Raw genomic sequence first — 126,675 nt, 5'->3', positions numbered from 1 at the left:
ATGTGATTGTGCCCTGCGATGGATTGGCACCCTGTCCAGGGTGTACCCCGCCTTGTGCCCAATGCTCCCTGCGATAGGCTCCAGGTTTCCCCGTGACCCTGAAGAAGGATAAGCGGTATAGAAGATGGATGGATGGATGGATGGATTCTAATATGTCTTGTTGGATGGATGGATTCTAATGTCTTGTTATGAAATAGGCTTTCATTTCCATGTACCCTTTTAAAACAGTTAGTGTACATATCAACTAATTGTGTGTTAAATTCAATACTATAAAATATGCATACTCACAAACCATTACCTTTATGACCCCTCTAACCACCCAATCCCACTAAATGGTTTGGTCCCGCCATTGTTCAAGACACGGTTACGGCCTTGATATGTAATGCTCCACAGCTATACATTGTTAAAAAGCATGACATGTCATGCATGAATAAATTAAAAATGAGCAATCATTGGCAATTTGCTGTGGTATAAGAGGAATAAAATAATGTTATCGATAATTAATCAATTTCTGTTTGGCTTCACATCATGTTGCATCCCACCATCCTGTTTTGTTTTATTCTTTACTTATTCTTGAGTCTTTCGATGTGCTAAATATAACTGCAACCTGTACAAAGAATTCTTACCCCACCTGTCCAACATTAAATATGAAAAAAGAAAAAAAAAATCCAAAATATTTGAGTTCTTTTAACAGAAAAGGGTATTAACGTCTTGGTGTCCATTAAGCATGTGTGGTTACTACAGAAACAGGAGCAGTCCAGACTGTAGGGTGCTCGTGTATCACCCTCATATTTACGCCCCCTCTTTATTATTCTGACTGAATGTAGCTCATGAATAAATCCTGTCACCATGCCACAATATACTCCCAACTCCTAGATCACAACGCAGTTCTTTGATTTTATATATAAGGACTGTTATTATGACATTACGACATTACTACAGCCACTAGGTGAAGGTGAAGAGAACCCTGAAGGGGAATTTGATGACTCAATTCCAGCAAAGATTGTACTCGACAGCCTGACACGTCAATTGAACCTTATGGATTTGTGACATGTCACTCAGTTGTGCTGGCTTCCATGAACTGCACAAGCTGCCCCAGAACTCCTTATAAAGATTCATTCATTCGTCTTCCGTAAACGTTTTCTCATGGACAATGACATGTTGGTGGATCCAGAGCCTAGCTTGAGAACACTGAATACACCCTGGATGGGACACACACACACACACACACACATATTCCTCAGATCCATTTTACTGAAAACAAGAATTAAGCTAGCCAGCTAATTCTCACAGGCTACAGTATAAACTGTGATTAAAGTGGAAAGAGTTGCTCAGCTTTAATCTCACAGTGAGCTGTTCACACAGAATCACAGCTCCAATGCAAATGGTAGTGAACTAATCCATTTTCTCTAGCTAGTTAGCCACCCAGTTAGCAAACTGATGTTTTGCTAACGTTAGTCCAGCATCTTCCATTCCAGAGGCCCAATATTGGGTGGCAACAATGGGCCAACAAACGTTCAGCTACCTTTTAAATCCACCTTGCCAACATTTGCTAGGTACTTCCCTGAGTGTGTAGTTCTGTTACCTGATCTTTGTTCTCTGTGCATTTTGTAATCAGATTTTGGGTCCTCTGGCCTGACAAACATGCACCGTTTGCCACAAACCAGGTATATAATTATCCCAACAGCTAAAACAAAGCAATAGTTAAAAGCTCAGTGAATGAAATGCGCATACCAGGCTAGCAGAAGCCTTGATTGACTTGCTTTTACCCAATTTAACCAGTAATGAAGTACAGCTCTTGCCTGCCACCATGTAGTTGGACTTCTTTCATGTCTAAGGCTGAGAAGTCAGTTAATATATTTGAGCTGGAATACGACGTACGTGTACAAAACTCTCACCAGATCAGACCTGAATCATGATTACAGGAATGTCATTGCAGCTCAGAAGTATTTTGTTAACCTGACTCAATAATTTTTAAAATATTTTTTAACAACAAAAAAAAACAGTTAGTACAGGATTGTGGCCAAAGATGCTTCATTTTGCAGCAGCTTGATGCTTGATTTTTTAAAATTTATTTATTTTTTATTTAGAATTGGCAAAATTGCATTTGCATGAAATTGTTTTGCACGGTCTTTCGCAGTGATGTTTGTTGGTAAATGATACCTTTTAACTGCATTCATGTTCGATGCATGTGAATCGAAGCAGGCTTTCGATAAATGCGCTTTGTGATGATGTTACATGTTACATGACATGGCCCAAATCTGTAGAAAATCTGCAATAATTTAAAAAAAAATTGCAAGCTCCTGTGGTAATTTAGAAATGTTGCGGAGTTTCCTTTTTTTCCTATTTTGCGTTAATTTCTGCAATCGTGAAATCGAGGAAATCCTGGAGGGATTGAAAAAACATTATTAAACACCATTTATAAATATAATTAAATGAAAAATAAAAAACAAGTAAATGGACGGAGGCTTAGTGGTCAGTACGGTCGCCTCACACCTCCAGGGTCGGGGGTTCCATTCCCACCGTGGCCCTGTGTGTGCGGAGTTTGCATGTTCTCCCCGTGCTGCGGGGGTTTCCTCCGGGTACTCCGGTTTCCTCCCCCAGTCCAAAGACATGCATGGTAGACCGATTGGCATGTCCAAAGTGTCCGTAGTGTATGAATGGGTGTGTGAGTGTGTATGTGATTGTGCCCTGGGATGGATTGGCACCCTGTCCAGGGTGTACCCCGCCTTGTTCCCAATGCTCCTGGGATAGACTCCAGGTTCCCTGTGACCCTGCAGGATAAGCGGTATAGAAAACGGATGGTTGGAAATAAAACTGGTCAGCGCTATAATGAATTATGATTCCTTCTAGGTTATATAATAATTAAAGAGGCTCAGTGAGTCTGTGTAAACCTTAATATCAGCAGACTTTATTGTCCAACTGCAAAAGTAGTGGCCTGTAACAGGGTTTGTACGAGAACCTTGAAGTGTTTGAATTTGGCTTTTTGAAATGAAAGTAATGGAAAACCTTGAAAATAGTGTTTTTTTATCTAGGGGTGCCTACAAATTGCTTGAATTTGGCTATAAAAAGTAAATAAATAGGAAATTGCTAAGTAACTTTAAAGTTACTTTAATACGATACAATCCTTTCACTCAAAATATGCCTCCCCTAATTTTAACAGAGACAGCTCCAGTCCACTTTCAGACCCCTTTAGCGACTCTTTTTTATTTATTTATTTGTTTGTTTGTTTTAAAAAATAAAATACAATGAAGCACCTAGCAACAAATCTAGTAACTTTTTGGACACACTTGAGCTGCTTTCCGTAGAAGAGAGTGGCCTGTACTGCCCCAAGGTCCTGCTTTCCCCCAGAGACACACCTCTCTCTGTTCAGTGAGGGGCAGAGAGGAGCAGCACATTCATTCACTTCTAACTTTATCTCCGGGTGATCATTTCACATGTAAATATAGCTGAAATCACAGCACAGCCACTGTGTTTAATTTATGTGTATGGTGATTTTGTCAGATGACGTCACGGCTATAAAATCAGGATTTTTGCAATGCAGAGCAGCAGCTTGGAAGTGACTGCTGGTTAAACACGTAGTGTCTTAATGGGCTTAATTTCATTCTCGTTCCGTTATCTGACAACAGAAACAGAAAAAACTATGTAAATGAGAACAGCTTTATTTGGGAATGCGGCTGTATTAAAATACAGCATGTGAGCACAGAATAGGAGAAAAGCAAACAGATGTAAAGTGCTGACACTAGGCAGAATGCAAATATGATGTGATGATGTAACCAATATGCTAATTAGCACATGACATGTCATCTAGTGACTTTTAGCGAAAGTTGTTGGCAACAGTGCTCCTGTCACTCACCTGGAGTATACTGAGGTTATGGTGAAGACCAAGCAATGCCTGGGAAATGCAAATATAGTGCCATATTAAAATTGGTTGTGTTATTATTATTTGAATTTTTTTGGAGTTAAAAAAAGAAGAAATAAACAGAATAGTCCTTGAAACCAAAAAAACAAAACAAAAAATAGTTCTTGAAAAGTCCTGTAATTTCATTACGAAACATCTGTACGAACCCTGCTGTAAGACACTGAGAGTGAGTAAATAATCAGTTAGTGATAACGATTCATTCATTTGAAACGCAAACACAAATGAAACGTTTGAGTCGTTTGATTCGCGTGATTGACTCTTTAAAGATGTACACCAGAAATGAATCGAATTCTGGTGCAATTCTTAACAGCGTAACGCCGGGCATTATTTTAGCACTGAATGCCACCAAGTTCAATGGCCTCTTTATGATTGTATTGTTTTAATATTGCGATGCGCGTTAAATCAAATGAATCATTACTTGAAGTATTCAATTCACCTACACGCGTAAATCAAGATAATTGAATCACATTGCTATGATCATGTCTCTATTGAGTATGATGACTCCAGTATGATGATGGCGCCACCTAATGGAATGTTAAGCCTTTTTTTTTTTTTTTTTAAAGTACCACTACAAGTCACATCATTAAAGCAAAAGCCAAAACACCCAGGGAAGACAAATTAACCTCTAGGTAATGATTTATTTCACCTACTGGAATATTAACAACCTTACAATGCTGTGCAAGCTACAACACCCATACTGTAGAGAAATGTGAGATTTAAAAAAAAAACAAAAACAAAATTCCTCACAATAACATTTAAAAAAAAAAAAAAAAAAATCACATGATAACCATAAAAAAAGTGTAATGACAGAATGGCAAAAGCAACAACACAGTGAACAGAAACGCAATGTAAACCTGAACTGCAGCTTTAAGTAAAGATATGAGAAAACTTTCTGTGCGATTACAATACACACTGACATAATACAAAATAAAGGCAAAAACATGACAAATAATGCTAAAAATAAAGCATAGTGCAAAAATGAGGTAACACAATCAGTATTGCTTTGGATTTAAATCACATGGTCCTTACATCCGTTTTTTTTGTTTTGTTTTGTTTTTCTTATTTAGATTAAGGCAATACTTCGTTGCATCGTAACATCAAGCATTAGTGTTAAAACAAGCCGTTTGCATGGTTGTGTGTAACATTTGCACAAGTAAGCGCAAAACAATAGCAAAGGACGTCTATCGGCATGTAGATTTGGTTTGTATGGCATTCTTTTAAAATATTCAAAAACACCTTAACTTGATCCGGCAAGTCCAGAACCATCACCTCGAGTCATATTGATGCTATAATAAAATCAAATAAAAACTCCTGACCCTAGTAGTCTCAAAAAATGTTTCCTATAAACTGTCCTTTATTAATGCCCTATAAACAATAATGCTGCACCTCAACGACCTTTCATTTGTAATCTGTGAACCTCGCACACCATTTTTAGCTTAATGATTTCAGAAAAATAAAACTCCATCTCTGAGCCTAGTTGTTAAAAATAACACATCTTTAGAGAAACAGAAGGTGCCGGCCGCCTGACGAGACATCAGTAGCAGTAGTAGAGCTGCGAGCGCAGGCTTCTGTACGAGTCCTCAGGATGCTCGCCTTCAAACAACATCGAGTCGTGCATTAACGCTCCCTCAAGAGGCTCCGGCTGGCAAAACTCCACGACGAACTCCTCCTCGGCCTCCAGCAGTGTGCGAGTCCAAGCTGTCATGTCCAGTCTGCCGTCCACGCCTCCGTATTCCTGCGGCAGCACAGAGCGCGGGATGACACGATGCAGGGACGACAGGTCTGAGCCGTGCAGGACAAACTGGAATAGCGGACAGCGGTCACATTAGCACAGGTATGTTGAGTAAAAACACTTTCATCTTAAATCATAATGAGTCAGTCCATACAGGAATTTGCAGAGGTTTGTTTTTTTGCGTGTGTGTGTTTGATTGTTGTGGCCAAAAATGCTTGAATTTGCAGAGCATTTTGAGACCTTTTAGCTGCACTCGTGTTCGACGCACGTGAATCGTAGAGGGTTTGGCTAAACACGCGTTGTGATGATGTCACATGGCACGTCTTGGCCCAAATTTGCGGAAAACCTGCGGTAATTTTGGAATTTAACCCAGAACATGGCGGAGTTTCCTTGATTTCGCATTCATTTCGGCGATCGCAAAATCCTGGAGGGACTGAATGAGGAAAAATGAAAATGATAATAATTCGAATCAATTACCCTTTCAGCCATCTTCTCCTTCAGGAAAGGCTTTATTAATGCAAATATTCCCTTAAAGATTCGAGGCTCATTTATGATATTGACTGCCTTTATTCTGATAGGAAATCCATCCTGAAACATGAAATCAACAGTTTTTTAATAAATATGTTCAAAAATTCAAGTGGGAATGTATTTTTGGCCCACGAGGTTTATTTGCTTATAGACTCGCCTGAAGAATGCTAACGACTTTCTTTGCCAGTAGAGGGCCGGGATTGGAGGCCTGAGACAAGCCGACTCCGGTGTAATCCACCAGGATGACTATTCCATTCACTTGGGTCTCCTCAGGTTGAATCAGCTTTTCTAGCGTCAGATAAATGGCTCGGATATTGTCCACAAACGGATAGTCATTCGGTGTCCATTTCCCTGTCGTCAAAACAATGCAAAAGATGTATTATTCAGCATTTAATGATGATGATATTTCTACTCAACATTCTACAGATGTCGCTCAGGCTGGTCTAAAGGATTAAACCGACGAGTTGTTTCGTGATCTTCAGATGACTCTGATCAATAGACAAAAATAAGTGAATCGTCCGTTTATGTAAAATATATATATATATATATATATATATAATACCGACATTTACATTGCATGGAAAAGCATGTGGTTGCTAATGGCATCTTACCTTACGTATATGTAGACAAACATTTAGCTATTTATGTATATTGATTTTAAATACCGTCAGACCAATGAGTATTTGGACAGTGAGACAAGTTTCATCATTTGCTTCCGTGGTATGTTTTGGATCATTATCCATCTGCACTGTGAAGCAGTGAAACTGTCCTAACAGTTTTGCAGCACTTGACTGAATCTGAGCAGAAAGTATAGCTCTATACACTTCACAATTCATCCTGTTACTTCAATAAACACCGGTGACAGCCATCAACGCCCATGCCATAACACTTCCTCCACCATGTTTGACAGATGATGATGATGTATGCGTTGGACCAATCAACCTCACACCTTTTATTTCCTTCAGTTGTCATGAAATAACGAGGAAACAGGCCACACCTGGCCATGAAACTGCTTAAAAGTCAACTGTCCAATTACTTTTGAGACTGTGAAAATGGAGGGAGTCCATTTTCACAAATAATGGCTGCAATTCCTAAATGGTTAATACGATATTTTTGTTAAAGCCCTTGAATTAAAGCTGAAAGTCTACACTTCCATCACATCATTTCAAATCCAGTGTGGTGGTGTACAGAGGCAAAATTTCGAAAATGATGTCACTGTCCAAATACTTATGGACCAGACTGTATAACTAAACACTCACCCTAACACTAAACCCTTCTTTAATAAACTGATGTTCTCACAAAACTCAAGATCACTCCTCACTTATGGAGGATTAAAATAAAACCGCATTTTTTTTTTTAATTGAAACTCAATGGGAATATATATTTATACGGAATAAATATTTTAAATATATAATTTCTAACAGGGTTAGCCTGTAACAGTTAACGCGCTATTGTTTCAATATTACATAGAAGGGAAACAACAACTAAATAAAAAAATTATTGCTTTTTTTTTATTTTTATTTTTTTAAGTTTAACAACCACGGTAAATAGATCCTACATGACTCTGAAAGACTCCTCCTGAAACTTTCCTGGAATTTTTAACATTTCAACCAACCTGGCCGTAAGCAGAGAACGTAGCGGCCTTGAGGATCAGGTCTGGGCAGGACAGTAAGGAAGCCTAGCTCAAGTACGTGCTTCACCGTCGAGGGCTTCAGGTCCTGGAAGACTTCAGGCCAGGCCCTCCTGCTGCTGTGGTAGTTCAGGAGCAGCTGCAGCGCACGGTCATAGTCGAACTTCCTGGCTCGGAGGAAGCGCAAGAGAAATGCGTCGTCCAGCCGTGTCCTCAGACTGGAATGCTCCTTCAGGATCATGTCTCGCAGCGCTTGGACGTCCCGAAGACGCCACTCGGGCTTCTCCTGAAGCTCCTCTCGTGCCTTGGCCTCCAGATCCGGGGTGAGAGTGCACACGTAGATGGGTGGAGGAGCTGCAGGGAACCGCTCGCCTGCCATCACGTCCACCGAAGGGCCGGGATCAGTGTGGCCATTCTGATGTGCCATTGGCTACCTGCGCGTGTCTGACATCAGAAGGTAAATAAACGACAGAGTGAATCTGATCTCGCCGAACTTCACCAGGAAAACTCGTTACTCTAAATGTAAACAGCTCACCCCTGCTTGATAGTAGGCACAACAAATTAATGCATTTTATTTCCTTCCTTCTTAATCTGTGTCTGACATTATAAAGTGAAACTCAAGGTTAAATGATAGATATGTATTTAATGATAAATAACATAAAAACCCTGACAGGGATGAAATAGAAAGAAAGAAGAAAAGAACATGTGACCTTCTTGAATTTTTTTTTTTTTTTTTTACCATTAGCAGGTAAGGTGGATTAAATAGGAAGCATTTCATATAGAGGAAGATCAACTCATGATATGAATATTTGCAGGCTGTATTCAGAATAATCAAACCGATCAAATTTGACCGGAAACATGTTTATCAAACTTTTTTTTTTTTTTAAGTGTGAATAAGAACATAGTGAAGTGCAGAGATGCTAGTTAGCCGGCTAATATGAGCTCTTCCTGTCACTATGATGATGATGCCGTGCATATTCATGTCGTCATTACACTACTTAAAAAAAATAAAATAAAAAAGGCAAACACAATCGCAATCGGTTTACATTTTTCTTTCCTGCACAGGAAATATGTGTAAACGGTCTTGTAATCGATTACAAAAACAATCGCAGTGATAACTGACCTGCTAAGCAAATCCGCAATCAGTTCCGTGTACAGAAGCAGCGCGCTCTCTGATTGGCTACTCTGTGGCTGCTGCGCGATGACGTCACTCAAACCCGGGTTGCCATATTGGGTGAAAATCATCCATTCAAGTTGTTTGTTTAACTGATGCTACGCACTGTATATTCTCACAGCTCGATTCCTATATGGTGATACAGTACATGACAGGCTTATGTAAAATACGTAAAACATATTGAGAATGTTTCTTGGAAGTGTATGTACGGAAGCTCTGAACCTGGAGCCTATCCCAGGGAGCATCGGGCACAAGGCGGGGTACACCCTGGACAGGGTTCCAATCCATCGTAGGGCACAATCACATACACACTCACACACCCATTCATACACTACGGACACTTTAGACATGCCAATCAGCCTACCATGCATGTCTTTGGACTGGGGGAGGAAACCGGAGTACCCGGAGGAAACCCCCGCAGCACGGGGAGAACATGCAAACTCCGCACACACAGGGCCACGGTGGGAATCAAACCCCAACCCTGGAGGTGTGAGGCGAACATGCTAACCACCAAGCCACCGTGCGCCCCAGATATTAAGTCGAAATCATGAAATATTATATAACATATCAAAATAACACATCACTTCTTGGCTTCTGTGGAAGTCAACAGGAAACAGGCACTATCCATCCATCCATTTTCTATACCGCTTATCCTATTGTATTGCTGGGAACCTGGAGCCTATCCCAGGGAGCATGGGGCACAAGGTGGGGTACACCCTGGACAGGCACACTCACATACACATTCACACACCCATTCATACACTACGGACACTTTGGACATGTCGATCAGCCTACCATGCATGTCTTTGGACTGGGGAGGAAACCGGAGTACCCGGAGGAAACCCCCGCAGCACGGGGAGAACATGCAACAGGCACCAAAATAAAAAAAAATTTGTTAAAAAAAAGCATATTGATGCAGGTTAATGAGAAATAGCTATTTCAGTGCTCTCCTCTCACACATAATTCCAGTAACATACTGCTGTAGGATTGCCTTTAAGTGACTACTAGAGGAATGTCTTTAAAGAAAGTATTGGGTGTGCCGTTACACGAAAATAATCAATGACATGGTTCTGTGATCCCAAAGTTGTTTCCTATAACAACACTTTCTGAAGTGGATTATTGTTCTTATATCACAACAATTAGCCTTTTACGCTACATTTTACATGCATTTTATAAACGCCAATTACATTTTATAATTTATTAATGAACAGGACCTACTTTTAGTCATTTCTGATTACCATTTAATGTTGTGGAATGTCCACGAAAGAAGTCAGTTCCTGATACCACTGACAGATAATTGTTCCCTCACCAGCATGTCTTAATATTTGTTTCTCTCACTTATACTTAGTGTGCTAAAAAAACACACACACACAAAAAAACAGCTTTTCAAGTACTCAGTCCTTAAGATACGTCTGTGATGGAGACTTTTCTTCTTCTTCTTCTTCTTTTTAAATAGAAACGTTCACCATAGTAACATTTAAGTGTTTTTCCTTCTGACCAATCAGATTTGAGAATTCAACAGCGCTGTTGTATAACGACAGTCATCCAATAAATAGCTGTAATGTTTGTTACATGAACAAACAGAAAACAATCGATAATGTCCTGCAAACTGCTAATTGTGGCTTTGTTGCCTACTTCGATTTGGTTTGGAAGTTGTTTAAAGGTGCCAGGGTCATGTGAGATGTCGATAATATTAGTTGCGGTGCAAATATTCTCAAACCAGCCTGCTCACACCTCATATCTACAGTAACAATATTAATTCTCATATTCACAAAGCAGGTTTAACCCATGAAGCGATCTTTCTTTCTTCATTTGTATATGTGCATAAATGTCAAATCTAATACTGAAATCTCACAGCACTGGAAACAGAAACATATGACAAATTTAATCTGATCTTGCTGACCTTCTTTCTTTCTTTCTTTCTAAAATTTTACCCACCTTTTGTTTTTGCCTGTATTTGTTAGTGATACATCAAAGCAAACTTTTAATCCAGGTTCTACGAGGGGTCCTCTGTGTAAGGGTAGTCTTCTGGACCTCCTGATATGTGCTATATATCCTGACTTTGCTCATTTCATTAAACAGCATACATTGTTAGTATTCAGACTGATTGGTGTTTGATTGGTGAAGACATTACTGTCACGTAGCCCTTTCTAAATTCGATTTTTCTAACAGATGGTAGCTTTTTTTTTTTTTTTTAAATAGATGCCAATCCAGAAATGGAACTCATGGTAGAAACTACACTTTAAAATGTTACATGAAAAACCGTGAGCCGAATGCCCACACCTTGTGCAGTATCATGACTCATCTGCTGTTCTAGGGGTAGGCATCCTGTGTGCTAATGATGACAGAATATCACTGCGTTATTAGCCGTTGCAATGGAAGCTCATTAATGTATGACAAGATAAGACTAATATTACCCTCTTGTACTAGCTCTGCAGATTTCAGAAGGAAGGCGCCTGGTTCCTTCTTGGTCTATCTGGAATTTGGTTTATGACATTTATCAGTTTCGACACACACGCCCTAGAATCCATGACCATGATCTGCCACGTAGGCCACCACATTTATCGTCCTGTTTTAAAGCAGGTTTACTGCCTGAGAAGATTAAGAGATTAGATGACTTCTCATGTGTCAATATGTTTCAAATTGGACTTTTATAAAACAAAGCAAAAAAAAAAAAAAGGATAATAATAATAATAATAATAATAATAATAATTCCAACATAAAAAAAAAAAATTTAAGACTGGCTTTGAATTTGATCCTCCTTGATCACAATTGAAAAAGTTTTTGCAGTTGATTACCCATTTATAGAACAAATCTCGCTGAGATGGAGTGAAACACCGGTTGCTTAAGGTTTTTATAATTCTGTGGCGACATATTAATCTGGTGTATAAATTAACCTAATGGAAATAAATGAATAGGCTGAGTGAGTTTATGTAAAAATATAACCTTGACATTTAATATCAGTTTGCAAGGCCCAAGTCAGCTTTCATTTCAATGTGCACTAAGGCACTTCTTTCCAAACCACATATTGTATACTAACACACTGTTTCAGTTAGACGCTTACACACTCGTATGGCTGTCGGCTTCAGTGACCAACACTAAAAAAAACTTTCACCAGTAAACTGTGATAGTCTGTGATATATGGACAAAAAGTAATGGCATCTTAGTAATGGATTAATGGGGTAGAACAGGACATTACGTAGGTTTTTTTTGTTGTTGTCGTCTCTATACAGACTTAAATACTGGACATGTGGAACTTGTTACAACAAATATATAATCAAAAGCTGAAACAGAAAGCATGCGATGTACATTTTTCTATGATACGTCAAAGAAAAAAAAAACAACTATGAACAGCTCATGAAGAGCAGTTTTATGCAAATTGTAAGGCACAAACAGTGTAGCCTATTCCTAAGTACTTTAAAAATCATTCATATTAACTCAGTCATTAAAATACTGTACAACATACACATCTGATTTTTGCCAGATGAAAGGCTTGTTGTAACATTTATTTAATCTTAATATAATAATATTAATATAAACTTTGCTAATTCTCTTTCTTGACATGTTGAAATATGTATTTCTCCTAGGGGAGTATAAATATGTATCACTAAAAAAAAACTAAAAAAAAAACATCAGCCTATAAGTCAGGTTGATTGAATACATTAAAAAAAAAAAAAGCCTCTTCCACAGAATATCTACTGTACAATCCTGAGGTTTCTGCTCTTTTGGTCATTATCTATGACGGGGTGGGGGGTTCATTTGTTGCTTACTGTAATGTTTAAACAAAAATAAAAATAACCCAAAATGTACTTTATATTATACCACTTGCAAACACTCCTTCCCAGAGCAAATGGTTTACCAATAGACCAATGGACTTTTAATGGCTGCCTCAAAATTAAATAATTATTTTCCAGGAATCTCTGAAGCAAGCCACTTGTCCATGGCTAATTTGTTTTAGGATGTGGGGTTTTCTTTTCTTTCTTTTTTTTTTTCTTTTTTTCTTTTTTTAATTTTTGAGATGGTCAGATGCTCTCTTGCTTGGTGATTGTAGGTTGAGGAATGGCTGTCGGCTGTTTAGGCACCGAAGCTATGACGCCCTGAGCCAGTTTGTAATGCTCAGAGCTGGAAGCTGGTGGAGGAGATGGGATTGGAGTTTCAGGTGTGGCTGTGAGCACAGAAAGTAAGAAGATCCATTAAAGACACACCAAAGGTTCTACAGAACAGCATTGCAAACATATGCAGTAAGAGCTCTGACATTTCTGAAGGCATTAGAAAGCATAAGAAAGGGCTTTTTTGGACCAAGTAAGCCTGATTAGTTCACCAAAAGGATTACTACAGGAAGCAGGTTTGCCCCTCCAGCCTGTTTGGCTCTGCTGTACATGGGAGGGTGAAGAGTAAAAACGTGCTAGGGAACCTAATAGCAAAGGTACGTCAAGGACTTACACATTTGTCCATTGTGAATTGGAGTGGCCATGCTGGTGGTCACAATAACGTTGTTGCTGAGGTGCTCATGGACCAGGTGTGGATGCAGAGATGGAGGAGCATGGGGGGCCTCATTAGCAGAACCTATCATAAGAACATGAAAACATCAAGGGTCATCCATCTCGCCTTTGGGGCCACCTCAAGAAATCAGTCTGATGGTCATGTTTTTTTATTTCCAGCATTCATATTATTACCTCCCAGAAGCATCTCTTGCAGGAGGTTGTCAATCTTGGCCATCCCGAACAGCTTAACAAACTGGATTTGCTCAATCATTTGCCAGGTGATGCTCTGCAGTGTGGGTAACAGAAGCAGAAGCTCGCCGAATCGTCCCCGCGAGTCATACTGCCGGTCGTTGATGTAGTCCTCTAAACTGACCTGCACCTGGTAACGCATCCGCTTGATCTTGCTCGGATCACTCAGACCTTTGGCATCTACCGATGACAAGAGAATGTGAATGTACTCATGACTTAACTTTTAATATCCAAGATCTGGGATTTATACATCTAGGTAAATATGATTTCAAAATGATGCTCATTTCTGGGATCTCATAGCTACCTGGATCAAAGAATACAATGGCCTTCAAGCAGGCATATTCATTATCATCTATTTGGAGTTCCTGGAAAGGAAGGACCAACTCATCAAGGATCCTTACTGCTACGCGACTCACTTCCAACTCCGGGCAATTCCGAGCAACTATATGGTCATTACCTAGGGAAAGGAGAATCACACACAACCATTAATATGTGCATAAAATCTAGTACCAATATAAAGAGTCCAATTCATGGTTCATACTAAACCTTACCTAATAGCAAAAGGTCCTTGTAAAGCATGGAGCGCTTGGCAGCTCCAAGCAGGAGATGTTCTCCAGCATGAGCTCGAAGCAAAGCCACCTGAAAAACAGACAAAAAACAAAAAAATTTTACTTCATATACAATCCACAACTTGTGCACCTTCTTTAAACACTGTAGGTACACTCTGAATGAGAATAGTCAGAAGCTGGGTGTCTGGGGGAGGAGGTCTTTAAATGGTTAAAAAAAAGTGTTCGTATACTCAAATCAGAGGTTCTCACAGATTTTAGGCAAGAAAGTTTATTTGGAAGAAGATGCAGTGTCATTCGTGACCAACGTCCACAAATCAGTTACCACATCCCGGGGCTTACATTGTTAATGATTCTGTAGGTCTTAAGGAGCATGTAAGTTTTCAAACCAGCTCATCACTTTCTAACCAGAGTCATCAAAACATATTAACCACTAGCACTACAGATTCCCCCCACTCCAACTCCTCACTCCTCCTATCTCACTTTCATCCCTTAAATATTTTAGACATATTTTTGGTTAAAAAATGACAAAGACCCATCTGAATGAATGTACATTACAGTGCTGGACTGTTCCTTCAGCAGTGCTGCACACCTTACATTACCATCAATGAGATCTTTTGCCAATTCATAATAGAAACCCTTGCCTTGAAGCTTTTTGCTTTTTCCACGATGTTGCAGATTCTTGCCTTTAGTCTTACCTGGTCATCCAGTGGGAGGTCACAGAAGGCTGGGATATATTTAGCCCACTCGACCAGTACCAACAGTTGCTGCTTCATAGATTCACACACATCTGTAATGGTGGCCATCTTTTTTGTTCTGATGTCACCGTTCATGATCGGACCTGGAGAGGAGATCTACAGCGTAGCGAAGGTTCCTGTTAAAACTTGCGTTCAACCAAACAATATATATATATATCGTTTATGAGATATCATCTTTTAAAGAGAATGAGCCAACCTGTCTGGAGAGGACATCAGCTTGGATGAGTGCATTGATGGAGGGAAAGCTGCTGTCCTCGTAACTGGACCTTCTGGTACTGATTCGGTCTCTTTCATTCTGTACAGCTATGCCAAAGAGAACAAACAATGAACGACTGATGTGAGGAAGTGCTCATCACATAAATTCAATCACTGTGATGACTCAATCTCAACCAATCAGTCCACATAGCTGAGGGAGGTGGAGTGCATTAGCATTGCCTCTATTAGTCGAGAGGGAAAATGCTCAAGGTTGGCCTGTTTATCAGTGTGCAATTATGATGCCTCTGAACTGTTTGCTCAGCACGAGTTGGCCATAGATTTCATTGCATTGTAGAGTGAACATTAACAAGTTGTCTGTCTCACTCTGATGTTGCAATACACTCTGCATATCAGACTTCTCTCAGTCCCACAAGGCACATGAGCTTGCGTTCAGTCCTGTTTTGCCAACAGAGCTTTATTCATATGTCACGAAACAACATGAAAGTGGCGCATACCTTCTTTTTTCATTCCGGCCCGAAAGCATTTCTTAAGCCTACAGTATCTGCATTGGTTCCTCTTGTCTTTATCCACTATGCATTGTCTGCTGAATCTGTAAACAAAACAAAAAAAAGGGGGGCACTAGATTGAATAAGCTTATTTTAGAAGTCTATAATGATATAACTAAAAGAAAAAAATTAATTGTAGAACAAGCAAAGGTAATCTATTGCCGACCTGCACGAGTACATGTGGTTTTTGCGAACGCTGCGTCTGAAGAAACCCTTGCAGCCATCACAGCTGGAGGCTCCATAGTGTTTTCCTGTTGCCCGGTCACCACAGATAGCACACAGAGTCCCTGTGCCCAGGTGATTGGCAGCATTCAGGTTGGCACCCTCAGCTGGCGAGGAGTCTGAAAGAGAAGGGTGATTGCTTATAGAATTTTTTTCAAAATCTCCATTGGATATCTTTTCCTCTAATACTACGTCGTGCTTCTGTTTAAACTTTAATGAAATCATAGATCGGTTGCAAAAAAGATGGTGACCTTTTACTTTCTGTATTTACCGCACAAACATTGCTTGAGGAGCCATAACTTTGCTATGTATATGCATGCTTTAATACAAGGGATGAAGTCATTCATAATTCTTGTGCAGTGATCATCCAGATCTGTTTTTCTCTATCAGATACTCAGCTAAAAAAAAAAATAAAAAAATAAAAAAAAAGGGGGAAGATTTTCTGTTGCTCTGATAGGTAATAGAAAAGCAGTGGGCAAAAGGCCATGGAAAGGCAGTAAAATGGTTTGAAAGAAATCTTGTGCTACAATGAATTACATGTAAATCAACCTGGTGTAATTAAAGTAATGTTTGATCCAGTGTTTGCTCCCGTCATCCAGAAATGATTATAGCTGAAATCTGCACCAGGCAAAAAGACCTGATGACCTGAAGAACTGATGTGGATTTATTAAAAACATTTAGGAAAAAACTATTCAAAGTAATATATGCAAAAGTCTTTATTAAACTCTTGCTGTAATACACAACTAATTGACTAATGGGCAAATCATTTTTAAAATCATCAAATACCATCTCAAACGATGAATCATTTAAAATGAATCATTTAAAAGATGTTTACTTTTATGTCAAATCCTCTAAGGAGCACTGAGTGATTGCATTAAAGGCAAACAGGGTAAACACATTTCCTCAGCTGATCAAAGGGAAACATGCTACATGATAGCTCCATTAATTGACTCCTTTTGAACTGATTCATTATCTGAATGGGGAAGACCACGTGACAGATTTGGAAATCATATTCATCGCCATTTAAACGATGATCTCATAAACACAACGAATCGGTTAAAAAATACAGTTAAACGCACCATTAAATAGCTATTTAAATACATTCAGTAGTGTATTAAACTGAAGTGCAGAATAGGTGTTCAAACATGACCCAGAAATGAATACGTACATTAAATCAAGATGGTGGATCGAGTTAATAGAATCAGTTAGATTTCTCATGAAAAAAAAAAGCCATGGGAGACTAAACCAATGAATGGTTCAGTGACATCTTCTACAGTCTGGGTCCATTTATCTTGCATGTCAAACATCCTTGGAAATACTACTCTGAACAGACATCTTATCCTCAACCGACCAACTTCAGGTAAGAAGAGCTGGATGGAATCACATTGGGATTTCTGGCTGTGCAACTCTTGGGATGAAACACAATCCTAGCTTGCCTACAAGACAGAGCTTGTAGCCATAATCTCTCAAAGCTCCTTGCATTTCAGTCTCATGCATGCTGCCCTGCTGTCACAATCGCAATCAGCATGGAACATTCAAAATAAGCCACTGCAGGCACACAGCACACCTTGAGTCATCCTCAAAAGTCTATAAAAGAGTGTGAAACTCATTAAACCTCATTATCCCACACTTGACCAAACATTCACTAACTGAGGACTCAAAGTTCAGCTGGGAGGAGGACTCACCTGTGCTCATGGCGAGCACTTGCATGTTCTCGAACTCCAATGTGGTGTAGGCCGGGTCCAGGGCCTCGCTGTAGTCTGCCATCTCCATGTCTGCTAGTGCTTTGGACAAGCGCATTCTCAGCTACCTGACACTGGGGGCAAAGACTTGTGCTCTTCAGTGGAGTTTGAACCCCCCCCTTCTCTTGGACAAGCCCCACCCCCTTAGAGAGGTAGACACCTCTGAGTGACATGGGCCATGTCCTCTAGAGCAAAGATGAAACTGACTTTGATTGACAAGTCAGACCTTCCCACTCCAGGCCACGGCCAGTTCTGGAGTGGGATGGCCCTTAAGTTAATCATTTTCTTGCTTTTCAAGTGCTAAATCAGAATTGTTTTTAGATAGGGACAAACAAGTTCTCTCTCTCTCTCTCTCTCTCTCTCTCTCTCTCTCTCTCTCTCAATATCTGTAAAGGTTTATCAACTTCATGGGTGCAAGTACATTCCGTACCTGACATTTTACTCTAGTTACATTTATTGGCCTTTTACACCAATCCAGTCCAGTTTTCAAATATATACCTTGTATTTTTACCTCAATATTGTTCCTCATCAAATCCACAGAACACTATCACAGATACAAAAAAAAATGATGGAGGGGGCTGACTGAAGTCACCTTCCCCTCAGCCAAATTATCAGTTCCCATTCACCCACAGACATTGCCAAAGCTTTCTTCAGAATCCTTTGTATGGGGGTTGGGTTACATCACTGAATTTGGCTAGCCCTGTCCATCACTCTGGTCCTTGTTATGTCATTTTGCTTCATATAACATGATTTTATGATATAATATATAATTCATATAATATAATTTTGGGGGTGAATTATATTACTGTATGTAGCCACTCAATTCAGACTGAGGGGCAGCCTGCCTTGTTTGCAACGTTTGGTAAGTCTGTGTTAATTCTTACACAATAAACAACAGCAGTGACTCTTGCAAGCAGCAAATTGTGACCTTTATGTAAAAGAACTCATTGTTCATTGAAAAACCCATATGCACATGATCTGTCACTTTGGGTCCAACTATGGAGAACAGTACGCTCAACATTATGCTAAACTTCATCATCATTAATAAGTAGTGTTCTAACTAGCCTACTGGTTTAAGTCTAACTACTGGTCTAATGACTTGTTGGAGGACGTAAAGTTGGTGGACGTCAGCTGGTGGAATATAGTCTGGATGCAAACTCAATAAATTATTTCCCCTGAAACCGATCCAAGCACTCTTTATCAAATCCTGTGTCATAGTTTATCCATTTTATCAGCAGTTTATCATGCATTTATGTAAATTATTTAGCTGAAGCCTAGCTGCAGAGTTAAAGACATTAGTTCAAAAAGTGGAGCGCTTTCACAGAGTTTCATAGACTTTTCATTTCATGTAACCGTTCTGGTCTGATTAGCGACCTGACGACATGGTTGATGACAAAAACTGAATGTTTAAAGGCGAGTGAACAGATAAATATTGTACGTGTTAATTCTCTGCTTCGAGCTCAAAACAGAAGTGTCTCAAATACCATGGTACTAGTCAAAAGTGGTAACATCAAGCAGCACTATGAAACGAATTCGAACCACTATTTAAAACTGTCTTATATACAGATATGAACTAATTTTAATGGTTCGGCATTAACAGCTGCATGCTAGTTGTACCTTTATAGTGTTAGGTGAATATCCCTGGTCTAAGTGGTCTTGTAGTGGGTCTTAATCCTTGTCTATTTGCTGAATTTAAAGTAATATAAAGTTATTTAAAATAATAATAATAATAATAATTTTTTAAAGTGCTATAACCTGATCAAGGAACATAATAAAAAGCCATAAAAAATCTTGAAACTCAAAGGCTCACTTACTATTCAGGACACAGTTTCCCTAAACCAATATCTTTCATCTTAAATAGATAACAGTGAGGTAAGAATCACTGGAATTAACAGTGATGCAATCTCTACAATCGTATGATAATCTTGTAATAAAAGCATAGCATTGTCATTGCATTTTACATGCTGACATGCAGGGTTGTTTTAAACCAAGGGGAGACTATTGGTTGGGTAAACAAGCACAGCAAGTGCATAAGTGTAAGGGCATGAGCAAACACAGGGGAGGATATATTTGTAGAAGGGAAAGTGACAGTACAAAGTGATGGGTCAATGTTCCCCAGATCAGGCAACAAGGGCAGTAAATGTACTCTCATGAATCTACTTCTCTACACGCACACACGCGCACACCCACACACACACACACACACACACACAAATGTCGCAAACCCCAGAGTCGACTCACGTGCTAACCAAGTGAACTGACAAAATGCACAGTTTAATTGGCACCAACTTTGGGACTCCCCAATCAGACGACTACGATTACACATCAGTGTTTGGTTGATGTCGTGACACATATGTGCATTTCCATATTGTTCTTAGTTATCTATATTCACTAATGACTGGTTTGGTGGTATGGGTCATGAATTTTTTATCACCTTGCCAAAATGTTAGTGGAAATGATGTAGAAATGAAGCAGACTAAATTAGCTGTGTTGTTTGGAGTAGCCTGGAAAACACCTAAACTTACTAGCAAACCGGCAATATACTGGTATGTACTGTATATTCCGAATCGTACTGTGGGTTATGCATTAAAAAAGCCAACTGCAGTCAGATATTATTTCATACTCAACATCTTGTGCCAAACAATATTTGCAAACCTCCTATAAGGTTTATATAAAGTGTTTTCAAGACTTCATTCAGTCCAAACTGAAACACACATCTAAACACGTCCTGTCGTCTCGATGCATTGTGCCAACCTAAACGTATCTTCAGAAATCTCTTATTTGCTCAAGAGCTTTGTTCTAACCACACTGACAAGTAACCTGAGGCGGATAAATAACACGGCAAATCAGTGACTCACACTGTGCAAATCTTATCTGGCTTACCATTACAGTCTTTATCATAACTCACATCTTCCAGCGTTCTGTGATCTCTTCCTGATGGCCCTGAAAACCTCTATAAAATCTAATCCGCAAGGTTATGGCTTTCCCCGTCACATGCAAAGTCAGGGTGTTCTAACCAGGCAAGTCTAGATCACTATCATTAGATATTCACTTGAGGTGGGGAAGTAATCCAAGTAAATCTACATTTGAAAGTTTTGTTAAAATTGTCGAATTAGTAACCCACTCAGGGGGAACTTGTAAAGCTCAGATCAGACAGTAATCAGAGCTCAGGATCAAACTGGCGACTCTGTTAGGAAGCTTAATATAAGATAAATATAATATTCACAAATGATACTTTTACTACCATAGCTATTGTTCTGAAACTGGTGATGAATGCTGCTTTATGGAATAGTAGAGGGAAAAAGGTTTTTATATCTGCTGGCATGATTCCTGATTGGGGCTTTAAAAGAGTAATGGAGCTACTTTTTAACTAGACACTTAACTAGACATATAACTTTCTTAGGTGTTTGAAACACTACAGCAAAGGTTCTCAAACCTTCTGTAAACCTTTAGTAAAATACGTTCCGCAGACCTTCTCAGCACAGTGTACTTCATGAGCATTATTTCAATGTTTACAAGCATATTTTGTCTATTTATTCGAATAGTTTATTAGCCATAAGCCATTCTATTCCTTAACTTTCCAGCAACAGAATAGATTAGGTCCAAGTTGACATATATATTTATTTATATATATAACATTATATAATATACTATATACTTGTTTTTTATGCTACTGGGGTTTGGATTAAACCCATTAAAATTCAAAGGGCCAGTCAAACAGGCTAATAACTATAAGAACTCAATAATAAATATAACTTTGATGATGAGGGGTTGTGACTTGTGCCACTTAACTAATTACATTTTAAAAAATCATTTAGCAGCACTTCATGGACCATTGGTGGTCCCCAGACCCCACTTTAAGAAACCACTGCTTTTGGGGGGGATACGATACTGTGGCTGCCTGTTGCCTTCATTGATAATCCATCAACCAATTAACAGGTGAATTATCCACTCTTTCATTAATCAATCACTTAAATGTTCCTCATTCTCAGGGAGCTTTAAAGCGGCCGAAGACCCTTGAGTGAATGTAATTGATTTAACTTTCACCTCATTCTTCAGTGATTACATCATTCCTAGCTCAAAGCACTGAGTGATACACTGACTCCTTCTAGACGGCTTTTTCTATCTAAAATATAATGCTCCAAGACTGGCCAAAGCACCAATTTTTGACAAACAAATAGAGCATAGAACAACCATGAACATTCACAACATAACATCTTATATTTTTTTGTTCCATCAAATTTGATGCACACCCAGTCAGAGCGCGGAGGTGTACTTTGAAACTGATTATGGAGTACATCCAGAGGATCTCTCCTTCCCTAATAGTTCCCTGAGTGTGATATGAGGCTGCTATGTCATGTCCATGTCCTATAATCAGTCACCCATGCCACCCAGGGCTAAAAGTCAAAGGACTGTTCCGAACTGATGTAACTCCGCTGCCTATTTCCCCCTTTGAAACTTCAAACTCCAGTTTGTGAACAAAGTCCTGTCTATCTTCACAATAGAGATCTCCGACCACTGACCAAACTCCATTTGTAACCACTGCCTATTTGTACCTTCTCTTGAATGAGTGTTTTTCATTTCCACTGAGCGGGACATGGCAGTAATGCCACGATCTGAATTACCAGCTATTTGGCCTGCCTGGAATAACATGGTCTTGGAATAATTATGGATAACTTTCGGAATATATCGGTTTCTCTATTTGGACACCTGAAAGGGGTTTATGATTCTTGCCCACCATGTTAAGAATGACAAGAGAGTGGAAGAGAGAAGGAAATATGCATGCTCCAGCACATCTGAGGCCAGTAAAAAAAAAAACGCCAGCGTGGACTCACTGGGGTAGATGGCACAGGTACGTAAGACTAGTGACATGGGGAAGACCTTGTCAACAGATTGCTATCTGTAAACCACACAGCTTGTGCAAGCCCCCATGATGAACTACTGGCAGTCAGAGTGAAAGACTTTACTTCATTAGATGTAATGCAGCAGGGCATGCAAACTGATTTGATTTTGGTTTTTAATCCATTTCTCATGTATTATACGACCGAAACAGAGCGTGACGAGATCGATCATATCACTGTGTATGCTATGAGGATTAATAAGCATGGTCTATGCCCCTCCTCTCCATTAAAACCAGATTAGTGCTCTTCAAAGCAGTCCTACATTTAAAAGGGCTTGAGTAGTGAAATCAATGATGGTGAAGAGAAAAGACAGCAGACTCGGCAAGTATTCAGCTCAGAATAGGTGTTACTGATAAGACTTTTGCCTGTAATCCCATCTGTTAGATGACTACTGTGTCTAATTAGTGACCAAAAAAAATCCTTTCTGTGGACAAGTTGATGCACGAGTGTTTGATTTACATTTATACACAAATCCTTTCCCCCCACAACACTCTTTTAATAAGTACAGCTTTAAATAGTGTCTTGTTTATTGTAATTATGTCATTTACTCTACGTCATGCATAACTGTCAAAAGTGTCCATAACTAGACGGGAAAGATGTAACCGAATACGAATTAAAAAAAATATGAATTAAAAAAAAAAAATTTAACTCAAACTTTGTAATTTAAAATAAATTTTTGTTATATTTAAGTGTATTTGGCTTTGATTTATCAACGTAAAAATTTTGAGGTAATTAGTTTGCTCAAATTTTTTGAGTTAAATGAACTTTTTTACAGTGCATAAATGTGTCGCGCTATTTGCTTTTTAAATTTTTTTTTAATGGTAAAAGGTTTACATGGCATCTGGTCATGTGATTGGGAGGTTTATACTTTCATGTGGGATTTAAGTTTCATTTAGTGTGGTACATTTCAAGCTGTGGGAGTGTGTGAAGCCCATGGGACAAAGAAAGACCAGATTCATTAACATGAACGTAAGCAATGCATTTACAGTGATTCATTTACGCTGGTAATTCATTCATCCTTAGTAACTTACTGGGCAAAGATAGGTACAAAAACCAACTTCACGCACAGCTGTATTTAAAACAAAACCCTTCAAGTTTAGCTCATGCCCACTTTGGGTTAAATCTGGATATAGATACAGATACAAATATTTGGAGTACTAAACAGATATAGATAGAGATAAGGTCATTGCATTACACTCTTACTAGACTGCTATGGAAAAGTTTTATATTTGGACAAAGAGAGTATGAAAGCATTAATCAAAGCAAAATTGTAGCCTACACAATATTTCCTAGCGTTAATGAATAAATTCATATTCACAATTTTTTTTTTCTAAAGAATTGAATTAGTAGTCTAAAGTCTCACAGTCCATTATTATTTCATTAGACATCTCTGACAAGCAAAACAAGGCTACTTTGCTTAGCTCCTCACAGATGTTTCTTAAGAAAATACAAAATACAAAGTGTTATAACATAGTATCATGCCCAGACATAATATAATCCATGCCTAGACATAACATCAGGTATCCTCAGTGACTCACCAATACAAAGTATAACCTTCTTATATGCTTTCTTATATTTTCATCATATAATCATGCAACTGAAATTGGTTTAAATCATCACCATTCAACAGTTCGCTTATTTTAAAGCGGAATTTTATTTATCACTGGTGATTTTTTTCGAACATGTGAGCACCTGAGAAAATATCTTTTTGCAACACTGATTCTCAAAGATTCTTCCCAGGCAAAAGCAGCCTCTTCCATAACGATTAACAGTTACTGTATGTGTGAAGTTCTCAAAGTCCTTACACAGCTTATTATTTGGAGTCTGGGTAATCATAAACCTCTAGGGCCTAATACGGCACCGTAAAGTATTTCGGTTTAAGTCTCAACATCATAGGGTAATAAAGATATTTGCAGGCGTTGGGGGAAGGGAGGGGAAAGTGTCAGGATCGTCCATCCCGCTTTAGTATCCCTGGAACTTTGCAGAGATTTGTTTTTCCGTTGAAAGGATGATTACGATCCTCCAGTGTCAAGTTCTCTTGAAAACTTCTGACCACAATTTGCAACACATACTGCAAATAAGATTGGTCCTGACATCCTGTAACATTTTGGTGCCATTAAAATCGCAACAGAAAATCTATCTGGCTCTATTTTTTTTCCTTATAAAACCATAAAAGTCCAAGAAGCTACATGAACATCAAATAAGTAAACAATTGCATCAATACGCATTTAACGCAATGCTCTTTGTAAATCAATCATGGCCTCTGATAAGATTCTTTCAATTATTAACTACTGTTTTGCTGAGAATTGAGTTGGCTAAATCCATTTTGCTGGCTCAGGGATACTAAGTGGACACTTATCACTTTTTTTTTTTTTTTTAAAGTCATCAATGAATCTGAACCTATGTATAACCAACCTGTAAAAAAAAAACAACAACAACTCCTGTCATATATATAAGATTAGCAGTTTGCTATTTGTATGGGGTTTTTTAAAAAAATTTTTAACAGTTTGATTGATTGAGTCGTTATAGTACAGTATCATTTTATACAGAAGTGTGATGATGCTTATTCATTTAACCGTAAGCAATTATTATCATTAACGTCATTAATTAGACTGAGATTTGGTCCGTTTTTTAGGTATCACAAGTTTTCACAAAATTTACTCAATAAAACATGTTTCGAAATATTCCTGTGTCCTACTCAATCCCCAATCATGTTATGCAATGCAATTTACAAAAATTAAGCAGCTTGATTAAGCATTTTTTTTTTCTGAATTGTTGCTTGTGCCAGGAATTGCTTCAGCAAGGAGTTTACTTAATACATTAAATGAACATTATTTACTACAGTATTTTACATTAACAAACTGTAAACATTGGCATTACTGAACCATAGGTAATGTTAGCAAAGTAATAATGTAATAATATTAATAATGTATTAATTGTTATTGTTATTGCATTCATTAAATAACATCATGTCAGACACATTTATGAGTTCTGCCTATGAACCACCACAAACAGGTCAATTTCGGCATTAAACCATCATATTGGTTGATATGAATACAATTCCGGGGTGGGGGGGTCCCCGGGTGGGGGGGTCCCCTCATGGATGGGGGAAAAGTTCATTTTCTGGCCTATTGGGTCAATTAAAAAATAAATAAATAAATCATATGATAATTGTGATGACTACTCACTGCAAAAAAGACATCTTAGCAAGTAAAAAATATCTTAAATGTGGAGAAATTTATTTAATATTTCTTCTTATTAAATTATTACAAATCACATGTCAGATTAATCAACCTGTTTTTATTATTGTACCTCTTTCTAGAAATAAATGCTCGAAATTACTGGGGGGGAAAAAAGGCTTCCAAAAGAACAAGACTATTTCAAGCTTGAAATTAGTAATAGCTTTAACAATCATATATTTTATTTCTTGTAATCTTATAATAGTAAATATTAGATGAATTTATCTACTATATTCAAGATATCTTTACTCACTAGGATGCCATTTTTTGCAGTGCTTTGCTCACATTACTCACTGTGCATTAATGCTTACGTTTCTGGTTTGCTTGCTAACTAATGCAGTAAATAATATTCATGCGCATATGTGACTTGATGTAGAATATTTCACCAGGTCGTTTAAAAATAATTCATGTTTTTGAATCAAAACCAGAAAATGGGTACAAAATGGAGAGGGATTATTATGGAGCGTTGGAGACTCTGAGTTGAGCAGCTCCACCATGTGGTTTTCTTGTGTGTGTATGTTTACAGGAAAACGAGCGAGCTCTACATTGACGTTAGCAAAGGTGAACAGGAAATTTGTAAGAAGCCAAATGATAGAAGCAACTGTATTTGGTAAAGTGGTGAAAACTGTAAGGGTTAACGGTATTAAGTGTTTGCATGTTTAAAAATAGTGTATATTTTTAAGTTATATTTAGAACCCTATTAGGGTTTGTCCTTCTGGATGGTTTTATATTTCAGTGACAAAACTCTTATTAAACAATGGGAACTTGCACTTATTCCATTCTTTAGAAAGACTTCTAAACTGGACAGACCCAACAATACTCCCTAATATACTCACAACAACACAAACACGAAGGTTAACTATAAAAAAAAACTCGATATTCCAAGAAACTTAATAACACGATGACCTCAAATAACCTTTAAGCTATCACAAAGCCATAATTATAATTACAAAACCAAAATGCCTCAATAATAACCCTCAGTAATAAATGAGTGAAAAATTCCTTGGACCCATATGCAAATCGAGCGCATAAGCCAAGCCCCCACCATTATTAGAACACCGCTACAATACAGAACCCTAAAACATATGTTTTCCATGTAGAGAAGAACCCATAACTATCTCTGGAACCCTTAAATAACCCTTTTTTTTCCAGAGAGAGAAAGTAGACCGTGCCACTATTTATATGGATGACAAAAATATTTTTTTATGGTATGCAGAACACAGTAGGGAAAGTGCTTCTTCTGTGTAATACATGAAGGTAGGAGGCTATCCAATGCACTCCTACATGTTTCTATTTTAAAAATCCCATATGCACAAATTACTCATCATTTTGGAGCACGTTCCATATGCAGTTTTCACAACACCTTCTGACACTAATCTAGCACCAAACATCTGTCCTTAAAACTACCTGACAGTAAAATGCCTGGTAAACAAATCCAGCACAGCGACATGTCATGTCATGTAAACTACGCCGGCGTCTCTGGCATCCGGCGGTGTGCAGCGTGTAAATGTGAGTGTGTTCCAGCAGGTCAGTACCTGGATTCAGCGAAACACCATGTTCTCCATACATCCTGGGCTCTAAATCGGCAGATGCAGGCCCAGTGCCTTCAGGCTCCTCAGCCTTTTCTGTGAAGCAGGTTGCCCATTCAGGCCTCACTGTTGTGTGTGTATGTGTGTGTGTGTGTGTGTGTGGGGCTGAATGTGTGTGAGAGACGCTGCCTCCCTGCAGCACATGCAAGCTGACCGCCAGCGATCCTAATCCCTTAATGCCTGTCACATTGAGATTTCATAGGAGTCTTGGGTTCACAGCTAATACTATCAATTGTGTTTGGAGTTTGTAATTATCCTTAACACACCTCCACTTCCAGGTCAGGTACCAGAATATACTGTCAGTCAAAAGTTTATCTACATGTACCTCTATTTAAAATACTCATTTTAAAATTGGAAAATAAACAGATGTTGTAATTTAGCAAAGAAAAAAAAAATCATATTTAAAAAAAAAAAAAAAATCAATACATATGGGGAAGTATCCTATAAGCAGATGTTTATTTAACATTTATGGACGGAGTCTCCAGTGTCAGCGCTTTTGTAATAGTCCAAGAAAGTTTTCTGCCACAGGAAGTATTTTGTATTGTATTTTGTATTTTGTCTTATTAACTTATTAAGAGAGGGGCATGATGGCTTAGTGGTTAGTGCGTTTGCTTCACACCTCTGGGGTTGGGGCTTCAAATCCCGTCTCCACCCTGCGTGCAAGGAGCTTGCATGTTCTCAACGTGCTTCAGGGGCTTCCTCCGGGCACTCTGGTTTCCTCCCCCAGTCCAAAGATATGGGCTAACTGGCATTTCTAAATTGTCCATAGTGTGTGAATGTGTGTGCGATTGTGCTCTGCAATGGGTTGTCACCCCGTCCAGGGTGTCCCCCGCCCTGTGCCCTGAGTTCCCTGGATAGGCTCCAGAACAACTCCACCACAACTCCGTGTAGGATAAGTGGTATGCAAAATGGATGGATGGATTATTATGAGAGAAGGAGAGAATGATTTATAGCTGCTAAAACATGAACAGCAACAGGAACTATTTTGTCTCGTAGATATTCCACAGCATTAAATATAACTATAAGCGGTTACAAACCAGGACCTCAACTTCATTAATAAATGAAAAATGGTCAACGTTGACAAATTGCTGTGACATGGGAGGAATAATTATAGGGAAATAATCAACAGTGTGATAACCGTGTCTCATCAGAGGTGCATCACACCACCATGGCATTGATTATTTTCCTATAACAGCACTCCCCAAAAGGAGCTTTATTCCTTACCTAGTGATCATACTAGAACATCATACTAGTCACCGTACTAGAACAATCCAGATGTAAGCTAAACAGTAAAGCTCAAAGTCTAATTACCCTGCTGAAAAGAACAAGAGAAACCCTCATGGAATTTGTAAAGGTTTTAATGGTTATAATGGGAATTGTAATGGTCCCTGTGGGTCTCTACTGGTAATTGGTTGCCTTTTATTGGTTGCATGTTATGTCTTGTGGATACCATGAAGGACTTACCTCATTAATACTTCCTACTACATAATGGAAACCATTTGGTAATGGTTTTAGTGGTTAAAAGCTGATGAGTGTAATGGTATTTGTAGTGGAAACCATTAGAATTTCTGTGATGGTTTCTATTGGGGTTTTTTTTCAGCATAGTACACGCCACGTATTTATATTTTACAGTTAATACAAACACACTCTATGATTCTTATGATTTACCCTTCCAGCGAGCCTGACTTTAATAAAACGCTCATTTTAGAGTCATTTTAGATTTCCTTATTTAATGGTTTAATCTGTGTCGTTTTTGCTCTCTGCCATTCTTAGTAATTAAAGTGATAAAACATGTCTATTCCTATAAAATTTTCAACATGTAGTCCATATCAGCTGGTGCCATGGGATCATGTTTTAGCTTTAATGCCTCAGGCTATTTGTCTTAAAGCATACTGTGATATATTTAGTAGCTACAGTGAAACTAATCAGGTAAGAACATACAGCACATCATGGGAGTAAAGGACAACAGGTCCTGGGAAGTTAATGGGTTAAACAGGAGTTTCAAGGAATATCTAGTGAAGGCGACGCTGTCCGTTAATTAATCACAAAGGACAATGTCAATTAATGTTTCAACCTCGAACGCAGCAATGAATGATTCATTAAAAAAGAGACAGCTAACTACTCGTCACTTAATCACAGACAGACAGTCATACGGTGCTATCAAAGGAAACAAGGCAAAGTTTCCTCTCACATTAGCTAGCTAGCTTTTATCAATACAATCGCTAGCTGACTAGCTAAGATTGATATGTTCTTATAGATATTACATATACATTATATGTACGTGTAAATTTAAATACGTAGTTGTTTGACAATACCATTTATGGATAAAAAGTTTCTGACAGACAGTTGGGTTTTTTTTTTTCACATTTATTTGTAGCACAGCTAATACGTTAGCCTAGTCTTGTTCTTAAGACTATGATGGGCATCGTCTCCTGACAAATTAGTTTCACGTCAGGTTAGGGCTGGGCGATATATCAATAATATCGATATAGTGATAAATGAATACACGATGCACTTTTCTGAGATATCGTCGGTATGGTGATGTTTGTTTGTTTTGTTTTTTTTTACATTTGTCATCATTACACATTGAATGGTACTGAATAGATGTCGTTGATTTGACGTAATTTAAAAAAAACTTAATCGTCTTTGTCTTTGTAGGCAATAGAAAAGAAAAGAAAAGTATCGTCAAAATGTTTGGTTATGTTACTACTGTTTTGCGGACAGTTTGTTAACTAAATTATATATTGTCATACACATTGTGTATCAAAGAAATGTCCTCAATTATTGTGATGTGATATTTTTGTCAAATCGCCCAGCCCTACTTCAGGATGCACTTAACCTCACTGTCCCAACTGATGACATGCTAACTCACTAAATTGTAAAATCTACCACATATCACTTATCCAGAGAGATGCACAGAAGGGTTTTTACGAAAGGTACAAAAGGTGTTCAAGTGAGAGTACCACACCAGCAACAAGAAACGGTACAGTTTAGTACCTCTTTTCTACGACGATACCCGTAATTAACAGTCATGTGAAAAAGTAAGTACACCCCATGGAAATTGTTGGCTTTTTTGATATATTTGGACAAGCAAACATCTGATCATCTTTGAAACCCTTGGCCTAGAGTCTAGTATTGCCCCTTTTAGCAGAAATACATTTTTATAGGCATTTTGCATAATTGTCTACCTGTCTCTGACATCAGCTTGCTGGAATTGTTGACCACTCTTCCATGCAATTTTCTTTCAGTTGCAAGATGTTTGAGGGTTTTCTTGCATGTGCTGCACGTTTCAAATCCCCCCCACAACATTTCAATGGGATTCAAATCTGGGCATTGCCTAGGCCATTCCATAACCCTCCATTTCTTCTTTTTGAGCCATTCCTTGGTGCATTTCTTAGTGCGCTTAAGATCATTATGCTGTTGAAAGGTTCATTTTTGGTTCAACTTCAACTTCTGGACAGATGGCCTCACATTATCTTCACGCACTCTTTGATATGATGCAGAATTCAGAGTTGAATCAATGAATGCAAGCTGTCCAGTCCCTGAGGCAGCGAAGCAACCCCAAACCATAACACTTCCACCACCGTGCTTCACAGTGGGTATGAGGTGATTCTCCTGAAAAGCTATCTTTGGTCTACGTTTGTCTAGAGCACATTATTCCTGGTCTTTGCCTATATACTCATTGGAAAACTGTAGTCTTGCAAAGGCTTCTTCCTGGCACGCCTCACATGCAGGTCAAATTAGTGCAATCTCTTTCTGATTATAGAAGCATGCGAAACAGTTGCAAGACTTTTTAGCAGATCCTATGATTAAATTTTGGGGTTCTTGGAGACTTCTTTTTGCATCAGACGGAAAGGGCTCTTGGGCTGAATTTGCTGGGACGGCCAGTCCTGCACCAATTGGCAGTCATTTGAAATCTGAGCCATTTGTAGATGATTTTCCTTACAGTGGAATGTTGTATTTCAAATACTTTGGAGATCTTTTTAAATCCCTTGCCAGACTCATAGGCATTCAGAACCTTTTTTTCTGAAGGCCTTATAGAACTCTTTAGATCTTGGCATGATAACACCACACACCTCAATAGCAAAGGGAACACCAGACACTAGATATGAGAGGGGTATAAATAAGACCGGTTCCACCTGCACTCCCTGAGCAGGTTCTAATCACTGGCACACAATCTTGAACCCCTGATTCTAATTTTATAGTTTTGAAGGAGTGATAAATGTAAGGGTGTACTCACTTTTTCCATGTGACTGATCTGTTTTTTGCTAAATTAAATTGTGAAAATTACTACAAAATTTAAATCTCATGTGTCATTTGAAAGAGTGATTCGATCCTTTATTAACATGCACTGTTTCAAAGAGGATCAATTGTTTGCTCGTCCAAATATGTCAAAAAAGCCAACAATTTCCGTGGGGTGTACTTAGTTTTTCACATCACTGTATCTTTTGAAAACGTGACAGTGAATTACAACATGACTGCACTTTTATTAGAAATGTAAGCACACAGAAATATGTTTCTGTTAGACCTGCTCTCAGCAAGGTTTACTACAGGAACTGCCTTTAGAATGACAGATTTTTATATATATATATATATATATATATATATATATATATATATATATATATATATATATATATATATATATATATATATATGACCTTATTGATCAGGAATAAATATTTCCTAATCCTAGAAGCAAGGCATTATGTGTGATCCACTTTTAGCAGCATTGCTCAGGTTCAAAATCCTATGACCTGGTTGCTTCGTCTTCTGGCCTCATCACTAACAGGCCCTTGAAGTGTCGAGTGCTGGACCTCCTCTTCCGAGTAATTCGAGTTTTTCAGGGTAAACAGAACTCCTCGCTCCAGACCTGTTTCGATTGCATGTGTTGTGTTTACTTTTAGCCAGGGATCCTGTTAAGTTTGCAGGGGAGTTATTTGCCCAGGTTGTAACGGCTAGACAATTAATCGAAGCTGGTCCTTGTAGCCAGCATCTTGCTGTAAAGGCATTATGTATTGTTTTAGTTTGAGTTCAGTTTAAACCTAATCATTTTTTTTAGCTTTTTTTGCATGAAAAATACCAAACATAGCAAAACCATGTTAATTCTGTTCAATAAAAAAAAATTGAAAACCTGTTTTTACTTTCACGTGATTTTGTTTTTTTACATGATTAATTTATTTTCCCCTGTGATTTTTTTTTTTTGCATGATTACTTTCACGTGACTTTTTTTTTGCATAGTTAATTAATTTCCATATGAATTTTTCACGTGATTCTTTTACATGATTATGTTCACGTGGGATTTTTTTTTAACATGATTAATTTATTTCCACATTTTCTGTTAATTTTTCACAAGTATGGAATGTGGTTTAATTTTTCCACATATGATTTTCTTTTTCACATGATCTATTTATTTTAATGTATTAATTTATCGACTGTAGGGTGTATTGGTTTTATTTATTATATTTTTCTTAAATTAATTTTTAAACGGGATTTTTGCATTGTTTATTGGAAATAGATGTCACAAAAGCATATAATTGTTCTACATGATCTGCATTTCGTTCAATGCAAGTGTTCCAGTATTCAACAAGTGTTTGTATTCCTCTAGAAAACAAACTCTTCCAGTTGCTAATGAGCCTAATATATTGTTCAAATGTGACCATGTGTTTATTTGAGGTCACATGTTCAATTTCATGGCGTTTCACCTTCCTGGTGATTTATCACTCGTTTTTCAAATGGGATCACTTATGATCACATGTACAATGTTCGTAATATACAAATGTCTGATGATTCCCTACAGTTGCTACTGAAGAGTGGTTTGTGTTCAGTTGTAACCCATCATACATACGTTTTGGCTTTTTTTTTCTCTTATTCTGAAAGTTTCACAGCAGGAACTGGCACTAACACTAATCTGAAGCATTCTTTGATTGTGAAATCTCTGTACAGTACAATGCATTTATTCTGAGATTCTTATTCTGAGAGGCTTAAAGGGCATTCAGCCAAAATGTAAATGTTACAATTATTTATCTGGCAGACTCTTTCGTCCAAAGGCGCTTACAACTGAAGCAGAAACCAATCGTATAGCTGAACAGTTAGGATTAAAGGCTTCACTCAAGGGCCCAAATGCGGCTCCTGGAATTTAAACTCAGAAGCACACAATTAGTATCCTTCCATTTAAACACGTCATATAACATGTCATTTTACATGTAAATGTCATCTGGTCTTTTTCCAATCTTCTGTCCAGTTTCGATGAGCCTGTGCCCACTATAGCTTCGGATTCCCGTTCTTGGCTGATAGTGGAGATACCCAATGTGCTTTTCTGTGGTTGTAGCCCATCTGCATCAAGATTCGATGGGTTCTGAGACGCTTTTCTGCTCACCACATTTATAAAGAGTGGTTATGCGAGTCTTCGTGTCAGATTTAACAGATCAGCAAGGCGTTTCCACCCACAGAACTGCCGCTCACTGGACGGTTTTTGGTTTTCGCACCATTGTCTTGGAACACATAAAAAAAATTGTTGTATATGAAAATCCTATGAGTTCACCAATTTCTGGAGACACTAAGATGACGTTTTTTTCCCGCTTTCTGATTTGATCTGAACTGTGAACCTTAACTGAGGCACTAGACTTGGATGATTTTAACAGCAACATTGCACGGCTGAAATGACTAATTGCATGAATGAGCAGGCGTGTAGGTGTTCTAATAAACTGGATGTCGAATACATGCTTTTTCATTTGGACTGCTCCAAATGCCGTAAATGATGTAATATTGCATCATGTACAAAGCATATGACCAGAGGTGATATGAAGTCAAAGATGCACATTTGAGTGAAGAAATGTTCAACCCCCCAGCCATTTTTGTAAATAGAAATAAAATGTATCTCGATGTTAAAATTGATTTCATCCAATTCAAATAAAAACAATTCCAAGAAGTTGAAAGTGTCATGTCGGTGTATTCTGAAACGAGTAACCCATTCGTGCTAGCGTATGTTATTCTCAAGAAGAGTTTAAAACAGCTATGACGAGACTATGGGTATCTATGGGTTCTATGGGTATGCAAACTTTTGCACTCAACTGTACAAGCACATGGTACCAGTTTGACTTTCATTTTCATGGATATTCAAAGGGAAACCGGAACATTTGAGTCACAACACTGCTTTCTCTCATAGTTCACTAGGTCAGACTTTGTAACAATCCACGTTAGATCAAAATAAAATGCACCAGTGATCAAACTGGCACAGTGAAGACATCCTCACTTCCATTTGGTTCAGGTGTCAGTACTCAGTGACAACATCATTTTTTCCTACTGCGCACTGTACTTATTCCTCAACGATCTGGCATATTTACTTTGTGCAAATATTTTCCACTGAGCATTCTCTTAAAATATTGCCGTTCCTAACACAAAAGAGGAAGTTCCCTCGGCATCATTCACCTGTAGCTACATGTAGGCCCTGTTTACCAGCCATCATGGCTCTGCCACACCTCCCAAACACAACTAGACTCCACAAAAAGCTCTCACGATGCCAATGGCGGCTTTCACACCAACCGTGACAAGTCCCACATGGCTATGTTTCTCTACCTGAAGTCAGCAGGGAAACATCTGGACTCGTTCACAAATCCACCGGCTTCCTCCCCAAGCTGTTAGCGAAAGGACAACAGAGGACAGAGTGAGACAGAGTGAGAGAAAGTGTGTCTACTCACCATACGGAAGCTCCATATTAGTGCTGGCCTGAGTGTTAACATTGACCATGCCGTTCCTCGAGTTCTACAGCTGTTCCTCTTTGCTGTTGCTGTCCTTTTCTGAGTAAGTACGAAAGTTTGAGATGTGGATGGAAGAGTTTGGTGCCACAAACTGCTTTTTTCTTTGTTTTGTTTAGAGGAAGGTGCTGGCGGCGCTCTGTAAGGCCGGTACTCCTGTTATCTTATTGATTCTCCTAATCTGGGCAAATGTGGGTGGGGAAGTTAAACAGTAACCAAGCTCATATAGAGGAGCAATCTATATGACAGCTGTAGCCATAGCAACAGGATGATAGAAACTCAAATAGACAATTTGTGTTGATTTCAGCCTTTTTTTTTTCTTCTTCCAAATGTGCATATTTTTTCAAGGGTTGTCATGACTATTGATCAAGAGAAAGAATGATTTGGTGCATGAGTAAAATAAAAAGGGAAAGACACAGTGATACTGTGTTACGTAGTGGTTTAGAGCAGGGGTTCTCAAACTTTTTGTATCCTGGGACCTCTTTAACCGCAATTTGTTTTTAAAAAAAGATTCCATGAAACTCTTCAGTATAGATTCATTTCAGGAACATTACTTCCCACTTACAGAATACATTAGGTCCAAGCTGATATTATTTACAGACCTGCTTATTTGTGATACACTGAGGATTGGAATAACCCTGTTCAATTCAAGTGACCAGTCAAACAGGCTAATAACTATAAAACCTCTTTAAAAATGTAATAACTTTATAATAATAATAGGTTGTGATTTCCACCACTGTAATTAAAAAAAAAACAAACAATCCATTTCAATGATTATATTTCTTTCAAATAAAAAGCAACATTATATACTTTCGCATTACGTTTCATACAGGGATTTTTTTTATTATTATTATTATTAGGTTCTGATTTTGTTTTCAACAGAACGCACAGGTTCGGTTTTCAACCGACGTTTAGATATAACGAAACCACACTTTTACAATATTCCCTCTCAGTGATATCGCATTAAACATGTGGAAAATGATTCCGTGTTTAGTTTCCCATGGCTATAAAATGATAGACTCAGCTAAAAGCATCGAATTACACAACAGCACCACAGGGGCTTTCACTTTTGAGTGTCCTCATGAAACTCACTACTACTTCACACACACACACACACATGTTCTCACACACTGTCACGGTGAAAGTGATGAATGATGAAGTGACACACAATATCAGCTTTATTCATTAGGCAACATTTCTCTAGTACTCAACACTGACTTCTGAACACTGAAATAAAATTGGAATGGCATAAATATCCCCTTCTAATGAATCCTCACTGCTCAGTATAACCCTGCTATAAAAACAATACTGTAGCTAATTCACTGTATGAACCGGAAGGGGTCCTGCTCTCGCAGTTTATGGTTTTAAAAGCCATTTTGCTCGTGTTTTATAGCGCAAGTGGTCCTGCTGGATGAATGGAAAACATTATGGAGGTGATAAAAGCCTATTTTCACCCTCTCCCTAACAGCAGGTCCAGGATCAGACTTTGAATAAGCAACACTATCCAACAGCGTTATACATAACTGATATGTATAATGGTAACAGTAATATTGTAATCAAGAATAAAATAAATTGTAAGCAGGTGTAATCTAGTTAGCATGCACTTTATATGTACAGTCCTTTCTGATGCGTTCTTTCATCTTGATCATCCATGTTTTTTCATCCAGCATTAACGCATTTACAATAATAAATATTAAAACAACTATATGGAGTCAGTTTATATAACACAACTTGAGATAAAGTGGGCTATAAAAAGTAATGCCAGAATGATCACCGAGTTACACCATCTGTCTTCTGAGTAATTTGTTTGACAATGTCAATTTCCTGTTTATATTTATTTCAATTTTTCCACATTAATCTTAAGAATTTTAATAGCTTGAGGTTTTATTCAGGATCTGACCATCAAACGTAACACGAAGATGCAGATGTAGGATCTTTTTTTTGCATATGTATTAATTAGATATTTATATATAAACCTTAAGAAATGTCATTTTTTTTAATGAACATCGTTCAAATGTTCTTTTTGTGAGTCTGGTACACGTTTGGAAAATATAGCAACTTGGATATAGTGAACCACAATTCAACTCCAAATAAGCCATCACAAGGTTAGAAAATTTATTGGGTGTACACAAACCATAAAAGTGCTTAACTCTCAACATGAACCTTAACGGCAATGCCACTCTTACAGTAATGCAAACATACAAAACAGTGCAAACAGTCCAGGGACAGGACAAGAGACAACAACAGAGTCACAGGACTAACTCTTGGGACGACTACAGCGATTAAATCAGCGGGTCTGTGTGTGACGATTTCTTAGTTCGACCACAGTAAAAAAAAATAAAATAAAATAAAATAAAAAAACATTTAAAAGGTGTAAAAATGCAATATTTTACAAAGGAAATCAACTGAGTTAATAGTGGTGCAACACAAAAATGTGCTTCCAAGTTCTTGTGACAGTCGCAATTCATTCACGTCAATCAGTGTGACTAAAACCTCTTGAGCTTTGTTCTGGGTTTTGATGTGGAGCACTGATTCTTGTTACATGATCCTCCATAAATAGAAGGACAAGCTGAGCATGGCTTTCCCGTCTTGTATGGAGCTTCTCCCACCCAGTTGCCTCTGCAAAATAAGCAACAACACAGATACTATAACTTTAATACTAAATATGAAGGTTGTGTAAAGGATCATTTGTGTTTAGTCTTACTTGATGGAGTAGTTGCAGACCAGTAAGGTGGCCTGTTTCCACTTAGCACCAAACACATACATATTTGAACACCTGTTGATGGCACACCCAATCCGATTGGTGCTGGCCCACACCATCTGCAATCCAAAATGAACAGCACGCATGGTTTCATAACGTACAGCAATCCAGCTTTACTTAAACAGCAGTGTTCTGCATAGGAAGACTTTCTGCAGTCGATTCATCAATGATATTTGTTTTTCTTTGTCGAAATGTGGAATTCCAAAATCGTTTTTAGCCGTGTGTGTTATCTTTGTATGAAATTGAAATGCAGTTTACGTAACATTAGGAAAACCTGAAGAACTTTATAGCAACAAGTCTTTTTTTTTTTTCTTCATGCAAACCCAAATATAATTTACTTGAGAACGCCAGTGTGTTGCTATTTTGGTTGGACACAAGCCTTTTTTTTTTCTTTGTATTTAGACACTGTTGCTATTTTCATAGCCATAAAATAGTGGGTACAAAAAGGAACAAAAAGAGGTGTGGCATTCAAAATCCATCAACACGGTGGGATTTCCAAATCCATTTTAGTGAGTTACTACCTGAGACCCTCTCATAGTGTGAATGCAGACTCTATTTTCCTTACATCATTCGCAGCCTTATAAGTCCTGTCCCTTTTCTTCCAATGCGGTTTAATGGACGTTCACTATCCAATTCAACATAAATAAATACTAAATACTAAATAAATCATTGCAGACTTGCATACTCTTATGAAGCAACTTTTACTCACACATGAGCTTTTATTTTTAACTAGTGTTTAATACACATTTGCACATAAGACACATCTTAAAAATGTACACTGTTATGCTGATGATACACCGCTGTATGTTTCAGCGAAGCCAGAGGACAGACAGCAGCTTAATAAAGTTGAGGAATGTGTAAAGAACATTAAACACTGGATGCTTATTAACTTCCTTTTACCAAATTCTGACAAGACAGAAGCACTTGTACTAGGACCATGTGTAGCGAGAAGTAAGATTTCTGATTACATTGTAACTCTGGATATTCATTCCGTTTCATCATGTGCAGCAGTAAAAGACCTTGGAGTAATTATTGACTCCAGTATTTCATTTGATGCTCATGTAGATAATATTACTAGGATAGCCTTCTTTCATCTCAGAAATATTGCTAAGATGAGAAATATAATGTCACTACATGATGCAGAAACATTCGTTCATGCTTTCGTTACCTCTAAGTTGGATTATTATAATGTCTTACTGTCTGGATGGTCCAGTAGGAGCATAAACAAGCTCCAGTTAGTCCAAAATGCAGCTGCAAGAGTCCTTACTAGAACCAGAAGATACGACCACATCACCCCGATCTTATCTACACTACACCAGCTCCCAGTAAAATTTCGCATTGATTACAAAATACTACTATTGACTTATAAAGCACTAAACGGTCTCGCGCCACAATACCTGAGTGAACTTTTGGTCTTTTATGATCCACCACGCCTACTTCGATCAAAATGTGCAGGCTATTTGTTGGTACCTCGAATAGCAAAGGCTACAGCTTTCTCTTACAAAGCCCCACAGTTATGGAACAGCCTTCCAAATAGTGTTCGGGACTCAGACACAGTCTCAGTGTTTGCGTCTAGGCTGAAAACATATTTGTTTACTCAAGCTTGAATAGACTTTCTTTTACGCTAAGTACACAGTCTTATCCATCACGGGATAGCAAGCATACCTAACAGTCTCTCCCTCTCTTTACCTCCCTCTCCCGCTCTCCTTCTGTCGAGCCACATATGAGTTTATGCAGATGCCAGTGATCCTGACCCTTTCTACGCTCCGGACCTGCCTGATCCATCCTGACGCCCTACCTGTGGATGGAGCTCTCATCAGCTGGAGGCTACAGCCTGGAGAGTGCTTAGGATGGTACGGCATGGAAATGGTTCTGGACCTCAATTCCACATGGACATACTTCCACATGGTTGCTGGGACTACGGTTACTACTATGCTCTTAGGACTGCAATTACTACGTACAATTTTGCACTCAAGTCTCCTTTAGTGAACAGTGGACTAGTTCAACAAAACAGACTTCACATAAAAACCATAACGAACTTTCTTTTACTTTCACTCTATCCGTCGTTACCCAGATGAGGACGGGTTCCCTTCTGAGTCTGGTTCCTCTCAAGGTTTCTTCCTCATATCACCTGTGGGAGTTTTTCCTCGCCACCGTCACCACCGGCTCGCTCAATAGGGATAAATTCACACACTTAAAATCTCTATCCTGTGTTTATATGTTTCTGGAAAGCTGCTTTGAGACACCGTCCATTGTTAAAAGAGCTATACAAATAAAATTGAATTGAATTGAATTGAATTGAATTGAATACACCCATCCTTCCTCTTGTGAAGCAGAAATCCATCCATACCCATTGTCTAAAGTCTAAAACAACATTACTGTAATAATATAACAAATGTGTGTACAAAATACTCAGCAATATCAATCCTATTAGGAACCAATAGCACTTTACATGCGGTCAGATCACGTCTTTTGAATTTTTGCAGCACTTTCTCTTTCACATGAGCTTCTTTTATTGATGTTTATTTAAGCCAGTTCCCAAAAAAGATGATCATAACTACAGTAAAAGATCCAGTAGCTGGATATGTGAATCAGATTATCTAGATAAAGCTCTTGGGTACTGGGCTTAAATTCTTTTCACTGTTTGTGATTTGTGTAGAGATCGGATGTTGCATGTCCTCTCCATGTCTTTGTGGGTTTCCTCCAGGTTCTCTGGTTTCCTCCCACTTCCCAAAAACATGCAAGTAGGTGGATTGGCTCTAATTTGCCCCAAGGTGTGAATGTGAGTGTGTGTGTATGTGTGTGTGTGTGTGTGTGTGCGTGTGCGTGCGCACTGGATCTTGAACGCGGTTAATGAAGATAAAGGAATAAATAATGTGTGTTTGTCTATGGATGTGATCAGTTTTGAAAATAAAATGATTTGGAATAAAACTATTGATTGTACTTCATATACTATTTTAATTGCAAGTATAGGATTACACAATATAGCATTAGTCTCGTTATTTATATTCTTTATAGTGGGAAACCATGTGCACTTACTGTACCACATAGCCGCAGAGCACCGCTTCTGAAATTTGTTCTATTACTTTTATGCTTTCGGGGTTTTAGTTTGTGAGTCTTACCTGTGTGTAGTGGGTGCAGACGGAGCCGGTGCATCTGTTGGGGTAGGAGAAGGAATACTTCTCATCATGCCATGATTTCACCAGCTCAATGACTGATCTATATCTACAGGAAAATGAAAAAAAATGATGACCAGATTATTATCTTTTTTAGCATGTATACTATTGGGGAAATAGTTATTTGGCTTGTTTCTTTGGGGAATCCACAAAGAGTCTTCGTAGAACCCTATGAAATAGGGATTCCCTATCAGAGAAGGTTCAGCGGGAAGTTAAGGACTATCCAACGAGCCTTGAGAAACCAACCATAATAAAATGAATGAACAGAGGTGATGTAAATTAGGGTTCAAAAGTATGAGTCCACTATCAACAGGTATCTTTATTTTATCATTCAAATCAATTTCATGTTAAAACAAATTATAACAAAACAAAAGTACGTCATTCTTTACAAATATTGACACAGAGAAAATTGTATTATTTACTGAAAACAGCCGTGATGATAGCACAATTCATAGCGGCAGCACTAATTAAGTCCTTATCAGGTTTTACTTAATAAAAAAAACACAGATTTGTTAGGACTTGTGTTATACAGATATTATTTTATGAATAGAATATTTGCAATCAAGAATTTTTTTGAGATACGTTTCATTTCATGCAAGGAATTCTCACAAAGTTCAAGTTTTGGACCAGTCCTGGACTAGGTGGGGGAGAAAAGGATCAATTGATCAAATGCTGTCAAACAGGACTGGATAAGGAATGCAAAGTATTGTATGATGTTATACAATGATGAAATAAGGCATATATTATGAGTAGAAGAGTCTAATCATAATTCTACCCAACAAGGTTTAAATACCTTCCAGTGGTGAAGGACAGGTTCTGGCCTGTGTACCTCATAACATGTGGTGGCCCGTGATCCCATATGCACTGTGTGGCCCAGAACTCAGCTGATTTAGCAAGCCTCTCATCCCACACCTTTCCAAACAAAGAACAACGAGAAGACTCTTTAAAAACAATCATGACTAATGTATTCAGTTGTTGAACAATATTTCAAATATTTCATAACTGACAAGGAGGCGCACTACCATGTACTCCATGTTTGCAGCAGGTGGGAAGACCTGAGATCGCACACGGTTGTGGTAGTCCAGCAAAGCCATCATATCCCTGGAGGAAATGTAGCGCTTCCTCCGGCTATGAGGTGCATCACCGCCGCTGCTGCTGTTCCTCCAGCTCAGTTCAATCCCAAAATCAGCCACAATGAGCGGAGAGAGCTCTGTGGTGTTGGTCAGAGCCACAGCTGCTCTGGTGCACGGCATCGCCCACAAGATGGCAGCCAAGACCAGGTGACTGCAGCACACACGCATGGCACTGCTGTGGAAAGAGCTTCCTGGATAAAGTCTTGCCACTGTGAAGGAATGGGTTGATTTATTTATTTATTTATTTATTTATTTATTTATTATTATTAAAAATCTAAACTAGACGTTGAAAACACTCTTCGAAATGATGCATTGTGGTCGACTATATGGATTTTATGACACAAATATGGAGATGTAAACGTATAAATATTATAAGTAATATATTGGCTTGCATAAGGTTTATTCAAAAATGAATTCAGCGAGACGAGTAACAGTGATATAGAATTAATCTAGCCTATGAGTAGTGGAAATAGTATTCGTTTTAGAGATCGTTAAATTTGAGCACCAATGCTCTGAGCAAACTCATTAACAGTACCGCAAATATACATGCAAGTGTAAGAACAAGTGCATTCACACACACACACACACACACACACGCAGACGAAGGATGTAATTATAAACTGAACTAAAAATAACATTGTTTTAATTCATTTAAGAAGACACTTTGGTGATAGACAAATGAAGACAAATATGAATGCACAAATCAACTCTGCAGCTAAGTGAACAGTTGTATAGCCATCGTCTTAAAACTTACAGAATATGAGCACTAGATTATGGTTTACCTGGTAATTAAGCCCTACAATCCCCCTAATGAACGTATGAGAGCTCCTCACTTTGCATACCTTCAGTCAGGATTCCAGCACTTCGGTGCAGTTGAGTGTGGAAGTGAGCAGAGATCTGCACTTAAACACCAGCCTTTGAAGCCATCTGACGTCGAAGAGCAGAAGCTCTGAAGCTTCTTCAGCCCCCACAGGGATGGTCCCTGGGTTCACGAAACACATTGATGGGAGTTTTTGCTTTTTCAGCACACACTCTCGTCGTGAGCGCCAGGCTTCCCGCTGTTCCTCAGCCAAACCCCACAAACGGTCTTTTTCTTTTAAACAGAAGTAATCGATCGGAATGTAAAACTTCACCTGGGTGCGTGGGGGTTGTTCTGCAGGATCATTCGATTCCTTTTTAACTGGTGGATTTAAATACCGCTTATGAAAAAGGACTGCAATCATTTGTTACTTCCCTGTGTATCCATATTCACTCATTCTGAAGCCTGAGAAAAGCAGCATTTATAAATATGCTAATTTCACTCCATGCTAATTTTCGTCAACATATCATATGTTGCACATTTGTCTGAACACCTCACATATAGGTCTGAGTGTATTTGGGGAAAATATAGTATGATCTGTTATGTTAAAATAGCATTGGTGTTATGTTATATGTTAAGATTACACATGATCTCCATCCAGAGCGTAGTAGAGGCCCATTTCTGCCAATTAAAAAAAAAAATCAGTATAGTATAACATAGTATAGTATAATATATAGAGAAAGATTCTCAAAATTAACATAACTATGACTTAAAATCTCATTAAAGATAATAATCGTGAGATAGGAACTCATCTTTACGGCAGTGTCTCTTTATTCTAACATAAAAACTTAGAATTATAACATAATATCTTATTATTATGAGGCACCAAGTCATAATCATCTTTTTATCCTGACATAATGAGTCATAACCTTGGCATAGTGTCTCCTAATTGAGATAATTGAGCTACTAAGCCATAACTATGAAAACAATCTGATTATTATGAGATAATAAGTTATAAGTGAAGTCATAACGGAAATATTCGTATTATTTGAATAGAGCGAGTGCGCAAGACGTCACGTGTATGTAGTTCGTTTAACCACATTTTACTGGCTAAAAGCTGCAATGGTGAGAAACAGCATTAACCAATCAGAATGATGCATTTTTCCTGTTTCCGTTTGAAAGCTACCAGCTGAACTCAGAGATGAAGTAATGGAGCTTTACTGCTGGAGGAGAAAAAGAACCATAGATTTTCTTTGATATTTCCCTTTGATTACTGGCATTATTTTAATCATTGTCAGCGAAACTGTCATGAAGGTATTTTAAGGAAACATTATTAATATGGAGAAATTGTTTGATGATCGATTGTGCCTTAAATGAATAAATATCACATTCCTGCCCTCACTGCTCCTAGATAATGTCACTGGTCCTTTGTATATTTATGTCACTATACCTTTGTATGGACACTTCAACTTGATCTAAAGCTTTAATCATGTGAGGTGGATGCGTTCTCACAGCTACATTAACACGAGAAAGAAGTGTAATAATAAGCGCATGGTGGGGATGAAAAGAGAGGAACACCAGATGTCCAGGATTCCAGGAAGGCTTGAAGGAGTTATGCCATGTGCAACACATCTCATCCTAGACTGCTTGTAGTGCCAAGGTACATGCCATGGACTGGCAGAGATCCACTGCACGGGGTCACTGAGAGCATGGAAACTGTAAGAGAATTAACTGTTGGAGATACAGATACTGCATGTATTATTTTACTTTTACTAGTGTATGTTAGTCAATTTTCCCCATATGGACAAATTATCCGTTACCTATTAAAACCACCCCAAACCAGGTTCAACTGACTGAACGTATGCGTAGGTTGTAGTAAAGTGCACTCATCACTGCTGACGTCCCTGCTCGTATTCACACGAGGATTCCTCCACGGCATACAGTACTTTAATTCAGCATTTACTGCACACGCTGGGAACCTTTATGGTATTTGCCGAGGCCGTGTAATGTTCACCCAACATTGCTATCGTGCAATGACACTTGTTTTAGTTTCTCCCAGACAAACAGACATCACTATGGTCCATTATAGAGCTAGCAATAGGCTAGTCGGATTTTAAGAGGAAAATTACTGCTGTTGCTGAAGTCATGGGTTTAGGTTTGCTTATTCCTAAGGTCTTACCTCATGGAGAAACTCATTAACAGTAGAGTTGTGAGGATATATATAACAATGTAATAATGTTTATATATTGTACCATTAACAAATACACTGTACAGGTATAAATAATAATGACAGAGTGGGGTCCAAAAGTCTGAGACCAAATAGAAATGCTTCTATTTTGAATTTTTTTCGAATTTCACACAATCATTTTCATTGCAATTTATTTTATCGACAACTTTAGTGAAGAGTAGGATCTTTGAAAAAGTTCCATGAATTTCAGCATTTCTTTGTATTTCTTATGTTCCCTTTGTGCTTTAATGACGGTGTGCATGGACTCCACAAGTTTGTGCAAAAACTGTTATTATGAACCGTTTTAGATCAACTCCATCAGAGTGTCGTCTGAACTCACGCTTCACTGGAAGAGATTAAGCAGTACAAAGCAGTTAACATGGTCAATATCGCACACTTGCACATTTACGTTTAAGTAGTGACCTATACACAGTGTAGAATCTTGAATATTAAATATCCAAGATATTGAACATTTGCTTTCTTTGTTTGAAATATTTCAAAATTCTTAAACCTTGTGTTTATTTCCAATTTTAAATAAAAAAAAATTTAAAAAAAACAATCTCAGATTTTCAATGTGGTCTCAGACTTTTGGACCCCAATGCATATTTAATAATAAATAAATAAATAAATAAACACCAAAAAAACAAAAAAAAAAAAACAAGAGTGTGGAGTAGCATTTAAATAATTGACATACCAGATGAAAGTGGTATTTCAGTCTTTTCATAAGGGCACAACTGTGGCTTTCTGTGACTTCATTTCACTAAGACACTTAACCTCTGAATTAGAGGACTGTCCCAGAATTTAAACACAATTATACAATCTGTAATAGAAAAGAATATGATGAAGAATTCCACAATTACTTCCTTTCTAAACTTCTGAACACAAGTCATTCAGGTGGTTTTGATGGCCATGCACGTCTGATGGGATCCAGGGATTTGAAGTGTTAATGGCTAACTCATGGAAAGTTATTACTGTTATGGCTACAGATACACCACCTTATACCTTAAAGACTGCTATACCACTGCACTGCTGAATTCTCAATTCTGATTGGTCAGAATGTCTTGATTAATTTTCAATAACAGCAGCTCTGACAGTAATGCTGGCTGCCGGGCAAATCGCAGGAACTTGTTTTGCTTTATTAATACTGCATAATACATAATATTCATTATAATAATGGGTTAATAAGATGTTAATACGAAAATATTATTCTATAGGAATCAGTTGTATATGCTTGATTATTTCCTATTGCACTAGGGATTAATGCAAGTGTTAGGGCAGTGGTATCTCAGTGGTTAAGACGTTGGACTACTGATTGGAAGGTGTGAAGGTGAGTCCAAATCTGGATAAGGGTGTCTGCCAAAATGTCGTAAAGTGGTAATTCATTATTATGAAAGTATTAGTTAAGCATTAATATACTGCTTAATGGTTGACTTTATAGTAAAGTTACCAAGTATCCTACAGCTCCTCTAATAAACACTAGTAGCTTGACACGGTGACTTATTGGTTAGCATGTTTGCCTTGGACCTCCAGGGTTGGGGGGGTCAAATCGCGCCTCCACCCTGTGTGCATGGAGTTTGCAAGTTCTCTTTGTGCTTCGTTTGTTTCTTCCCCCAGTCCAAAGATGTTGCATTGTAGGCTGATTGGCTTTTCTAAATTGTCTGTAGTGTGTGAATAGGTGTGTGATTGTTCTCTGCGATGGAGTGTCCACGGTGTCCCCCGCCTTGTGAGTTCCCTCGGATAGGCTCCAGGCGCCCTTGTAACCCTGTGTAGGATAGGCGTTATGGAGAATGGATGGATGGATGGACGGACGGATGATGCAATGACCCTTCCTTTCCTAGCTAGTGGAAATAAAAGCTGGATGGAAAGGGGTTTCCAAAGAAAGAACATTTTTTCGATTTATTAGCCTTGCATATATACCGTAAATACACAAATACTGTATATATCGCTTCAAAAATCATTTGAATACCAAACAAAATGGCTTACTAAACATTTTAAAGAAACCTGACAGTTCTAGTACTGACAGAAAATCTGTGGAACCATGTTCTTTCAAATATATTACATTTTCATGAGAAGCAGGAGTGTGAGTGTGTTCACAATGAACAATACGCACGTACACTGCCAGAACTGACATGGAGCATTCTAGGCATTATTAATCCACAATACAAACCATTTGTACTGAATATAAGGTTACACTTAACCAGGGATAGAGAGGCTGATGTTCAGGCTGTATCCTGTTAGTACTCAGTGTTGGATAGCTAGGAGTGAAATGATGAGAAGAACTGCATAAGTTCACCTAACTATTATTTTATTACTCTAAAAAGATCTGGTCAAAACTTCATAATAAACAATTATATCAATATATATATATTTTTGAATTTTTAAACACATGGATATACCTATCTAGAATTATATCAGAATTTAATGCAAACTTATTCACATAATGCTCATACTGAACATCCTTTTGACACACTCAGTACTGTTTGACTTAGTCTTTACTGTAATGATGTATAATTATATCAACATCTGGATTTCTGTACAACTGCATTGTGACAATATATTTTTTTAAAGAATTATACAAATCATACAAAGACAAATAAATCCGAAATTGAAAATTTAGTTCGGTAAGCTCGTTCTTGTGCAGAAGAAAAATGTCCTAACAAGAAGGATTTTGCAGCTACAAGGACCCTGTCACGTTGTGATTTAAGAGCCACTATTCACATATTTTCTTAAAGACCCTTCTGAAGTTAGCAGTTCCCAGGGTCAACCTAAAACTCCGGGGTCAAAGCTCATAGCTGCCTGGTCACATCTGTTTATACCACTTTCTTTTTGTGTGGTTACAAAGAAAAATCAGTTCAATTCCTTGCACTTCCATTATTTTTGGAAGTTAACACGCTCGTAAAATATATTTTCAGGAAATCCAGGTTTGCTCAAAGATCTTAAATGATCAGCCTTATTCATTACCTTCTGCTCCTGGGGTGAAATACTAGCCAGTTTTACGTGTTAGCATGACGGATGTGAACGACAACCTCCTGCACTCAAGACTACAAAGTGCCCTTGTGTAGCATAGTATTTATATTTAGTAACAGGCATATCCACATACTTAATAATTCTGTCATCATGTATGAGTGTATGAGGGGGGGAAATGTTGAGTGAAAAAATATCAAACAATCCAGAAAAGAGGATGTTTGGAGGACGAGTAGAAACCTGTAACCAAGGCTGAATACAAGGCCAACCAATGGGTTCTAGCCTTGATAACAGACTGGAGGGATAAGAGCTAATATCTATCAATAGCTTGGCAATGAATGTATTAGGGTTGATCAAAATAAGAAAGACGTGGTGCAAACTACACCCCAATTCCGAAAAAGTTGAGACAGTAGGGGAAATGCTAAAAAAAACAAAGAGGAGTGATTTGTAAATGCACTTTGACTTGTATTTAAACAAAAAACATATAAAGACAAGGTATTTGATGTTTTACCTAATCAGTTGCCTAGTTTTTTGAAGGTAAATGTTTATTTTGAAATTGATGCATGCAACACGTTCCAAAAAGTTGGGACAGGGACAATTTAGGACTAAGAGTCATGTGAAAGTTGAAATAGTAAGGTCATGTGAAACAGGTGAGGCAATCGTCTAATCATAGTAAGGAGCCTTCAAAAGCCCTTGTCTGTCAAGAGCAAGGACGGGTCGAGACTCGGCCGATCTGCCAACAGACGCATCCGCAAATAATCCAACACCTTGAGAACAACATCCCCCAAAGACAAATCTGTAGGAAAATAATCCGGTGAAATCTCTGTGCGTAAAGGGCGAGGCCGAAAAACACTTCTGAATGCGCGTGAGCTCCGATCCCTCAGACGTCACTGTCTTAAAAACCGTCATGAGTCTGTAATGGAGATCCTGACATGGGCTCGGGAATACTTTGGTGAACCTCTGTCAGAAGACACCATTCGCCGCTGCATCCACAGATGCAAGTTAAGGCTTTACTATGCAAAGCAGAAGCCGACATCAACACTGTCCAGAAGCGCCGCCGACTTCTCTGGACTCGGTCTTATCTGAGATGGACAGTAACACAGTGGAATCGTGTTTTGTGGTTTGACAAGTCGACATTTCAGATAGTTTTTTTGGACAAAACAGCCGTCGTGTTCTCCGGGCCAAAGAGAAAAAGGATTCAAGTTGTTCTCAGCATCAGGTCCAAAAGCCAGCGTCTGTCATGGTATGGGGGTGTGTCAATGCCCATGGCATGGGTAACTTGCACATCTGTGCTGGCACTATTAATGCAGAAAGATATGCACACATAATTACATCGAATTACAAGCGCATGGTTGCGTAAGTAGAGAGTGCGGGTGCTAGCATGACCTGCCTGCAGTCCTGACCTGATTATGAAGTGCAAAATAAGGCAAAGGAGGTCACGTACAGTTGCGCAGCTGAAGAAATGCATAATGGATGAAGGGGGGATATTCCACTCGGCGCCCAAACGCTTAATAAGTGTTACACAATGGCAAACAGTTGACTGTCCCAACTTTTTTGGAGTGTGTTGCAATCATTGTTGTGTGTTGCAGATTTGAAATGAGTGTATATTTTCAAAAATAAATTCAATTCACAAAGTAAAACATCAAATAATGTGTTAATAATGTATTTTCAATATACTACAGGGTGAATTGACTCTCTTTTCTTTGCATTTTCCATACTATCCCAACTTTTTTGGAATTGGCGGGGGTTTTTACATTTTAAGTTTCTAATACTCATGCCATGTTTCCTCCAAATACCAAATATGTTAAGCAGAAAAGCCGTAACCCTTTCATTTAAACAAATTGATGGTTCTGCCATCTGTCCTTTGATATAATTTGTACTATAATGGGACAATATATGCTTAATCTACCGATTTTAGGATGATAGTGTAAATAGTGTCAATGATAGGCAACATTAATCTACAGTCTGGGCTAGAAAGGAATCAGCCCCTGCCTCACTTCTTTATACCATTCTGTACATTTCTCTTATAACTGTTGGTTGTTCTGTAACAAAATCAGCTTTAATGCATTTTTCTTTTGAAAGGTTTAGTCACCCTACACTGAGAAATAGAGACTGTGATTACATCTCTATCTCTCACAAAACAGAGAACTGACTGCGCAAGGGAGGACAAGACAGAGTAAGAAAGACTTTGAAAAAAGCTGCACAGCTGTGAAATTACCCCCTTGGGAAAAAAAAAGAAGAAGAAGAAGAAAGAGGGCTGAATGGGGGCTACAGTAAACTCAGTGTCTTTTCATCTGAGCTCCTGTTCTCACTTAAACCGCACAAAGAGAGCTCACACTTCAAGAACGTATTAGGAAAAACTAGCGAAAGCAGAATGGGCTGAAAAAGGTGCACAGCTGTGCGATTATCCCCTTCACTGCAAAAGAAAAGGAAAAGGAGACGGAGCTACAGTGTGTCTCCAGGTCTCCAGGTCCTGCCCCTGCTGCTCCCTGTGCCTCTGCTGCGCAATGATCCATTTCTCGTGTCAGCAGTCCAAACTTTGTTCTGGCGGCCCAAAAAACAAATTTACTGAGTAGCGAAGCTGCTCACTCTGATGGATCGCTTGAGGGGAACGCAGACAATGGGCTCATACTGGCCGACCTTTCCTAGAAGAAACTTGCAGATGAGTCAGTGGAAGATTTGATTGCTTGCTCACAGGAGAGGCAAGAGCACACCGCTGAAGAAATGGTGGCACAAATATTCACCTCTAAATAGAAGTGGTAGCTCGGTGGTTAAGACGCTAGGGTTGTGAGTTCAAATCCCAGCACTGCCAAGCTGCCACTGTTGGGCCCTTGAGCAAGGCCCTTAACCCTCGACTGCTCAGCTGTATAAATGAGATAATTGTAAAGTCGCTCTGGATAAGGGCGTCTGCCAATTGCTGTAATGTAATGCAGTGTAATGTAGTGTAAACGGTTTGGTTAGACTTTCTAAGCCATCTATCCATCCATTTTCCATACTGCTTATCCTACACAGGGCCACAGGGGAGCCTGGAGCCTATCCCAGGGAACTCGGGGGCCCAAGGCGGGGGACACCTTGGACGGGGTGCCAAACTATTGCAGGGCACAATCTCACACAGCCATTCACACACTCTGGACTATTTGGAAATGCCAATCAACCTACAAGACATGTCTTTGGACTGGGGAAGGAAACCAGAGTACGCAGAGGAAACCCCTGAAACACGAGGAGAGCATGCAAGTTCTGCACACACAGTGTGGCAGAGACTCAAGCTCCCAACCCCAGAGATGCGAGGCAAACGTGCTAACCGCTAAGCCACCATGTCCCTCTTTCTATGAAGCCCATATTGAAAACTCATTATAACATTATAAGTGCTGTATTTTTTTGTAAGTTAATAATGATTCCTTGTAAGCATTTACCTCTATATAAACTGCAATAATGCTTCATATAGCTCTTATAATATACTATAAATGATTCCTCAAAGATTTCTTTTTTTTTAATTTTATTTTAATTTATTTATTCATTTTCATATGACACATTTACATGTGATTCTTTTTCATGTGATTCATTTTCATGTAATTCATATTCGTGTGATTCATATTCATGTGATTCATTTACATGTGATTCATAATCATGTGATTCATATTCATGTGATTCATTTACATGTGATTCATTTACATGTGATTCATTTACTGATTTGCTTCTCTTTAAATCCAGTTTTAGACTGTGATATTACAAAGGCGCAATGATTTCTAATCATGTTGTAACACACGTGTCACTATTCATTATAATGTCGTGTGCTGTATTGCACAAATAGGTAAAAATGAACTATGAATAATTATAAAGCACCTATAAGATTTCTTTACAATTAGAAACATTTTATTTATGTCATCACAGTGGGCACAAGTGTACAGAAACTAAGCATTTGAAGATTGGAGGAAAAAAACAGGTGATTTTTTTTTTAAATCCCAATTTGCAATAGTCCAGTTATGGTGAACCTCTTCCCACTGTACAGACAAATTTCTTGTCTGCGCTGACAGGAGTGGAACCCGATGTGGTCTTCTGCTGCCGTTGTCCCACCTGCCACGAGCTCACGGTTGTAAAGAGTGGTTATTTAATTTATTGTAGCATTCCTGTCAGCTCGAACCAGTCGGGCCGTTCTCCTCTGACCTCTCTCATCAAGGCTTTTCCACACGCAGATCTGTTGCTCATTGGAGGTTTCCTTGGGGTTTTTCTCAACCCTGTTCCTGGAGATCTACCTTCCTGAAGACTTCATCTCCAACCATAATCGGTGTGTTAGATTAGGTGTGTTAGATTTTGGTTGGAGATGAAACCTACAGGAAGGTAGATCTCAAGGAATAGGGTTGGTGACCACGGCTCTAGAGACCCTTGTGAGTAAAAATCCCAGGAGATTAGCAGTTTCTGAAAATAATCAAGCCACGGTCAAAGTCAAGGAGATCCCATTTAATCCCCCCATTCTGATGTCTGATGTGAACATTAACTGAAGCTCTTGACCTGTGTCCACATGATTTTATGCACTGAGCGGCTGCTATGTGAATGGCTCATTGGATAGCTGCATGAATGAGCAAAGGTACAAGTAGTCATTCTTGTTACTTGAAGCACTCTGTGATAACGATTTAAATGTTAACAATTTATTTATATATGTTGCTTTATAATTATACATAAGTCATTATTAGTAATAATAAAGGTGGTATAGAGCACCACAGGTGGTACAGAGCATTCATAATGAATAGTGGAAAGCATTACAACATGTTCATAAGTTATTAAATAATTATAGCACTATTGATATGTTTAATTTTAACCCCCCCACCCCCCCACCCCCACTCCCCTTCACCATTTGTGCATTCCTTTGTCTTCCCAAAAACCATTCGTGTGCATTTACATACCTTCCTGAATAACATTTGCGCGTACTCCTATGACTTCCTAGAAACCATATATGGAGTTGTTCCTGTCATACATCGATATACTTCCTGTTTTATGCAAATATTCCCTCCCACCTAGCCAATCAATAGTTAACCCATTGCTTCTGTTGTGTGCCACGCCTGATATATACTCTGCCGTTCTTTGAATAAATCAGAGATCTTGCCATTTGAAATTTGTGTGTCTGTGTGTTATTTGGCAAACTCTCCCAAGCTTGGTGCGGGAAGTGTGTAGCGGGGCGAGGGCCGCGTCTTTCTTGTGTACTCTCGCTTTCTCTCTTCTTAAGAATCGTAACCCGGAGATTCTCTCTTCTCAAATCCTAAAACTATATGATCAATTTATGAGGCATTATTAGAGCTTATACAGCGTTAAATGCTTACAAGGAATCATTACCAACTTGCAAAGAATTATAAGCCCATTTCTAATGATTTATGAACATGGACTTCATTGTAGGGGTTACCAAATATTTATTTTTTCCACTCGCACTTTATACTTACGTATATTTGAAAATCCGCTTTGTAAGCAAGACGGGCTTCCATTCACAAGAAGTCTCATAAATCTAAGCAGGCTTTAGTACAGGATAAGCCTGGAGGAACAACCTCAAGCCAGAAGCAATCTCACTTCCTCTGCTACATGACATCACTCTGTCTAGACACTTGAGTACAAAAGCACACTGTAAATCTGTAGTGTTCATGGCTTTTCAGCAACTTTAGGACTGAGATGTTGCCTGTTGAGTTTGGGAGGTGTTAAATAAAGGTGAGGGGAAAATTCGAGTTTGCAAAACTCTCTCACAAATTAGCATTTGAAGAACTTTACTGGTAAGAAAATAACTTGGCAAAGGTACAGACTGTGAGACACACAGAAAGACATTGTGAAACGTGTAGTAATGTGTAGTTACATCACCCATGTAAAAAAAAAAAAAAACTAATTGCCCCCTTAAACTTAAAATCTTAAAACTTAAAATTAAACTTGAAATTCAGATGAGCCTTAATGTTCTGGGTTAGCAGTGGTTTTCACCTCGTCGCTCTTCCATGGATGCCATTTTTGCCCAGTATCTTTCTGATAGTGGAGTCATGAACCCCATTATCAATGCAGTTCATTCATTATCATTTAAAAACTGTATTTTGTGTTTACTCGGGTTGCCTTTGTTTTATCTTAGATTTTGTTTTAATTTCTGAAACAATTTAGTATGAGATATGCACAACAATAAAAGAAATCACCGCACTGTAGATATGGAAGCCTCCTCTACAGATAGAATGCTCATCCTGGGGTCCCTTGTTCAATTCTGAACTCAGGTTACTGTCTTTTCAGAGTTTCTAATGTTCTCTTCATGTCTGCATAGGTTTCCTCCAGGTTCTCTCAAAAACATGTCGGTATATGGATTCGCTAGTGTGTATAGAGCTGTCACGGAACGGTAATGGAGGCGGAAGCAAGTGCAGATCAAAGACTTTATTCACTCGAAAACAAGGTCATAAACATGAAAACGAGAAGCGAACCGCTTCGAACAAAGGTAAACATAATACGGCGCGATTTGCACAGAGACACGAGGGGTTTGAATCACAAACATAATCATGGGTAATTACAGACGGCTGAAACCAATGTAGACACACCTTCGGAAAACAACCAATGACTAAACGGGGAGGAGACAGAACAGAAACTAAAACAAACGCACGTGTCCATAGTAAACAAAGTCCCAGTTGTCCACGATCGAAAAGCGAGCGCTCGCCGATCACTGGCTCGTGCACGCGCACGCACTCCAGCCTTCGGAGCACGTCGCACACCACAGCACCGTCTAAAGGGGAGATCGTGGACTAATATCTCAGAAGAAGAAGCCTTTATTTGTCACATATACATTACAGCACATTCAATTTCTTTTTCCACATATCCCAGCTTGTTAGGAAGTTGGAGTCAGAGCACAGGGTCAGCCATGATATAGCACGCCCGGAACAGAGAGGGTTAAGGGCCTTGCTCAAGGGCCCAACAGTGGAAGCTTGGCGGTGCTGGGTTTGATCCCTGACTTTCTGGTCAGTAAGCCAGAGCCTTAACGGTTGAGCCACCACTGACCTGTGATCTAGGGTGTTCCTGGATCCATCGTGACCCTGACCAGGATAAAGCAGCTCCTGAAGAAAAATGAATGAAATTATGCATTATTTGTTAAAGGAAAGGCGATGTATGTTGGTAATAGGGGTGTAACGCAATACCACAATCTATATCTGTATTTGTTTAGTGCTCCAAATATTCATATCTGTATTTGTGTTCAGATTTACCTCGGAAGTAGGTGTGGTCTATGTCCCGGAAACATTGGAAAACAGTTGGGGAAATCAAATTAACAACAAATTGCATTTTTGCAGAACATCACTTTACTCAACTTCTAAACCAGATCCCTTGTGGAACTATTTCTATTTAATGTGACTGAGTAAGCTATCTAACTATGTTTTACAAACAACAATATCGTTCCCAAATCAGGGAGCCGAAAAGTTCATTAGACATCGGAATCTACTAAAATGCTGTTGCTAGTCACAGTAGGGTCCTTAAGCAGCATTTGATGGAAAATGATCATTTAAGAGATAAGAAACATGAAATAAGTGATGAGAAACGAGCAATAAACATTTTGTAATTCATTAAATGATTCTTTTTTGGTGACCCCAGCAGAGATAAGCTGATGTGTTGACAGTGTGTGGTCTGTTTGCGCTCTGTAAGTGAAGCAGAAATGCGTGCGCACCACTCTTAACTTGTTTCACACACAAACACTGTGAATAAAAAGAAAAATGCATCTCCATTGTCCAATGTCCAAAATGTTTGAGCAAGTTTCAACGCTTTGTAGCTGAGAATTTAGCTGGAATCTGGCAACCTTAGGTTCATAATCATGCCTTTTAAAGCTCCACATAAAAGTAAAAATCTTATGTTCGTGCAACTTATTTGTTTTGTCCTGTGGGGTCTCAGTTCTAATGCACAAACCTAGTCTCAAAGTGACACGTTAAGGCAAGCTTTCTAAAGCAAACAAACAAACAAATACTGAATAATGCACCTCCTATTTGTATCTGTATTTGTATTCATTTAGAGCAAATGTTCAGTTCAACTCGAATAATGCATTCATATTCGTATTCCTTGTGTGTTGTGTAGTCTTTATTTCACACAATTATTTTTGCACATTCTCTCAAAGGGTGCCAATAATTCTACAATTCACGCAGCACAAATGTGACTTCAGAAATATGCTGGGAAAATCACTAAATGGGGTTAATGAAGTCTTAACCACCTTCAACCATTTACAGAGGGTACAGAAAGGGTTCATTCTTCTGACAAGACGTATTTTTATTGTCACTGTCATTTCAAATACATCCATCCATCCATTTTCCATACCGCTTATCCTACACAGGGTTATGGGGGAGTCTGGAAACTATAGGAAACTTGGAGCACAAGCTGTGGGACACCCTGTGATGGGTTGGTACAATCTACACAGGGCACACATTACAGACAATTTGGAAATGTCAATCAACCTATAACACTTGTGTTTGGACTGGGCGAGGAAACCGGAGCACAGAGCACGTGGAGGCGGGATTCAAACCCCCAACCATGGAGGTGTGAGGCAAACCCTCTTTCCACTAAGCCGACATGCCCCCATTATACTTACAATAAGAGGAAATTTTGAACCAGGGCAAAAACCACACAGTTTCTCAATGGTCCAACTAAAAACATATACAATGTTCTCTCTCAGATCCAGAAAGACAAATGTCTTATTGTTTTTAGAAAAAAAAAGGACCATTAGACTACAACAACTGTACAGTCCTAAAATCTTCAAAATCCCAATTCTGTGTTTTAAACTCATCTATGAAGCAAGGCAGCTGACGCAGATGTGCACTGCAATATACACAGGACTTTTATCCATCTAGCAGCAATGCCTTTCAAACACGCTTTGGATGTCCTCATTTTACTGTACCACCATGCTTCATTCTTTTTCTTTTGACAGACTTGGCAAGTGTCCAAACAACACAAACTTACATTAAAAAAGAAGGGTAAAAAGAAGATCCAAATGCACCCTGTGCACCTACACCACATCCAAAGTATACTCACAGCCAGACAACAGTGAAAATTCATGGCCATCTCCTGTGAAAAGACCGGTATTTCAGACAGCACCATCTGGCACGATGCTGGAAAGTGGAATGGAGAGACAGTGAAGCCAAATGTGAGATGTGTTCAGGGAATCATACTCCACATTCACGCCAAGCCAGAGTGCACTGAGGGCGAAGCGTGCTTGCACTCGCAACTGAGACAGAAATCTGAAAATATCATCCAGCAGGATTTTATTCAGGGTTAGTGTGTAAAATCATTTCAAAGGGAGAAAAGGTCCAAACAGATTTCAGTAGAAATACTTCTGATATTTTCATAGAATGGCTCACTACCTTACTTTATAACTCTTTTTACTTACAGAGGACCTTTTACTAGACCCTGGACACATTTTTGCTAGTTGGATGTCCCACCTTGCATTGATTATACTGCCCTCTACTGGATAGTACAGTCCTGGGGAAGGTACTTAGCAATTGTCAAGATAAGATAGTCATGATCTAAAATAGCTAAACTGCTTCCAAACTACACTAAAGATACTAATGAATTATTATTATTATTATTATTATTAATATTATTATTATTATGAATGCACAAAATAAAAGGTACATACATAAATAATTTTTAAAAATTGCTTTGTAAATATTGCACCGATTTTGCTTTCCTATTTGCAAGAAGCAGTTAACGTTATTTAACTTTATACTACAGAGCTGTTGAATGCTTGAATCTGATTGATCACAATGTGTTTATGGGTTTTTACAGTATAAATGCGCTTATTGTAATATGTCATCGCTTCTATAGTAACAGCTAGGGACATGCATGGTGGACACTTCACAAACAATCTAAGGCTAATAATAATAATTGTATTAAAATGTGGTGTTATTCAATAACAAAAAAAAAATACAATCACTGATATGGTGAACAGAAATTTATTTAACATTTGTGGAAGGAGTCACCGTTGTCAGTGCTCTGTAACAGTCAGTAAGTTTTCCACCACAGGAAAGTCTTCAGGACAGAGGCATTTGTACCTTACAGTTTTTCTGCAGTATAACAATCTGTATGGTTTATTTATTTATTTTATTATTTTATTTTATTACCTTCACGAGAGAGATAATAGTAGAGGTTGGTGAGGGAATGACTGTTCATATTTCTTTTAATGTTAGTGATAACAGGATCTAGCATGTCTCACAACAATAGAAACCCTCATAGAATTTGTAATGGGTTTTAATGGTTTTAATGGGAATTGTATTGGTTTTAATGGATTCTGGTTTTAATGGCTATAATGGCCCTTGTTGGTCTCTACTGGTAATTTGTTGCCTTTTATTGGTGGCATGCTATGTCTCGTGCATGCCATTAAGGACCAGTAATGGTAATGGTTTTAAAGCTTAGCTGATGGTTTGTAATGGTATTTGTATTGTAAACCATTAGTGTAAACCAAATTCTGTGATGGTTTTTATTGGGGTTTTTTTGTTTGTTTGTTTGTTTGTTTGTTTGTTTGTGGTTAAGTGGTTAGCACGTTCGCCTCACACCTCCAGGGTCGGGGGTTCGATTCCTGCCATGGCCCTGTGTGTGCAGAGTTTGCATGTTCTCCCCGTGCTGCGGGGGTTTCCTCCGGGTACTCCGGTTTCCTCCCCCAAAGACATGCATGGTAGGCTGATTGGCGTGTCTAAAGTGTCCGTAGTGTGTGAATGTGTGTCTGATTGTGCCCTGCGATGGACTGGCACCCTTGTCTTGTGCCCGATGCTCCCTGGGATAGGCTCCAGGTTTCCCCATGACCCTGAAGAAGGAGTAAGTGGTATAGAAGATGGATGGATGTTTGTTTTTTCAGCAGGCTTATATTTAGCGCTCTATACACCAAAGTCACCTCAGACCTAATATGTCCTATCAGTGGAAAGTTCAGGTACAGAACGCTCAAATTTTAATAATGTTCATGATATAAGCCCATATTGAATGGATCTGTTGAATTTATTTCACAGTGAAATGGGGTCTCTGGTTACGAGAAGTTCACCACTGCTCTATGGTGAAGTATGGATCTGATTTCCTCATATTGTTCTCAAATCCTACGATATACTCTTCTCTTCCAATATATAATATTTCTTGCTTCTGTTGATGATAACAGTACTTTCAATTTTGAATTGTCTCTTGCCTTTTCCGTACACATTTGTATGGGAGGATTTACAAGTGAGTTATACTCCAAATTTGTGTGTCGGTCACTTTAAAGGGGGGCGGTACTGCGTGGTCGCCCCGCCCTTCTGGAGAACCCGGAAATGACCGGTTCGTGATCTTGACGCTGGTTTGAACTCTCCTACGTGTGTCGGGACACAATGTCTGCATTAAGCGGCGTCGTGAAGAATTCGCTTCCTTTTCTGGTATTTAATGTTACAATTGGCCGAAAATATTTACCGTGGTTTTTCTTTGCTCTTTCACTTGGAGGGTCATTATTGAAAGAGTTGGCTGTTGTGCCGAGCTCATACTTCAGCAGCAGTGGAAACGTTTTGAACGTGTAAGTATGGACATCACATTTGGTTAACATAAACCGTCACCTCGTTATCTAGTTAATTTACTGTTAGCTACTGATGCTAGTTCAGTGACTGACTATACCTAGCTAGCTCTTAAAATGTCACCCTAGCCTTATTTACCTAGTTTTCATGTCTACGTAATGCTAATTGGCTAGCTAATGTCATTAAGCCCGGCGTTTTCAACGCTGAAAGAAACTAGTGCATGCTTATGACGTCGTTAGTCTCCGGCTGACGTCACGGGTTAATTTGCATATTCATTGAATCGTCGGGATCATTTGCTAATCAAAGCGTTTTACATGATTTTCTGAAGGCTCTCCAGAATAAAATTTGATATAACAGAAAATAACCAAACTAATACAGTGTAGTCTATACAGGTATTTGGTCCATTATAGTATCTATCTCGCCAACCCTAGGTTGGTCGTTTTCAGATGATTATTTAAGAAATCCTCTATAGGTTATTCGTTTGTTTTATTTTGTTTTTTCCTTTCAGATATTTTGTGAAAGTGTCATGGGGATGGAACCTGGTCCTGTTGCTACCATTTATATTGCTGTCCAACTCCTACGACAGAAACTTCATCTTCGTGTCCAAACGCCTCACGTGTCTTGTGGTAGCCACAGCCATTTGGTACTCCTGCACTGAGACGTTCTTCTACATCGAAGATGTCACAGGGGTATGCTACAAGTCAGACAAAATGGCAGAGATCCTGCAGGGTTTCGACACAAAGGCCGAGTGCAGAAATGCCGGACACTTTTGGGAAGGTTTTGACATATCTGGCCACTCCTTCATATTATCTTACTCAACACTATTAATTGTGGAAGAAATGGTTCCAATGCTATACCTTGTGCAACACTACCAAAACAGAACCACCGTCCTTGATGCCCTGTATCTTGCACTCAATGCAATTGCAGTTATCTGGGTGTGGATGTTCGCCTGCACCTCGGTGTACTTCCACAACACGTTCCAGAAGTTTCTGGGCACTTTGTTTGGTGTGTTGGGCTGGTACATGACCTATAAGGTTTGGTACATGAACCCTTTTTCACCGGGACTCCCTCCTCGCCAGATTGACCGTAAACAACATGACTAGACTTAAGAGTTTAACTTGAAATATCGCAGTGGAACAAACTGACATGGAAAGCTATGACTCCAACCTTTTGACCAGGGTTATTTGCAGGTCTGCTACATGTATTGTCTGTCCTATTAAAAGGTCGTTTGTGACCAAGGGATTTGTGTGCTTGACTCATGGAGGTGGTTGGCAGCTGGTGTTCCAAAACTGTCTCTGTAATTGGAGAGTGTAAAGCTTAATGTTGCCTTTTTAAAATAAGTGGCTTCTGATGGAGGATTCATGAAATCTCCTCAGTGTGCAACTTTACATAAGTTTGCATACAATCAGTGCTTTAAGCATGTGTCCCAGATGCTACAATGTCTGGTTTTCTTATTGGTGCCTCAGTTTAAAAAAAAACATCCATAACACTCAGTATAAGTTCTAGCAAAACCTGTTGCTAATGAATGTACAGGTACATCTAAAAAAAATAATAATAATCTCGTGGAAAAGTTTGGTTTTTTTCCATAATTTAATTCAAAAAGTGGAACTTTCATATATTCTAGATTCATTACACATAAAGTGCAATATTTTAGGCCTTTTTTTTTTCTTCTTTAAATCTTGATGATTATGGCTTACAGCTCATGGAACTCAAAAATCCAGTATCTCAAAATATTAGAATAAAGAATTTATAATACAGAAATTTCAACCTGAGGCGAAGACTCTAATCAGCTGATTAACTCAAAACACCAGCAAAGGTTTCCTGAGGCTTTAATCTCTCAGTCTGATTCAGTACACGACCACAATCACGGGGAAGATGAAAGTAAATTTCGCATTTGATTTGGAAATCAAGGTCCCAGAGTCTGCAGGAAGAGTGGAGAGGGACAGAATCCAAGCTGCTTGAAGTCCAGTGTGAAGTTTCCACAGTCAGTGATGATTTGGGTTGCCATGTCATCTGCTGGTGTTGGTCCAGTGTGTTTTCTCAAGTCGAGAGTCGATGCAGTGTCTACCAGGAGATTTTAGAGAACTTCATGCTTCCATCTGCTGACGAGCTTTATGGAGATGCTGATTCTCTTCCAGCAGGACTCTGCACCTGCCCACAGTGCCAAAACTTCTAGTAACTGGTTTACTGACCATGGTGTTACTGTGCTTGATTGGCCAACCGACTCGCCTGACCCGAACCCCATAGAGAATCAATGAGAGACACCAGACCCAACAATACAGACGAGCTGAAGGCCGCTATCAAAGCAACCTGGACTTCCAGAACACCTCAGCAGTGCCTCAGGCTGATCGCCTCCATGCCACACCGCATTCATGCAGTAATTCCTGTGAAAGTATTAAAACCCCGAACGAGTATCGGCGCATAAATTATCATACTGTTCACAAGGTCGACATTTCTGTATTATAAATTCTTTATTCTAATATTTAGAGATACTGGAATTTCGATTTCCATGCCGTAAGCCGTAATCAAGATTAAAACCAAATAAAAAGGCTTGAAATATTCGACTTTGTGTAATGAATCTAGACTATATGAAGGTTCCACTTTTGGAACGAAAATACGGAAAAAATGTACTTTTCCACGATATTCAAATTTTTTGAGATGCACCTGTATTGCAAAGATTGAGGTTATATTTATATATATATATATACCACAGCACTGTTGAATTCTCGATTCTGATTGGTCAGAACGTGTTAATGTATGTTAATTTTCAGACTGAAAGGCAAATTACGTCTAGATCAATGCGCTCATTTTAATACGTTATCGTTTCTATAGCAACAGCTAATTCAGGGACTTGTACGACGGACACGCACAAAAACGTATGGAAAAACGTGAGCAGTTGCTGCTGTGGTGAAGTTTTCGTAAGAAGTCTCCAGTGTCAGCGCTTTCTGGAACTGTCTGAGGTAAAGCCGTAACTTTATGTTTTCCAAAACAAAAGAGAAAATTATTCCATGTGGTTTCGTTCCTTGGTAAAATGACAAGTTGTAATTTTTTTGTTTTTTTTAAAAATTAATTTCAAGCAAGAGAAATATTAAATTAAACTAAAACGTACGATATGTTCTTTGATCAATGAATAATTGTTACCATTTTGCTGATATAAGGTGAATAAAGGGGCTTGGTGGTGTAGGGAAATAATTCAATTCAAGCTTGTATAATCAACTACATCACTGATTATTTTCCCATAACGGTGTGCTCTATTGTGTTTTATTCCATTCTTAGTGTCATTTAGTGGCGCTCTCAAGTTTTGCTGAGTGCACTGATTTACATAGAACATTGTCTTTCTATATTATTTAATTATCCTGATAACTACCTACAGAATAGGTAGCTACAATAGTGATTTTTGCTTTTCTCGCTACTCTCGCGTTTTGATTCCGTGTCTATACTTGTATACTTATCTATGAGTTTGAGATGCACTGTAAATATCGCCTAATTATGTCATTGTTATAACATAACATGCTTTTTTTGTGTAAGTGTTTGCCCTTATGATCATTTGTACTACTCGGCTAGTTATTGTTATTGGCTGAGTATTATTTAGCCTTGTAGTATAATTTAGCATTATAGATGTTTTCGAATGCAGCTCATCGTAAAATTACCTCTGACTGTAATGCAGGTTTTCCTATCGTATGTTGTGCGATTTATAGTTTTGAAACCTCAACTGAATCCTTGCGTTACATGTCATATATTATAACACTTTGTGACCTTTGTTTGTCAGTTTCAACTCGACTCGGACCTGACAGAAGTGGCTTGTCTTGACTAACCCCTTGAAGTCCCAGTTACCGGCATTTATTCTAAAGTATATTATTCAGTTACTAGGAATTGTGCCGTTATAGATAAAAGATGTATTGATGAGTGAGACGTGAGAAATTAGATCTGTTCCTGGGAGTTTAAGGGGTTGCACTTTTAGATGTATTTAAATTAGTCATTGAGTGATTTTATGATGACTTATTGGGGACCTGACTGAATTATCACATTACCATTTAAATTCTGTATTAAAAATCTTATGATTTTGTGGCCTAGAGCTGTGTTTGTGTCCTCTCCTTCCTCTAGAAACGAAAAACATTTGATCACTTGACTGTCTGTGTTATATAGAATGTATTTATTTTTTATGTATTTTACAAATGCATTGTGTGAACTGCATTTACCGTTTAATGAGATGTGTCATATTTTCTTCTAAACCAATGGTTAAACGGTATGATAAGCTCATAGTTTGATATCTATCCATCCATCCATCCCAATATCACAGTTTCACATTTTCAGAGATGTCATTAAATGATGTGTCATTTCAGCTGCACTGCACCTGTAGTTCTAGTATCTGGTTATTAGACCTAGTAGAATATTATTAAAATTGGCTTGTTAAGAAGATTCCTCTTAGCCTTTAGTAGTTTATCAAAAATAGGAGATAAGGGAGCAAAATTGGCCATACTGTTTGGATGGGAGGGGTGGCATTACTGTCTCTTCCCAGTAAGTCATAGTGACTCTAGCCAATCACGGGCATCTGTGAGCTTGTGCATGTGGAAGAGGGTAGGTAGCTCTTTCCACAAAGTGCGTTGCGCTGCCTTGAAGCGCAGCACGAGCAGCAGTGTGAGAAGATGTGGTTCGCTGACTTCATGTGAAAGCATGTGATGTGATAGCCTCCGTTCTCCTCGGTTAGTCGTTGTCGTATGATGGGGAACAGCTGGCTCTTGGGGAGAAAATGGGGGGGGAAAAAGGTGTGACGGTGACTTAATACTGTATATTGAGGCCATGAGTTGAGTTTATTCAAATCTAAAAATTTGAATATCGTGGAAAAAAGTACTTTCTTTTTCTTCCATATTTTCATTCAGAAAGTGGAGCTTCCATATATTCTAGATTCATTACACATAAAGTGAAATATTTCATGCCTGTTTTTTTTGTTTGTTTGTTTTTGTTTGTTTTATTCTTGATTATTATGGCTTACAGCTCATGAAAATCAGAACTCCAGCAGCTCAAAATATTAGAATAATAATAATAGAATATAAAGCTTTTCCACGATGTTCACAATTTTTTTGAGATGCACCGGTATTTGGTGCCTATGAAATACTAAACGCAAATATTGCGATCTAAATTGAGTGAGCCATTAAATGAATTACACCATTGTGCCCACTTGAACCTAGCTCATGAGATACGACTGATAATATTACGCTTTACTCCAGTCTTGGAGTGATACATAAAGACATACTGGAGTCACTGGCATTATGACATGGATGTCATTACCATTTTGCCCATTCCTACCAAATAATTAACCGGAGGCCACTTATGAAGTAGGACGTTCCCGGAACATAGTAAGTTGTGGGTTTAAGTTCCACAATTTTTGCCCAAAACATAATTCATTAGATTGTATTCTTGAAATATTGTGGCCTCAATTCATTAATTTGTGCCATGCCACCTCAGCAGCACCATAATACTCTACAGTATTGTCACAACACATGTCAAAAAAGTATAATTAAGACATTGGTTTGTTACATTGTCCGAGTCAGATAAACTTGAACATCAAAAGACATAGTAAAAAGATTCCTGTAAGAACAAAAATTCTGGGGTTTCAACCCAAACGTCTTCACGTTCTCTCTCGCTGCTGCGTGATCGTTCCAGATCTCTCTAGACCGAGGCTGTTTCGTCGATTCAGAGCTGAGTGCATGTTAAAGGGGGGAGAAATCACCCCTGTTTTTTTAAGAGGTTTGGTTTAGTCCAGGCCTCTGTAGATTGCGCTTTAGTGCTGGAGGTTGCTAGAATGTGCCTTTTGCAGGAAGGGAGGGGGATCCGTATGATTAATAGAGCTGCTGTGCAGGATTACACAATTACAGCAGTGCAAGACGTTTAATCCAAACAGACAGAGACGAGCATCTCTTTATTGGCAACAAGTCTGCGGAATAGACACAAGAGGAAGAGTGAATAAATACAGAAGAACTATACCCCACACTGGACGATTGATTTAAATAGACGTTTATCATGACTCAAGGCAAGGTAAGATCCTTGTGGAGCTTAGGTGCGCATGTTCAATTAAATTATTTAACTGGGGGGTTAGATGGTGATAAATTGCTCCATCTGGGTTTGTTTTCATCTTTGCCTTCACTGGTAAGCACAGGGACTAAGGTCCACAGAGACTAAAAAAGAGCAGTGTCACGTTTTGTTTTTTTGTACCCAATTCTGTTCGACTGCCTCATTTTAGCCCAAGTCTAAATATTAAAACCTACATTAAACAGCCTGGAATTTACAGCTAACACTCAATGAAGTGTTTCATATCTTTTAAAATAATACAGGTATAATAATAGTAGTAATAATAACCTCCTTATCCCTTAGTCCATATTAGTCTTTATTACCACTGATCAATTTAAGTGCGTCAAATAATTATGCCTCTGACCATAATGTTGATTTACAAACATACATAACATACTATGAGAGCTTACGCACAAGCCTATGTTATGGCTTTGTTTGAAGCATTTGAATTTAAAATACATATATTGTGATCTGAATAAGACATTACAGTAACAGATGCTTGAAGTTCGTTAGCATCCTTCTTCCTGGATTCATAAATACCCCGTTATGTGCTTATTTACAGCTTACAGTGCTAAACAAGTCGAACGAAGGCTCACCACTGCCTCCTCCACCTCCAAGCTATGATGAGGCGACTGCAGGTAATTTCACAAAATCTCTTCTCCTTCACACTGTATGGTGTTGCCGTATTCTGATCCCCTTGTGGCTCACGTCTTAAATCACATATGTTAAATGGAAATTCATACAGATTTAGCCGAAAGAAACAACAATATGCAGCGAAACAGTTCTACCCTGCTGGAGAGAAGAAGAAAAAAATAGAAACCATCACAGAAGTTCTAATGGTTTCCACTACAAATAACATTACAAACCATCAGCTAACCATTAAAACCAATACTATTATCAATTTTGGTCCTAGACATAACATGCCACCAGTAGAAGGCAACAAATACCAGAGACCCACAGGGACCATTACAGTTTCCATTAAAACCAATACAATTCCCATTAAAGCCATTACAACTTCTATGAGGTTTCTATTGTTTTTTTCATCAGGGTAATTGTTTAACATACACTTCATGCATCAAGACTAGGGATGTGTTCTGAAACATAACTGGACAAGAGGTCTCATTATTTTAATATTAGCTCAGGTGAAGTTTGTAAACATGACTGTAGAGGGCAGTGCAGTCTAATGCAATTTCTTTGACCAACTACTGGAAAAATTGTTGTTGACGTGGTTTATAACTGGATACAGGAACAACATTCATTCATTCATTTCCAGTAACTGCATCTTACATGTGATTTTATGATGTGAGTATTATCCAATCACGTGGAAAAACGTACATTTCAACATATTATGCTCTGAAATCAAGTAAACGCGTGAATAATTTGTGATCACGTAAGAAACGCACGCCCTATTAAACAACATTAATCATGTGGAGGAATTTGAAAAGGCAAGCTCGAGTGGATCTGGAGCCAATCACAGAATACGCTCTGGCTGGGACGCCGAACGTCAATCACGGTGATCCATGTATGCATACACTCACACACTGATTCACAATGAGCAATAAAATACTTGTTTGTTTGAAACTGCTACCCTCAGGTTTTTCCAATTTATCAACAGCGAGAGCCTTTGTGATGCTGCAACCAAACAAACTGCTATATAGTATCTGCAGCGGTACTGTTTCTAACATGCTAACATAGACGACTTTCCCCTTGCTTAGGGAACATCTGTAAAAAATATTGAAGTCCATTACACTTTATTAGTTGTCACGGTTATTTCAGCCCACAGCATCCTGAGTCATTATTAGTAGGCAACTGAGTAGGTCTCTGATGGTATTTCTTTTTTTTTTTTTTTTTAAACAGTTATGGATAAAGCTGTTATTAAACAAAACAAAAAAAAGTTTTATTAACACCAAATGTGATGTTTAAGGTGGAAGCCCTAGTTACAGTGGAACGTATCCTGAGGGAGAAATGTTCATAGAGTACTGCTGGGATGACCTGAACATACGCCGGACATTTATACGGAAGGTAATTATTTATTTAATTTTTTAAAAAATAAATAAAAGAGTCTGGAAAACAAGCAATTCGTATGTTTAGATTGTTATCGATTTATATTTTAATGTACTAGTTTCCTGATATTGATGTATATGTGCAGGTCTATGCCATCCTGGCACTCCAGCTCTCTGTCACCCTGGCCATTGTGTCTATCTTCATTTTCTGGTGAGTGTGTTACACGTGTTAGCAGCCCTGTTTCAAAAGAAACTGAATTTCCTTCATGGTGTTTCATTGGTGTAATTCGAAAAGAGATTATACACGTTTATTAAAAATGTTAAAACAATAGGGCACAGCCAAGACTCAAAGAAGAGTAGGTCATCCACCAAAAGTTAGTGACTGGGCAAGGAGGGCATTAGTCAGAGAAGCAGAATAAAGGCATAAGAGTTTGTCAGATGGTATGCTGGTGACTTAGCAGACATGTTGAAAAAGGGTTCTCTGGTCTGATGAGACAAAAATGTTATTTTTTGGCCTTGGCATAAAGCGCTTTGTTTGGTGGAAACCCATAGTGCTCGTCACCCTGAGAACACCATGTTCACTCCACTGTGACGAATGGTGGTAGTAGTATCGTGTTGTGCGGATGCTTTCAATCAGCAGGGACTGGGGAAACAGCTCAGAGGACAAGATGGACGAAGCCAAATACAGGGCAATGCAAGAGTAAAACCTTTTCCAGCGTTCAAGAGACATTCAAGAGATATTCACCTTCCAACAGAAAGCCAGTGCTACACTGGAGTGGTTCAAAACCAAGAACGTTAAAGGGCTAATACGAGGGAAGACATGAAAATCGCTGTCTCCATTCAATCTGACTGAGCTTCAGCAATTTTTCCAAGAGGCATGCTGTATCTGGGAAGACTTGCAGCTGCGATTGCAGCCAAAAGTGGTTGACCATGACTACAAAGTATTGACCCAGGGGGTCACAATAAAAAAAATATATTTAGCATTTTCAAATGTTACACGTTTTTGCGTAAATCAAATGGTAAAAATCTCAATCATATCCATTTCAGTTCCAGGTTGTAACACTACAAAACGTGGAAAAATTCAAGGGGGGGGGGGTGAATACTTTCGCATGTCACTGTAGTTTTAATCTGTACGTTCTTTTCTTTCTCAGTGAACCAATAAAGGACTACATTCAGGCTAATCCTGGATGGTACTGGGCAGCATAGTAAGTCATAAATGGTGCAAATAAGTTTAATAGACGATCCGAATAGTATATTGCTGAATGACTACGTTTTATTCTCACCTGCAGTGCAGTGTTCGCTGTAACCTACATAACGCTGTCCTGCTGTGCTGGACCGAGGTGAGATTCTGGCTGTAACTCTGACGGCTCAAATTTTACACTTGGTACATTTAGCAGACAAATGAGTCTTATTATAGAGCTTTAATTAATAAATAGGCCCACTGCGATCACTCACACCTCTCTTTCTATCTCTAACCATAGGAGGCAGTTTCCATGGAACCTGATTCTGTTGGCCATCTTTGTGAGTCTTCCTCCAGTCTATTGAAAATAATCATTATTTTGAGAAAACACTGTCAAAATACAGTATTGTATCTCTATATTATATGGATTTCTCCTTGAGAATAGATTAGGATGTACAATCATTGACAGATAAACCTATGGAAGTCTAAGGTAGGGGATTTCCCGTGTAGTACTGGAGACATTGCCAGCATTCATTGTAATTTCTCCCATTCCAGACTCTGTCTCTTTCATATATGACGGGAATGTTGTCCAGGTACAGTATCCAACCGTATGTCCTTGTGTGTTTGTGATTCTGTTTGTGTCAGAGTATAGCATGCATATTTGTTTTGGGGTTGTTGTATTTTCCAGGTAACATGCTTAAGGGCTTCAAATGGGCAAATATTTCTGTCAGTCTCTATTAACATCATGACAGGACTTGACATGACACTTGGCTATAAATGTCTCACATTCTCACACATTGATGCACATTGTTTCCCTGGCTTCCATCTATTTTTTTCCCCCACAGTTACTACAATACCAAGTCTGTGATGATCTGCTTGGGTATTACAGTCCTGGTCTGTCTGAGTGTCACAGTTTTTAGCTTTCAGACAAAGGTGAGTACAAGATCATTCACAGAAACACTGTATGTCTCTCATTAATGTATGTCTGTTCAAATATATTTCACTGACAAGTTTCATTTGACACTGAACATGCTGTTGGGGTTATTTAACTGGTATGTCAAAGGACCCAAGAAGAAGTCACGGGCGGTTTTTTATTCTTGTGTGGGAGGGACTAATCGGCCACATATAAAGCTTGTGGGACGAATAAAGTCCACGCTCATTAACATAGGTGTGTATTGGGTACTCGACTTGCAACATGTTCCAAAACAGTTGGGACAAGGGCAATTTAGGACTAATAGCGATGTGACAAGTTGAAATAAGAAGGTGATGTGAAACAGGTGAGGCAATCGTCTAATTGTAGTATATAAGGAGCCTCCAAAAAAGGCCTCGTCCTTCAAGAGCAAGGACGGGGTCAAGGCTCGCCCAAATAATCCAACACTTTGAGAACAACATTCCCCAAAGACAAATCCGTAGGATTGTGGGCATTTCACCTTCTACAGTGTACAATATAATTAAAAGTTTCAAGGGATCCGGTTAAATTTCTGTGCGTCAAGGGCGAGGCCGAAAACCACTTCTGAATGCGCGTGATCTCCGATCCCTCAGACGTCACCGTCTTAAAAACCGTCATGAGTCTGTAATGGATATCCCGACATGGGCTCGGGAATACTTTGGTAACCATTTGTCAGATATGTACACATTTTGGAGCAGCATATGCTGCCATCCAGAGCAGGACAATGCCAAACCACATTCTGCCCGGATTACAAGCGCATGGTCGTGTAAACAGAGAGTGCAGGTGCGAGCATGGCCCGCTGCAGTCCTGACCTTTCTCCCACTGAGAATGTGTGGTGCATTATGAAGCACAAAATAAGGCAACGAAGACCCTGTACAGTTGCACAGCTGAAGAAATGCATAATGGATGAATGGGGGAAAAATTCCACTTGTTAAACTTAACCAACTGGTGTCTTCACTCAGCGCTCAAACGCTTAATAAGTGTTATGAAAATAAAAGGTGATGTTACATAGTGGTAAACAGTCGACTGTCCCAACTTTTTGGAGTGTGTTGCAGTCATCAGATTTGACATATTTGAGAGTATATTTTCAAAAATAAGTAAAATTCACAAAGTAAAACATCAAATAATGTGTTAATAATGTGTTTTCAATATAGTACAGGGTGAACCGAATTTTCAAACGACTCGTTGTTTGGGTTTTTTTGCATTTTCCATACTGTCCCAACTTTTTTGGAACTGGGGTTGTACTATCCACTGTCTTTTCAAAGACATTTCTATTCAAAGAACACGGGCAGGTGCAAACAAAAGTAATAACTGTGGGAGATGGCGGGATTGGTCAAATTTTCTTTCTTTTTTCTGTGTCTTTTTCTAGATTGATGTGACCTCATGTCACGGTGTGCTGTTTGTCATGTGCAGCTCATTCTTCATATGTGGACTGGTCCTGGCTTTTATTCTTCCTTTTGGCCATGTAAGTATCCACTTTCCGCAGAAAAGAACACCATGAATGATACTGAATCATGTATTACCTGATTGCAGTACTATTGCAGCTGCTTTTTAAAAAACTATTAACCATGTAGGTTCCTTGGATGCAGGCTGTGTTTGCTGGGATGGGAGCAGTACTGTTCAGCATGGTAAGGCACTACCTGTAGCTCATTAATATATATATATATATATGTGTGTGTGTGTGTGTGTGTGTGTGTGTGTGTGTGTGAAATTAAACATTGCTGATGGTGCTGTCATTTTCTTTCAAGTTTCTGGCATTCGACACACAGCTCCTGATCGGAAAAAAGCGCTACAATATAAGCCCAGAGGAGTACGTCTTTGCCACACTCAATATCTATCTGGACATTGTGTACATCTTCTCCTTTTTCCTCCAGATTTTTGGAAATCAGAGAGAGTGAGCTGAGCTTAAGTCGGCTCTCCTAATTAATGCATTTCCAGGGCTGTGTGCAATGTGAAGTTACATCTCACCCTGTTGTACTTTGGAATGATTTGCCATCCTGTGAGGACCACGGTGTGCATTGTTCATTGCTTTGCATTAGAAATTCATAACACTCTGGAATTCTCAAGCTAATCTCTATCGAACAGATCTGTAGTTTGTTTGTGTGATTAGAATGGAAAAATTGTTTATCCAGAGCTCACTTAGAAACTCACTAGGAACAGCTACTGTGTTATGTTCAGAAATATTTAGAATGCATGATTATATAACGCAAAGTCAAAACTAGCATTTACACTAACGTTAAAATGTATTAGGAAAGGAAACATGGGAGAAGGTCTTAGCAAAACTGTTATGTAGTTTTAGTCAACTTTCCAATACCGGAGCAATTCTGGTTTGTTTTCTAATGGTATTCCACGTGCCATCAGGCTGAAACTCGGGTCCTTTCATGTTTGTGTATATGCAGATAACACATAATCACAAATTTTGATTTAGAACAAATCCTTTTCACTGAATAATTCACAAAGGCATTCAACCAAAATGTTCCACATAAACAGCCCTAAAACATATATAAGTACATAACTTACCATAGCAAAGCTAATAATGAGTGAGTGGTACTACTACTACTACTACTACTAATAGTAACAATAATAATAATAATAATAACAATGTTTTATTTATGCTGCATTTTTTATTTTTATGTTATCTTAAACTGTTATTGAGTAAAAATGATGCATAAGATAATTTAAGTAAAAAAAAAAAAGTGAAGTATTTTAAAGGCCTTAAAATGATGCTAAAATACGAAAATGTATACGAAGATACTACAAATGGCATAATACAATTTATTTAACTGCATCTTGCATTAAAAAGCCACAACAGTGCTAATTAATAGGTCATAAAATATTAAAGGGTGCACTGTTGCAAAACCACACAGTTAAAAGTAAGCCATTTAAATAAAAAAATAATAAAAAAAGAAACGTTTTTTTAAATACTCTCTTAAGCAAAATTGCAGTATGGCAGAAACAATCTCAAATCTGAAAGAATTAGCAGTTATCGATTTGCTCCACGATATCAGAGAAAATTGTATTTGTAAATTGATAAACTGTTCTAGCTGAGAATAGTCCGGAAACTGGATATTTAACAAATGCATAAAAAGTAAAAAAAAAAATAAAAAAATACTCAATCAGTTATGATAATTAAAGCCTCCATTGCTGCTGTTGTATTTGAACTTTTTGTAATAAGAAAAACTGTGAGCTTCACAAGATGCAGATACCTTCCCAACGCTGCATCGTGAGGTGACTCCGTGTTCCCTGTAGCCTTTTATCTCTGTTTAATCCCTATTTCTAGTTCGAATGATCATGTCCTCTCAGTGTTTTATTGTAGTTTCATCCTTGAGCTAAGCTTCTCTCCTGCCCCAGTGTGCGTTCCATGTCTTTTTCCTGTAGATCTGAAGTATCATGTAGAGAACTACAGCTATGAAGGATAGATGCTATTTAAATACAAGTGTGTGTGACAAAAGAAAAATGTTACATGCATACTTAGACAGTGCCAGTATTTTATTTATACACTTAAATGTATAGAACCATCATAACTAGGTGAAAATCTTTAGACTGAAGCTGTATTTCCCCCTTGATAAAGGGCCCAAGGTGCACGACAGCATGTGTATACATCATTTCTATAAAATGTATTTTGTGGAGGTTGTATGTTTTCTAAAGCCTATTCAGCACGTGTTTTGCAGTCTTTCACTTTTGCTCACCGGTGAATATGTCTCTGTTTTACCTGCAGTGGTTTCTACAGATGTTTTCTCACTGTCAGTATCGGCAGTGGACTCATTAGCATGAAATGATTTATTTATGATATTCTTTCTCAGCGTTGTAAGATTTTTATGTGAACTAAAATCTGCTTTTTTATTATTTGTATTTTTAAAAAAGTCTGTAGTGAGGGATCTTGACTATACGCAGTGGTTTTTACTTAGAAATAGACATAGAGATGTTTAGAAATGTTTCAAACAAATTACAAAAGTAGTTTTGATGGTATGATTATTTTTGATAGAAAGCAACAGACGAATTGTGAAATGTGATGTAAATAATATAATTAAATGTTCATCATGCATATAATCCTGATCTCTGAGACACAAATAAATAACTCCAAACAGGTATGATTTATTGAATGGTCTTTCTTATTAACAGAACATATACTGCTTGGAGTTTATGATATCTCTATTATTTATCACATTGTTAATAGTTCATAGATAAAATACGTTCAACATTATAGGAGTGTAATGGCACAATGATATATACTTTTCAGTCACTTCCAGAATTATTGGCACCCTTCCGAAAAATTGGCTTAAATTATTATTTTAAATTAACAGTACACACGTTGGGTAATTTATGTATTTTATTTTTTTTCACTTGGACAATTGGAGAAATGAATTACCTCTCCTCTTACAAAAATCATTCTCATAGTATTTTCCTGTTACATTGCAAAATGAGATAAAGAACCTGTATAAGAAAAGACAATTTTGCTGCATACATGGAAAATAATTTTGTCATCATCACCAAAATGCTTTCAGCAGAAATTCAGACAGAATTTCTATTTAAGCTTAAAATCTTTCTGGAAGCAGCCCACTCTACTATACCCAAAATCTTAACCCAAAACGTGGTTCCTCTGTGCTAAGACTTTGCAGTGGATCTTTTGACAAAATAAAGACCGCAAACCACAGAAAAATGGTTGCCAGTGTGGGTTTCCTCCCGGCTCCCAAAACCATGCCGGTAGGTGAACTGGCTATGCTAAACTGCCCATAGACACGAGGACTGGCATCCCATCCTGGGTGCATTCCCGCTTCACACCCAGTGTTTCCAAAATATAATGAAAGAATTATCACAGCTCCAGGGTCTCTGGTTCCAACCTGAGCTTGGTTACTATCTGTGTGGAGTTCTGCATATTCTCCCTATGTCTGTGTGGGCTTCCTCCGGGATCCCTGGTTTCTTTCCACCCATCAGAAACATTCTGGTAGGTGAACTTGGTACGCTAAATTGCCCCTAGATGTGAATGCAATGCATAGTGCCTTGTAAACGAAAGGCGTTAACCATGTTTTTTTCTGTCCTGCACGAGATAATATGGCTTGCTTTTTTTTTTTTTTCCAGACTACAAGATACCATGGCCTAATGTAGTATGTTCTTAAATGACTTGACAATTAGTAGCTTACTTTAATTCATGTTTTTAAAACAATATTTTATTGCATCAATGTTGTAGTGGTCTGTTTGATTTAAATAACATGTTAGAAACCATTATAATTTGAAATGATTTGGTGTCGGTGCTTTCATGAAGGACATCAAGTTTTGTTTTGTTTTTTAAATAAGGTAGAAATATACAAAAAAAAAAAAAAAAAGAAATATACGATCACGAACAATGTTGCCCCAGGTAGAAAAGTAAATAAGCACACTAATTCCACAATAAGGGTGAATAATTAAGTGAAATTAAATACATACATAATTATAGTATTTTAAGAACAGGGGAAAGAAGAAAATGGGTGAATGTATAATTTGGTACTTCACAATAACTTGTATGTTCTAATTGTTGAAAGAAGCTTACATCCATTTTTACTTTTCATTAACATTAAAGATTTTACAAAAAAATTAAAAATTACAAACACAAAGCTGGAGAAGAGACATGATTTCCCTACTCGCCTTTAATGATATGTTTGAAGTGAAAGGTTATGACGTAACACAGCCTCGCGCAATTGATTGGGCGAATCAGACGGAGGAAGACTGCACACGCGCGCCCTACGCCATCACAGTTGATCCAATGAGAACGCTTCATGTTGAGACGCGGCTTTCGGCCATGTTGTGGTTTTAAATGAGGAAGAAGCGGGAGAGGTTATCGTGCAAAATAAGTTTTTTCATTCACAGTATTTCTTACGGCTCTCGACTCAGTTGAAAAACAACAACAACCACAATTACTGACACACGCAGAAGACTGTTTTGAGGTAGTTGAGACAGACGAAATATATCGGTTCGTCACTTCTCGCTAGTATTAGCATTGTAAGCTAACTAGCTAGTTAGCTAGGTAGTTGTCGAGAGGTTAAGCTTGGCTTAGGTTAGCTAGCTAGCTAGCTCGCGAGGTGCGTTTACTGGAAATGGGGATTAGGCTAGTCAGCTAACAAAGCTAGTTAGCATTTGGTAACTCTGCCTACTAGCATGCGCGCGACGGGCGGGAGTTACCCGAATGCAGGAGTTCATAGACGTTAAATATATTTGACTTGTGTGGCTTGAGGAGTTTCTTCTAACGAGCTTCAACATGTTCAATAAATTCTACGAATGGCTCGGAAGTGGAATAGCAACTCTTCGCGACGGAGTGCCGGCTGCTGAAGATCCGTCCGACGCCGTCCGAGTTCAACAAGACGCTCCTTCACAGAGGAAAAGACCGTTAGAGAGGTGAGAGAGTCGGAATTGTACTCCATCTTTATCTTTATTAGAGTAGAATGGTGGGGGGGAGAGTTAGGAGCATGTTTAACCGCTTTTGAGCTGGTCGGTAAGGCGCGAAGCTTGAAAAGTGGGCGGAAATAACTTGTGCAGTCTGTAAATTGGAAAATCTAAACACACGTGAAGTAGGTTTCTGTAAGTTTATAGTTATTGCCTGTACCTCTGTTCATAAAGGCAATTCATCAGCCTTCCTTCATCACTGGAAAGGGACCACCAGAGAATGACCTCTGAACAAATTGTGTGTTGGAATATTATTTTCAGCAACGACATGGTACTGTGTGGAGTGTTTAAACACTTTTTTTGTTACAGGCTCGGCTGCAAAACCTAGGTGTAATGTAGGTGTACGCTCACCTACTTTGTCTGATCTACCTGGACCTGTACCGGCACCACATTCTACCATGTCCGAGTCACAGACGCTGTGCTGATTGCGAACGGTCCACAATCCAAATACAGTCTGGTCAGCAGTCGTCCCGTTTCGCTGATGAACAGGGTGTAAAGCCTGGTTCACACGGTGCGGTTTGGTCACTTGAGACCAGTTTTGAGAATACTAAAAGATTCCTGTAATCCCAGGCCAACATCTGTAGTCTTTGATCGCTAGTTTGATGTGTTCGCCGACAGCCGATTCACGGCCGTCACGATCACATTTTTCCTCCGATTAAATTCTAGAAGTGTCAGAAGATTTGAGGCACAGTCCTGTAGTGTGGCTGCTCCAACTCCATACGAGTCTTCTCGCGTGCGTCTGTTTTTCGAGTCTTGACTGTCGTACAGTCTGATATTAATGACGACTGAGATCCTACAGTGTGACATGGCTTACAGCGCGGATCAAATCCGTACAGTCTGACAAGCAACAGTCACAAAGGGCTATTAAAAATCGCACCGTGTGCACCCGGGTTAAGGCAGTACGGTCAGTTACTGTGATTGTACACGTGTACCGCGGTCCCTCCAGTATCCGCAGTATTCGGACGAGCTCGCCGTTTTTCAAGACGTCCACGGATTTTCTGCAGATTTGGGCTGTGACGCAATCACGGTGCGTGTTCAGCCAAATCCCTGTTCGATTCACGTGCGTAGAATGTGAGTACGGTTAAAAGGGCGCATTTACCAACAAACATCGCTGCGAAAGGCATTGTGATTTCGCTTATTCAAGTTAAAAAAAACAAAAAACAAAATCGAGCGAAATCCTGTACAGACTGACGTACGGAAGGTCTAGCTCAGTGTGACAAATTTTTTGTTCTGTCCGGTCAGCTTCACTAACCACCTCGACATAAGTATGCGTCTAGTGCACCGTTTTCCAACCCTGGTTCGGGTGTTACATGGTGACTTGTGAACGAATTGCCACATTTGAGGTTTTCCCTGCTCCCAACACTCGTGATTTGACTAATCAGGTAATTAACAGCCCTTCCTGAGTTGAAGTGGCTGTGCTCTTAAGTGGTCTAGCACATCACAGTCAAATCTTAACCTAACTGCTTGAAAGCATCTTGTGGCCATCTTTGTCCAGTATTATGTAACCTGTAACATGTACACAAACCTTCTTTTTTTTTTTTTTTGCAGTTTTGAAGATGGGGGTACCATGAATCATGAAGAGGACAGAGCTGTGAAGAAGTTTAGAATGGGTAAGCCATTACGCCATTCAGCCTGGACATGCAGTTCATGATGTTTAATCAGACATTGATGCGTAGACCAATTGGTTGTGTGTGTTAGGAGATATTATGGACACAATGAAGAATGCTGCTGAAGGAATGAAGACCCATGGCTCCAGTGTTGCTTCGTGGATGCGCAACAGCGTTAGTCCAACCTTGAGGAACATGCTACCTGCTTCTCCTGGCCCACCTCAAACTCAAATGCTATCATCTGATGCAGCTAATTTATCAGGATCTGTGTGGACTAAAAACAAGGTGCTGCACTGCTCGTAGTCACCACACTGAGACTCAAAGTAAAGAGGAGGTGCAGATTATGCTATGCATGTTTGTGTATTATTTTCCGCAGGGTACAATGTTGTACTCTTTGCATTAAGTGCTTGGAAAATTGTAAGCTAAAGAAGGAATACGGACAAACTGAAGGTTAAGCATCATTAAAAGTGTAGAAATCAATTTAAATCTGGCGTTCCCCTACATCCATGTGTGTCATGGGGTTTTCCTTCTAAGGTACATTTATATTTGCACTTTATATTCCGCTTCAGTCATGTGAAATTCCAGCGTTTATCGTGTACATGAGACAAGAATCTCATTTAAATTTAGTTGGGCTTGGGTCTAAAGTTACTGCTCTACATTCTCTATATAATTTGATTATATGACATCTTAAAGATATATTTCAGATTCATATTTGTTCTAAATTAGGCATGTTTTTCCTCTCAGTTGTTTGAAAGACTACACGAAACGCACAAGGACACATTTATTGCTCCCGCAACAGCTTTTGAATGGAAGACCATGGTTAAATCAGGTGACCAAACAAATCTCGTGTCCGGCTTTACTTCATGTCGGTTTCTCTCTCTCTTTCTCTCTCTGCAATGTTTTGAATTGATTCTTTTCTTATAGACTCCTTACGAACTGAGCAGTCCGTGACTATATTGAAGGCCAGCAAACGGCACAGACGTGCAAGCCTTCCACCCCATGAGACGCACAAAACCAACGGCCACACAGTCACTACCTGCACCTCTAAACCTTGCCCGTCCCCGCGACTCGGCCGTCCTCTTTACGTCAGACCGCAGAGGTCACCGAGGTACGTGTTGTATTGCTAATGAACTTACCATATGCTGGATGCTCCGTGATGTATTATACAAGTTAAGAGGCTGTGTCCAAAAGTAAAGAGAATGTGGAGCAAGTGCTGAGAAATGCAACCTGTGAAATTTTTAGTAAATCATAAAAAAAAAAAATCAAGGTAAATCATATCTTAGCCAGTGACGTGCCGAATGAAACCGTGAGCATCATGCAAAACGAGCGCAATTATTGCAACTAGGAAGACTGTTTTGCGTTAATAATTCTTGCTCTGGAAGGAACGTTCTAGTAGTATGATATTTTTAAAGTCAGAAATACAATGTAGCTCAAACCAGTGTTTTAGATTTTCCTAATTAGCATCCATTAATGCAGTGTACATTCGGGCATACTCGGATTTAATGAGTAATCCTTTAACTGATGGTTATGGTTTATTTTTCCTCAGTCGATTTTTGACTCCTGGGCCAAGCACGAGGAACGCATCTTACACCAGCATGTATGAGAAAACCTTTCCCATTCGAGTAGTGCAGAATCCTTCCTCTGGCTCCTCCAGCCGTCACTGGAGAGGCAGAGCTCATTGCACAGCACAAGAGGTCTGACTCGTTCTGATCTAGTTATGCTAAAACTAAGTGGCTGCGTGTGTGCAACAGTGTTTGTTCTAATCTCTCCTTCTCTGAATTTCAGTCAGTACGTGAGGAGGAGAAGGAGGTGTACAGGCAGTTACTAGCCATGGTGTCTGGCGGCCAGTCGTCGTTCTTCCATGACAGCACTCCTAACCCAGGGATCCGGTCACATCGGGATTTGTGAGTGGCTAAGCATTTTCCCCTGTTATTACTACATAATTGAGCAGTACTGCGTATATTTACTGGAATTCGGTTTTGCAGTTCCAGTTTCCTGACATCGAGTCGCAGGTTGCTGCATTGCGCATCGCCAGCAGGCTCAGGAGCGGGAGAGTCCTCTCTCGGTTTATCCAGCCTGTCTCCTAGTCCGCAGACCTCGAGCGCAATGCACAGCCCTTGTGCGCTCTCCAACGGGCCTGAAACCCAGTCCTGGGATCCTGATTCAGATGGCAAATACGCCGCAAGAAAAACGGCATTGGCCGAGCGGTCTGTGCCCTCACCTGCGGCTCTTCAGGATACTACTTCTCAGGACACGCAATCTTCTGGTGTGCACTCGGGTACTTTTGGCTTTTATAGAAGTAAAAAAAGTAAACGTTTGCTCTAGATAAAGCACATGCCAGTGATGTTTAGTGTAAAACCATACTGTATTGCGTATTGCTATCGTCGACTACTATAATTTTTTTTCTACCTGATGCATTCTGTTTGTAAGACAGTTGTTTAGATTGCCGATGTAACGCACTCGCATAACAACTAGACCGTGTATGTAACGTGACTATAGAGCTAATCATTGCCATCTGCAATGCAATCAGGAGAGCACAGAGCTGTATACACAGTGCCTGTCAACCTATTATTACGGTTGTCTGTAGTAAACCGTGATAATTGGCTAGGCATTATGAAAACTAATGTGTATAGCTGGGTATACATGTTATTTAGCAAGTAAGGATCGGCCGTTTGATTTGTCTTCTGTGGTTTTTCATTCACAGCTCATGATGGGGATTCTGTCATTTTTGTAAAGGAGCAACATGGCAAGAGACCAGAGGGCTCCAGGTAAAGATTATCAAGCGGATTTCTTGATATTTAAGTCTTCTCGAGAGACATCAAGCATACAATTTTTGCTAAATACAAGTATTGACCATCACGATGTCTGAAAAGTAATAATTCCTGAGAAAGGAGCCATGCACCAGAGGTTATTTAAAATCCTGCCTGTTGTGTAATGCCAGCCTGCTCATTTGGGCTAGATTTGAAAATTTAGGCAAATTTGCACAGTAGTGAAACTACAATCACAGCCTTTGCAAGGCTGTGGCTCGCCAAGACCACCGTCTAGGTGACACGCTCTCTTATTAATGTTCGGAAGTTAATGAGTTTCCTTCCTCTGTCTTTGCAGCATGCCATGTTTCCAAGCTGAGTTGTGGATCAAAGAACTGTGAGCGCTTTTCATATCGCATTTCTTCTAATACGTTTCTTTCTTGAACTGTTAACCGATAATAGAGCTATCCCAACATTTTAGCTTACATTTGTGTTCTACCCGTGTGCATGCAGGACAAGCCTTTATGACGCTCGAGCTCGGGAGAGACGGAGGCTAATCGAGGAGCAAGAGGCTCTGGCGTCTCAGCTTCTGCGTCAGGTGAGCTAGGGACCTCTCCTACACGTACTTCTCTCATTGTGTTTGTTTGCTCCACCGCTCTTTTCTAACTCTCTCGACCTTGTTTTGTGTGTGTGTGTGTGTGTGTGTGTGTAACAAATTAGCGTCTTTCCGGTGAGGCTAGAGCCGATTTAAGAAGTGTGGAGTTGCGGGTGCGGGTTCCTCTAGAAAAGGAGGTTCCTGTGACCCTCGTCATTGAGGAACCAGAGCCTGAAGCAGAGGAACAGGAATTCCCCGAGTTGACCGAGGTAAAAAGAAACCGCATGCTCTCGGCTACGGAACTCCTTGGTTAAACAGCCAAAGATCTAGCTAATTTATCAGAATAATCAAATCACTATATTTGTGTAGGGTCTTACTTTTTCTTACACCTTTGTGCATCAAAACAAACCAGCCAGTTCTAGATTAGACATTTCCAGCTCCAGTCCTGGAGGGCAAGACTTGCAGTGCGATTGGGTGATTCTGCTGCTTTCGCACACTTATTAAACCTATTGTTTAACTAGTGAGTTAAATCAGGAGTCCTTAAGCAGAACTTGTTTGTGTGCTGGACTGAAATAGACGGTCCTTGTCCCGGTTTAAAGGTGTAATGAGTGTTATGGTGCAATCCAACAAGGAATTCTGAAAGTGTAAGTGTGTGTGTGTGTGTGTGTGTGTGTGTGTGTGTGTGTGTGTGTGTGGCATGCAGGCCATGGAAAATGAGGTGAGCCAGGCACTAAGAGGAAATCAGGACGATGTGCTCAGTGAGGGATTCCGCCTCACCATCACCAGGAAGGACCTGCAGACCCTCAACAACCTCAACTGGCTCAACGATGAGGTCAGTGTGAGGAATTGAGGAATAACACTATTTTAGCCATATTTGGTGTTGCAGTATTGTATTTCTTTTGTATCAACGACAATGTGACCAGTGTGTAATGTCAATTTTGAAATAATGGTTATTTCTTGCAAGAGGTGTAATGTTCTAGCCAATAGATAAGAAGAGAAACTCATCAATATTTCATAGTGCAGTTTTATTGGCATAGTGGTGCAAAGGAATTGAAAAGTGTTAAAGAGCAGGCCAACAATGAAATCCTAATGGATCCACCTCTTTATCTACAGGTGATAAACTTCTACATGAACATGCTGGTGGAGCGGAGCAAGTCGCCCCACCTGCCCTCTGTTTACACCTTCAACACGTTTTTCTTTCCCAAGCTGCGCAGCTCGGGATACTCAACCGTACGGCGCTGGACCAAGAAGGTGGACATCTTCTCTGTGGACATTATCCTGGTGCCTGTCCACTTAGGAGTGCACTGGTGTCTCTCTGTAAGTCACTCAGTAGTAAGGCAAATGAAAACCAGCTGCCTTCCCCTAGAACCAGTGCTTTTCTGTTCAGGCATGCTCAAGTGATTTCCATTCTGTTTTTTATTTTATTTTATTTTTTTTTCAACTCTTGATCTGTTCACTTTTTTTTTCTTTCATTCTTTCTTTTTCTTCATTGTTTTGTTTGTTGTATTACTGTTTGGTTTGAACATGAAGCTTATTTCTTTCTGTAGTTTTAAGCCATGTTTCTTCTCCCTCTCTCTCATCCCTGTCAGGTAGTGGATTTCCGCAAAAAGACCATCACGTATTTTGATTCCATGGGTGGGAGCAATGACGAAGCATGTCGGATTTTGCTGTAAGTGCTTTTCCAGAGTGAGAAAAGGAACTGGGGATGAAGCCAATGGCTCATTTCACCCAAAAGCTTTTTTTTTTATATACATATACACTACCAGTCAAAAGTTGAGACCCCCCCCCCCCCACACACACATTTTAGAATAATAATAAAGTCATCAAAACTCTATAATAACACAAATGGAACTATGGGAATTATGTTGTGATAAAAAAAAACAAAAACAAATAAATAAATAACAAAAATCATATTTTAGCATCTTCAGAGTAGACACCCTTTTTGCCTAGAATTTCCAGAAATGTATTCTTGGCATTTTCTTGAGGAATTTCCCTGAGATGTTTTTTAAACAGTATTGGAGTTCACAACTACGCTGGACTCTTATCGGCTGCTTTTCGGAATATTTTCCTCCGAGTCGTCCGTTTAAAATATATATATATATTTCAAATAAAATGTTAGTTTTCTAATGAAAGAAATGAATATGTTGGTACAATTATATTTTTGTCTATGACACTGATTTCAAACATTTCATCATACACCTTCAGATCAAAGCTTTTTAAGATCATGAGAAACATCTCAGTCGAGTGTCCACAAACTTTTGACTGGTAGTGTGTGTGTGTGTGTGTAACCTATGCAAGTCATAAATTTGCTGTCTGGACTTTTTCTGTGGAAATAAATGGCATACCTCAATCCCACAGAAAATATCTGAAGCAAGAAAGTGAAGACAAAAAGAAGCAAGACTTTGATACCTCAGGCTGGATACTTCGTAGTAAAAAACGCAACGTGAGTCAAGCAATCACACGTGGGATTTTGAAGCTCACATCATTACGAAAAAGAATACAAAAATAGTTTTTGTACATATTTAAAGCAAAACAATCTGCTGCTGGTTTCGTTTTTGAGAACGAGATTATAAAAGACATTTAAATTGTGATCGTGTGTTTTGTTTTGTTAACACCATAAATAGCTTGTCATTCTTTTCATGTTTCACGTTCAGCTAACAACACATTGTAGTGGAGTACTGGCAGTTAATACCGGTGGTTTGCTTTTATAATGCTGTCCGTCAGACTTCAATGTCAAAATCAATCATTTGCTTTATATGGGAACATATTCATTGGCAATATAAACCACACACTGCTAGATGTGTATTTGCTGATGCACTGTTCAGTCCAACATTAAAAAGGTTGCGTAATTGTGTGGGTTTTTTTTTTTTTTTTTAAACCTTCAGGAGATTCCTCAGCAAATGAATGGCAGTGACTGTGGGATGTTTACATGCAAGTACGCTGAATATATCACCAAAGACAAACCGATCACATTTACACAGGTAGGCCTGCTCTGCTTCTGAAGCGCCGTGATAAAAATCGCTTATCTTTTGTTAGACCCGTTATAACGCGTTTTACTTTCTTGCAGAAGCACATGCCGTATTTCAGGAGGCGCATGGTATGGGAGATCTTGAACCGGAAACTTCTGCGATAAGTTCATGTTTTGAGGACTTGCCTGGGAAAGCAATGACATGAAGCTCTATCTCAGTGGTTTTTATTTTTTATTTTTTATTGAACTTGATACCTCAAATTGGACACTTCAGTGAGAGACGGACATGGAAGGGGTGCGTTCACACTTCTTCAGCTGGTGTCCCATTTTGCTGATGCTCAGCCTGCTTGAATTTGTAAGGATGCCTACGAAGGGACCCCACGAAGTCCAAGTGTTTTTCTCCTAATAATTCAGTCGTGCTTTTTGCTTAGAATTTCTCTGCAGCATGATTTCTATCTGAGTTTTTGGTGGTTGTTTTTTGTTTTGTTTAGTTTTTTTCCCCCGCCAGTGCCATCTATGAGGAACTTGCTCCGTCAACTGTTGAGTTGAGTTGACGGAATCGAGATAGAAGTTTTCACTTTTTATCTGAAGTCATAATTGTTAATGTCTTAAGTTTATTTTATCATTTTTTTGCATCAAAACAAAAAAGTAACTTGTCTGACCCCGACGGAAGCAGCGTGGGACCAACAGCTGTTTGCTTTCAAACAGTAAGCAAGCTAAATCTGACAATCTCAATTTTTGTTAACTAAGCAAACGAACATTCAAGAGAACACTATATTTTTGATGTCAAGAAGATTTTTATTGCAAAAGAGCCGAATTGCATTTGGCTCGTTTCTGCAGAGGTCTGGTTTACAGCAGTTATGACTTCAGTCTGATTTCTTTCTTTTTTTTTTTAGGGAGGTTCATTCAGCTGAGGCTCCACATGGATAGCCAAGAAACACTTTCTGATGGTTATTATTGCTGCAGGATGAGACGAGTGGCAAATCAGATCAGCACCATTTATCTGTAGAGAGGTCAGTGTAGGGTGACTTTACCTGTAAATAGAACCAGCAGTATAGCATCCTCCTGTTTTATACCGACCTCAGAGGATGAGGATATTCGCCTCTCTTTATGTAAGTGTACTATATTTAGATACTTGCAGCCATTTCTAGTTTTGTCTCCACTATATTTGCAATTATTGTACATACTGTGTCTACACAGATTAATTGAAGTCATATTTAATACATTTTTGTACCTTTTATTATTGTTTTGTATGTAGATCTGGTCTTTCCAGAAATAAAAAAAAACCTGAGGCTGTGTCCTGGATTGACTTACCGTACAGTTCATTTTTCTTTTGCTTATTGATTAAAATTTTAATTTGTACATGAGTTTTGCCAGAAAAATATAAAAAGGTGTAATTCCTCAGAGATTAGACGCAACACCAAACACGTAAATGATTATGGGGAAAGTATTTGTCATTAGAGGGCCCTTAGAGCAGTGGTTCTCAAACTGGGGGCAGCCAGATGGAACCAGGGGGGCTGCATAGAACTGCTAGAACTTTATTTGTTTGTTTGTTTGTTTGTTTATTTATTGATAAAATTAATGTTACTTGTGTAAGTCAAGATTGTCAACCTTTGAACTATGATGTACATAAAAATGTGAGATATTAATAAATGAAATCAATTATAGACATCACACTAGGACACACATTAAACAGTCATTCGTTGATATACTTGTGTAGTTAGCCACACACTGATAAAACCTAAGACTATTTAAAATTGATAAGTTTTAGATGGCGGACGTAGTCTCTTAGATGAGAAAGTTAACACAAAAGAGCCTAGCGTGGACAAAATAACAAAATTGTGAAACTTTGATGACTCTAAGGGGCCACAAAGGGAGGCATCCTGCACAAGTTGGGCCTCATGCTGAAGTTTGAGAACCACTGCCTTAGAGACATTAGATCTGTAATGATTTTCCGCTTACCTCAGAATTTCTTGGAACATAAAATGTAGTGATAAGCCAAGACAAGTTTGTAGTCCAAGTTGTGCTTTAAAAAAAAAAATTCCACCGCCAATAACTATTAAAAACTAATAATAGCTGCATGCTAAAAATCCTTACACATTTGGTTCTAGTGACATTGTGTGCCATTGCCATTTATACCTCAAGAATTTAATAAATTAGTAGAAAACATACTACATAAACTGTCATATAGGCTTTAATTTGGCTGCCACGGTGTTGGTTTGTTCATATTCATAGATGAAAAAAATATACAGTGCTGGATGTCACGTTGGCAAGTGTGCGATTACTTTATAACATTAAGTGACCAGGTAAGGGAGGTTTATTTATGTATTTTTATTATGCTGTTTGCCAGATGCTAATTGTTCTGGGGGTATAGTGTGTATTTGAGGTGTGCATCAGTAGTGGGATCTTGCAGGACCCATTAAAAATATTTGCAGAAGTGTTTGGGAGAATGGTCAGATATGAAGTCTGCACTGATTAACATGAATGTATTGGACACAGCTCATTCCACATTTATTCATCGTTTAAAATATTTGTTTATATTTTGGGAAATAGCATGGTAGTTACATAGTTATGAGTGGTTCTGTGAACCCTAGACAACTGTCATGGCCCTTGAGAATCACCTGTATACCTTCTTGTGAGTGTGTGCATGCATACCAAGACTTTGCTGCAAAGTGATGAAACCAAACATGTTGCAGTATTTACAATAAATCCTGCAACACCATCTTTCCCTGGAGCTTCTCGCCAAGTTCCCGCCGGATCTGCCTTTGTTCTGAATAACAGCGAACCCTAATAGATATCCATCATATTCTATTTCACCTCTCCGAACTGCCAGGTATGGTGAGAATCACCTAGATAACATGACACCATGTCATGAGGAACCAGTGCGCCTTAGGACTGATTGGAAAGGTGTTCAGGGGGATGATGTTTACCTTGCAGAACCTGGAGAAGGTTCACGGTGATGCCCAGGCAGCAGCAATGGCATGTACTTTCTGGGGCGGCTCCAAGTCATGTCCAAGAGGAGGAAACACTCCTCATAGAGTGGCATGTCACAATAGGAGCTGGGCATCCTGCCTCCCTGTAGGCCAAGTAATAAGCTCCTTTTGGCTGTCCTCCATGACCGATAAACACTTGATCTGATGATTGCATGGCTGCCATCTGGTCCTAATAATACTGTTTACTGGGCAACAAGGAACCCGCTGCAGGATCACCATCATGGAAAAGATCAATCCATTGGTTAACAAGATTCATTGATATGACTTCTGGAAGAAACCCAGCTTTAACCAAAAGATTATATAATTAACTGGCTGTCAATGCATTCAATGCAGAAATGTCTACAGTTGACAGTGGGGCCAGTGATGGGCCGGTGCATCTCGTCCCAGCAGGCTGTCCACCAGAGAGAACCACGGTTGGCAGTGATTTGTTTTGCCATCACCAAAGAGGTTCATCTGCATCTTGCCAAAACTTTTCCAGATCTGGGACACCACTTCTGGGTGCAGTTCACCCCTTAATATCGCCTCTGCTACACCCTTGTGGAGGCCCTGTAGGTGAGTTGCTCTCCGTTAAGCTAACCATGGATGGGCATTTATGCAAGGCAGAGAGTGCCATCTGACCTCATGGCACCCTGGTGACCCAAATGTGATCCAAATGGATCAACATGTCAGTGTCGGCCTCTCAGTTCCAACTGCTTGCTGTGTTCTGATCTCATGCCACCCCTTTTGTGAGAAAGTTCTTGCTTCTCCAGCGAGCTAGAGCTCATGCCTCTCTAGCTAAGATGAGAACATGGCCTTTTCCTTAGTTGGGCCCCATAGGAGGTAGTTGTCCAAATATGGCTATATCCTGCTATCTCTGGCCATTAAAGGCGACAAGTCCCCTGCATACATCTTGAACACCTGTGGCACTAGAGAGTGGCCAAAGAGTAGGACATTGAAATGCCTATCCTTGGAAGGCAAGCCTCAGAAGGCATTTGTGTTCTGAGCAGTGTGAACATAGAAATATGCATTGTGCAGATCCACTGATGTGAATTACTCCTGTGGTTGCAACAGCATGAATAACAACTGATATCCTTGCATGCAGAAGCAATGATTTTAGGAAGCAGTGTAACCATCTCAGATCTAGAATGGGGCAGAAACCACCGTCCTTCTGAACAAGAAAGTACACTGAGTAGAAACCATTTGTTTGGAACCATGAGGTATATCTTTTTGACTGCAAATCTATCCAAAAGGGAAAGAACCTCATGGATCAGAACAGCAATCTTGATGGCTTCTGCCACTGACAAGGCCCTGAGCCCTGAAAAGGATAGGGGCCAACTACGGGACTGAATTTGTACTCCTGTGACGTTGTTATCGGGACGTAATCGCTGTCCAGTGAGTGAGGACAGGGTACCTGTAGCTCAGACTGTAGCTACAATCTGACATGCAAATGGATCCATAAGGTGTACATGAGGTCAGATATGTATGAGGTGAGAAGAAGACAGGGAAAGATGGCAGCATGACATCTGTATTTATTGGAAAATCTCTATCATGCATCACTTTGTCACTTTTGTTGGAAGGTCTTGGCATACATGAGCATGCACATAAGAAGGTATCCCTCGTGCTTAGGAGGGGTGAAATAGAGCTAACTCAGCTCCAGGGTCCCTGGTTCAATCCTGAGCTTGGGTTACTCTCTGTTAGGAGTTTTGCGTTTTCCTACCACTGGCCAAAATCATGCAGGTAGATATATTGGCTACTCTAATATGCCCCTAAGTGTGACACAGAATATGTATGCATGGGGGCGTGCAATGGACTGGCATCCCCCCAAGAATGATAACCGCCAACCTGCGCCCAGTGTTGCTGGAATAGGCTCTGGCTCCACCACAACCCTGACCAGGATAATCTGGTTACTGAAGATGAATGAATGAATGAATGAAATACAGCCAATTAAGTTCATTAGAAAATATCACAGGCAGGTCAAAAAAAACAAAAAAACAACAACTGGAGTCAGAGGTCAAACCTTCTGGGGGATTGGGTGGAATTGTTCAAGAATGGGTGGGATTGGTAAGATTTCCTTCTGGAGTAGGTAGGAATGGGATTTAAAGAAATTACCCCGTGTACCTCTAGTGTGTATAGTTGTTACATAATTTTGTCAGTTTATCACCTGGATATCTCACTACCACTAGAGTCCACTAGAGTACAGTCACCCACATCTCAGTGGAGAAGTTCTCCCAGGCCCAGACCAGGTGGTGGCCCTGGGGATCCATTGATTGGTGGAATAGCCCCATTTAATCAACATTTAATGGTCAAGAACAGGGTTTGTCCTGGGCCTGAGTGCAATCATGAAACTGTTTTAAATGAAATGGATGTGAAATATCACAAGTATGCAGAAGACCATGCTATGCTGGCATTTAATTATTTTAGGAAAGTTTTCTGTCAATTTTCTGAAAAAGACAATTTCACTTTAAATAAGAAAAAAATATCTCAAAAGAGTACGACCTTGGTTCTGAGACAAAGCAGCATTTTAGGGACAGAGGCAGAACAGCATGTCTATGAGCTTGATTCCACTATTAATAAACTCTGACCTTCGTTAAAAATAGCAACTGTGAGTCACGTCATACTGCTGGGTGATGTGGACGTTTACAACAGAACATATTTTCCACCATATTTTTAACTGCTTTAGAGTCACTCTTAAGCAGCTTGTTCCACATTTAATTAAAACTGTTTCTTTGATATTCAATTTAAAAAAAAAAAAAAAAATGCAGCAAAAACGTTAAAAAACAAAACAAAACAAAAAACATTGCCCTTTTGTATGTACAAAAAAACCTACCTCTAAAACAGACTTAAAGCAGTCACATATTTAAAACAATTGGGCGAAATGGAAAAAAGAAAAATAGTTTAAAAATAAACTACAAACTACTGTTCTAAAATGATAGTGTTTTCTCTGGTTCACTCTGGATGACCAAAATAAAGGCGTATTTTAAGTGCCAAAAGAAAAAAAGAATTCTCGAGTGTGTGCGTGTGTGTGTGTGTGTGTGTGTGTGTGAGATAATGTGTATTTGTACATGTGTTTCATTGCCCTCCTTTTGAGTGCATAGCTTCCTTCATGTTGTTTTTAATGCTGCCAAAAAAGGTTAAACTTTCCATTGCTTGGTCTTTGCACTCTTGAAAGAGTCTCCAGTAGAATTAATGTCTGTTTCCTTTAATTGACTAGGTGACAGGCTCCTTTAGATATCAGTGTCTCTCCTTTGATGTCCACAGCAGCAGAAAGTGGAGACACGTTGACTGCTGATTCCTGCACGGATGAGCTGCGAGACAAAAGAGAGACGGTGTCATTTGAAGGGCACAGGTAAGCAAATTTTACCGTAGCTTTCAGACGTTTAGGCCTGGATTCATAAAATTTGCAATCCGGAAAACTTTTTATATCACCATGTCAACGATACATAAATACGGTGCATTTACATAAATACATACACTCGCTGGCTTTACTTTTTCTTGAACACCTGTACACCTGCTCGTTCGTGCAATCAGCCAATCATATGGTAGCAGTTCAATGCATAACATCATGCACATACGGCACAAGTCAAGCGCTTCGGTTAATATTGACATCAATCATCAGAATGGGGAAAACTGTGATCTCAATTATTTTGACCAGCCACGGTTCTTGGTGCCAATGAGGCTGGTGTGTGTATTTCAGAAACTGCTGATCTCCTGGGATTTTCACATAAAGCATTCTCTAGAATTGACACCAAAAGGCAGAAATGCCTTGTCCATGAGAGAGTTCAGAGGAGAATAGCCAGACTGCTTCTGGTACTGGAACCTGACAGGAATGCTACAGTAACTCAAATAATCGCTCTGTACAACTGTGGTGAGCAGAAAAGCATCTCGGAATGCACCACACATGGGATATTTTGCTGGAAGAAAGCTATACTGGCTGGCTCAGGTGAAATATATCTTAGTAGCGGTCAAGATAAACTGCTCTCTGGTCTATAAACAAGAATACCCACCTTGTCTTCATTTGCCATGCTGGTAGGAATATGCTGGATGCTCTGTGGTTGCCTCAATAGTAACTTGTGGCTGCTGGACACCGTTTTCCTACAGTTTCATTTAACAAGTGAGCAACAAATACATTCTGAGAACACTCAACACTTTGTAACCTTGGTTATTGTTGCTGATTTACCTCGACTGAGACACTGGCAGGAGGCACTTGGGTGTACTGGGGTATGTATGTCCCTTGCATAGCTGTGTTTGCAGGTATGTACTGAAAACAGAGGGAAAAGAGGTATAACAGTTATGTAAGGAACGAAAGATGACGGGGCATGCTGTTATAGGAAGAACAATGGGGTGGTGTGATGTTGCCAACTATTAGCACCCAGAAGTTTCTAAATTTAATAATGAATGACTTTTTATCCAGTTATGTTGTTGACTCTAAGTTAGTTCCTGTTATCGATTGTGTTGTAGCTATATAAATAGCTCTTCCCTCACAAGCTTCTCTTTTTCTCTCTCTTGAAGTTCCATCCATCAATCTTCCATATTCTATACTGGGGAGCCTGGAGCCTATCACAGGCAACTCAGGGCACAGGGCGGGTTGCTAACCCATTACGGGACATAATCGCACACCCATTCACACACTATGGAGAATTTGGAAATGCCAGTCAGCCTACAACATATGGCTTTGGAATGGGGGAGAAAACTGGAGTACCAGGAGGAAACCCCCGAAGCACGGGGAGGACATGCAAACTCTGTGCACACAGGGTGGAGGCGGGATTCGAGCCCCCAACTCCAGAGGTGCAAGGCAAGCGTGCTAACCACTTACCCACCATGCCCTCCCCTCTCTTGTAGTTAATAAGACAAAAAAATGTACTTGTCATATTACCAAGAACCCAAAAAGTGCAAAGTCATCTGTCCTGAAGACTCTCACATGATTTCCATAACTCCTTCCATAGATTCTCCTTACAGAAAACTTCACCAATAATTATACTGTACATTAAATAACAGCATAACAATCGCCTTAATTTAAACCTGTGGTAGTCGGAACTACTGTCAGAGCTGCTGTTATGGAAAATTAATTAGCACCATCTGACCAATCAGAATTGAGAATTTAACAGCGCTGTGGTATGAAACGTTATAACTCATAACGCACTCTGTTGTTACCGATATAGTGTCGAGTGTTGGGGGACTCACCGTGCCGCTGCTGCCCAGGGAAAGATGACTGAGCTGCTGGGTCAGTGGCATCATGGCAGCAGGCTGGATGGACAGTGTGTGATCCATGGTAGGTGTTAGGAGTGTTCCCTGTGGATATTCCACAGAGAAAATGAGAGCAAAGGTGATGAGAACCATGTGGTAGGAGCACTGATTTGATGGTTGATGCGCTGCTTTATGGAAGACCTACCGTGGGCTGCATGAGGTACGACTGATGGTGCATCCAGGATGGATTGTGTACCTGTAGTACAGGGAAGGATTCTGTTTATCACCGAGTCAACACACATTGTCAATTATTATAATTAATATGCATTTGAAAAAAAATAAAAAATACCACCTTGACGGGAACCTGCAAAACTGTTTCCCACAGACTTATCAACTGAACTATCCATCCAGCCATCCACTTTCTGTACCTGGCTTATCCTTCAAAGGGTTGCGGGGAGTCTGGAGCCTATCCCACGGGACTTGGGGCCATGGACGGGGTGCCAACCCATCTCAGGGCACAATCATACACACGTTCACACACTTTAGAGATGCCAATCGGCGTACAGCCAGTCTTTCGACTGGAGGAGGAAACTGGAGGAAGCCCTCGAGGCACGAGGAGCACGTGGGTGGAGGCGAGAAATGAATCTCCATCCCTGGGGGTGCGAGGCAAACCACTAAGCCACCGTGCACCCCTTCAACTGAACTAAAATATATTTGAAGTGAAAAATATATTAAATGGAAATTGTAAAATTATAATTAATCAATCATGTTTCTTATGTCATGCATGCTAAGAAAGGAGGGGGGGGGGGGGTGGTTGAATTTAGAACACGGCCCTACTGATTTAAAGGTTGAATGTAGAACCCTGCATAGTGCTTCGTTATTAACGACGGTTCTCAGAAAACCTCTTTAGCCAGTTAAAATTCCTCAGCTATGCAAAGAATCCTTGACAGAACTTGCTTAGCGCATTTAAGGAAGAACGGACTATCACGTACATCATGAAATTTCCCAAAGGTACGGTGAAAATGTTACAAGTTGCCCTGACCTTCTATAATAGACATTACAAATAATGTGGGTGACTGAAAACCTGCAGAGTCTCAACTTTCTATGGACTTTGCATTGGCACACACATACACTGGGCTGCAAGAATAAAAACAAAACAAAAGACTAAATGTGAGGCATGAAAACAGCCCTGACCTGGTATGTTGAAACAGGGGAATGCATGTATGGAGAGACAGAGGTCTGTGTGATCATTCTGTTGGGAGCAATGCAGTAGGGAGAGGAGTAGAACCTGCAGGGGGAGACACACACACAAATACACACATTTCACAGCTACTGTATATCTGTACTGGTGACAAATGTGTCTCCATCATCTCACAGGGGATGCTGCGTTAGCGTTAGTATATCTGGCAGCTAAAGCAACAAGCTCACCCATTCTGTAGGGCAGGGGTCGGGTCGTAGGTCAGCATCATTCCACCCTGTACATTCAGACGGAGGAGAATGAATGAGGTCAAAATGTCAAGAACTATTTATATACTATTTGTTATCAAAAACAGATAGAAAATTCATTGAATGAAACGAAATTTTTTATACACTATATGGCTAAAAGTATATGCACACTTGACCATCACACCCATGCGTGGGTCTTCCCCAAAATGTTGCCTCAGAGCTGGAAGCGCACAATTATATAGGATGTCATTATATGCTGTAGCGTTACAATTTCCCTTCACTGGAGTCAAGTGTCCCAAACCTGTTCCAGCATGACAATACCCCGTGTACAAAGCGAGCTCCGTGAAGACATGCCAAGGTCGGCGTAAAAGAATTCAAACGGCCTGCACAGAGCCCTGACCTCAACCCCACTGGGATGAACTGGAACGCCTCCTCGTCCGACATCAGTGTCTGACCTCACTAATGCTCTTGTGGCTGAATGAGCACGAATCCCCACAGCCATGCTCCAAAATCTAGTGGAAAGCCTTCCCAGAAGAGTGGAGGTTATTAAAACAGCAAACGGGGACTAAATCTGGAATGGGATGTTCAGCAAGCGCACACAGTGTAGATTTGTACACATTTACAGCGATTGGCAGACACACTTATCCAGAGCAACTTACATCTATCTAATTGTTTTATACAACCAAGCAGTTGTATAAAAGGCTCAAGGGCCCAGCAGGGGCAGCTTAGCAGTGCTGGGACTTGAACTCATGACCTTCTAATCAGAAGGTCATTATCGTCTTATCCACTGAGCTACCACTGCCTTCCTTCATGCTTCTGAGAATTGTGATATCAGGAAGAAAACATGGGGCAATTATAAGAAAATATATAACAATGGGAAGATTATTTTCCACAACAACTTACCAAAAGCTAGCAGTTTTGATCACTTTTATCCATTTACAGTTACATTTAATGTTGTGGAACGTCTGCAAAGTGAGTTCGTATTTCTAGTTAGTTTTCGTCTCTCTTGAAGTTAATCAAAGAAGAAAAATTCAACTTGGCCTGTTATCAAAATACCGCAAAGCCTTCTGTCCTGATCACATGTCAATAAATGTAAAGGAACAGCTTTACCTCTGAGTGTTACAAAGTGCTGAAACGGGAGACTCTGTCCATGAACGTCAAATAAACATCTTCACCATATCAACAAATACACACGGTTTAATATTTGTTAATGTGGCGCGTCCACCGTAAAACTGCATAAGATGTTTCTATAGAAAACCATAATATATTCGAATGAGCACATTAACATAAACCTCTGATTTGAATTGCAGCCAAAACTAATGTCAAAGCTGCTGTTATAGAAAACTAATCAACACTTTGACCAACCAGAAGGAAGAATTCAGCATGTTAATGCATGTATGGTGCTGGTTATCTCTTAATGCCCAACATCTGGTACAACTTTTATTCGATTTGATTGCTAGACTTCCATAAATGACGAAATAACAACGTTGGTGCAAGTAACAGATACTGTAGACAATATTATTTTTAATTATTATTTTTTCTCACCGTCTCCCCATCTCTCGTCCACGGCCGACCGTTTAGAAGATATTTGCCCTGACTCTGACGTTTCCTCTGCCCCCCGTCGGCAAACTTGCACAGCAGAGGCTCCATAGGCACTGGGGAAATGACAACAGAACATTAATAATAAGAAAACAACAACTAAAAAAACACCAGGCAAAAATACACAAATAAAAACTATTCTATCAGTAAATAAGTAGTGAAAATTTTAAATGTCCTGTACCTGCCACTCCAGGTGGTGTCTTGATGTATTTGCCATTGAAATGCTGAATAACGGCCTCACATTTTTCTGTCGATTCCATCCTGTTTAGAATTTTACACATTATATACCAAAACAGTATGGCAGAGAATATATGGGAGTGCAGTATGTCTTTACTTTCAGAGGATTTCGTGTGTTGAGAAAGGCAGGCCGGATTTACCTGGCAAAGCCCACCCCTCTACTGGCACCACTGGCGTCACGGAGAATGCGTGTGGAGATGACCTGACTGAAGGGCTTCAGCATGCTCTCCAGCTCCTGCTCGTCCATGGACAGAGGCAAGTTGGAGATATACAGGTTGGTAGGGTCCTGCTCCTGTTGCTGCAAAAAGAGATCGCATTTGAGGTCTAGCGTTTCGGTTCGAATCGAGCGTTTTATAATACCACAGAGATTCGAGTTGCCAGGGAACGTTGTGAAAACACAACGGGAACGTTTGAGTTAAATATATATAATAATATGAAAGAATAATTAGAGTTGAATATAAGACATGGAGGAATAGTTTGAGGTGAATATAGAGTTTCATAGAACAGTTTGAGCATAATATGCTGTAAGAGCAAAAAAGAGCTTGAGTTGAATATAAAAAGATGACAGATGATGTAAGAGTTGAGTATTAGAGCGTGATGGATGAAGGACGGGTTTGAGTTTGTATAAGTGGATGACATGAAGAAAGGGTTTGAGTTAAATATAAGAGAATGACAGCAGAAAGACGGGTTTGGGATGAATAGAAGATGATAGATGAAGGAAGAGTATGAGTTGTGTATACAAGGGTGATGGATGAAGTAAGTTAGAGTTTGTATGAGAGTAAGAGTGTGAGGTTTGAGAGCTTTGGTGGAATATAAGAGCATGGAGAAGAGTTTGAGTTAACATACGTGTTTGAGTTGAATGTGTTATAAGAGGGGCTTGAATGTGATATAAGAGCGTGAAGAAAGTGTGAGTGGGATATAAGATCTAGTTTGAGCTTCCGTCAATAATAAAAGCAAGAAGGATGAGCAAGAAGGGACTGACACACAGTTAGCACCATGAGGGAGACGTATGCATAGTGTACTACTACTACACTATGTTTACTACTACTAGTACTACTACTACACTATGTTTACTACTACTAGTACTACTACTACTATTACACTATGCAACTAGCACTACTAGTTTAGACTTCAATATTCTCAAGGGAAACAGCTATAAGGTGCGTATTTGTATCTGGGTATGTATTCCATTGCTATGACATCCAGACAATTATACAGTGACTAATGGCTTCATTTTTTTTTTCTCGATAAAAGGTGTCAAAAATAACTGGTTTGGCAATGTTCAGGTTGTCAACTTATTACCATATGTACATCCTAACTGGCTCTGCAATATGACAGCCCATAGCATAATACGCACCCTCACCTGAGAGTAAATACATCCATAATGCATGCGTATGCATGCCCTCAGCCAATTAATCCTATTTTCACATTACACCGCAACGGGAGCTGGCTTTTCGACACTTCGACACTCGGCCCAGGAGGATGTCCGCACACCTTTTTCGCTTGTATTATGCAGACTAAATGCAACGTGTTAGCCAACGTCTCAGCTAGTCTTGGTGTCACTTAACCAGAACTAACTCAAAGACAGCTGGGACATGGCAGACCTGCAATTCACCCCGACAACGCTTTGCATATTAATTACGTCGGTGTAGAGATGAAATTAAAAAGCTGTAAATGCATTACCGCTTCATCTCCATGTCATGAATAATGGATGCGTAACTGCAGTGACCTGCAGTGAAGGTGATTTTTTTTTTTTTTTGCACAGATCTCATCTCATCTTGAGATGATTTGCTTTTTCTTATTCAAGAAAATGGGAGGTGCTAGGAAGCCCGAGGCAGTTGCCACATAAGTTTTACATTCCTAAATAGGTCGGTACGCTAAGAGACTCTAAACTGGTTGTAATTAAGTCTGGAGTGGAAGGTAATAACGAGTGTTGCTTTATTTTTTTTGGGAGAGACTGACAGAGGAAAAAGGCTACACTTCAAAACTTGTGTGACATCAAATCCATACTAATCTTACATATACTGTACATCTTCAAAATGGACATAAACAGTCCTAGGACGAGACATTAGGTAAAGAAAGTAGAGAGACAGTGGAGAGTGAGAGGTGAAATAGAGAGAGAAGCAGGCTCTTAAGGTGGAAACAGGACCCTCTGGCACTCCTTGTTTATTCTCAACAAGTTCAGTGCTGAACATGCTCAGGCCTAATGGAGTTGACTACACTATTTTCACGGCCTGGCACCCTCACACACACACACACACACACACACACACACACACACACACACACACAGAGGCCATGGTCTAAAGGGCAGCCCCAGAACACAGCACTCTGTACCTATTATTCGTCTATTTCTCTCTAGAGAATCTAAACCTGCTAGTATTTTAGGTAAAGCATACATCAGGAAAGAATACCGCCCCCATTTATTACTGTCCCAGACAGCTTGGTCAAAGGTCAAGCCAAAGTCATTTTCAAATCTGAGGTTTGATTGAAATAAAGATAGCTTTCATCCCCAAATTTAGGACGTAGGTGCGACTTTTACATGAAAGGAATACTAAAGGAATACAGCATTTTCAACCGAGTCTCTATCTACAGAATCACAGACAATCTTTTTTTGACACATTTCCTGTACTGACCAAAGAATGGAAAAGCCATTCACTCACAACTCACTTATAACGGAAGTCAAAGGGCAGTAGTTGGGCAAACGATTATTCAACGTCCATATTTTTTGTAGAATGCTTTTAGGTCTAGTTTAATTTGTGTCTAGTTCGGCATAAATAAATTTTTAAAAAAAAAACGTCTCTCAGAGACTGGATTACTTGGTATCTCAGTTTTTAAGACGGTGTTTGGACTTCCGAAATCCCAGCTGGGCCCTTGAGCAAGGCCCTTAACCATCAACTGCTCAGTTGTATAAATGATGTGTATAAAGGGCATCTGCCAAAATACTGTAAAGTGAATACTTTTAGTAAGACTTTCTCTCATGTCTATCTCCTCCTAATACCCTTACTGTTAGAGTGTAACAGATGTAGTTTTTAATTTGTAGTGTATTTTAAACATTTATTCAACCAACATCCCTATGTTAGACTGGTGTCTCATCCAGGGAGTATTCCCACCTCACGCCAAGTGTTTCTGGGATGTGAGCGAGTAAGTATTGCAGCAACAACTGCCCTTAGACTTCTATTGTATTATATATATATATATATATATACACGTTTTGGACAAAAAGGTTTTCTGTCTTTCCTCAGTACATGGAAATGTGTTGAAATTCTCTTCTGTGATAATTACACATACTCTACAGATGAATAGAAATCAGGATGAAAAATGTTGGTGTGATTCAGATTGGAGAATTGTGACCTCTTACCTTTGCCATCTGAGCCTGAACTCCAGTGGCCTTCAGTGCTGTAACAGCTTTCTGCGCAGATGCAGGACTGTCAAAGTCAACAAAACCGTAACCTACACACACACACACACACGCACACATTATAAAGTATAAAATGCATACATCTGCATAATACATGTTCAAATTCTGAACATGTACTGAATAATTTCTATTCGATGTTATACAGCAGCTTCTGGTTCAAGTCAATAGGTTAAGCTACTAGTGTTGCCTGCTTTCTGCTATCAGCTCAAGCAGGCAAGCTGTACCACATGGACAAAGAACTGTGCTCACACACACATACACACACTCAGTAATGTTTCAGGTCAACAGATGTGGAATTACTCAACAGTGACCGCAGTGCTGTTACATCATGGTGCACACACTTGCCACAGATGAAACAAGGCTTGGAGGCCAACTCGCATGCAAATGTCAAAACGAGGACACATCCTACCTTTGCACTTGTTGGTGGTCTTGTCCAGGATGGCCTTGGTAGACACGATCTTGCCATACCTTTTCGGGCACAAAATCACACACACACACACACACACACACAAAAAACAATGCCAACTGTTGCTTTTATTTTTTTATTTTTTTAACACTTCTTTCCACATTTCCATTCTCCTACCTCTTTATCATTGCTAGAAGTAGATGTTTACCATCATACCTTTCATCTGCCACAAGGCATGTTCGTGAATAATCTGGATGAAGAGTTCAAATTACAGGCAAAGTCTTTAACCCAGAGTGTTAATGTCGGGGCCGAGCTAAGTGGTGGAGCAGATCAAGAGGTCGCTTTGAAACGGTCTCCTTTAGGACAACAAACAAAGGTTAATGAGGGGCTGTAGTTGTCTGCTTGAGAGCGGTGGTTTGTTAGCCTCTAGGGCAGTGGAAGCTCAGTAGTTCATTTTCTAAGACTCTGAGGTAGCTGTGTGCTTCCCAGAATCAAAGTTGGGCCCTCAAGGGTCTTATCTCTCAGCTGCTTAAATGTAAATGAATATTCAATAATTGACTATAGAAGGATATAAAGTGCTTAAAATCACTGAAACTATAGTAGTATACTAACCGTTTAATGAACATTTTCATATCCAAACTGTTGAGTAAGGCTGATGCATAAGGTACTACACCCTTGTGGTCAGTGCCTAAGGATTACGTAGCATAGAAAAAAAAATATATGGCTCTGTAATTCTCGGGCACTTTGAAGGTGCTATAAACAATTATCTTCCAGATTTATCAACTTTGATTGGCTCGCCTTCTGACCCCACATAACTCGAGAAAATGACTGATGGTTTAGAGTCAACGGTGCATGTCGTGCTCGATAATGCTGTGCCATTTAAAAGAAAACTACTTAAAAGGAAGCTATAATGATCTGATATACCAACTTTATACACACTTTAAAAAAGAGCACTCATAATTTAGAATGGAAATGGGATCAAAATAAAATGCTAGTCTTACAAAGTTCAGGGAAGAAAACCCTTGTTAACTCTAGACAGGCTCTTAACAAACAGTTTACAAATAATCCTAGATTCTTATTCAGTACAGTTACAAAGAAACTAGGAACAAGACACCTACTGAAGCACAAACACCAATAGTATGCTGTAGTAAAGACTTTTTCCCACGACAGAATTGAAAATCCATCCATCCATCTTCTATACCGCTTATCCTTTTCAGGGTCACGGGGAAACCTGGAGCCTATCCCAGGGAGCATCGGGCACGAGGCGTGGTACACCCTGGACAGGGTGCCAATCCATCACAGGGCACAATCACATACACACTCACACACCCATTCATACATGCCAATCAGTCTACCATGCATGTCTTTGGACTGGGGGAGGAAACCGGAGTACCCGGAGGAAACCCCTGCAGCACGGGGGAGAACATGCAAACTCCGCACACACAGGGCCACGGTGGGAATCGAACCCCCGACCCTGTGAGGCGAACGTGCTAACCACTAAGCCACCGTGTGCCTGAATTGAATCCCTAATTCAGGGATCCCTAATTATATAGAGACAAGCATTGGCTATGTACATACGTCTTTTTAACTATCACTTATCAATCTACTGCATAAAAAACTTGGCCTTGACCCTTGTCAGCTGTCAAACTACAGATCAATATCAAACCATTTTTTTCTCCAAGATCCTAGATCCAAGGTTGTACCTCAGAAACTAAGCTTGCAGTACCTGCACACGAATCATATACATTACTCTTCCCTCAGGATTTAGGTCTCATCACAGTACTGAGACAGCGCTTAGTAAACGACCTACTACTGGCAAATGACCGGGGCTGTGTTCCCCGGCTGGTGTTGCTTGATATGGGCTCCTTCTGGGTACAATTATGCTGATGACACACAAATGTATGTGTACTGTCAGCCAAACCTATGACACATACCAGCTTAATGAAATTAAGAACATTATGTCTAAGAATATTAGACACTGGATGCTGAATAATTTCTTCTACATAATTCTGACAAGATTATGGTACTTCTACTATCGCCACAAGCAGCTAGAAATACGCTTTCTGTAGCTACAGTACTTCTACTATCGCCACAAGCAGCTAGAAATAAGCTTTCTGTAGCTACGGTACTTCTACTATCGCCACAAGCAGCTAGAAATAAGCTTTCTGTAGCTACGGTACTTCTACTATTGCCACAAGCAGCTAGAAATAAGCTTTCTGTAGCTACGGTACTTCTACTATTGCCACAAGCAGCTAGAAATAAGCTTTCTGTAGCTACGGTACTTCTACTATCGCCACAAGCAGCTAGAAATAAGCTTTCTGTAGCTACGGTACTTCTACTATCGCCACAAGCAGCTAGAAATAAGCTTTCTGTAGCTACGGTACTTCTACTATTGCCACAAGCAGCTAGAAATAAGCTTTCTGTAGCTACGGTACTTCTACTATTGCCACAAGTAGCTAGAAATAAGCTTTCTGTAGCTACGGTACTTCTACTATCGCCACAAGCAGCTAGAAATAAGCTTTCTGTAGCTTTCTGTAGGAACTCCGGTTGGCCTTTCAGTTGCTGCATGTGCAGCAGTAAAAGACCTTGGTGGGATTATTGACTCTAGTATCTCATTTGAAGCTCATTTGAAGCAAAATATATCGTAAGTTTCTACAACAGTTCGTTAACGTTAGCCAACTTACCTGCACCCAGTAAATTAGCAAAGAGTATACTAAACGAAGGGGAGCATTTTGCATTCCAAAACAGCAGACAATGTCTTTAATAACAGTGATTTGTTGCTTGTCGCTGTTCCAAACCTGCACAAGGAATATGTTGAACCACTGAATGTAATCTCTGTCTAAATCATTTGTGTTCACAATGCTGTTCAGATAGCTAGCTGTTCACCTCTAGAGCTACCAGTACACCAGTATGAGGTAGCCTCTGTCTCAGTTGTACTGAATGTTCATTTTGGCTATACGCGACGTACAGTTGGTATGTAAATACGTGTCTTGGACGTAGATGTGTTAATTTTGAGCAAAGGAACCACAGTAAGTATAGATCACAATATAGTCGAATTTAAAAATACCATTAAGAAATAAAGTAAACAAAACCTTCTAAAAGTTAAACACTGAGGTCAGAAGAAATGCCAGTAGCACCCTGCTGTTGTCCGTGACCCTGGCATTGATACTGCCATAAAGAAAGAACAAGACCACTATTTGTTTTTGTTTTTTTTCATTCTTCCATTGCTTCCTGCCATCATTTGCATTGTTTGCATGAAGTATTTATGAGGGTAATGTGGAGAAATCATGCTCTCAATAATGGATGCTATTGTGCACACAGACCTGCTTTGCATATCTTTGGGGTGAAGAGATATAAAAGATATATGGCCCAAGCTGCATATGTGTGTGTTGATTGGATGCAGGAGAGGAGATCTCCTGGGAGGCCGAGAAAGAGAGGGAAAGAAAAGGGAGGATGTGGGAGAGAGAAGGGGAAAGAAAGGGATATGAGAGAGAGAGAGAGAGAGAGAGAGAGAGAGAGAGAGAGGCCTCCTTTCCCCTGGCATGTGCTTGCAGTGTAACCTGAGAGTTCTCCTTGTCTGCCCTGCACCACAATGCTAACAGCCGACTGGGTCCTAATGCCCCACCATTCTAAGTAACATCACATATGTACTAAGTAACACACACCTAGCATCTAAATATGATGACATGAAACAAAACTTGCATTCATACATCTGACAGTTTAAAATACATCTTTTATAAGATTATGGCATTTTCAAGCTTGTTACCCCAAACGTGAGAAGAACTTTGCATTAAAGATTTCATTCTGACTGAGTTGACATTACAATCTGAACTGATTATAACCATATCGCAAGTAACAACTTGATCAAATCCTGATATTCATTCTGAGAGAAGATCACATCTGTTTTTTTTACTTCTGTTTTTACCACCACATTTGTTAAACTGGCTTCTTACCCAATATAATCTTTGGAGGAAATATACTCAGCAAAAAAAAGAAAAAAGAAAAAAGAAACGTCCTCTCGCATTCAACTGCTTTAATTTTCCGGCAAATTTCTTAACGTGTTTTAACATAAAAATATTCAACAACCGAGGCATAAACTGAAGAGGTTTCACAGACATTTGACGAGCAGAAATGGAATAACGAGTCCCTGAACAAAGGGGGTCAATATTAAAAGTAACCATCAGTATCTGGTGACTTCATCCTCATGGACTGCACCAGATTGGTCAGTTCTTGCTGTGAGATGTTCCTCCACTCTTCCACCGAGGCGTTTGCAAGTTCTCCATCACGTCTGGGGGACACACACGGTCACATGTAATTTTCCACTGCGAGGACGATCAGCTGTCCTTCCTGTCTGCCTGTAGCGCCGTCTTACGTGTCTTACATTACAGACATTGCAGTTTATTGCTCTGGCCACATCTGCAGTCCTCATGCCTCCCTGCAGCAGGTCTATGGCATGTTCACGCAGGAGAGCAGGAACACTAGACATCTTTCTTCTGGTGTTTTTCAGAGTCAGTCGAAAGGTCTCTCTAGTGTCCTAAGTTACTGTAACTGTGTCCTTAATCACCAACCGCCTGTAAACTGTTCGTGTCTTAAGGACTGTCCCACAGGTGCGTGTACGATAATTGTTTACGGTCCATTGAACAAGCGTGAAAGATCTGTAAAGATCTGTAAAGCTTATCTGGATTTTACAAAATTCTTTTTTAATAATGGGACGTCTGAAAAAGGAACGTTTCTATTTTCGCTGAGTATACATTAAGTGTACACTCACTACCATTTTAGTCGGAACACCTGTACACCCTATCGATCTTGCTATTATCCAATCAGCTAATCATGTGGAAGCAAAGTAACGCATTAAATCAGGAAGATACAGAACAAGAGCTTCAGATAATAGTTTACATCAAACAACAGTATGAGGAAAAGCTGTGATCTCACTGACTTAGACTGCGGCATGGTTCTTGGTGTCAGACAAGCTGATTTCAGAAACTGCTGATCTCCTGGGATTTTCACACTCAACAGTCTCTAGAGTTTAGAGAATGGTGCAAAAAGACAAAAAAAAAAAAAAACCCCATCCACTGAGCAGTGGCAGTTCTGCAGGCAGAAATACCTTGTTAATGAGAGAGGTCAGAGGAGAATGGGTAGACTGGTTCAAGCTGACAGGAAGACTACAGTGACTCAAATAAGCACTCTTTACAACCAAGGTCAGCAGAAAAGCATCTCAGAAAGCACAATACGGAGAACCTTGACGCACATGGAATACAACAGCGGAAGACCACACTGGGTTCTACTCACTCAAGTGGAATCTGAGCCTACGATGGGGAGAAGCTCACCCAAACTAGACCGCTGAAGATTGGAAAAACGCTGCGTGGTGTTTTTTTATTTTATTTTAAATAACACTGTTGTGATACTGCTGATCCAGTGTATTGTTCTGAATCTGTAAGTTAGAGTAGGCAGCTGACTGCTGATGAATTTGGGTACGTTACAGAGCATAACACTCTAAACCATGTAGGCGTGGACAAATGAAAAGGGGAGTAAACAGGCACTGAATCCAATTAAATGTACTCGTAATAATTGTTGATATGTATTTTTAAACACAGCACACTCCGGTTGGATCGTACGTTTTATTTTTTAGCCCATTTCCTCCCAATTTGGTCATTCATCAACTAACCCCACTAGTAGATTCTCCCCATCATGCCATATCGACCAACCAGGCAGGGTGAAGGCCAGCACATGCTTCCTCTGAGACACACAAAGCCAGCCACCACACCTTTACAAACTGCTATTCAGGCTACAGTATGTCACAGGGCAACTGAACACACTAGGAGGAAATACTAACCACCCTCACCCTCTTGTAGCCCAACCGAATTTACTTCTCGGCATAAGATGTGTCATTCGGGGGAGGTTTCAAAACCAAGAAATCTCACCCAAGAGTGTTTGGAACAACTTTGGAGAATTTGAAACAGCGGCCCTTTAATTTAGGTGAAATTTCATTAGCTACCTTGCGAGCTAGTGTAGCATTTGCTTACAGTATTTGAGCATGATATTAACTAATTTCAGGCAACCACAACATGGGATAAGCACTCTGGAGCATTTACATGCCTGGTGGACTAACTAATGAGTTTATGACTTTGTAGAGCACTTGGCTTGCAAAATACAGCTTGGGTGTGCAGCCTTTATTTAAAGCCATTGTTGATATTGGTTTGTTTGGGTTTGTGTGTGTGTGTGTGTGTGTGTGTGTGTCTGGCCAAAACCAACCAGGTGTGGCGAGACAGTATGCAGAGCCGGCTTAGTTAGGAATTAGTGATTAATATTACCGAGCTTTAATTCCAAATGGAAGTTTACCAGTGAGCACAAAAATCTTTAAAAGACCTAAAAAAAAAAAGACTTTAATAAGATGTCTAGCTTCATTTTTTTTGGTAGTATGTCTTTTTGAAGACATAGTAAAGATGACTAGCGTGGACCTATACAAGCCAACGACGTTAATATTGACGAGATGACCGAGCATAACCCGATTTTGCTGCATGACAGATAAAAATGACCTGTCACCTGTAAATACTGAGATCATTTGCGCTAGGAGCTGAAGTTCTGGCAGTGTCAGATGATTTGGGATTAAAATCTCAAACTGTGACCTCTACTACAATGCTTGTCAAAAAAAAAAAAGCCACCAAATAGAGGACAGCACCGGATTATGCAAAACTCACGGGACGGCTACAAATACGGCAGTGCTGATGACGAAACGTAAACAAAATGTGGGATTTAAAAGAAGAGCAGATTGTTGCACTGTGGCAGCAGAAAGAACATCGCTGTGAGGACTTTTAGTTTACGCGAGCCTGTTTTTATTTCTGCATGAGCCCATATTGTGCTGATTGATGATGTAAGCAGGACAGAAATATTTCTTTAATGGCGGGTCTATCATTAGAGGATCTTCATCGGTATAATCTGGCATGGAGAACACACAGTCTGTTACAGAATTTGGCCAAGATTGTATCTGGTTCAGTCTAACAGTGTAACAATAACATTATAAGATCGCTTAAGTCGCACTGTCTAAAACTTTAGGATTAAGGCTAGATTGGCTTTTTTCAGGTTTTGATGAGATCTCTGGATCACGCTATAAAGCTCTATGTAAACACCACTTTCATATGGAATATGAATATGATGGTGAGCACTGCTCAGCTTTTTGGAAAAGTAATTACCCTTGCAAACGTCCCCTTTACCAGCTGCCACCATTAGCCTCAGGAACACCTGACACATACATCTCTCACTCTACACTCTCACTCCCTCAGCCTCCAGTCACCTTCCCTTACCTCTCTCTTTCTTTTCCTGCCACACTCTCTCGTTCTCGTCCCCTCCTTTCTAAAGCTCTCTGTTTCCCGTCTCTCTCCCTCCCAGTTGTTGCCCTTGTTTGTCTTTCTCTTTCCCCTTGGGCTTGCAGTTTCCTGTAGGGCTGGGCGGCCACATCAACGATGTTTCATCCAGACTGCTACAGTCAAATGAGAGGGCCTCTCTCTCGCTCTCTCTCTCTCTCTCTCTCTCTCTCTCTCTCTCTTTATCTGTCTTTCTTGCTCTCTCTCTCTCTCTCTGCTTTTCCTTTCTGCCATCCTTCATCTCTTCATCTCTACCAAAAATTACCATTTTAACTTTTGACCCTACAGTTTCCCACAGCGCATCTCCATTTAAAAAAAAAAAAAAAAAAAGCCTATCTTAAGCATAAAATGAAAGGAAAAACTCTTTCTCAGAGCAGCGTCTAAAGTTTTTTAACTAGCTAAAAATCCTCAGTGACAGATTTTGATGGGCACGTTCCATATTGAGTGTGTTCAGTAAAGCATGTTCAATTATGCATGAAGTACTGAGCCATTTTTAGTCGTTTTTCCAGAGAAGAAGGATGTCGTATAGAAACAATGTATGGCTCTGATAAAGTGAAATTCTTCGGAGCTCTTTGGCTAGAAGAGCGAGACCCCTCCTTCGTTTTCTAGCCGTAAAAGGAAGTGAGACGAAGGAAGGGAGGAAGGGAAGGAGGGAGGTTCAGGGGAGGCGCAATCATGCCTACTTGTTGGGAAGGCTTAGTGCTGCCAACTAGAAAGAGCTTTGTTTGAAACCCAAACCCCTGTTGACTTTACCACAAGTTACAGCCTGCTGCAGGGTTTCATTCCAGAGCGGGGTCATCTAAGCTAAAGATAAGGGACACGGGTTTACCAAGTTCAACATAACGAACTATATATATATATATATATATATATATATATATATATATAAAGCACTACAAATAATCTATAAAGCAAACATGCACACATTTAAAATCTATTAATCACTCAACTCAAGATGATGCAAGGGATCGGGAGTATTTCATTAATGCTTTGGCTCAAGTTATCTGCTTTGGGTTTTTTTTCCACTTGCATGTCTAAGGTAAACTCAGGACATTTGGAGACTCGTTCTCAGTCTCTATAAATGTCTCCCTCCACACAGTATGAGCTGAATTCCTATCAATCTTAGTACCCACGATGCCAATCTTTCTACCTTTTAGGTATACATTATTTTTTTTTCACGTTTTCTAGCAGAAACAATGGAATTGGGTTGATGAACTCAAATAGAATGGCAATTTTTCATTTTGCGATTTCATATTCAAATTTTTTTTTTTTTTTTATATTTGCCACTATCTAGATTTGTTCACTGCTCCACAAATTCATATCTGTATCCGTATTCGGATTTAAACCTGGGTATTCTTTCTTGTCCCACGAGTTGGAGTAAAAACAGTGCACCATCTATTCATATCGGTCTTTGTATCTGTTTAGAACACATAGAACAGTTACCCCTCTATTATGTAGGCCTACCCTTCATTGGATGTGTTAAAAAGTGCATGTTACAGGTGACACTCACGGCTGACAGAGTTTAACCAGGTCTTGGTCTGTGGTCCCTGGATGGAGGCCACGGATATAGAGGTTGGTTTTGCTCAGCTGGTCCACTCCACCACTGCTCCCATTACTGCTGGATGTGGGGTTGGGACTGGGAGGTGCCATCTGTTGGGTGGAGGACACATACGCCTGCAAAAAAAAAAAAGAGAGAGAGAAAATAAGCTGAGACTTGGTTCCACCCATGAGATACAGTAAGATTGAACTACTTTCATGAAACTAGAAGAACTGTGATATTAACTTGAAGGTGTCCGGGTTTGGAGTATATTTTTTATTTTACATTTGAGAAAACTTTTGATGCCAGATAATAGGAAAGATTGTAAAAGTATGTTTTCTGGTCCCCAGTATGATCCTGACCTCGGGTTGTTGCCTTTCCGTGCATGTTCTCCGTGTGTTCATGTGGGTTTCCTTCGGGTTCTCGGGTTTCCTCCCACCTCCAAAAAACACACCAGTAGGTAAGCTGGCTATGCTAAATTACTCCTTGTTGTGAATAAGTGCATGAATATGCATCCCATCCAGGGAATATTCCCACCTCGTGCCCAGTGTTCCTCGGATAAGCTCCAGAACTATCATGACTCTGACCCAGGATAAAACACTTACTGAAGATAAATGAATAAATAAATCCCAAGTGTATGATTTTACAACATTTTTAGAATAATAATATACTGCCTTTCTCATGTCAGACACACTCCTTTTAACCATCTAAAAAAAAAAAAAAAAAAAAAAAAAAACAATATAAGTGTTTTGGTTTTAGTCCTTGTGCAGGTGCAGGAATCACTCAGACTCTTCATAATCAAAGCACTGCAGATTGATCTCATGTGTAAGGCTGGAAACGGCCTTGCCACCCCCCCGCCCCCGCTTCCCCCCTCTTCGCAAGGCTCTGCTTACTTTTCCAATTAACTCCTCATCAGTCACAGGGGCAGGCAAGGATGGAAGATTTCATTAGAAAGGCCTGTGAAATCAGACCACGGACAGGGAACAATGGACCAGTTTAATGCAGGCTTCGAGATCACTTGTGTGGCTGTGGATGTTTGAAATTTGGGAAGGGTGGCTTCCAGGGGATACCTGTCATGAAGGTTAAGCCAGACCCTGGACACATCTGTAATTAGTGGGTTGCAAAAGTGCTTGATACACTCTTTTTGATCTTCTAAAAAAAAAAAAACCCCAGGTAAGTTTAGTTTTTTTCTTTGTGGGATCATCCTCATGAAACATCATACAGCCTAAAGATATTCCACTGCCTCCTGTAATTGAAAATGGTTGTTTTGCTAACACTGGGGCATAAGATGAACTTTGAACCCCACAGTTATAAAAAAAAAAAAGATATATTCTTTCTTTGTGTGATCAGTCTCAAATTCGCATGTTCTTCACATGTTTTCCTGTCCTCGGCTTTACTGTAAGCACACCCACATCCTCTGTGGTGTGCTATGTTTTAGGTGGAACCGCATCTAATCAAAATGACTCTGTCAGTTGTACCAGACACCTACTTCCCCTGGACCAGACATGTACCTCCACTTCTCTGATCTCTGGAAAGTATGCTGAAATATCCACAGCTGCCATCTCCCACCCAAGAAAAACATTTATTTGCACTCACATTACCTCTATCTAACATTTCTCAGCCTCCTCTTTGGAATTGGCGGGGATCATGTTTAAAGGATTTTGAAAGCCTTTCAAAAACCTTATTCCCGTTTCAAGAGGCCTTGTTCCCACTCAGGGAACGCTTCTGACATACACAATGTATGATCAAGTACTCGCTGCCCCATTCCGCTCCTCTTCAAGTCAGGCTCGGCCATTGAGGCTTGTCTAATTGGGGGCTGAGCTTGTTAGCGTCCAGCGCTAATCTCTCTCATGTGCTGGGGGGCAATGAGAAGTCACTGTCTCGTTAAGACTGCTACACTCTGCTTGCTTTGCTTCGCCGTGAGAGAAGCTAATGACCGAGAAGCACCCCCTCTGCCAAGCCCATTCGTCCTGCTCAAGGTGAGATGCAACTCGACTCCTGCATGAAGCCATCAGCTAAACAACTAATATGCAAGAAAAACAACAACACCAAACAAAGCAGACTCCTTAATAGTGTATACACTCAGACAACCGTGTTCTGATGTGTTCTTGAGCGTTTCAAATCATTCAGAAAAACCCGTTCAGTCAAACAACAGGATCTTTAGCGTAGGCATTCCATTAATTATCAATGGCACTACCTGTTTGTCCCCAACTAACTATCATTAAAATGCTGAAGACATGTCAGAGACATGCTTCGCAATCTAGAGCCACGCGAACCCTGAGATTCACACCTGTGTTCTCACGTTCCGTGAGCCTGTCTCGGCTCTGCGTTCCTGCTGATCTGATCCTTCTTGCTTCTATTGAGCGAGGCTTAGCTCAGTGTGACAGGCTGCAGAGCAAACACCCGGTCACAGACAAATCAATATGAGCAAAGCACATGCCGGTACATCTCGGTCTCTGCCTAATTCAATCAGGGAGGCTCTCCTTCACTGCACCATACAAACATGAGGGCTCTATCATCACTCCCAGAGATATGTGGTCTGATAATGAGAGTCTAGTCAAGAGAACAGACAATATATTTATATATATAGATCTGCTGTGGGATTACAAGCACCAGGAACACCAGGCCTGTCCTTTGGCTGTACCTATCAACTATGCAAAAAGTTACAGGCAAAAATCATGCAAATTGCATCTTTAATAAAACCAGAAGCATTTATCAGGATGTGTACGCCAGGGCAATTTGAATATAAAATCATGATTAGTGTTTCCATTACCATTTAATGGAAGGAAATGGGATAGCCTGGGACTAAGTAGTGAATTCAACATTTTCTCACTGTAATCTTTATCTGTATCATATGACCAATTACTAAAATAATTCCAATGTTTCCCTGTACATTAAACCTGTTTGTTTGAAAATCCTTTCATGCCGGAAACCTAAAGGCATTTAAACAACATTAAAGTGTCTTAATAAGCTGTTCGGCCATGACAGGCTGCCATTCTAAAAGTCTCTGGAACTGTCCTGGAGGTAATGAACACCATTCTTCCTGAAGATATTCCCTTCATTTTAACGATGGTGGGCGGCTGTCTAACACGTCACTCCAAAATCTCCCCCGGGTGTTCAGTTGGTTGGGATCTGGTGACGATGCTATAAGGTTAAATAAATCATTTTTACACTGTCGTCCTCATCAAACCATTCGGCGTGAACCCTGCATCTTTAGTAAAACCACTGCGTGTGGGGGCGGGGTCATCCTGGAAGAGGCCACTCCCATTATCATAGAATTAACGTGATCAGTCAGAGTAATTTTGTATTGATTTGCAGTGATACTTGCCTCTAAGGGGATCCAAACTGTGCAACAAAATACCACCGCAACATAACACAGCCACTCGCTTTTCTTCCATTTCTCATCATTATACATCAAGATATTCATTTCAAAATACCTTTGATATGTTTTGGCATAAACGGTTACCGCCTGCCCCAACAACTGCCTTAAATGTATAGAATATTTTTCAACTGTTGTAATCACAGATACTGTATCACACGTACACCAGAACGTTCTTTTAATAACTTCAGCTTGGATGCAGCTTCTGGTGATTGTGTTGTGATTGCTCGTATAAAAGTTGTTAGGGGAGGAGAGTGAACAGTATTACAGATACAGTACGGTCCAGTACTTATTTTACTAACACTATTAAAAATAAGACTTCTTTAATGGTTCGTTACAGCACCATAGGTTCCGTAAAGAACCTTCTTCTTGTGAAGAACCTTTTTTTTTTTTTATATTGTATAGGGTTCCTGAGCTGTATGGTTCTTTAGAGATTAAAGAAGTTCTTTATGGTTTTTACAGGTTCTTCAGAGCAGTGTATATAGGAACCCTATATGGTTCTTTGTGGGACTGGAAAAAGGTTCTCCTGGCATCACTCTTAAGAACCTTACTGTGGTCCATTAAAGCACTACCTAAGGATTTTTTTTTTTTTAAGAGAACTTATGATAACATGGTTCCTTGTGGCACTGCTGTGAAGACCCGTTTCTGGGTTCTTTAAAGCACCAGCGAATCGATCGTTCTCTAAAGAACGTGGACAGGAACCAAGTTAGCAAATAATATTAGAATCCAGAAGAAACCACATTTTGGAGTTCACTCTGCTGCAAATCTACCTGATCCAATGTGATTCATAATTAGCTCTTGAGGGGGATCAGGTGTGTTTGGATCAAGGGAAAAAAAAAACCATGAAACTGTGGGCTGGATTCAAGTTCCTCAGAAATAGACCATGTTTCATTTCGAAACAAATACTCATTTCGAAATCGCATCACCCCGATGAATACAGCACAAGAGACGATGATTTAATTGGAAAGCAACAGCGGCCGAGAGAGAAGAAAAATCACTCAACCCCTCTGCGTCCGCCTCCCTCCTCCAACATTTTCTCGTAAAACCTACACATGAGGGGTTACGCTGTACTTCCATTTCGACAGCCTTCCCCTCCCTGTGACTTATTCACGTATGAAGCTGTCAAGTTCCCTGATATCTGCCCGAAAGAAAAGCTTTGACTCTCCGGCCGCCGACACCTCCAGATGTGAGTGCATTGCTTGAGCTGGGAATTCCAGGAATTCCAAGTCATTAATCTGAGCGATCTGCATCCCTGCCAAGCGTGCAGGAAGGAGCCAAAATCCTCTCTGAGACTCATTTCAAAACTCAACTCTATACACACTTCCACTGGTGCTTTCTACCAGCTCTGCATGAGGAGTGTACGCTTTGTCCCCTCCTCGAGTTTTCTGTGCCTGGAACAACAAAACGCATCACTTCTTTCTCTACGAAAAAAAAAAAATGACGGTTTGGAGTTATTTAATGTTCATTTTAGTTGAGTGTTGTCTGGCTGTCTTCTTTAAGAATCTGGAGGAGGCATCATTAATGCGTGAGATGAGTCAGCTTCATTATTCAGTCAAGCGAATGAATATTTTTTGAATATTACAGCTTTTTAGACAAAATCTAAAAAGGATCCACACTCTTAAAAATATAGGTTGTTCGATTGGTCTCTACACCTTCTTCCTGTCAAGAACCCTTTTCACTGTATAGGGTTCCCGCGTTGAGCTCTATGGTTATTTGGAGATTAACGAAGCTCTTTATAGGTTCTTCAGAGCAGGCTATTGGTTCTTCAAGGTTAATGTGAGCCTGATAAGGTTCTTTATGGGACTGGAAATGGTTCTCCTGGCATCACTCTTAAGAACCTTACTTTGGTCCCTTAAAGCAGCAACTAAGGGTTTTCTAGAGAACTTATGATAACGTGGTTCCTTGTGGTACTTCTGTGAAGAACCATTTCTGAGTTCTTTGAAGCACCGGTGAATACACGGCTCTCTGAAGAACTTCAGAGTAAAAGGTTCTTTGTGCAACTTAAAAGGGTTCTCCTTAGACATCAGGCTGAAAAACCCTTTTTTGTTCTAATCGGAAGCTTCGTTTTTAAGCGTGTGATGCGTCCCTGGGTGGATTCGAGTTATTTCGTTTAGATCACCGTTCTGAGTTAAGTTTTCTAAAGAAGAAAAGTCACGTTTAACCGTACTTCAGCAGTTTGTAGCTCCTTCTATAAACCATTCCAGTGCGGACGCTGTCACCATGCACAGACTTTATAGCGCCATATCTCACAGTTATAGTTGCACAGATGCTGTAGTTATGATGACAGTCAGAATAATGTTCTTAAAGCGACGGCTGATGCACTCTAATGTAATCCAGCATCTGCACTATCAGGTAGCAACAAGGATGCTGGGGTAATCGTTCATCATCACAACATGATCGGCAGCAAACCTCTATTCACTATTCAAGCTTGCTTTGAAAGCTTGCATTCATACACGTTAACCACAGTTGTTTAGACCCGGACTGACGTTTTTGCTCTGAAAATACAACTTTTCGTCATTTCTAGGCATGCACACACAAAGCGACAAATGTAAACTGCCAAACCCTGGAGCTTGTACTCGAATGCTTCAGCCAACTGAGTAATCCACATGTCTGGATTCTGGGACTAAGCTTGTGTTGTTTGGCTGTCCTTAACTGGGAAGATGATGACCTTGCCAGGGCGTTCAGCACTGCGCTGATCATGCAGCAGCCTCCTTCGTTACCGGAGTGCCAAAACAGTTGCTCGGGGGTTCGTCCTTAACATCTGGAAATGTACTAGGCAACAACTTGATTTGTTTACCTCATACTGAAAATGGGACGCTTTCAACCTAACGCGAATATCTTCAGATTGACTACGATTGAGAAGTATAGTATAGACTGTTTCCTTATGTGCACTCTGAAAAGGGTAGCAAAAGGGTACGTTTTTAAAAGTACCTTTAGAAGGTGTGTTTTATCTCGAACGTGGCCTTACGTCCAGGTGTAAGATACTTATTAAAAGGTACAAAACGTGCACTCTTGAGGGTCCCAAAGAAGCAGCAAGGAAAGGAGTTTAGTCCAATCTAGATATCTATCTCTATCTAACTAAGTTATGGTTGCTGTTGTTATTATATGATTATATTACTATAAGCACCTAAGGCTAAATGAGATGAAGCTTCTAGAGTGTTTAGATTCATTTTTGGTAGAACACAGAAGACTTTTTTTCTTTTTCTTTTTTTTTTAAAAACACCCCCCCCCCCCCCAAACCCTTAATAATTTCAAGCCATTTTTTTTTTTGCATCATGCTGAGAGTATTTAGGGGTGGGGCTAATTACTCAAACTTGGTTAAACTCACTTACTATTTGCCCCACCACCACCTCCTCCACCCCCATGTCATTTCATCGGTAACGCAAATCAATAATCCATCCTAATTAATTGCACGCTTTGATGTCACGCGCTCTTGCCGTTTCCCTTTAAACCGGCCGCGTGAACCGTTCCACAGCCCGCGAGCTCAACTTCCCCGACAGCCCGACGCGACAAAATAACCGAAAACCTTCACCGCACTCCCGGACTCCATCCCTGTCCCGCTACACTAGCGGTTTTAGGCTATCCGGTACGGGATACACTCCCGTTCTCACCCCTTTACCCACCGTATCCCCCCCCCACACACACACACACCACCCCCACCCCCCCTTTCCCATACGCTCCACTTTCAAGGACACTGCAGCTCGCGACCGCGCAAATTCAACACACAAGCCGCGCGGGTAAGCCACGCAAAAACGAGCGTTCACGCGCGAGCACAAGCGCCTCGCGGCTTCGTCCAGAGGTTACCTTTTTGCCGGTCCTGTGAGTGTAGCCGTTGTACGGGCTGGTTCCTGTCCTTGGCGGTGCGGAGAGCAGCATTTTATTTTCCCGACCGTGTGCCGTACGGAGCGGCGAGCTCAGCCGAGGCAGCCTGGTGACGTCACTCAGCGCCGAGTGTGGGAAGAGATTGGAGCCGCGCGCCGTGATCACACCAACCCGAGCGCGCGCGCCACTACCGCGCAAAACTGTTTATTCATCTAATAGCCAACACACAGCATACACACACATAGCACAACAATAATAATAATAATAATAATAATAATAATAATAATAATAATAATAAACACCCACCTTATGTTTACTCTGTCCACTTTCATATCTACACAATCACGTGATTTATTCATTTTTTTAAATGATGTTTCTCACATTTTTCACACGTGCACGTGCGTTTTATTTTCACGTGATGTTTCTTTACATGTGCATGTTATGCTTCTCATATCTGTAGGAAATGAGATTTGTATTTGTAGTAGCTGCGTGTAGTGGACTTTTCTGCATGATTCATTTGTTCTGAGACACATCACATGTTGACTCACTTGAACTTCACATGTGAATAATGACACGATTCGTAATACGCGTGCTTTTAGACGTTCGTTTTTAATGCGTTTTAGTTTTCACGTGATTTTTTTTCCCCACTTGTATTGAACATTTCACATGTTGTGCATGTGTTTTTATTTCCACATGTGATTCTTTTTCTCTCGAATGATTCCTTTAGACTCATATGTTGTTTTGCATATGATTCCTTGATTTGTGATTCGTTGCATAAACTTTTCCATAAGTTTCCGTTTAAGTTACTCTCACGTGATTTTCCCCCATTAGTCATTTATTCTCACCTGTGATTTTTCCCCCCCATGTGATTCCTTTATTTTCTTTCCTCCACATTTCATTTTCTTCCCTTCACGGTTTTCTTTCTTTTTCTTTCTTTCTTTATTTTGCATGGGAAATTTTCCAAACATTATATATTATTTTTCACGTGTGATTATTTTTTCTTTTTCTCCTGAATGATTCATTTATTTTCAAGTAATATTTTCCACATGATTCATTGATTTTAGCTTGGGATTTTGCTTGTTTGTATGTGTTTTTTGTTTTTTTTCTCTTTATTTATTTATTTATTTATTTATTTATTTTTCTTGTAGTCTTCTTTTTTAAACACGTAACGTGATGTTCTATTGTTCTCTACGATGCTCCGTTGACATAAAAGTATTATTTTTTTTAAGTTTCAAAGTTTTAATTTGTTGTAGCTTGCTATTTTAGCAGGTCCCCCCCCCATTAGTCATTTATTTTCACATGATTCCTTTATTTATCCCCTCCACATTGTTCCTTTTTGCATGGGATCTTTTCCATACCTGATTTCCGTATTTATTTTCACGTGATTCCCCCCCCCCCCCCACGTGAGTCATTTATTTTCAAGTGATTTTCCCCCACATGATTTGTTTCATTTTCTTGTTAGTTTTTCCACATCGTTCCTTCATTTTCACATCTGATGTTTTTCCACACAATTAATTGATTTCCAGATGTGATTTTTTTTTTCTCCATAGAATGTCTTCATTTTCACATATGATGTTTTTCCACATGATTCATTTCTTGTTACACATTTTACATGTGTTTTCCCCCACATGCTTCATATATTCACGTGATTTTTCCCGCACATTATTCGTTTTCACACGTGATGTTTTCACATGATTTTTATCATAGACTTTCGAATGTTTTTCCACGAATGAAATGTACATGATTGTTCCATAAGAGGATTTAAGTTACATCTATACATCTATCCTGTATAACATATATGCATGCAGGTACAGTGTTGTTATTAATTACCTGCCAAAATTTGTGCCTAATATGTATTTCAGAGTCTGAGACTGTTTGAAAGACTCTCGTCACTGTTGTGACAAATGAATGGCTCGTCCTAGCTGAGGTGGCAGAGCGTAAACCGAAATATAGCATAAGTTATCTAAAACTATAAAAAAAGAGCGTCATTTCCTCTTGTGCACCCGAAAATTAGTTGTAGGACAGCGCTACTGGTGATGTAGTGGGGGCTTAGTGGTTAACACGTTGGGCTACTGCTTGGACTGCCAAGCCGCCACTGTTGGACCCTTGAGCAAGGCCCTTAACCCTCAGCTGCTCAGTTGTATAAATGAGATAAATGTAAGTTTCTCTGGATAAGGGCGTCTGCCAAATGCCGTAAATGTAACTGTAATGCAGGTAGCAAACATGTCATGTAGTCTACAAATCCAGTTTTACAAGTTACAAGTCAAAACAGCACATAAAGTAGAACCTCTAAAGTATGACCTAAAATACAAACTCTGATTAATGTCTGAATAATGTTTCACGAACATCAGATAAAAATTCCAATTAGGCTTATGACTCACATTTGCATCATATACTAATATGAGGACTTTTAACATGTAATTAACTCTTTTACTTTTGTATGTTCTTTGTTTGCAGAAAAGCAACATGAATAACAATTTTCACTGAGTGTTTCAAGTCTGTAATGCTCTACTGGGTTCATGCCAAAACAAAAGTTGTAACCATTTTATTCAAACAAACAAACAAACAAAAAACACTACAATTATGGTTTTGTTATCTGTCCTTTCGTGCAATTTTGTACTTTGAGTGAGTAATTTGTGCTTAATCTACTGATTTTTAGTTTCTTCTTCAAAGGCATTTTGTGTTCATGTTCATTACCTTGACAGCTGTATTTCACACGTGCCTCCTCAACCACCACTGATGGCATGCTACAGAAAAATATCAGTCCAAATGGAGATAAAAACATGACTGTCACTGGTATTGAATCTAAATCTGGGTTGGAAAGAAATCAGCCCCAGCCTAGTTTCTTCATACTGTACCATTCGGTGTAATTTTTTTAATGGCCATTGGTGGTGCTGTTTCACCAAATTCCACAGCAAATTCACAATAATCTGGTTTAAACCATTTGTTAACTGTAAATAATGTGATCCCAAAAAATAAACCTTACCGTATATTGCCGTCATGGCCCTGTATACATGGCCCTTGCCATGTATGCTCCAACCTCATCAGGCATTATTGGAGAAGACTCCGAGCTGTTATCTTGGCAAATGGAGTTAGCATAAAGTATTGACTAAAAGGGTGCCAATAATTGTTGCACACCTATATTTAACAAAGATATATATATATATATATTTTTTTTTTTTTTTTTTTTTGCATAAACCTGTGTTTTGTTTGCAATTCTTTGATATCCATGAGAGCAGAGTATTTTTGTGAATTGTTTTGAACAAAAGATCAAAAGGTTCAACAATAAAGACCATTTTTCACAGCTTTCGCTGCTCATATTTACCGAGGGTGCCAATATTAGTGGAGGGCGCTGTAGTCATGGGAGATTATTTTATTTTTTATAAAATTATTTTAGCTGTACGTATCTGCACTTCAGGAAGGAAAAATGAACTCTGTTCTATTATTTCTACTGCTGGAGGCAGATAAAGTTCAACTGACCAAACTTTATTATCAGCGGTAGATTCATCCATAATTCAATGAGAATCATGTAGTATGTAATATAATAACCAAAAGTTATTATACAACTATGGAAAATCTGCGCAGTATGAGTCTGTGGTTAATCCTGAATTGTTTCTTGGTGCACGCAGATAAGAGTTGCTTTGACTAACCGTCATAATTAGTGGTAATCTTTACTGATATATTTATAGTATATCCAATAAAATCGTTTTCATCGAACACCACGTGATTTATCTGTTAATTGTGCGGCTAACGCTAATCAAAGAGTAGATGAAGCAGTACAACATGGCCTGGAGTTGAGGTAGTTAATCATACAGTCATCATACAGTGATCAGTACCGCTGGAATGAACTTCAGAGGATCTTAAACTTGGAAACTTGTATTCCACTGGAACGTTTTCAATCTGTAATCACAGATGGGATGGTGTGTACTTTACATTTTTGATGTTTTAATGTTTAAACATAAAACATTTTATGTTATACGTTTATGTCTGTCTTTTTTTAAATTTTTTTACATTTGCTTGTAAGTAACGACGTGGTCCTGCAAAAAAATGAAGGTCTCCTGAAACTCAAATGAAATATAGAAAAAAAAATGCAATAAAAGTAAATGATTTGTTATTTCAGTGATCCACCCAGTAATTGCATAATTTAGTGTGTGTGTGTGTGTGTGTGTGTGTGTGTGTGTGTGAGTGAAGTACATTTTTCTTCACTATGATTGAGTAAATGATAACCACCTAACCATCCATATCCAGTACATAGATGCAGCTGTATCCTCAAACCCTAACAGCCCTCTTGAGGAACGATTAGTGGTCAAAGTAAAGTTCATTCACCTGAATTAAACTGGAAGATGGAAGACTTGAACGCTTGCCATTCCCGGTGACCGGCTGAACTCCTTTGGCCAAACTCCGGATAGTTAAATCTCTGGCTCGGGATCATGGCTCAGGCAGCTAGGTCCAGCGTTTGGGTTTCCTGCTCTTTTGAATAAATGAAGAGAATGCTGGCTATAGACATTGGACCTTCCAGGATCATGTATCAAAAGGAAGTAGAACTGAGAGTATTGTATTCAAGTGGATTTTTCCGGAACCAAGCAGAACAGCACGACCAATTGTTGTAAGAAGAATCCACATAATGGTGTAAAGAAGTGAGGCTGGGGCTGATTTCCTTCTAGCCCAGTCTGTTGATTCATACAGCTTCTCAGTGACCAGTGTGCCAGGTGATTACACAGAGTGAAACCATATATTTGATCTTTATTCGGCCTGTTTTTCTTTTCTCCAGACACATTCGGAACGCTTCGTCAGCATTGTTGTGGGTGTGATGAACGTGAGCAAGGTAGATTATTTACACTATCAAGATCTTTTTCCAGAATGCCTTTGGAAGAGAAACTAAAAGTAGATCGACTAAGCAGGCATTGTCCAACCAAAGCATAAGCAGATAAGAACCTTTCTCAAGGAGCCAGCAGTGGACACACTGGGATTTGAACTTAAGACCTTCCAATCAGTAGCCCTTTAACCACAGAGCCACCGCTGCCCTCTAGTCTTTAGTCAGGTACGGGAGGTGGAATACAGGAAATAGCAGGTTGCGTTGAATAATCTCACCTGGATGCTGCAGCTGGGCGGCATGGTGGCTTAGTGGTTAGCACATTTGCCTCGCACCTCCCTGTGCGCACGGAGTTTGCATGTTCTCTCCGTGCTTCGGGGTTTTATTCCAGGCACTCCATTGTCCTCCCCCAGGCCAATGACATCCTTTGTACAGTAGGCTGATTTATAATCGCACTATCCACCGTCACCCAGAAGAGGATGTGTTTTTGTGTCTTCCGACCCTTCTCAAGGTTTGTTCCTCACGTCCTCTCAGGGAGTCTTTCCTCACCACTGTTGCCTCTGGCTTGCTCTAATGCACGTACGGCTTTCTATAAAGCTGCTGTGACAACGTCTATTGAACTGTATAAGCACCATGCAAATAAAAGTCAATTGAATGGAATCTATCCAACAGAGCTGCTTTACTCCAAAAATAGTGTTTCAAATGACGCCGGTACTGAATCAGAGTACGGGTACCACACATTGCTGTATGTCTATTTTCCGGCAAATTACCGTACAGGTTATTTTTGTGTGTGTTTTTCCGTAATCGCTATTTGCCTTGAAGCAAAAGAGGGCTTTCAATTTTACAAAGTGCTCATTTAGTTTCTGTTAATGTAATATAGGGTAAAAAACAAACAAACAAACAAACAAACAAACTATTTACCCTTATTATACATGTTCAGTTATTCTCCATTCTCAATTTTGCATTATAAATTTTTGAAATATTCACCATCAAATCATCATAGTACTAGCATTAACATTGAGGTAGCTAATGTGGCATCAGTATTGAGGTCAAGAATTTGGCATGATGGCAACATACCGAAGTGTCTGGCAATGCTGGCACACGCCGCTCTCGCCTGCAGCATCAAAACGATCCTCTAATCTGCTTCTCATGGCATGGGAGTAGGTGGTCTTATGCAGGGGAATGCACAGGAAACTGACTAAGCCTTGAATGAAAGGATATTTCAACGTGACCTGGCTGTGCATCACTCCACCTGGACCTCATTATGGAAATTTACGCTCAACAGCTTTACGTGTGAGCTGCACGTTACTCCGCATGGCACAGTTTGTATTAATGGGCATACCAAGGTTGGTGATTTTGTTTTTCATGCTTGTTTATGTCATGCCGTTTTCAGTTTCTCTGCGAGGTTCAGTTTAACTTAGTTAGCAGTACAGCCTCGTGATTTGTGATTCACCGATCAAAAATTTGACTCAGGTTTCATCCCAGGGTCTGTTTTAAGACATTATGTTTATACGGAAAGTATTTCGTAGCATTCTTTACATTATTTCATATTTATTAGCATTTTTTTTTTTATTATTTGGTGGGAGAATCGTTTTATTCATATTAATAGTCCAATTTACATTTTTATTTTCACGTTTGTTGGGTGACAAATTTAAAGAAAAATGATGGAAGGACTTGGGCCACCACAAGTTTCCCAAAGAGCTTTGATGTACCTTGGCATTGATCCTACAAGCCTCTGGAACTGGACTGGAGAGATGTTCTTCCAAAAGATATTTCCTCAACTTGTGGTGATGGAGGATGTTGTCTAATACACTGCTCCCAAATCTCCCACAGGTGTTCGATTGGGTTGAGATTTGGTGACCGGGAAGTCTTCATCCTCATCAAACTATTCACTGAGTCCTCGTGCACTGTGGATTGGGGCGGAGTCATCCTGGAAGAGACCATCCTATCTTGGATAGAAATGTTTCATTACATGATAAATTGCTCAGTCAGAAGAACCATGGCAACAAAATAAATGCTTCCCATAACATTACAGTTTTTTCCCCTTTAATTTGTCACACATCTGTATATGATTTGCAGTAATTGTAGGTTCATTTTTCCCAAAAAAACAAAACAAAACCCTGGGTTGTTGCATTCCTACATGCATAATGTGTGATGTATATTTTGATCATCGATTGTTAATTATACCACAGCACTCAGTTCTCTAACTTTAAAAATACACGCTTTTATTGAACAAAGGAAAAAAAATGTACAATCACTGCTACGGCGAATTATTTTCTGAAGGAGTCTCCAGTGTCAGCACTTTGTAACACTCTCAGAGGTAAAGCTGTAACTTGAGGTTTTCAGTCTTTCAGTGCTTTCCAGTTTCTCAATAGTTTTGTATAATTAACTTGTATTATTAATAAGAGCGGGCGCACGGTGACGTAGTGGTTAGCACGATCGCCTCACACCTCCAGGGTCGGGGGTCCGATTCCCACCGTGGTCCTGTGTGTGCGGAGTTTGCATGTTCTCCCCGTGCTGCGGGGGTTTCCTCCGGGTACTCCGGTTTCCTCCCCCAGTCCAAAGACATGCATGGTAGACTGATTGGCGTGTCCAAAGTGTCCGTAGTGTATGAATGAGTGTGTGATTGTGCCCTGTGATGGACTGGCACCCTGTCCAGGGTGTACCCCGCCTTGTGCCCCATGCTCCCTGGGATAGACTCCAGGTTCCCCCGTGACCCTGAAGAGGATAAGTGGTATAGAAGGTGGATGGATTAATAAGAGAGTGTAAAACAGAGAGTCTGGATGAGGGGATGACTGTTTATAGCTGCTATAACATATGCGATAATTAACTTGTCTTGAAAACATTCAACGTAATGTTAAACGTAACCATAATCAGATAACTGATAAATCATTGATAAGTGAAAAAAAAAAATTGCAATCAGTTGCAAACCGCTTCAAAGTTGATTAGTAACTGCATCACACCAGCCCATGGTTGATTATTTTCCTATAACAGCATGCTCTGTCGTGTTTTATTTCTTAGTTATAACTTACACATCACTCACAGTCGAGAACAGCTTTTGGAAAACCTCCCTTGTAAAGCAGTGCTCTTTATTATAATGCATGGCTGTAACAACAGTCGTAATGTCATATAGGAGACCTGGCAATGATGTTCAGTCTTTTGTAAGCTCCGGGAGTTGCAGACGGGAAGGAGGAAAGTGATGAAAGAAACGCAGGAGGAGCCCGGTGCCATATGCAGGCCAGAGGTGGAGCTTCACGGACTGAATCATGAAGCTATCAGTCTTGTTGCAAGGCTCAGGGCCAATAATCTTGGCTCGGCAGACATTCGCCAGTTCCAGTTATGTGACGCGATCCAGTCTGGACATTTACACAAATGTGCACACACACACAAACATCACAAAATCCCTTACACCAAAGGAAATGACTCTATTCTTACATGAGCCTGGTTCTATCAGTCCTTACACACATTTCACTTATTCCCTAAATCTGAGGTGAGAGACACTGCAAAATCATACTGGTTTTCTTCTCGTTTACACACACGCTTTGATTTTTTTTTGTTTTTGTTTTTGTTTTGTTTTTTTACCTCGCCCTTGCTTAATCATCTGAATTTCACTCGAGTTTCTGTGGTTTATTATCTACGCAGTCACAGCGTGAATCACTGTAAATGACGATGTGTGGATTTTATTTGGGCATTTGTGTGTGTGTGTGTCTCTTGCAGTTTGTGCTGTGGTGTTCCTGGATGGCTTCAGCAGGTTGAAGGAGTCTGGGAAAGCTCTACTTCTCCTCCTCCTCCTCCTCCTCTTTACTCCAGTGTTGGGCTGGTGAAGGCCGCTCGATTGTGTGCAGATGTGCTTGGAGGCTGGCCAGATGCTGTGCCCTGAGTGAACATGTGGTCTGGGAATGTTTATGCTGGCACCATCTCAAACCAACCCCCGCACGACACACTAACGCTTCTGGAAACTACACACAAACACACACACACACACACACACACACACACACACACAATTACTTTATATCCTCTTTATGCTGATCACAAAACACACCATTTACTCATTAGTGCCAATATCCAGGGTTAGGTGTTATTTTCACCCATTAGACCAGTAAGTTAATGTTCTTTTGTCAACTCTAGAATTATTGGCACCCTTCAAGAGAAGGAGTTAAAATGATTGCCTAAAATGAACCCAAGACACAGCGATTCACATAACAGATCAATCAAAGAGACTACTTACTTTTCCTCTAACATTCAATTATTATTAATTGCATAATAACAGCATTTTCTCTCAAAAAGGTATATGGCATAATTCCGTTTCTCTCTGTGTCCACATATGACGTGATCTTTTCCTGTTCCTTTCATGACGTTCATCACCATGGGCACTCAGTGCTGTTATTCTCTTTGGGACAAAGTTTCATCCAGTACAGTATTCATTCTAGGGGTGTGAATTATATTGAATCCAATCTATTAAAACATCTATTTGAAAAGTATTGGATTAAAATTAGAGATGGCACCAATCCAATGCCCAGGATTGGTATTGTGCTGATACCAGTAAAAATAAAAAATAAAAAAAAAATGGTGGATTGGATATCAGAGGGGAAAAAAAAGAACAAATTAGACCTGTCCTGTAACAAATATGATATAACATTAATTTTTACTATATTTATATTTTAGACTTTATCTGTTTATAAGTATTAATATTTAAATAAACATCGATATTTATTTATATTTGTAATGTAAGTGATTTTTGTGTTTGTGTCACAAAAACGTCATGTATTTTTATGTAATACATTTGTATATACATATGGATTTTATATGTATTTCTTATGTGAAGTGCTTCTTTTTTTATTTAAAAAAAATTTTGAAAGAAAAGAAAATAAACCCAGATGGGTATTGCTACGCCAATACTAACTCTTTGAGTGTCATGACATCTCAAGTGAAAAATAAAACTGTACAGCATGCCTACACGTTAAATCTCTTAATATTGCCTGAATCATTTTATAAGTTTTATAGATTTATGTTGACTTCTTTCCAATGATGGGTGCCAATACTTCTGGAGTTGACCATATGCATACTGGCCTTAGTTCCTTTTATACCTTTTTTCTTTAGCGATTGAATCAAGCACAGACAGTTTAAATCAAACTTTCCTTCATGGAAATGAAGCATTGTGTTGTTTCCACATAAAAAACGATGACGTGTCATTAAAAAACACAGAGACGCCGCAGAGCCGGAGGGTGGGGTGGGGAGAGGAACGAGTTAAGGGAGCGATGGGGATCGAAGATTTGTGAAATGTTTGTTTGGTCCGATTCAGTTTCACTGCCACGGAGTTTTCTATTGGCGCACACCTTGAAGCCATTTAAGGTGTCTCTTCATAGCTACTACACTTAGGAGGTCATTGAGTGCCTTTACCGGTTTGCCGATGGTTACAGCTCAGTGAGTGCATGCAGTTCACCTCTACACTATCACTACACAATTACAAGCTGAATGTAGTGCTTTGTAGGATTAGATTAGAAGTCATACGAATAAATATCCCTCACATTGTGTTGGGGCTGTTGGGCTTTCATTTATCAGACTGTTATGGGGGAGTGTAGAGGACAGGTGTGAATTAATAGTCGATACTTGGATAACTTTTACTCAGCTGGGCAGCAGAATGTTATCCCAGACATGTTTCACAGAAAACATTCTTTGATAGCAGCCTGGGGGTCAGGAGGCCATTACGCTCACATCGCTACCATATTGTGCAAGACCAAGCGCTTACGTGTGATGGACGACCAATCCTGAAGACATTCCACTACTCATCTGTGAAGCTTCATCACACCTGCAGGATGGAACGTTTCCGGCATTTAAATTGTGTGTAACTCCTATGATGTCATGAAACTTGTTTTACAATTCCTCCCCGCAGTCCATCCACTTACAAAGCCGGGCACACTCTACATGACTTACAGTGGGTTTGGAGAGTATTCAGTCCCTTTCACTTCGCTGTGTTATAGATTCGATTTAAAATGGATTGTAATTTGAATTAAATTTGTAACCATCATTCTACACACAAAGACTCATAATGAAAGCAAAAACATGTTTGTTTGTTTATTTATTTATTTATTTATTTATTTTGCAAATTTATTGAAAATCAGAAACTGAAATATCTCATTTATTGCAG

General features: G+C 39.5%; 7 protein-coding genes across 12 annotated transcripts; 3 read left to right on the top strand and 4 right to left on the bottom strand.

The window, feature by feature from the left end:
• Nucleotides 1-5,226: 5,226 nt before the first annotated feature.
• ttpal (tocopherol (alpha) transfer protein-like) lies at nt 5,227-11,777 on the bottom strand. The gene is made up of 5 exons (XM_053643683.1): nt 8,936-11,777; nt 7,798-8,256; nt 6,340-6,533; nt 6,132-6,242; nt 5,227-5,723 (listed from the first exon to the last, which is right to left on the bottom strand). Exons 2-5 carry the CDS (start codon nt 8,237-8,239, stop codon nt 5,457-5,459), a joined length of 1,014 nt encoding a protein of 337 aa, XP_053499658.1. The 5' UTR covers nt 8,240-8,256; nt 8,936-11,777; the 3' UTR covers nt 5,227-5,456.
• A 1,169-nt stretch (nt 11,778-12,946) lies between these two features.
• On the bottom strand, nt 12,947-17,859 carry hnf4a (hepatocyte nuclear factor 4, alpha). Its single transcript, XM_053643682.1, has 10 exons — nt 17,712-17,859; nt 15,971-16,145; nt 15,754-15,848; nt 15,240-15,346; nt 14,984-15,139; nt 14,271-14,358; nt 14,024-14,176; nt 13,663-13,899; nt 13,430-13,552; nt 12,947-13,151 (listed from the first exon to the last, which is right to left on the bottom strand). The coding sequence occupies exons 1-10, from the start codon at nt 17,824-17,826 to the stop codon at nt 13,009-13,011; spliced, it is 1,392 nt and encodes a 463-aa protein (XP_053499657.1). The 5' UTR covers nt 17,827-17,859; the 3' UTR covers nt 12,947-13,008.
• Nucleotides 17,860-37,345: 19,486 nt separating this feature from the next.
• r3hdml (R3H domain containing-like) lies at nt 37,346-43,922 on the bottom strand. 2 transcript variants are annotated; one of them, XM_053643817.1, is made up of 6 exons: nt 43,167-43,922; nt 42,214-42,533; nt 41,985-42,103; nt 41,138-41,240; nt 37,959-38,074; nt 37,346-37,873 (listed from the first exon to the last, which is right to left on the bottom strand). In XM_053643817.1, the coding sequence occupies exons 2-6, from the start codon at nt 42,490-42,492 to the stop codon at nt 37,741-37,743; spliced, it is 750 nt and encodes a 249-aa protein (XP_053499792.1). In that variant the 5' UTR covers nt 42,493-42,533; nt 43,167-43,922; the 3' UTR covers nt 37,346-37,740. The 2 variants fall into 2 exon arrangements, with proteins under 2 accessions (XP_053499792.1, XP_053499793.1); XM_053643818.1 differs by having other exon boundaries at nt 43,107-43,184.
• Nucleotides 43,923-59,294: 15,372 nt separating this feature from the next.
• fitm2 (fat storage inducing transmembrane protein 2) lies at nt 59,295-63,885 on the top strand. Of its 2 annotated transcripts, XR_008387981.1 has the most exons (3): nt 59,295-59,814; nt 60,321-61,002; nt 62,645-63,885. XR_008387981.1 is itself a non-coding variant. In XM_053644014.1 (2 exons), the coding sequence occupies exons 1-2, from the start codon at nt 59,636-59,638 to the stop codon at nt 60,913-60,915; spliced, it is 774 nt and encodes a 257-aa protein (XP_053499989.1). In that variant the 5' UTR covers nt 59,296-59,635; the 3' UTR covers nt 60,916-63,885. The 2 variants fall into 2 exon arrangements, 1 of the variants encoding a protein (XP_053499989.1); XM_053644014.1 differs by having other exon boundaries at nt 59,296-59,814; nt 60,321-63,885.
• Nucleotides 63,886-65,425: 1,540 nt separating this feature from the next.
• On the top strand, nt 65,426-74,102 carry LOC128619681 (protein lifeguard 2-like). The gene is made up of 12 exons (XM_053644013.1): nt 65,426-65,848; nt 66,444-66,519; nt 67,806-67,903; nt 68,031-68,095; nt 69,036-69,089; nt 69,174-69,224; nt 69,366-69,405; nt 69,620-69,657; nt 69,910-69,997; nt 71,383-71,478; nt 71,588-71,641; nt 71,762-74,102. The coding sequence occupies exons 1-12, from the start codon at nt 65,834-65,836 to the stop codon at nt 71,909-71,911; spliced, it is 825 nt and encodes a 274-aa protein (XP_053499988.1). The 5' UTR covers nt 65,426-65,833; the 3' UTR covers nt 71,912-74,102.
• A 1,668-nt stretch (nt 74,103-75,770) lies between these two features.
• senp1 (SUMO specific peptidase 1) lies at nt 75,771-85,645 on the top strand. Of its 3 annotated transcripts, XR_008387980.1 has the most exons (19): nt 75,771-76,382; nt 77,979-78,040; nt 78,129-78,322; nt 78,782-78,866; nt 78,962-79,145; nt 79,584-79,731; nt 79,823-79,941; nt 80,023-80,315; nt 80,742-80,805; nt 81,143-81,181; nt 81,298-81,382; nt 81,505-81,648; nt 82,083-82,211; nt 82,493-82,696; nt 82,969-83,048; nt 83,738-83,822; nt 84,265-84,360; nt 84,447-85,054; nt 85,244-85,645. XR_008387980.1 is itself a non-coding variant. In XM_053644009.1 (18 exons), exons 1-18 carry the CDS (start codon nt 76,246-76,248, stop codon nt 84,510-84,512), a joined length of 2,202 nt encoding a protein of 733 aa, XP_053499984.1. In that variant the 5' UTR covers nt 75,771-76,245; the 3' UTR covers nt 84,513-85,645. The 3 variants fall into 3 exon arrangements, 2 of the variants coding, with proteins under 2 accessions (XP_053499984.1, XP_053499983.1); XM_053644009.1 differs by having other exon boundaries at nt 80,023-80,303; nt 84,447-85,645; XM_053644008.1 differs by having other exon boundaries at nt 84,447-85,645.
• Nucleotides 85,646-87,435: 1,790 nt separating this feature from the next.
• Nucleotides 87,436-115,939, bottom strand: rbms2b (RNA binding motif, single stranded interacting protein 2b). Of its 2 annotated transcripts, none has more exons than XM_053644011.1 (14): nt 115,694-115,939; nt 108,484-108,647; nt 99,616-99,674; nt 99,147-99,238; nt 95,926-96,083; nt 95,730-95,809; nt 95,495-95,604; nt 93,932-93,978; nt 93,698-93,791; nt 92,709-92,759; nt 92,501-92,563; nt 91,497-91,577; nt 91,324-91,411; nt 87,436-90,624 (listed from the first exon to the last, which is right to left on the bottom strand). In XM_053644011.1, exons 1-13 carry the CDS (start codon nt 115,763-115,765, stop codon nt 91,331-91,333), a joined length of 1,152 nt encoding a protein of 383 aa, XP_053499986.1. In that variant the 5' UTR covers nt 115,766-115,939; the 3' UTR covers nt 87,436-90,624; nt 91,324-91,330. The 2 variants fall into 2 exon arrangements, with proteins under 2 accessions (XP_053499986.1, XP_053499985.1); XM_053644010.1 differs by having other exon boundaries at nt 92,501-92,608; nt 115,694-115,938.
• Nucleotides 115,940-126,675: the final 10,736 nt, after the last annotated feature.

Source organism: Ictalurus furcatus, chromosome 15 (assembly GCF_023375685.1).
Source record: "Ictalurus furcatus strain D&B chromosome 15, Billie_1.0, whole genome shotgun sequence".
NCBI lineage: Eukaryota > Metazoa > Chordata > Actinopteri > Siluriformes > Ictaluridae > Ictalurus > Ictalurus furcatus.
Note: the sequence above shows the minus strand (reverse complement) of the source record. Positions and strands in the feature narration are given on the sequence as shown.

Coding starts and splice junctions, on each gene's coding strand:
- fitm2 (XM_053644014.1), top strand. CDS start 59,636: ATGTCTGCATTAAGCGGCGTCGTGAAGAATTCGCTTCCTTTTCTGGTA. Junction 59,815..60,320: donor AGTGGAAACGTTTTGAACGT/GTAAGTATGGAC, acceptor TTTTCCTTTCAG/ATATTTTGTGAAAGTGTCAT.
- rbms2b (XM_053644010.1), bottom strand. CDS start 115,765: ATGCTGCTCTCCGCACCGCCAAGGACAGGAACCAGCCCGTACAACGGC. Junction 99,675..108,483: donor CTGGTTAAACTCTGTCAGCC/GTGAGTGTCACC, acceptor GTGCCCGAAAAG/GTATGGCAAGATCGTGTCTA. Junction 95,810..95,925: donor AGAGGGGTGGGCTTTGCCAG/GTAAATCCGGCC, acceptor AATTCTAAACAG/GATGGAATCGACAGAAAAAT.
- senp1 (XM_053644008.1), top strand. CDS start 76,246: ATGTTCAATAAATTCTACGAATGGCTCGGAAGTGGAATAGCAACTCTT. Junction 76,383..77,978: donor AGGAAAAGACCGTTAGAGAG/GTGAGAGAGTCG, acceptor TTTTTTTTGCAG/TTTTGAAGATGGGGGTACCA. Junction 82,212..82,492: donor TCAACTGGCTCAACGATGAG/GTCAGTGTGAGG, acceptor CTTTATCTACAG/GTGATAAACTTCTACATGAA.
- r3hdml (XM_053643817.1), bottom strand. CDS start 42,492: ATGCGTGTGTGCTGCAGTCACCTGGTCTTGGCTGCCATCTTGTGGGCG. Junction 42,104..42,213: donor CTGCAAACATGGAGTACATG/GTAGTGCGCCTC, acceptor TTGTTTGGAAAG/GTGTGGGATGAGAGGCTTGC. Junction 41,241..41,984: donor CTGTCCTTCACCACTGGAAG/GTATTTAAACCT, acceptor ATTTTCCTGTAG/ATATAGATCAGTCATTGAGC.
- ttpal (XM_053643683.1), bottom strand. CDS start 8,239: ATGGCACATCAGAATGGCCACACTGATCCCGGCCCTTCGGTGGACGTG. Junction 6,243..6,339: donor AAGTCGTTAGCATTCTTCAG/GCGAGTCTATAA, acceptor TTCATGTTTCAG/GATGGATTTCCTATCAGAAT. Junction 5,724..6,131: donor AGGAGAAGATGGCTGAAAGG/GTAATTGATTCG, acceptor CCGCTATTCCAG/TTTGTCCTGCACGGCTCAGA.
- LOC128619681 (XM_053644013.1), top strand. Junction 67,904..68,030: donor GCCGGACATTTATACGGAAG/GTAATTATTTAT, acceptor GTATATGTGCAG/GTCTATGCCATCCTGGCACT. Junction 69,658..69,909: donor ATGACGGGAATGTTGTCCAG/GTACAGTATCCA, acceptor TTTCCCCCACAG/TTACTACAATACCAAGTCTG.
- hnf4a (XM_053643682.1), bottom strand. CDS start 17,826: ATGCGCTTGTCCAAAGCACTAGCAGACATGGAGATGGCAGACTACAGC. Junction 15,140..15,239: donor CTGATGTCCTCTCCAGACAG/GTTGGCTCATTC, acceptor GCTACGCTGTAG/ATCTCCTCTCCAGGTCCGAT. Junction 13,553..13,662: donor GCAAGAGATGCTTCTGGGAG/GTAATAATATGA, acceptor TTCTTATGATAG/GTTCTGCTAATGAGGCCCCC.